Genomic DNA, 144,179 nt, shown 5'->3' on the forward strand with positions numbered 1-144,179 from the left:
TTATCTGACACTTAATGCTCAAGATAGAAGCCGTCACTCAAACTTTGCGGCACTGTGTCCTAACCAAATCAATGAGTTTGCCAGTCTTTGAGCTTTAATAAACCCACATACTTAATGTATACTTCCATGGACAAAGGACAAAATAAAATCAGTTTTGTTTTGGAATGACAGCATTATAGGTTAGTTTCTATTCCAGTCCTTGCACTGCTCTGCACGTTTTGTTTTTCTTATCACCCTAGATGCTTGTTCTGATTTGTTGTAAGTGCACTAGGACGTCGATTTTGCTATGATGTCAATTTAAAGGAATATAAGTTTCACTGAATTTAGTATTGCATTGGCAATACTGTATGATCTGTGAAATGAGCGGTGCACACTAAGGCCCATTCCCAATTCTACCACTTAGCCCTTCCCCTACCCCTACCCCTCATTTTGCGCGTTTCCATCAAGGGGTTGGGGGATCCCAATTCTCTTTAGCTTGAAGGCATAGGACTAAGAGGAAGGGGTGAATAGCCCTTCGAACAAAGATTTTTCAGGACCACACTCGAAACCAAGGGGTAAGAAAATTTCCCAGAACGACACGACAGGAAGTAAGGAGATCCACAAATTAGTATTTTTTGTCATTATTATGAACTTTTACAACAAACAAGTATATGTTTTAATATATTCATAACCGCTTTTGTGTTTTACTGTCATGCTTGAAAAAAAAAACTAAAATAAATACCAGCTAAATTTCGGGATCTATGACCCCTAATAACTACTCTTGTATAACAGTCCCACAACATTCTGTCACTCAGTGACACTCGAATACCCAGTCAGTAGTCATACCAAGTCTAGTGGCTGGTAATGAGCATTTTACAGTGTCTGCTATAATGTTAGTCTTGTTTTTGGTGTGTTTGCATTGATTAATATGGCCACTGTGTAAATACACAGTACAGTTACGATCTTATTGCCACATTATATCTGATAACATAATAAATGCCTAAAAATAGCACAACTGGAATAACTACAGCAGTCGCGATCGTCTGATCTGATATGAAGCAAGAGATAGCGATGACATCTGATGACGTGTGCATGTGCTGTAGTGCAGTCCCAAATTATTAGTGGTAAATTTTCCCCTTTACCCTCGGTTTTAAGGGCCGAAGGGGAAGTGTCATATGCAGTCAAACATATGCAGACATAGTTGGCGGTTCAATACGCTGCAGTGACTTTACAGTGTATATCATCAATTTCCAGATGATTAACCACTGAATTAAAAGGAAAGCTGAAGTGAATTGGTGCTAAATTTGACTCTGTCCCAACTTTTTAGGGGTTGTGTTGCAGGCATCAAAATCAAAATGTGTTTATATTTCCAGAATGCAACTCATTTGCTCACTGAAAACATTGTAAAAAACATTTCTTTGTACTTTTTCCAATGAAATAAAAGAATAAGAAAATCAGCAACTCACATATCCTTGATTTTATTGCTAATATATATATATATATATATATGTAATGCGTTCCCTTAACATTTTGGGTTTTATGCTAATCAAATGCTTAAACTTAAATAGTTTAAAGTCATCATTTTCTCTAAATGATTTGAGTTCCCTTAACTTATTTATTTATTCATTTTCTTTTCAGCTTAGTCCTTTTATTAATCTGGGAATGAACCTTGTCCAACCAATGTATTTAGACTGTGGGGGAAACCGTAGCACCCGGAGGAAACCCAAGCAAATACAATGAGAACATGCAAACCCCACACAGAAATGCAACTGACCCAGCTAAGGCTTGAACCAGTGACCTTCCTGCTGTGAGGTGATCGTGCTACCCACTGCGTCACCATGATGCCCTCTTAACTTATTGGATTTTAGTGTAATCAAAATGCCATTCAAGATATCTGTAATGACGCCATTGATATCTTTAATCATCCACATCATATCCGCGAAGGTATTTTGAAAAGAAATAGAAGAGCGTAGCAAATGATACACAATTACACAATTATGCAATCTTTGAGCTCCTGACTTCCCTATTACCAGTTAAATGCAATACAGTGTACTACAATGAGTATGCAAGTTGGAAAAAAGCCCTACTGTTCTTCTACTTAAATTCCACATTTAAGCAGGTTTTTTTCAAAATAAAATGGATATGTATCATCAGGTTGAACTGGGCAGTCATTTCCGAATGCACTGGATTATTGTCTAGTTCAGATTCCAGCCCCAAGAGGACAAGGCTTTTTCAGTGTCATCACTCCTTCCACCACAAAACATACAATTTAATTCAGAAAATGACCTGACTGCTTGTCATAATTTCTCTTAAAGTTGTGTTTTAGCCTTTAAATGTCCTACATGCTACACGGCTCAGTTAAAGTAATTATGTGTCATCATGAGATTATCACGCTAAAGCAAAAGCAGAAATTATGCCTTGAATTCTTCAAAATAACTACGACCTTTCCGAGCATATACAAAGAAACACAAATTCCTTTAATTCCACAAAGATCACTGAAGAAATGCTTAACGTGAAGGCCAGTTGGAGTTAAAAAAAATAAAAAAACAAACTCTTGATGTGGCCAAATGCTCTAGCGCAAGCTCTTTTTCCAATAGCGGATAAATATGCAGGACTGTTTACTGGACCAGAGCTACGACTCTCAAAATAGCCTGACTTCAGGAATGAGAATTTCAGATGGGCCTTGTGCTAAGAGTCCCAGAATGTTATTTGTGTGCTTATTCAAATGGAGTTTGGTGAATAAAGCTAGTCTCTGTGACGGATATAGTTCATAATTCTAGCAGGCACTCAAAGGCACGTTTGACAGACTCCAGGTGGAAGATGCGTTCATGCCAAGAGGCTTCCCCGATTTACCATTTGCAAACCTTGAGGGTGCCCGAGAGCTGTTTCTGCGGTTTACAAGATGATTTAAAGTGCAGTAAGCTCAACTCAAGCAAATATACTGCTTTTAATATGCAGCTCCTCTTGTTGCCAAGGTTTTTTTTCTTTTTTTTCTGGGGGTTATTCTTTCTTTGTTGGTCGGCAGCCCCCTAACAAACTTAGAATCATAAAATTAAACTTGCTTTTGATATTCTGTTTTATTAAAGATGTTATGACCGCCATATGGAATTTCTTGAGCATTCATAATCCCCTCTCTATTGTAAAAACAATACAATATGTAGTGCTTAGCTGTACAAAAACCCAGACTGCTATACTGGCACAATTTGTATTCAAAATACAGTAAAATCTAGTCAAATTATATTCAGAGGTTACACTTTTTTGATGGTCCGTTTGTTGAATAGTTACATTGCATCTACATGCCACATAATTCTTATTAGATTATAAGTAGACTGTTTGGTTGGGGTTAGGTTTAGTGTAAATTGACATGTACTTGCAAAGTTTCTTAGAGATAGTTAAATGTCTGTTAAAGGATTATTAAATGTCAGTATCAACAGATATTAAACAGACAGTCTACTGATACTCAAATGGACCATCAAAATAAAGTTACCTATTTTTTCCCCTAGATTTCACATTTACAGAATTTACTGTATACATAATAGTAGGGAAGTTACAAGAAGGTTAGTTAAGCAAGTCATCGGACCACATGATTAAAGTGGCAAATAGTATTAACCTTAATTTTTTTTTAATGGGAAAACTGATTTTATTCCAGCCAAACTAAAAGAAATAAGACTTTTTCCAGAGGAAAAAATACTATAGGAAACACTGTGGAAATTTCCTTACTCTGTTAAACATCGATTGGAAAATATTTGCAAAAAAGAATTCAAATTTCATAGGAGAGCTAATAATTTTAAGGGGTACTCACTGCAGAGCCACTTGGGCAGAGCTGAGCTCCAGCAAGGGAGAGCTTGAGCTCCAGCTCCTCTTTTTATTTATTTATTTATTTATTTATTTATTTATTTATTTATTTATTTATTTATTATTGTATTTGCTGAAAATTTCCAGTCAAATGCCTAACAAGTCTTACAGTATTACACATTTTAACATAACATGTATAAACAAAGTAACAAATTAAGAAAAAAGGAGAGAAAGAAGAACAAGAGTGGGTATAACATTCACCATTAAGAAGAGGAGTTTTGATTTTTCAGTATATTCACAGTTCTGGTCGCTTTACGACTTGAAAGTCCTTAAAGAGTCTAAAAAATACATTTTTAAGATAGCCTTGAAATGGAAGATGTTAGGCTTCCTCTTCGACCATTTACGCTTGTGTATATGAAACTTTCCCAATAATATCAACAGATTTAACATGAACAGGAGATTCTTGTCTATATCTTTTATTATCAATATAAAATATGACATCTCTTTTGAGCTCCAGGTCCTCCTTCCTTGCACTTCTTCTACAAGGGATGTCACTGCGGGTTGGGGTTAGGGGTGGGGTGGATGTACACATTAAAAGAGCTTATAGGAGGAGCTCAAGCTCCCTTCACTAGAGCCCAAGTGGCTTTGCAGCGAGCAGTGTCTCAATAATTTTGCCATCGACTACAAGTTTCAAACAGTTGACATGAATGGAGATTCAAAATGTTCTTGACATACAAGGTCTAAACAATTTTGTAAACTCAAAAACTCCACAGTATGACACGTGACAATTATTTTCCACACTTCTGACTATTGTTTATCATTCAAAAGAATGTTACAGCTGTATGGTAAAGATGTAAGACATGACTGTCAAACTCAGAAATTGAGTCTTAACTAATAATTGCGATATTTATTTGTATATGAACATCCAGCTTCTCACAAACTTCCAACTAATTCACATGTGCATGACTGCTCTTAAGTTTGTTCTTTAGTTAGTGAATTTGGATTATTATAATTTTTAATGTGCACACAACTGTATATAGGCTTTATGCACAAACCATGGGTACCATTTTAGCTTTAACATCTAAACAGGGGTGCGTTCTGAAAACCATCGTTAAGTGACTAAGGTCACAAGTTCTGTCGTTACAAAGATATTTTGTTGATTTGGCGTTTCCCAAATCTGACTATCCAACAAACATTCGCAAACCGAATCGCAAACGTGTAAGCTTACAACTACACCTCTAGAGCTGTAGTTAAGATGCATAGTTCCTGGATGTGTTCTATTCCCTGTCATCCCCCCTAAGGCCTTTTCATTCAACAACATGGGAATGATTTATAAAAAAAAACATAAGGTCATCATAATTTGCTTTCAAAGTATTTTTACAGTTCAGATTTAGCAATCATATTGACAATTGCGTTCCCCTCACATTCATTCATCCCTTTATTAATCCGGGGTCGCCACAGCGGAATGAACCGCCAACTTATCCAGCAAGTTTTTACGCAGCGGATGCCCTTCCAGCCGCAACCCATCTCTGGGAAACATCCACACACACACATTCACACACACACTCATACACTACAGACAATTTAGCCGACCAAATTCACCTGTACCGCATGTCTTTGGACTGTGAGGGAAAACGGAGCACCCGGAGGAAACCCACGCGAAGGCAAGGAGAACATGCAAACTCCACACAGAAACGCCAACTGAGCCGAGGTTCGAACCAGCGACCTTCTTGCTGTGAAGCGACAGCACTACCTACTGCACCACTACCTCGCCGTTCCCTTCACAGTGCTCTTTAAAAACATTTTTGCCATTTTGAAGGCAGCCGTGGCTTATGACGAAAGCTATAGGTGACCTATTATTTAAAAGCCGAATTTACGTTACGTGTCCAAAGCTTTTGAAAACAAAAACATATATCATACATTAATGGTTTTCAATTTATAGTTGGGTTTTTTTTAAAGAAATGTATCTGTACTGTACATGGGCCTGTTGGTTAGAACATTTCTGCAGTGGTTTGAATGTCAAATTGTAAAAGTAGACTTTTCAAAAAATAAATAAATGAATAAATAAACAAAATCCTCCTTAAATAATAATAATAAAGATTTTAAGTAGATTTTTTTTCATTTCTTAATAAAAAAGCCTACACTGTAAATTCGGCCTACAACCATTAATGATTTATATGATTTATGAATGATAGCTGAGTGATTTTATATGTAGTATTCTCAATTATATTTGTAAAGCAAACATAAATCAGTCCTATATGCGTCGTTTACATATATTTCAATTAATATGGAAAACGAGTGCATGTTTTTACCAAAACTAATATTAGACTTTTTTAAAATGTGTGATCCTGTAAAACAATGTCATTTGGACAAAAATTATGGGGTTTTTTTTCCTAAAGGAGTTGTTACTTCACCCTGTTTAGAGCATAATTATGGGCGTTTAACGTTATAACTAATGTGGTTCAAACGATGGATCTGCGACAGAGAATCAACAAGTTTTGGCAAACACTCATCACTACATCGTTCTTTTCCCAAATGATGCATCGTACTATGATAGTTCAGCCGCGAATAATGTCATTGTTTGGGAAACGCGCCCCTGAGTAGATGCTTGCAACACACCTTTCAAAGCAACACTCCTCTTTTCTTGGAGAATAGGCTCATTTTACAACTCCACTAGAATTAAACAGTTGTGTTTTACCCTTTGTTAATCAATTCAGCTGATATCCAGGAGCACTTTTAGTTTAGCTTACCATAAATCATTGGATCACAGTGATAAATTAGCATCTCACTCAAAAAGAGTTTGAATACATTTAAGGTTGAACTGACAGAAAATTAAAGGTTGCTGTTTTTAGTTGAATGTAGCTTGGAAGTAAACACTTGAGTTTTTTGAGAGAGCTGCTAAAAACTGATTCAATGATCTATACCACAGGTGTCAAACTCAGTTCCTGGAGGGCCGCAATTCTGAACAGTTCAGTTACAACCCTAATTAAACCAACCTGATCAAACTAATTGAGATCTTCAGGCTTGTTTGAAACCTGCAGGTAATGCCGCAGTCACGCTAGAGTTGGTGTGTGTGAAATTCTGTCGTACAGTGCTGTTAAAAGGGATGGTAATAAACAAGATGATTAGACATTAAAAAAAGCGAGCGATTGGTCCATGTTTTAAATTCCTCATCAGATCATGTTTTGATCTTGGATTGGTCTCACGCAATCATGTGATGCGAATTCACAGGTCAGACTTCACCAAACTTCGAACACAGCGAACTACAAAACTTGTCGCATGAGCTTACGTTTCCAGTTGGACGCACTCGAGCGTGTATGAATGGAAGTCTACGGGAAATAAAGTGCAGTGTGACCGCAGCTTTAGTTTCAACCCTAATTAAACACACCTGATCAAACTAATTGAGTCCTTCAAGTTTGTTTGAATCCTTCAGGTAAGTGTGTTGGAGAAAGATGGAACTAAACTGTGCAGGGCTGCGGCCCTCCAGGATTTGTTTTTGATACCCCTGCTCTAAGCTAAGCTATGCTAAGCTAAGTGAAAAGTGCTCATACCAAACCTGGAGATCGACTAAATGGATTAAAAAATTGTAAAACTCAACTGTATAACTTTTCTATTTCCAAAAAAAGTGCTGTTCTTTTAAGACAGTGGTCACCAAACTTGTACCTGGAGGGCCGGTGTCCTGGAGCTCCAACCCTAATCAAACACACCCGAACAAGCTAATCAAGGTCTTACTAGGTATAGTTGAAACACCCAGGCAGGTGTGTTGAGGCAAGTTGGAGTTAAATCCTGCAGGGACACCGGCCCTCCAGGACCGAGATTGGTGAACCCTGCTTTAAGATAAAATTTTATGTATTTATTGTCCTTTACGTATTATTGTCAACATTGCTAAATAACATTTTTTGGAGTATGTTGTCTAAATGTTTGCACTGTCTGGAGCCAGCACCTAAGCTTTTCACTCATACATGTGCTGCTGATGACGTAACAATAAAAGTGATTTGATTTGATTTGATCTGATTTGAGGGCTATGGATTCTGAATAACAGCCAGTCAGAGCAGTGGATGTTTTTGTTGTTTCTGTAAAAGGTAATGACAATGTACAGATAGTGATATGCAAAACACTTAGAACGCAAACAATTATTTTTAGCAAAATGATACATTTTTTGTGACAAGAATCTATGCAAGCTTTAAAGCAACATTGAGGAACTTAATATAAAAGACTGAAACAGCATTTCATGACCCCCTTTAAAACTGAAATGATCTGCCAGTGATTTTTTCCATCAGTCTCCCCTTCACATATGGAATATCGATGTTATACACGTTTTCTGTCAGCACGTCTCTTCCTCTTTGGTTTCCACATGCACTTCTTTTTCCTCCTCATTTGTGACGCCGTCCTCCTCACTTCCTGTACTGTGAAAAAAAGATAGCAGTACAACTTGACCAGTAGATCATAATATTTGTCTGGTTACTTTACTATGCCAATGACAATAAAGCTTATTCACGGACGACATAAAATCATAAAAAAGAAGATCTATAATCTTTTTAACCGCATGCACTGTATTTCCAATCAGTAAGAGTTTATTTTGAATGGTACAGGCCACAAGAGAGGAAGCAATGGCAGTTTTTTTTATCAAAACTACGATAAATTCTTTACCACACTGTAAAACTTTTGATTTTAACATATTTGTTCTGCTCTTTGATAATCATAACACATATTCAGTGTAAAAAGTAAAAAGATGAACCAACCCTCCCCATCATTTATGAGTCTGCAAACCTCTTTTGAGTTTCGCTTTCAGTGCTGTGATGATCCTCATCCGCAGAGTCATTGTCCACATCACTGCCCTTTTTCCTTTCTCCTTTTGATCTCACAAAGTTTTCGTCCAAGCCTGCTTGTTCTAAAGTGTTCCTATACCTGCGTTCAGCATTATTTTTGGCATTTTTCTGAAAGCATAAGACATGAGTTGCATCCAAATTAATTTACAAAAATATTGTATATATTGTACTGTGTATACTGCATGAACATTTGAACATTTCCTCACCATTTCCTCACACACAAGTGGTTCAAAGGAAGATATTCTGAAGAATGTTAGGGGAAAAGCGACTATAATTGGGACAAAAATTACAATGGAAATCAATAAGTGATTTTTCAACATTCTTCAGTTTATCTTCCTTTGCGTACACCAAAAAGAAGAAACTCAAACAGGTTTGAAACAAGTGGAGGGTGAGTAAATCATGGCAGAAATTTCATTTTTGGGTGAACTGTGCCTTTAATGTTAGACAAAAGTGTTTACTTTAATGTTTTAGTAATTTCAAGTATATAAATACAAGTATAAATAACAAAATCAATAACAAACATGGGTCATTCAGCAAGACAAATGTAACTACATAAACTTAATCTCACCTGTAGTTATATACTGCACTTTATATGTTAAAATATTTATTCGTTCATTCCTTTTCTATTTGGCTTATCCCTTTATTAATCAGGGATCACCACAGCGGAATGTACTGCCAACTTGTTCAGCAGCGGATGCCCTTCCAGCTGCAACCCAATACTGGGCAAAAGTTAAAATAGATAAAAAAATATGTGATCATACTGAATTTGATCTAATATTGGATGATTCAAATCTTCTGGCTATGAAATGGTAAAATCTATTGGTTTTAAGAATAATGCCAAAGTATAAAGATTTAAAATAATAACTCAAAAGGTATTGAAAATAACATATAGTATTGGTATATAATCATGGCTGTACTGTGATACTTTTTCAAAAATGTCATCAATCCAATTCTCTAAAATTGACTGACAAGATTTTTGTGTGTGTCTGTGAGTTTTTAGTGCATGTTGCCTGTAAACATAGTAAAGTAGTCATTATATTTTCCTCAGAAATAACTAATAAAATAAACAGGACACATTTTAATGTATGAACAAGCTGTGATTTAAGCTGTGATATTTTTTTTTTTTTTGTACTGATGCTTAAAAACCCCTTTTTTAATGTTGACTCAGAAATGCACTACCTGACAAAAGTCTTGTCGCCTATTTAAGTTTTAGGAACAACAAAAAATAACTTGACTTCTAGTTGATCATTTGGTATCAGAAGTGGCTTATATGAAAGGCAAAGGCCTCTAGATTACGTTTATTTTACTGTAAGAATTGAAATATTGCAAATATTCTGATGTCTTTGACAATTCAAAACATGAGCTGAAAACAGAGACTGGTAACTTCACAACTAAGCAAGGGGAATGCGGGAAAAACCAGTTCCTGCTGCATTTGCATCTGAGTCTGCTTCATCCCCCCAACTCACACATATGGTCATTTGAATGTTTGAATGTTCTAGAATTAACCAAACTGACTTTAACTATCATGTTTGATATCATTTGAAATGTCTCAGTGTGATTGGTACAATGGTCTCATTCTCTCAGAAATAGACATAATCAGAACAATAAATATATAACTTCAGGCATCTTTTGAACCACTGAGAGGGGTGTGCCACTAAGTGTGAATGCCTTTTGTTCACACCCCCTTCCTTGAGGGAATTCTTGGATTACTTAAGGCAAGGTTTGAGAAAAACTCAGGGCGATTCTGCCTACCCAGATCAGCCCATAACATGGGGTCTGCCCCATGTTATGTATATTTCAAAGTCAGGAATGCATCTTTTTCATCTTGGATTTATCTTTGATAATTTGATGTTTTGTATTGATCATTTATGAATTGACTGATTGAATTGGCATAATACATTTACCTGACTAATAAATTGTTATGTTTTGAATGATTCAAACAGAGTTCGTGTTATTATCTTTAGTAGATTGTGGTAATTTCATAGCACCACAAGCCCCTGTTCAGGTTAGTAGCGGACTAGAACACGGTAGACGGAGCATTGCGGCACGTTACACGATGTCTCTAGAGCTCCGACTAACAAATTGGCATTTATTCATGTATACTTAGGCTGTAAAAGGATATCTAAGGGGATAGTCCTTCACCCGATAAACTTTTAATACTATTTAGATAGTATAGTGATTATTCAAAGTTACTACTAGTTTAAGTACGACTGGTCTGCTTAATTCTATAGTAATGATCGTTATATGACTAAATAGCTCTGTCTGATTTAGGAGGTAGCAGACCTATGGGGACCGCATAAAAAATATCCTAATCTGAGTAAGTAGGGTTCTGCCTTTTTAGGATAGCGGTCAATCGCCCCTGTTTAGTGACCAAGACTGACATGCTTGTGCTTAAGAAATTGTATACTCGGCCGGTACAAGATTCAGGATGTTATAGAGATCCCAATGAACGAGAATAACATAAAATGATGAACCGAAGAGAATATTCAATCATAATCTAAAATAATGTGAAAGGAAACAAAATAACCTTCTCAATGTTTTATAATTGGAGTCAGATAAAACGAGGATAAACATATTAATATTCTAAACCATCTCATACTAAAATTGGAGTCAGATATGAGTTAAGTTTAATATAAATCAACATTGTGCACTGGAAAGACCGAACATGCAGTGAACCTTCATCCACCATTGGATACCGTCATTGGACCAACTGGCTGGACCCTACAAAATGGTGACCCATCTCCGTGATCTCCCAACTCAGGCAAGTTACGTCTTTCCAGCACAAAATGGATTTATATCAACCAAGAGGTTTGGATCTTCTATTCTATCTTCAGCTGCTGTGGTAAGTCAATTCTTCTTTGCCTATTAGAAATGTTGAGGGAAAGCTGGACGCACCCTATATAAACACATTGATAGAATGAGTCGGAAATGCTCAAAAATGTTAGACCGGAATGCGTTATCCGGTGGGGTTGAGAATTAGACAAAACCACTTTGATTATCAGGGACATGATAGCAGCAGTATAGATAAATGCCATCCCTTGCTCTGAAATCTCTTTGTCTGCTAGGCAGCAAGAGTTGAAGCTTAAAATTGGAATAACATCATCCAAATTATATTCTGGGACTCAGTGGAGAGTCATAAATTAGATCCTAAAAGTTTAAATTAAAAACTATCCATTGTTTTAAATCTACTGTTTTATAAAAAAGAGAAAAATGGAAAAAAGGAAAACAGGAAAAAAATGGTTTAAGATTTAAAAACAATTGTAAACTTTTAAATTGGATTAATAACAACAGTCTGTTTAAGGCATTTGCATGTGAAAAATAAAGGTGAGCAGAACAGAATGATTTGATTGCAAAAAAGACAAATAAGCTCTAATGAAAACTCTGCCTTTACAAATCAGAAATTTGCCATTTAAATTTAATGGTGATAAATTCAAATATGGTGCTGATCAACTACACTGTAATCCCGAATAAGTTGACAAAACTTAAAAAAAATTTGAGGCAATCAGTTATGTCAAATTTTTTAAGTTATGAAATTATCTATTTTAAGTGAACAGAAACATTAAGTTTTGAGTTTGTTATACTCATGCAAGACACTTCAACTAACTTAAAATACCCAAGTTACTCAACTTATACATTTTAATTGCAATTAACTTAATTATTTTAATTTTTCCAAACTTTAAATACTTAGTCACCCAGCTCATACATTTTAATACCAATTAACTTAATTGCTTTAATTTCTTTCAACTTTAAATACTTAAATCACCCAGCTGATAGCATTTTTTAAAGATTACATTTTTTCAAACTCAAAAATAAGAAAAAGTTCTGAATACTCATTAAGGTTAATTAAGATAAACGAATTTTAAGGATTTAAGTTAATAGAGCTCAATTCAATTAATTAGTTACAGCATTAGGGTTTACAGTGTAAAATATCCACTATACTTTAATTTAATCTCAAAACAGACTAAATATAAAAGAAATTCTAAGATTTTAACTTTAAATCAGCCCTTAGACCTTCTGATGGCTCAAACCTTTTCATATTCAAATGTCCTGACAGAGAGCAGAGAAATCTCACCTCAGTGATAATAAGATGCTCAGAATGTGTTTGCTGTATTTGCATAAAACAATAACATTCTTCCATTTGGCTACAAGCCTTTGCTGACCCTTTTGTTCTCCATGCAACCTAAAAGCAAACACAGCCCTGATCACAAGATAAAAGCATTAAGCTAAAATGCACTGCCATTCTAAAAACACTCTCCAGAGACCAGATATAATTATATTTAATACATACTATTTTTAATATAATATAATTACATTAGGAATAAACAATAATGTACATTATATTATAATCGCCAATCATGGCACTAAAGACCAAGGGTGAAACATTCACCTTGAGGAGGTTTGCTTTCTTTATGCTTAATGAAAACACTGACAGAACTACTATAGCATAACTGATTGTAAACCAATATAATCCTCGCTGAAAAACACCACCTACAATTAAAATTTGATCAGAGAATTAAACTCACCAGAAAAATAATGAAAGGGGGATGGATATGATAACATTCAGAGTTAACAAAGTTTTTATGGGTCAAAAGATCTAACCTGTGAGTCACACCATAAAATGACAACCGTTAAGCAGAGAACACTGTAAGAATTGAAATATTGCAAATATTCTGATGTCTTTGACAATTCAAAACATGAGCTGAAAACAGAGACTGGTAACTTCACAACTCAGCAAGGGGAATGCGGGAAAAACCAGTTCCTGCTGCATTTGCATCTGAGTCTGCTTCATCCCCCTAACTCACACATATGGTCATTTCAATGTTTGAATGTTCTAGAATTAACCAAACTGACTTTAACTATCATGTTTGATATCATTTGAAATGTCTCAGTGCGATTGGTACAATGGTCTCATTCTCTCAGAAATAGACATAATCAGAACAATAAATATATAACTTCAGGCATCTTTTGATCCACTGTGAGGGGTGTGACACTAAGTGTGAATGCCTTTTGTTATACATTCACACCCCCTTCCTTGAGGGAATTCTTGGATTATTTAAGGTAAGGCCTAAGAAGGACTCAGGGCGATTCTGCCTACCCAGATCAGCCCATAACGTGGAGCTTAGGCTCCACGTTATGTAAAATTTACACGTTATGTAAAAAGTCAGGAATGCATCTTTTAATCTTGGATTTATCTTTGATAATTTGATGTTTTGTATTGATCGTTTATTAATTGACTGATTGAATTGGCATAATACATTTACCTGACTAATAAATTGTTATGTTTTGAACTATTCAAACCTCGTGTTATTATCACTGATAAATGTTGTTGTCCATAGCACTACAAGCCACTGTACAGGTTAGTAACGGACTAAAACATGTTAGACGGAGCAGCGTGGCACGCTAGACAATGTTGTTAGAGATCCGACTAGCAAATTGGCATTATTTCATGTATACTTGGACTGTAAAAGGCCAACTATTTAGAACAACAAAATATTGTTGAAACTACTTTAAATGTGGATATTTAGGTCTTCATCTACAATAGTATAATCCTGCGCGATTATTATTAAAATACTCTGTCTTGAATTAGTAGATAACAGATCCATGGGGACCACATAAAAATCTCCTAAATTGAGTAAGTAGTGTTCTGCCTTCTTAGGAGAGTGGTTAATCGCCTCTGTTTAATGACCAAGACTGACAAGCTTGTATTAAGAGATTGTATACCCGGCCGGTGCAAGACTCGAGATGCTATCGGAATCTGAGTAAATGAAAATAAGGTATAATAACAAATCAAAAGAATATTCAATCATAATCTAAAATAATGTGAAAGGAAACAAAATAATCTTATCAATGTTTTATAATTGGAGTCAGATAAAACGAGGATAAACATATTAATATTCTAAACCACCTCATACTAAAATTGGAGTCAGATATGAGTTAAGTTTAATATAGATCAACATTGTGCACTGGAAAGACCGAACATGCAGTGAACCTTCATCCACCATTGGATACCGTCATTGGACCAACTGGCTGCACCCTACAAAATGGTGACCCATCTCCGTGATCTCCCAACTCAGGCGAGTTACGTCTTTCCAGCACAAAATGGATTTATATCAAGCAAGAGGTTTGGATCTTCTATTCTATCTTCAGCTGCTGTGGTAAGTCAATTCTTCTTTGCCTATTAGAAATGTTGAGGGAAAGCTGGACGCACCCTATATAAACACATTGATAGAATGAGTCGGAAATGCTCAAAAATGTTAGACCGGAATGCGTTATCCGGTGGGGTTGAGAATTAGACAAAACCACTTTGATTATCAGGGACATGATAGCAGCATTATAGATAAATGCCATCCCTTGCTCTGAAATCTCTTTGTCTGCTAGGCAGCAAGAGTTGAAGCTTAAAATTGGAATAACATCATCCGAATTATATTCTGGGACTCAGTGGAGAGTTATAAATTAGATCCTAAAAGTTTAAATCAAAAACTATCATTGTTTTAAATCTACTGTTTTATAAAAAAGAGAAAAATGGAAAAAAGGAAAACAGGAAAAAATGGTTTAAGATTTAAAAACAATTGTAAACTTTTAAATTGGATTAATAACAACAGTCTGTTTAAAGGCATTTGCATGTGAAAAATAAAGGTGAGCAGAACAGAATGATTTGATTGCAAAAAAGACAAATAGGCTCTAATGAAAAATCTGCTTTTACAAATCAGAAATTTGTCATTTAAATATAATGGTGATAAATTCAAATATGATGCTGATCAACTACACTGTAATCCCGAATAAGTTGACAAAACAAAAAAAATTTGAGGCAATCAGTTATGTCAAATTTTTTAAGTTATGAAATTATCTATTTTAAGTGAACAGAAACATTAAGTTTTGAGTTTGTTATACTCATGCAAGACACTTCAACTAACTTAAAATACCCAAGTTACTCAACTTATACATTTTAATTGCAATTAACTTAATTATTTTAATTTTTCCAAACTTTAAATACTTAGTCACCCAGCTCATACATTTTGATAGCATTTTTTAAAGATTACATTTTTTCAAACTCAAAAATAAGAAAAAGTTCTGAATACTCATTAAGGTTAATTAAGATAAACGAATTTTAAGGATTTAAGTTAATAGAGCTCAATTCAATTATTTAGTTACAGCATTAGGGTTTACAGTGTAAAATATCCACTATACTTTAATTTAATCTCAAAACAGACTAAATATAAAAGAAATTCTAAGATTTTAACTTTAAATCAGCCCTTAGACCTCCTAATTGCTCAAACCTTTTCATATTCAAATGTCCTGACAGAGAGCAGAGAAATCTCACCTCAGTGATAATAAGATGCTCAGAATGTGTTTGCTGTATTTGCATAAAACAATTACATTCTTCCATTTGGCCATAAGCCTTTGCTGACCCTTTTGTTCTCCATGCAACTTACAAGCAAACACAGCCCTGATCACAAGATAAAAGCATTAAGCTAAAATGCACTGTTGTTCTAAAAACACTCTCCAGAGACCAGATATAATTAAATTTTAATATTTACTATTTTAATATAATATAATTACATTAGGAATAAACAATAATGAACATTATATTATGATCGCTAATCATGGCACTAAAGACTAAAGATGAAACATCTTTCATCTTGAGGAGGTTTGCTTTCTTTATGCTTAATGAAAACACTGACAGAACTACTATAGCATAACTGATTGTAAACCAATAAAATCCTCGCTGAAAAACACCACCTACAATTAAAATTTGATCAGAGAGTTAAACTCACCAGAAAAATAATGAAAGGGGGATGGATATGATAACATTCAGAGTTACCAAAGTTTTTATGGGTCAAAAGATCTAAGAATCTGTGAGTCACACCATAAAATGACAACCGTTAAGCAGAGAACACCAAAAGGGTGAAATGATTTCTGCCAACAAATCTGACTGTTAATGAGAGCAAAAAATGAACTATGGGTATCGGCCCATTAGATTGTGAACTGAAATTAATGAAAAATCATTGATTGATTCAGAAAAATGTCCCCAGCGGAACTGGGAGATAATGCTCAGAATACAGCAGACTGTATAAACAGATGTACACACTCACAATATGCTGAAATCAACAACAGCAATTCACATCTGACCAGCAACATCATGTGGCTTCCAGAATTAATATTGCAAGATGATGCATTAACATTAATTCCACATGATTGAATTTGAAACTGATGAAAATTCTAAAAATGGTTCTCTCTGCTTTTGTTCTCATCTTAGGCGGACCAATAACAAAGAACACTCCAGATCCGGTCCACATCAAACAAATACAAATGAGGGCAACAAAAGGTTAAGCCATAACCTGAGAGGCCAAAAGTCTTCCATCTTGCATCTCAAAGCAAGAACCCCTGTGGTGCTAACACCTCACCTGCAGTGAGTCCTCTGAAAAAAGTCTTTGATCAGTCATCAGAATAACAATTATCCACAGCTGATCTTATCAATGGATTCAGCATTGTAGGAGGCTTTGTGATTTCACAAAACAGAGACATGAAAGATCTCATAGTTAAAATCTTCCCAAATTGCTTAATAGCAATGGGACTAAAACCCTGGTTACCTAGAGGCGATAAAGAACTTTACTGCATTGTTCCTGCAAAGACCAATAGCAACAGACTCTATTGTCACGAATCCTGGTGGCATTTTTAAATTTGTTTTTATACTATACACATGTTAAACCACATGTCCTGTATGAAAATGGAATTAACTATGTTGAAATTCATGATATTTGTTTCTTTGATCTCCAAAAGTAGAAAACTCTGCTATCCCCTGTATAGCTGCAGTTTAAACTACAAACAGGAGTATAGAGTGTGATAATTAAATTAACCATGAAAATGCATTTTTTACAGGATCCAGCTTTGAACATTGCACCTTAACATGCTCCGTAAAAGATATTATATGGAATCAATTTGAGCCGGAACACACCTCATGTTCACATTCTTATGCTGGCTCCCTGCTAAGACAGGACTAAAATTTTGCAACACAATTATAAAAGTTGATTACCATTGTTCGGAGCATTACACTGACACATAGCCACAGGTAAACCCAGGCACATAGATAACACCTTAGTCTTCAAAGACCCAGGAGTCAAATCTCCTTAATTGAGATCGTTTGTCCATGTTTATACAAACAAAACACATTAGCCTCACACACATAGAACAGAATAATTAATCTGATGACAGACGAGACAACAAACACCCTCTGACACCCTCTGTCAGCTGAAAAGAAATTACACATTTGCATGGCTTTGACAACAAATTGATGGTATAAAACTTCAATAAAGGCGAATTTGCCGATAAATTTAAGGATAGATACACTGACTGTTATGAGGATGGTTGACAAACCAGAGGGCCCCTGGTTTTCCAATCTATCACCAATAACAGGTATAAGTGCTAAAGTGATTAAAATTAAACCGAAGTGAGGACACTTCTAATAATCACTAGGACATTTAAATTTGACAAATACCATCAATTGTGTTCAAGCCCCCCCACACGCACATAAACACACACACACACACACACACACACACACACACACACACACACACACACCACACAACATACACACACAAACACACACATTATTATAGATATACCTTCATAATTATGGTTAAATAATGTGATTACTATCATGTATGACAAATATCTTCACGTTTTTTTTTCATTTTGAAAATGAATGTCATTTATTTGAATGTATTGTCATGATGATATGTTTTATGATGCATACTGCCTGTTATACTGTTTTAATAAGTTGCACTGACCTTTTGATAGCTTTACCTTGAGTAATTCAAACCAAGAATATTTAATATTCTCCCTATCATTATACCCTATCTCAGTGGTGACAAAGACTTATCTGTTTTTGATTGGACCATTTAAACAGATTGAAAGAGACCTGAGACCAGTTGTACGACTCGCACTTGCTGACTTTTATGTTTTGATCATATATTTTATGCTTAACCTCATGACTTTCTCCAATGCAGAATGACACAAGTTCATAACTGTTCAATCGCTGAGCCATCAAGTTGCTGTTTAGGTGTCCGAGAGAAGGCAGTGTATACACACTGTAGACCCCCACATGCCGATGTCTGCATATCTGGAGATAACCAGATTCATCAGAAGAAGCAGACTATGAGAAGCCCACACGACGTGGACACTTTTGTCAGGGGAAGGACACAGTGGAAGCTATGAAGGCCTGTATGGACTGAATGAGCAGTGCATTCGGGTCAGGCTCATCAAAAGAGGTGAAAACGAGCCTGGACCTGTTTAGCTACCTGCTGAACACGACTTACAACTGATAATGCTGCAGAGACTGTCTTGAATTGCCCCTGAACGACCTCAACAAGGATACATAGTGACCCCATGGACACATTTATATCTGACCCACGGGATCAAATGGGGGTTATCTGTAAGAATTGAAATATTGCAAATATTCTGATGTCTTTGACAATTCAAAACATGAGCTGAAAACAGAGACTGGTAACTTCACAACTCAGCAAGGGGAATGCGGGAAAAACCAGTTCCTGCTGCATTTGCATCTGAGTCTGCTTCATCCCCCTAACTCACACATATGGTCATTTCAATGTTTGAATGTTCTAGAATTAACCAAACTGACTTTAACTATCATGTTTGATATCATTTGAAATGTCTCAGTGCGATTGGTACAATGGTCTCATTCTCTCAGAAATAGACATAATCAGAACAATAAATATATAACTTCAGGCATCTTTTGATCCACTGTGAGGGGTGTGACACTAAGTGTGAATGCCTTTTGTTATACATTCACACCCCCTTCCTTGAGGGAATTCTTGGATTATTTAAGGTAAGGCCTAAGAAGGACTCAGGGCGATTCTGCCTACCCAGATCAGCCCATAACGTGGAGCTTAGGCTCCACGTTATGTAAAATTTACACGTTATGTAAAAAGTCAGGAATGCATCTTTTAATCTTGGATTTATCTTTGATAATTTGATGTTTTGTATTGATCGTTTATTAATTGACTGATTGAATTGGCATAATACATTTACCTGACTAATAAATTGTTATGTTTTGAACTATTCAAACCTCGTGTTATTATCACTGATAAATGTTGTTGTCCATAGCACTACAAGCCACTGTACAGGTTAGTAACGGACTAAAACATGTTAGACGGAGCAGCGTGGCACGCTAGACAATGTTGTTAGAGATCCGACTAGCAAATTGGCATTATTTCATGTATACTTGGACTGTAAAAGGCCAACTATTTAGAACAACAAAATATTGTTGAAACTACTTTAAATGTGGATATTTAGGTCTTCATCTACAATAGTATAATCCTGCGCGATTATTATTAAAATACTCTGTCTTGAATTAGTAGATAACAGATCCATGGGGACCACATAAAAATCTCCTAAATTGAGTAAGTAGTGTTCTGCCTTCTTAGGAGAGTGGTTAATCGCCTCTGTTTAATGACCAAGACTGACAAGCTTGTATTAAGAGATTGTATACCCGGCCGGTGCAAGACTCGAGATGCTATCGGAATCTGAGTAAATGAAAATAAGGTATAATAACAAATCAAAAGAATATTCAATCATAATCTAAAATAATGTGAAAGGAAACAAAATAATCTTATCAATGTTTTATAATTGGAGTCAGATAAAACGAGGATAAACATATTAATATTCTAAACCACCTCATACTAAAATTGGAGTCAGATATGAGTTAAGTTTAATATAGATCAACATTGTGCACTGGAAAGACCGAACATGCAGTGAACCTTCATCCACCATTGGATACCGTCATTGGACCAACTGGCTGCACCCTACAACACCAAAAGGGTGAAATGATTTCTGCCAACAGATCTGACTGTTAATGAGAGCAAAAAAATGAACTATGGGTATCGGCCCATTAGATTGTGAACTGAAATTAATGAAAAATCATTGATTGATTCAGAAAAATGTCCTCAGCGGAACTGGGAGATAATGCTCAGAATACAGCAGACTGTGTAAACAGGTGTTACACACTCACAGATCTGACCAGCAACATCATGTGGCTTCCAGAATTAATATTGCAAAATGATGCATTAACATTAATTCCACATGATTGAATTTGAAACTGATGAAAATTCTAAAAATGGTTCTCTCTGCTTTTGTTCTCATCTTAGGCGGACCAATAACAAAGAACACTCCAGATCCGGTCCACATCAAACAAATACAAATGAGGGCAACAAAAGGTTAGGCCATAACCTGAGGCCAAAAGTCTTCCATCTTGCATCTCAAAGCAAGAACCCCTGTGGTGCTAACACCTCACCTGCAGTGAGTCCTCTGAAAAAAGTCTTTGATCAGTCATCAGAATAACAATTATCCACAGCTGATCTTATCAATGGATTCAGCACTGTAGGAGGCTTTGTGATTTCACAAAACATCTTACTTCAACTAAGATGTAAATTATTATATGTTAAATTAAACAGAGACATGAAAGATCTCATGGTTAAAATCTTCCCAAATTGCTTAATAGCAATGGGACTAAAACCCTGGTTACCTAGAGGCGATAAAGAACTTTACTGCATTGTTCCTGCAAAGACCAATAGCAACAGACTCTATTGTCACGAATCCTGGTGGCATTTTTAAATTTGTTTTTATACTATACACATGTTAAACCACATGTCCTGTATGAAAATGGAATTAACTATGTTGAAATTCATGATATTTGTTTCTTTGATCTCCAAAAGTAGAAAACTCTGCTATCCCCTGTATAGCTGCAGTTTGAACTACAAACAGGAGTATAGAGTGTGATAATTAAATTAACCATGAAAATGCATTTTTTACAGGATCCAGCTTTGAACATTGCACCTTAACATGCTCCGTAAAAGATATTATATGGAATCAATTTGAGCCGGAACACACCTCATGTTCACATTCTTATGCTGGCTCCCTGCTAAGACAGGACTAAAATTTTGCAACACAATTATAAAAGTTGATTACCATTGTTCGGAGCATTACACTGACACATAGCCACAGGTAAACCCAGGCACATAGATAACACCTTAGTCTTCAAAGACCCAGGAGTCAAATCTCTTTAGTTAAGATCTTTTGTCCATGTTTATACAAACAAAACACATTAGCCTCACACACATAGAACAGAATAATTAATCTGATGACAGACGAGACAACAAACACCCTCTGACACCCTCTGTCAGCTGAAAAGAAATTACACATTTGCATGGCTTTGACAACAAATTGATGGTATAAACTTCAATAGAGGCGAACTTGCCATAGATACACTGACTGTTGTGGGGATGGTTGACAAATCAGAGGGCCCCTGGTTTTCCAATCTATCACCAATAACAGGTATAAGTGCTAAAGTGATTAAAATTAAACCGAAGTGAGGACACTTCTAATAATCACTAGGACATTTAAATTTGACAAATACCATCAATTGTGTTCAAGCCCCCCCACACACACATAAACACACACACACACACACAAACACACACAAACACACACACACACACATAAACACACACACACACACACACACACACACACACACCACACAACATACACACACAAACACACACATTATTATAGATATACCTTCATAATTATGGTTAAATAATGTGATTACTATCATGTATGACAAATATCTTCACGTTTTTTCATTTTGAAAATGAATGTCATTTATTTGAATGTATTGTCATGATGATATGTTTTATGATGCATACTGCCTGTTATACTGTTTTAATAAGTTGCACTGACCTTTTGATAGCTTTACCTTGAGTAATTCAAACCAAGAATATTTAATATTCTCCCTATCATTATACCCTATCTCAGTGGTGACAAAGACTTATCTGTTTTTGATTGGACCATTTAAACAGATTGAAAGAGACCTGAGACCAGTTGTACGACTCGCACTTGCTGACTTTTATGTTTTGATCATATATTTTATGCTTAACCTCATGACTTTCTCCAATGCAGAATGACACAAGTTCATAACTGTTCAATCGCTGAGCCATCAAGTTGCTGTTTAGGTGTCCGAGAGAAGGCAGTGTATACACACTGTAGACCCCCACATGCCGATGTCTGCATATCTGGAGATGACCAGATTCATCAGAAGAAGCAGACTATGAGAAGCCCACACGACGTGGACACTTTTGTCAGGGGAAGGACACAGTGGAAGCTATGAAGGCCTGTATGGACTGAATGAGCAGTGCATTCGGGTCAGGCTCATCAAAAGAGGTGAAAACGAGCCTGGACCTGTTTAGCTACCTGCTGAACACGACTTACAACTGATAATGCTGCAGAGACTGTCTTGAATTGCCCCTGAACGACCTCAACAAGGATACATAGTGACCCCATGGACACATTTATATCTGACCCACGGGATCAAATGGGGGTTATCTGTAAGAATTGAAATATTGCAAATATTCTGATGTCTTTGACAATTCAAAACATGAGCTGAAAACAGAGACTGGTAACTTCACAACTAAGCAAGGGGAATGCGGGAAAAACCAGTTCCTGCTGCATTTGCATCTGAGTCTGCTTCATCCCCCCAACTCACACATATGGTCATTTGAATGTTTGAATGTTCTAGAATTAACCAAACTGACTTTAACTATCATGTTTGATATCATTTGAAATGTCTCAGTGTGATTGGTACAATGGTCTCATTCTCTCAGAAATAGACATAATCAGAACAATAAATATATAACTTCAGGCATCTTTTGAACCACTGAGAGGGGTGTGCCACTAAGTGTGAATGCCTTTTGTTCACACCCCCTTCCTTGAGGGAATTCTTGGATTACTTAAGGCAAGGTTTGAGAAAAACTCAGGGCGATTCTGCCTACCCAGATCAGCCCATAACATGGGGTCTGCCCCATGTTATGTATATTTCAAAGTCAGGAATGCATCTTTTTCATCTTGGATTTATCTTTGATAATTTGATGTTTTGTATTGATCATTTATGAATTGACTGATTGAATTGGCATAATACATTTACCTGACTAATAAATTGTTATGTTTTGAATGATTCAAACAGAGTTCGTGTTATTATCTTTAGTAGATTGTGGTAATTTCATAGCACCACAAGCCCCTGTTCAGGTTAGTAGCGGACTAGAACACGGTAGACGGAGCATTGCGGCACGTTACACGATGTCTCTAGAGCTCCGACTAACAAATTGGCATTTATTCATGTATACTTAGGCTGTAAAAGGATATCTAAGGGGATAGTCCTTCACCCGATAAACTTTTAATACTATTTAGATAGTATAGTGATTATTCAAAGTTACTACTAGTTTAAGTACGACTGGTCTGCTTAATTCTATAGTAATGATCGTTATATGACTAAATAGCTCTGTCTGATTTAGGAGGTAGCAGACCTATGGGGACCACATAAAAAATATCCTAATCTGAGTAAGTAGGGTTCTGCCTTTTTAGGATAGCGGTCAATCGCCCCTGTTTAGTGACCAAGACTGACATGCTTGTGCTTAAGAAATTGTATACTCGGCCGGTACAAGATTCAGGATGTTATAGAGATCCCAATGAACGAGAATAACATAAAATGATGAACCGAAGAGAATATTCAATCATAATCTAAAATAATGTGAAAGGAAACAAAATAACCTTCTCAATGTTTTATAATTGGAGTCAGATAAAACGAGGATAAACATATTAATATTCTAAACCATCTCATACTAAAATTGGAGTCAGATATGAGTTAAGTTTAATATAAATCAACATTGTGCACTGGAAAGACCGAACATGCAGTGAACCTTCATCCACCATTGGATACCGTCATTGGACCAACTGGCTGGACCCTACATTACCAAAATAAAATATGATCATGTCTTGATTTTTAATGATTTAATTAGGACAGTAAGGCCTGATTTTGCTTAGACAAAAGTCTTGTCACTAAACAGAAATAATTTACAGTATAGAATATAAAGTCATGCTGTAGTGGGAAAAGAGTTAATATTGTGTACGACTCCCATAAGCTTGGAGGACTGCAACCATTCATCTCTGCAATGACTCAAATCACTTATTAATAAAGTCATCTGGAATGGCAAAGAAAGCGTTCTCCCAGAGTTCATCAAGATTCTTTAGATTCATCTTCAATGCCTCCTTCTTCATCTTACCCCAGACATGCTCAATAAAGTTCATAACTGGTGACTGGGCTGGCCAATCTTAGGGCACCTTGACCTTCTTTGCTTTCAGCAACTTTGATGTAGAGGCTGAAGAGCCCTATCCTGCTAAAAAATTTGCTCTCTCCTGTGGTTTGTGATGTAATGGGCAGCATGATGTGTTGATACCTCAGGCTGTTGATGTTGCCATCCACTCTGCAGATCTCTCACACGCCCCCATACTGAATGAAACCCCAAACCATGGTTTTTCCTTCACCAAACTTGACTGATTTCTCGTTCCAATAGGTCTTCTGCAGTGTTTGTGATGATTGGGATGCAGTTCAACAGATGATTCATCAGAAACATCGACCTACCACTTTTGCAAATGATCAACTGGAAGTCAAGTCATTGTTTGTTGCTCTTACAACTGGGATCAACAACAAGACTTCTGTCAGGTAGTGTATATGGTAAAATAGGAAGTATTTGGAAAAGATTAAATTCTGAATTTTAAACAGTGTACCTGCGAAACCTGCTCAAAGAGATATGGACGCACTGTCACTCGTGTTTTCATTTCCTTCAGCTCTCTTTGATAATCTTTTATTCTCTCCAGATCAGCTAGCCTAGGTGAACAAGCATCCATAATCAGTAATTATATTCCAGATGGCTTATTCAATCAGATTTTTTTTTTTTACAAACTCCTCACCGATGCTGTTTGAGTTTCTCCTGGTAGACCTCTTTGAGACTCTTATGGGGGTCCATTGCTTTTGCTCTCATCGCCACTGCTTTGCTCATAGCCTGAGATCTGATTCTGTGCTGCTTCATCCAGTCTGCATTCTCCTGCTCCTTCAGGTCCTTTAGCTCCAGAGATCTCCTATATGACACAGTATAAATTACCCTTTTAAAATATGATTATTTTTATTAGGATATCAGTTTTATTTAATAAACCAACACTTAATTATACTGGAATAAATACTGCTGATTATGTTTGTCGCAAAAAAAAAATTCAAAGGATGATGGCTTTTTATTTGCATGTTGTTTTTTAATGTTTATTATTAAAAACAATGTTACTATTAACTACTATTTTGTTCTTCAGTAGGTTATGGATAAAATATGGTCATTCTAATAGCTTAATAAAATAAATTAGAGTTTTGGAGATTGCCAAGCGCCAGGCCAAGGCACAGTTTGATAGTACAAGGGCTAGTGCTTTAATTGATACAAAGGTCCCCAAGGTATGCCAAGATTATATTCCCACACTATTACACCACTTTTAATTTAATTTTGTTGTTTATTACAAATTTTGGCCATACTGTACTATCTGTAATAAATGCAGCATAAATCGAAACTCAGACCTTATTCCAATCTTCTATTGACCAATTTTGGTGTAAACTGTATTACACAAATTTAAAAATGAACAATTATAAACATGCTTTTTTTAACTTTCATTAAAATCTAGTGAAATCATAAGTTGTGCAAAAAAGACTATGACTGTATTATAAAAATAGGTAACACCTAATTGTTTCTCTTACGTTTATATTCTTTAGCTGTTAATATAATACTTCACGTCTATGGAAGAGAGAGTCAATAAAGATAGAGAATGTGTAACAGCATATTTATCAAAAGACGGTTTATGTGCAAGTACACCGGTCCGAGCAGGGAGCGAGCCGTGTAACACCGGCATGGGAGACAAGCTCTGAGGATGCTAAAGATTGCAGAACAACGTCTGTCACTGGATCCGAGGAGTGAGATTTACGTGATCACCAGCTGGCTTCCCTTACATAAGGGCAAATATAGATGACTAAAACCTCATTTACTCATTTTACTCATACTTTTTATTATTTATAATGTCCAAGGCATTGATATTAATATTAAATGCTTCCACTGAATTTATGGAAGCGAAAATTTGAACTGAAATAAAATCAACTGAAAATTGCCTTTTGAATATTAAACATCGTATTTTTAAAGGGTATTGAATATTTTGTAAGTGAAATCTGAAAATTTAATATGAATTATTGAATTTTTAAGTATGAAAACGTGTTTGAAATATTTTTTGTGAAATATTCACAGCTTAAATAAACAGATATGTTAAATTTCAGGACCTAAAAATACAAACCCTGGAATTCAAGTCATTAAAATGCAAGAACTTGTTAATATGGTGTATTATTTTTTTCAGTTTGTGCTGTTCAACAAGCTTTTTAATTCAAGACTTTTGGCATTGATTTTGTTCCATAATCCTTTATCATTTATTTTATAAAGGCAGATTTTATTTACTGCAAACAATACTTTCCTTACTCACAGTTTTTGTCTTTTTCTATTCCAAATATGTAAAAATTCTGTAATCAAGGAGCAATTTCTAGACAAGTAAAATTATCATCTTGTTTTCAGAAATAATATGTCAAAATTAAGTGAGGTTTTCTTTTTCAAAGCGAAAACAAGATTACCCCTTTGGCAGATTATTTCACTACTTTTAAGAAAAAACTCATTTCATTTTCAAGTGTTATTTCTAAAAACAAGGCAATATATTTTCTTGTCTAGAATACTCCTTGATTTAAGAATATTTTGATATTTGGCAAAGAAACCAGACAAAAACTCGAAGTAAGAAAAGCTTTTTTTTCGCAGTGTTGGTTTTTGGGTCATTGAAAAAATTCTGAAAAAATGTATTCTGTAAAACTACCAAGCTACTGGCTTAAATGCTTCAGTTAAAACTGTGAAAACATTATCAGTTTGACAACACAAATTCTCACAACACATGCAAATACAAAAACACACTGCAAATAGCACAAACCACAATAGACATGTGTCTGGGGTGATGAAAAATGTGATGAATCCGACTGCTTCCTGTTAAGAGGCATCGGTGTAGTCGGTATAACGTAACATTAAAATCACATTTCATTTACTGTTAATTGTGCAATTAGTCAGATTATTATGGCTAAAAAATCTGACTAAAACTCCTCTAGACCAAAAGCAGCCTGGTTCGTCATATTTTAGGGTCCCCGATAAATTTTCAATGTGGTCTATTTGCAGAACATTTCTGTTTTTGCATGTATTGTGAAAATGTGTGTGTGTATGTGTAACATCACTGGTCCTACACCACCCAACACACTCTGAGCTGGATCGAACTGGCGACTTTTTGCATGAGAGTCGGTTGCTCTACCAAAAAGGCTAAAGTCCATGGCCTCTAGTGTCCGTTGCTAGAGCACCTTTTAGAAGTCAGAGAAGTGAGGTTTACCTGCACAGCACTTCACTAGCTGGCCTCTGCTACATATACGTGGTCAAACTAATTAAGATGTTTTCCAAATTTACATGTTTTTTTTTAAGTTAATTTACCCACCCCCCAAAAATGTGTGTTATTATACTCATTCTCATGGTATTACAACCCTGTCCATCATCAGAGCACAAACATTTATATTAAGATATTTTAGGTGAAACCTGAGAGCGACAGTCCCAAGCTTGTTCAAAATCAGACAAATGCCAAAAATCATCTTCAAGTCAAGACACACCATGTGTCTTCAGTGGTTAAATTAAAATATTAGCCAGCTATGAGGATACTTTTGTTTGCACATAAAACAAAAATAGTTTCTTTTCCTCAGTGTCAGTATATTGTGCACATTGGATAAAGTTGTTATTTTTGTTTTATGTGCGCACAAACGTGCTCTCATAGCTTCTAAACATTCCAGTTGAGCAACTGAAGGTATATAAGGTCTATTTTTAGAATGTTTTTTTTTTTATATATATATTTTTCTGGATTTTAAATAAATCAGCACTGTTGCTCTCAGATTTCATTCATTCATTCATTTTCTTGTCAGCTTAGTCCCTTTATTAATACAGGGTCGCCACAGCGGAATGAAGCGTCAACTTATCCAGCAAGTTTTTACGCAGCGGATGCCCTTCCAGCTGCAACCCATCTCTGGGAAACATCCACACACATATTCACACACATACTCATCCACTACGGACAATTTAGCCTACCCAATTCACCTGTACCACATGTCTTTGGACTGTGGGGGAAACCGGAGCACCCGTAGGAAACCCACACGAAGGCAGGGAGAACATGCAAACTCCGCACAGAAACGCCAACTGAGTCGAGGTTCGAACCAGCGACCTTCTTGCTGTGAGGCGACAGCACTACCTACTCCGCCACTTGTTTATCAAGATGAACATAACTTCATGTTTGGATGGGTCCCACTTTATATTAAGTGGCCTTAACTAATATGTACTTACATAGGAACTAATAGTTTGTTAAATACATGTATTTACTGTGTACTTATGCTTGATTAAATACATGTACGTAATTACATCTGTAATTAACTTTTGTAATTACATTTGTAAATACACTGTTGACCATCCCTTACACCTTAACCCACCCTTAAACCTACCCATGCCACCAAACTTGTCCATAACCCAACTCCTATCCTAACTCAAAAGCACCACAAGTGTTCTCAAATACATTATAAACACAGTAAGTACATTGTATTTATTTTTGATGTAAGTACATAGTAGTTAAGGACACTTAATATAAAGTGGGACCTTTGGATGAACTAACACTTTAACTTGCACTCTCAGCCACCATATTGCACAGATTAAATGCTTAAATGATTTGATGTAAACATGAGTAAGTGTCCGGCTCACCTTACAGCCATAGATCTTTTCCTCGCAGCATCTGTTATGTACGTTGGAAGAGTATCCATAGATAGAGATGTCAGGCCACCAAACGAACTGCTTCTCTTTATAGTCACCTTGTCTGTAGAATTCTAGTCATGAACAAAATCGAAAGGAATTATGTCAATGGTCATTTTAAAAGTTCTTCAAACCTCTAAAGTCACGTGAAAATAGCAACCTTTGAGTTTTCTGGACTCCGGTGGCGAGGCTGTAGTGTGGATGTGCGCAGCTGGAAGGGTTTACACTGAGTAACGTCTCGCCTTTCTGTCGTCTCCATTGACTTCTGTTGAAAGGCCTGGTGGAGCTTGTCAAAGTCAGGTACAGTGGTGTTAATTTTAGGTCTGAAGGAGAGCTCTTGGTCCAAATAACCCAGCATCTTGCTTTTGCTCTTCTGAGTGCTGCGAGGCTGCTTATCAGCACTGGCTTCCTGCTCTTGAATAGGAGCTGAAGCGGCTTTCAGAGTCTGTTGAGCTCTCAGATGAATGCGCATCTGCCTTTGCTGATCCTGTTCTGAATAGGCGTCACATGAATACAGTTTTAGTGTACAGTTAGGGTCAGTATACTGAAAATTTGATTTAATTAAACCAATAAACCATCATTTTTATTTAATAATAAATCAAATATACTGCATACGGATTTTAGTTTATACATAGACTACGGGTCAAAAGTTTATAATTGAGAAATGATTTTGTTTATGTCTCTCTAGAAAGCTGACCAAGACTGCATTTACTTGATCAAAAATATAATAAAACAGTGACATGATAATTTATTATTTAAGATTTTTATTGATGTAATGCAAACTCAAAATGTTTAGCGTCATTATTCCAGTTTTCAGTGTCACATGATCCTTTAGATTTTTTGTGTTTTTTATGTTTGTTTAAAGTGAAGTATGCACTGTGCTCCTGCATTATTAGATTGTGCTGCGTTAATCTTATAAACAGGGCATGATCCGCACTCATTGAGTAACTGTGTTACCTTTCTTTATTTTACTTTGTTCAGGGATATAAACACAAATTTTGGCTCAAATAAACACATTTTGGCTCACTCTGTGAAACTATTTTCTCCCTCCCTTTTTCAATTGTCAATTACATTACGTTATTATTAAATACAGTAGGGGAAATAAGTATTCAACACACCATGTTTTTTTTTTGTTTTTTTTCTGGGGACCTGTGACATGGAATTGAACCACATTTTGGTAAGAAAAAAAGTTCTTGCTGAAATGTCTACTCTGGTTACATCTTAATCATCCTGGTAATGCAAATGTTGAACTGAAGCAGCTGATATTAAATTACAATAATGAAGGGCAGAGGGTTGCTGAACAACTACTGAGAGATTTCCGTCACTGTCTGGACTTTCGCTGCCTTTTTACACCTTCCTTTCTTCATGTGTTCAATGCTTGTGTCCTGTTTCATTTCATTTTATTACACAAAACTTAATTTGTAAACTATTTAATATTGTTTTGTAGCATTTATGTTTTTTTTTTTGTTGTTACCAAAATCCACTGAAAATTTCAAGTCAACAGCAGCTTTAAAAATATGTTTTCTGAGAAAAATGGTGACGTGTTCAATACTTATTTCACCGAATGTACTTAATACAATCCAATGACATTTAAGATATGACATAATGCAGATCACGACCTTTTGAGCTACTATGTTTATTGATAAGAAACAGTTCATTTATTATTTTAATGTAAATTGCCATTCAAGGATGCTGAGAAAATTTTAATAAAATATGTTAAATATAATCAATTATAAATGAATATATGTTCTTTTAAACTTTCATTTCATTAAAAAATTCTGGAAAAAAAATCTAATTTTTCAAACAACACTAAGCAGCACAACTGTTTTTAGAATTGATATTTATAAAACATAATTAATATTTTCCAAAATCTTAATGCTTCTTCAACATCACAGCAGCATATTAAAATGGTTTCTTTGAGACATTCAAATGAGCAACTTAAGCTGCTAATAAAATCTTAACAATACATTCAAGAAGAAGCTTCTTTATTCTCATAATAATATTGTATAGTATAATTACTTCGACTGTATTTTTAATCGTAAAAATGATGATGAGAATAAAAAAAAAACATAAAAACAAATCTCAATGATTCCAAACGTTTGACTAAAAGTGTGGTTATTTAAAATAACCATTATATTTTATCTTTGATTAAATATTTAAATAAATGGCACCTTTCAATCGTTCAGAGAACCTGGGGTCTGAGACTGATTTCGGTATTGGTTTCCTCACATGAACCGGTTGTGTTTTTACACTTTTATTGGCAGAGGCCTTCTCCTCCCTCAGCCTCTCTCGCTTTTTCTCCTCCCTCTTGAGGAACATGAAGGGCTTCTGCATGGTCAAGAGGAAATCTCTTCTCTGCTCACGACCTTCCTGCCTCAAGCGCTCCTGTTCATGCATGAGGCCATCGTAAAGAGCTTTAGAGATGTGCTCAGGGACAGGAGCCACACGAAACTGTTTCTGACACTCAGCCAAATCTGCCTCCTCTTTGGCTTTCCGTGAGTCTTGGGGAAGAGGCTTCCTGTATCTCTCTATCTCTGTTCCCAAATAACGGCTTCCAGTAGTTCTTGCTGCCTTAATTCTATTTGAGGTAGAATTTCGAACAACCATTTTTGAGCTGAAAAACAATAGTAGACACAGTTGAAATCAAAATTAGAGAGCAACTTAAAGTTTCCTACTCTAAATTCCAAAGTCACTGTTTTGAAGATATCCTAACAGCCATAAAACACCTGTTTTTACCCCTTAACCGCACGGATGTAAGCTTGGTCTAATTTTAAAGAAGACAGATGTCAGATTGTAGGAGAAGTGAAAAGTTAAATAAGGGAAAAGTGATGTGTCTTTTTTTTTTATTATGAAAATAATAAAACAATAAATGTGTATTTTATTATATTACTTAAAGTATGTATTTTACAAAACCTGCTTTAGGCTAAAAGTGACAGAAATACAAAGCTAAATATGTGAACAAATTATATTGCAAATCGATATCTTAAAATATGAACTTTCAGTAAAATTTAGTTTGGCTGCAGTACCAGACGTGACCCCTAGATGACCATACAGTTTCCATTGGTGACCATACAAGAGCGCCCCCCTATGTTTTGAAAAATATGAACAATAATTTTCATACTTTTGACAATATTTGTAAAGTAGACATACAATTTTAAAGTAGTAAGGGCAGTTTGGTGGTATTTGAATTGAATTTAAACTCAAAAAAGCATCTAAAAATGTTAATGTGGATTGCTGTAGCAAGGTAATGCTTTACAACTGTGATTGTTGCAATTTTAATAAATACCTGTTGCTCAGTAATAACTATCAACAACAGTTGACAGTAACATTTAAGGGGTTAAATCTATTTCATGATTTACTTTAGCCTGATCTCATGAGGAAACGTAAAATTTTTAAATATTGTTTGAAAAGTCGCTAATTTGTACAAATTTGTACGATTGCATTAGTTTGAAAACTTACCATTTTTTTTTTATCCCAGCCCTAAACCTAACCTTAAGGGATGAGCAAATCATACTAAACTGTACAAATTAGATCATCATATAATTTAATATGAGTTAACCTCTAAATCAAACGCTCCAGAATTGCTGTGAAACTTATTTACAGTGCATCCAAAAGTTTTCACTTCGCTTGACTTTTTCCATAATTTTTTATGCTACCAATAGGTTTATAAGAGTATAACATTTTCTTGTTGCAAACAACTGCTTATGTTTTTATCACAGTAAATATTATGATCACAATATTGTCATAAGCTGCAAAAAAGTTCATGTAATGATATTAGAACAAAAAAAGAATACTTATTCAGAGTAAACAAATGTTTTAACGAAATTAAACTGCAAAAGGATTATAGAAATATTATAAAGGTACCACTTTACAATAATGGTTCATCAGTAAATGTTATTTATTAGATTTAAATCAACAGTACGAAATAGCTATGTTTAATACAGTTACTATGTTATCATTGCTTTAAAAATATAACTGAATGTTATTAGTTATTAACTAATAAAACAATTATGACTTGAAATTAGATTACGACTACGATTTTACCATGCTATTGAGCATTAACTAAGAAATAAATATCACAGGTTTATTTAAATTAACTAATGATAACTACTGAAGCCTTATTGCACAGTATCAATAGCCATATTAACTGAATTTTCAATCATTATTTCAGCATGTAGGAGGCCAGATTAACATTTTTAGAAATTCACGTTTGAACTATTAAACTAAAAAAGTAATTATTTCTCCAAACATTTGTCACTGAATCAGTTCATAACCAGGATACATTGACTTATTGAATATTGAAAATCCGAAATGGAAGAAATTCATTATTTTACTCATAATTCGACGAACAAAATCCCATAATGACAATGTATGAGGAAAAAAAAAAGAATTACAGCCTCTAGTCTTTTTGAGTGTGAAGAGCAAATGTTTTTGAAAATCTGCTGTCACATTTACAATATGAGCTACCTGTGGTGTTTACGATCCGGCCCATCATGATCGCTGATGCTCTGCTGCACTATATTGGTTTTAAGCATCCACTCAGTGCTGGTGGTCAGCAGTGAGTTCTGCAGGACCCTCTTCTCCAGGCCAGTCTGGTGCTGAAGCTCTAAATTCTCCACCTGCTGCTTGCGTTTGACCTTCAGAGCCTCCAAATGCAACTCCATAGATTGTTCAGTCTTCTTCCTGTCCTCTATAAGCGACAGCAGGCTTTCTGAAACATGCGCATTGTCTCCCTCTTCAGATCTAGAGAAATCTAAAGTGGGAGAGATCTGGACAGAGAATATGTATTTAGTCACATAACAAAAGTACTATAGTAAATTATAGTAAATTCTATGCTACTGTAAGGTGTATTGTACTTTCTACAAAATTCTACAACATTCTTTATGAAGCAGTATAAGCTATCGTTAGGCCCACACAGAATCTGCAAACGCAGTAAGACACAGTCTATTTATTTCATTATGTAATTGCATGTAAATCTATATTTATTCAGATTTTATATTTGTTTCACTACTTTTATTAAATAATATTTACAATACAATTTGTAAAGTAATATTTTCTGTCTTTAAGTAGATCTATTCAACGAAAGACTTGCTTTGTTTACCAAATAAGTGGATATATTAGGATTTGCATTGTAAACCTTAAATAATATTTTTATTCATTCATTCATTTTCCTTCGGCTTAGTCTCTGGTTTCCTCCGGTTGCTCCGGTTTTGCCCACAGTTCAGTTGGGTTGCAGCTGGAAGGGCATCCGCTGCCTAAAACATATGCTGGATAAGTTCCCTGCTGAAAAATCCAGCTTAAACCAGCCTATGCTGATTGGCTGGTTTTAGCTGGTCGACCAGGTTGGTTTTAGAGGGGTTTTGGCCATTTCCAGGCTGGTTTCCAGCCATTTCCAGCTTGGTCTTAGCTGGTCTGGCTGGAAAATTACCAGCCAAACCAGCTTGACCAGCTTAGGCTGGTTTAAGCTGGATTTTTCAGCAGGGTTGGTGGTTCATTCCGCTGTGGTGACCCCAGATTAATAAAGGCAATAAGCAAAAAAGAAAATGAATGAATAAATGATAATTGATTTGATGGAAAAAAAAAAACTGCCCTCAATTAAATTCCATTGGCCCAATGACTTTTTTTTTATTGTGTGTGTGTGCATTGGCCCCTATATACTGTAAGTCAAGCTAACACCACATTACTGTAGCTACATATAATACGTACTATAGCTACAAATAACAAAACTTTAACCTCTGATATCTATTATACAAATAATAATAATAATAATAATAATAATAATAATAATAATAATAAACCTAAACTTTATTCAGAAACTCAAATAAGGGCTGTTTTTACAATAAAAATCTGTGAAATGTTGCACTTTCACCTTTATTATTTGATATCTTTTTTTTTTTTTGCTTATTATTCAGTATGACTAACGTTGGTGACGTGGTGGCGCAGTGGGTAGCACGTTTGCCTCACAGCAAGACGGTCACTGGTTCAAGCCTCAGCTAGGTCAGTTGGCATTTCTGTGTGGAGTTTGCATGTTCTCCTTGTGTTTGCGTGGGTTTCCTCTGGGTGCTCCAGTTTCATCCATGTCCAAAGACATGTGGTACAGGTGATTTGGGTATGCTAAAATTGACCATAGTGTTGAGTGCGTGTGTGTGATGTTTCCCAGTAATGGGTTGCAGCTGGAAGGGCATCCACTGCGTAAAACTGGATACGTTTCCAGCTCATTCCGCTGTGGCGACCCTAGATTAATAAAAGTACTAAGCTGAAAAGAAAATGAATGAATGCATGAATGACTAATGTTCATTACATAATTGAAGTTCAAATACAATCTTGTAAGCATTTGCAAAACAATTACTAAGTTGTTCAAATTAGTACTCATATTTTGAGGAAACACTTCTGAAAAAGCATAACATGCTATATGCCCAAACTCAGTCCTGGGGGCCGGTGTCCTGCAGATTTTAGCCCCAACTTGCCTCAACACAGCTGCACGAATGTTTCTAGAAAATGCAGTGAGAGCTTGATTAGCCAGCCCAGGTGTCTAATTAGGGTTAGAACTAAACTTTGCAGGACACCGGCCCTCCAGGACAGACACCCCTGCTATATACTGTGCTTAATACAATATGTGTCCTTATATTATTGTTATTTGGCAGAGAGCAAACACTGAACAAAATTTAGACAAAATTATTATCAAAATGTTATTTCTGTTTATAAACGCGTATAAGAAAACACCATTTTATGTAAAAAAAAAAAAAAAAATCGTAGATTGTTTTTTCTTGGGGAGTCCTATTGTTGAATGTCAACAGCAAATGATGTTACTATGGCAACCCCAAACGCACATAGTTACGCTGTTATTGCTGTGTTTACCGCCGCCAAAAGCAATTTAATCAATTCTATGAACAATAAAACATGCATGTTAATCTTTGCGAATCAATAAATGCACCCAAAAAATGTCACATAACGTTAATGGTTTAACACAAACTCGGCTAATTCGTAATCTCCTCCGCCATCGTTGCTTTTATTTCTCTCACCATTGTCATCTGATCCATGGTGTGATCAGGCCCGTAAGGAGGACATCATCATTCAAATACTGATCCATCAACTGTGAAAGATCAAAGCACAGTCCATTTCATAGGAATCGCCAAATATCATGATCTCTGCTGCACCGGTGACCAGCCTTTTCTCCACCCACCAGCGCCTCAGCATAACACACACACATACTGCGCTGTGTGCTATAGAGTAACAGTATGTTCTACAGGAATATTAGACACAAACCATATCATTTTAGACGGTAAACAGTTTATTCAGCAACAAAACACAAGATACATGTTTGATTTCTGCATTTACATATAAACAAACCGAATGCACTAGTTTCCCGCCAAGACGACAGATGGCGCTAAAAAGAACACGCTTCCACAGTGCTTCCACCTCTGAAAAAGAACAGGGAAGTAAACGTTGTTTTAAAAGACAAGTTTGCATTATATAGCACTGTCTGGCGTCTGTTTTGCAGAATGAATGCATATTAAATTTTAATATTGATGCACATGAATCATTTGCTTGATTTAGGTAGCCTTTACAACCCGGAAGGATAGTGGCAAACTGTACTATTACGTACTGTATTCTCTGTCAACAACATGGCCGGATGATAAACAGAGTAGTATACCGTTATTGTCAATGACAGGGCAAATTTAACGGGTGCTCATATATATTTTCTATAAGACTTTTTTGTTTGTTATTTTTATTCGCAACACGCAAGAATGCTGTCTCTGGCTAAAGCTAAGCTAGCCGTGGTCGGGATAGGACGCCAGTGTGTTGCAGTGAGGACACTCAATGGAGCTCGAGCAGTGCACAGAAGCTTCTCGTCCTCTGAGCACGACCAGGATTCCAGCACTTCTGAAAACGAGCTCTTTGACATTATAATATCTGGCGGGGGAATGGTGGGCACAGCTATGGCATGCTCATTAGGTGAGTGAGCGTCCCTAGCCAGCACCCATAATAATAACCCAATAAGCGTTTGCCCCTTTAGTTTCAAACCCCATAAGTGCACCCTTTAAAGTCGTAATGAAGCCTTTCCGTCACTTTTCTTCACCCCCTGTTTTTTCACACAAACGAGAGGTTGTTATTTTGTTTGATGAAAGTGTTTTAGCTGGAGGTAAAGGGTGCAATTGCGGTTGTACAGCAATTCTCATGCCGTAGGATGATGCTAAAGTAAGCAGTGTACAATCAACGCACAGATTTTATGCAAACTTGAGCCCTCTTATTTCAATGTATGGGTAAACTAATGCAAACATGCTAAAAGAGCCGATGATATTTCAGTTAAGGCTGCACATATTGTAAAAACACTGACAATGTCATGTTTTTTTATGATTCGTAACTTTATTTGGAAAAAATATATATATATATATATATTTATTCATTCATTTTCTTGTCGGCTTAGTCCCTTTATTAATCCGGGGTTGCCACAGCGGAATGAACCGCCAACTTATCCAGCAAGTTTTTACGCAGCGAATGCCCTTCCAGCCGCAACCCATCTGTGGGAACATCCACACACACATTCACACGCACACTCATACACTACAGGGAGGGAGAACATGCAAACTCCACACAGAAACACCAACTGAGCCGAGGTTCGAACCAGTGACCTACCTACTGCGCCACTGCCTCGCCCCAAAATATATATATAAATATATATGTTTATGTATGTGTATATATATATATATATATATATATATATATATATATATATATATATATATATATATATATATATATGTGTGTGTGTGTGTGTGAGTGTGTATATATATATATATATATATATATATATATATATATATATATATATATATATATATATATTTATTTATTTATTTATTTATATATATATATATATATATATATATATATATATATATATATATATATATATATATATATATATATATATATATATATATAGTTTTAGATTAATTGAGATGCTTTTATTGGGGAGTATCTCCAAAAAAAAGATTTAAAAAATTACAAGCATAGATGCATACAATAGAACAAAAACATACAAATAAAACCATGTCTTTGTGTGTGAGAAATCAAACAGTATGTCAAATAACAATATAGTTTTCATTGTATAAATAGTTAAAATTAAAAGCTTCAAGCTTGATAACTTATTGGTTTAAATTTACAGCGACAGGTGAGCGAAAAAACACATCCAAATAAAAACCTTTCACTTTTAATTGGGTTAAACTTTGCATTATGGTATTACTTTTGCATAATGTCCAACTCGGACATTGCAGATCCTGTAATGTGAATATTGCAGATTTGCATATTGCTAAATTGATGCTGAAACGATATATTGTGGACTCCCAATTGCAGTACAACTGAAACATCTTGCATTTCATTTGTGTTCTTTATTCAGGTCTAGATCCCAATTTAACAGGTAAGAAGATTCTCCTCCTGGAAGCTGGTCATGAAAAAAAGATGGACAAAATCCCGGAGACTTACAGCACAAGGGTCAGCTCCATCAGCCCCGGCTCAGCAACTCTTCTGAGTGGTATGGATATGTATTAAAGATTTATATGATATTTATACAAGTGATTTCCATCCCAAAATCCAAATTGTATATTAATTAATCAATTACCATTAAATGCAGCAAGTAGTTCATATTAATGATGCAGTCTTATAAGTCACCTGGAACCTATGATGACGTTTTACAACTGTTAACTAAAAGATTTCTGTTCATTTGATTAAGTAAAATAAATAATGAACAATAAGTTCAAGTTTTAAAAGTTCTAAAACGGAAAGAAAATCCAACTAAAGTAAAAACCACAAAAAAGAATCTCAGAGTTGTTTAAAAAGTCTTTCTCAACATCACTTAATGATGGCATCGATTTGACATCAAAAATTCAGTTTGAGTCCAAAACTAGAAACATTGCTAGCACAATAGGATGCATTGCAAGTAACACATTTTTCATTGCACTTGTTTGGTCTGTTATTAGATGTTACAGTTTTGTAAATCTACTTCAGAACCACCAATCACAAGCATATCTGCTGAGCTTATGAACACAATGGCCAATCAGAGGAGTTTAGATTAATCAGGCTTAATGTTTAGATTAATCAATAAACCATGAAGACAAATCTTGTCTAAAAAATGTAAACATGAACTCACTTTAAAAGGTTTGATTAGAATTTAAAAAAACATATGTAGTAATGACTTATTGATGATATTATTTAGGCACAATCCCAATTCTACTTTTGGACTCCTTCCACTTGCGTTAGTTTTTGTTTTTTGTCTTAATAAAATCACAGAAGACATATATCATGTTATCGTAATGATATAATGTGGGAATAAAATTGTAACTGTACTGTGCATTTACACCGTGGCCATATTTGTCTATGTAAATACACGAAAACAACATTAACACTACTGTATATCAGACACTGTAAAAAGCACATTCCCAGCCACTAGACTTTTCTGACAGGGGATCTGAGTGTCATCGAGTGACAGAATGTTGTGGGAGTGCTATACAGGAGTTATTTTTAGGGATTATAGATGGCTAAATTTAGCGGTATATATTTGAGTGTTTTTTATTTTATTTATTTTTTTCTTGAAAGCATGACAGTAGAACACAGATGCTGTTATGAATGTATTTAAACATTTGCTTGTTTGTTGTAAAAATTCATAGAAAAACACTAATTTGTTCATCTCCTGACTTCCATGTGTAGCTATGCTGCCGCTGTAGATGGTGTATTCTGGGAAGTTTTCTTACCTCTTGGTTTCGAGTGTGGTGCTTAAAAATTTCCCTTTCGAGGGGTATCCAGCCCTTGCTCTCAGACCTACGCCTTTAAGCTAAAGAGAATTGGGACACCCCTACCCCTTCACGTGAACGCGCAAATAGAGGGGTAAGGGCTAAGGGGTAGAATTGGGATTGGGCCTCAGAGTATGAGTACAATTCTTTAACCATAAGCAAAGTGCAGTTATTATTTACTGTAATCAAGGAGAGTTTAACAAGGTTACGTATTGTGAGAGTCCATAAGAATGAATGTTTTATTCTCAATGATAAAGGCTTCTTAACCTAATGTTGACAACACAAAACAACTAAAGCTAAAGCGCTTGAGGCTGGTTCCCGGTAGACATTATTTACAAAGAGCATATACATATTTACAGATAAATTATAAAAGTGAATCAATAGCTTTTCAGAATAGTCTATTTCTTTTAGCAGGTAATAACTTTGTCTTCAACCTGATTTGAGCCTTAAAACTGTGGACCTTTAACATTCACAAACAGCTAAAATGCACCTTAAGCATGGCCGGTATAAGTTTCTGGTAGTATGGAAACCTTGGACAAAAATGTTGCAGTAATGTGAATAGACCTTTATCTATAAAGTATACTTACGGAAACTTTTAATCTAACTGACAGCTACCTTGTGTTTGAATTTAATCCTCAGTTGTAGTTTTAAGCTTTAACCTTGGATCGTGATGTTTGTTGGATACATTTGTCCTTTTGACGTCATTTATGGTAAATGCACGCTCGAGTAGTCCATTGCTTCTGACAGCGCTGACTAGTGGTTGAAGTAGTCAATCACTCGACTAGTCGACTAGTCTATGCAAGACCTAATATATATATATATATATATATATATATATATATATATATATATATATATATATATATATATATATATATATATATATATATATATATATTTTTTTTTTTTTTTTTACTTTTGTCTGAGTAAAAAACAACCAACAACTTGAACTTTAGGAAGGATTTAAAATACTTTGGAACAGTAAACATGTCAGGATAAATAATTTAAATAAATCATTGACTTCTACAGTTTTAAAATTACAGGTTTCTTTACAACACACACAAAAAACCGTTACATTTACCTTAGGAATGGTATAACAGATAATTTTAGCAATTTTAAAACCTTGACTTTTCCAGACAGCAGTAAACCTTGAAACTGGTTTTTGTCCCATGCCTAATGCAATCAAAATTAAAAAAGCTTCATAGCTATTTTTCCATGTACCTAAAACAAGAAGAACTCACCAAAAACAATGTATTTCATTACAAGGTACAGTTGTCGATGCAATGCAGAAGACACTAAATCGCCCTTTGCTGCTTGGCCCGAACAATGTGTTACACTGGATGAAATGTGCGCATTTTCTTTGTGTCCACAGAATGCATGTTTGCATTATGGGCAATGCTGGGCATCATTTAGAACCAGTACTTTGGGTAATGTGGGGGGACAATCCAATTAAAAGGCCTGTGGTGAGGATAAGTACATCTGTCCCATTCAAAGCTCTGAAACGGCACTCCTGTCATTAAACCTATTTATGGTATAATGTTTGTATATGAAAGATTCACCAGGAAGTAGGTCAGTAGGTAGCTTTGTGAGCGTTGTTTTTCCATCCACGACGTCATGTCCAACCTTCACGCAGAGCAAAGATAACTGCGGCATTGAAAGAGTAGGAACAAACGTGGTGCCTTTTAATTGTATCTTATTGTGTTACAGGTCTTGGTGCTTGGGACCATATTGTAAATATGAGATGCAAGCCCTATAATAAAATGCAGGTCAGTAAAACCAGTATGTTGTAATACAATAATACATGGGGTGGGAGCATTATGCAATGATGCTATCATATGCTACTAAATGATTATAACAAAAGTATTACCTGGTACTTCATAGGGTGTTCATCAAAAAACGGTGAAGTAATTACATATTGCACTAAATAAAACCCACAGCATTTTAAAGCAACTAAACACCAAAGCAAAACACATTATGAGCAACCAACACAGTCATTTACTATGACCTTACCTGCTTATTTTCCCTCTGAGGCCAGGAAGCTACTCCATCGAAAACAGCTGTAGCGTGTTTTCCTCATCGTTGTTTGCCTATCATCACACCGTAAGCAGCCACCCATAAATTAATGCTACAGAACCACAGCCTCAGAATACAAAACATACATTAAAGATGCAAACTCCACATCACAACCCGACAGTTAAGGTTGGTTTTGCTTGCGGCCTCAGTTTATCTATTAGAGTCTTATTTAGTGGGATGACATAAATCTAAGTGCGTCTACTAATTACGAAGATTCATGTGAGACGCGGGGAGAGGAGTTAAAAGCTGTGGAGATCACAAGTAAAAGGGCCTTTCGTTTTCAATGCTGTGGGGAGATTTCTCCCGTAAGATGTGGATTTTTCACTGCCAGAATGAAGTCCTGTGGTTTCTGGGGAAACTAAGGGATGTCATCAGAGTGCACTTTATAGTGATATACCTCACCCATTATACCTTTCCTGTACCTCTTACCATTTTTTGTTTGTTTGTGAGAGCCAAACAAGGATGAAATTGCAAAGGAACTGTGTTAGGTTCCCTCTCGCTCTCCTATTAAATTCAAGCGGTTAGAGGAAAGCAGCTAAAACGGGGCTGGGAAAAAAACTGTGTTTTTTTAAGTATGGAGGTTCCCTGAAGTGTTATCAGCTAGAGTTTTTTTTTCTCCAAAGTGGTTTGAACCTTTTCTGGTAACTTTGTTTCAGAAATGACTGTTAAATGGGTCGTTTTGAAAAAGGGACGGCTTAATTTGGCAGCAACTGCAAGTACATAGCAACTCCAAAACTTATCAACAGCTGTGTTTTTCCTATGTGTAAAGTCCTCATAATTGTGGGTTGGTCACGTTTTAAATCTTCCACGTAACCATGTATCAAAAATTGTAAAACCACTACTATTAGTGGTTTTAGTGTGGTGGTATAACAAGGAGGATAGAGCGACACTTCTGGATCCATGTTACTTATAGGTTTAATTGTTTGCCAGTCACTATAGTTACACTCAGTTTAGGCTTTAAAAATAGCCTTGTCAATCACCAAGAAGCTTTTTGTATTTAAAACCAGCCGCGTGTTTTATTAACTAAGCTTCAAGGCATCTTGGATTAAACAAACTTAGCTCGACAGTAATGTTCGCGTATTTGTTATTTATTATAGGCCTAACTATAAATACAAGCATAAATCGCCACAAAGAATGGCATTTCACATTTCTGCCTCAGCCCAGTGCGTTTACAAAGTCAACCGTGTAACCTCAAAGGCTGTTGGTGGCTTTTGTTGAATCTAGTTTGATGTTTGGTTAGAGTATCTGGCAAAACTCTTCGCTCATTTGAACGGCTTTGATGTGTTCAAGTTCACTGAAGCACGTGCTCTTTTGGAAATCCATAAATAGTGCCCGAGCGGTCACTTAAGGATAGAGTTGTAAGCCACAGCAATAATTTGGCCCTTCGCTTTAGGTTTGGGATGCTTGTTCGGATGCCCTGATTACATTTGATAAGGAGAATCTGCAGGACGAGATGGCATACATCGTTGAGAACGACGTCATTGTGGCCGCCCTCACCAAACAGCTGCAGACTCTCTCTGGTAATGGACCCATTTTGATCTTTGATATATGGGTAAATTTATGTGCTTGTTTTTGTAATCAGCCCTTAGCATGCTGAACTTTGATCAGTACATGATGCTATGTCCTTGATCCTTGCTTTTTTTGCAGTGCTCTTCCCATGTAGCTGAATGTTTTCCCCAGCAGGGGCTCGTGCGCTGAGTGGGCTCCCTGTTAATTAGTTTTAGGGATGGCTTGGCAAATGATGTCACCACAAGCCATTCCTTCCTGTCTTGGCAAAGTGTTTATTTGCAGTCGTACTCCTTTTGAACATCTTTCTTCTTAGGCTAAAGATTCCACTTCTTTGGACGCATCCATGTTTTTCCTGCTATTTCGATCATCCAGCACATTACTTTTGGTGGGAGACAGAAGCCCCATGAGTATTGCCACCCTGTCAGGACACGTGCAGTGGTCTTTTGACCCATTTAAAAAACCACATTCCTTTCCAGCCGTAGCATCTCACTCGCTTGGAGCGGCCCAGCATGGACAGAGTTTTACTGTAACATTTTGTTGTTGTAATTAACTAAACAGTTCCAGGGCTCTGAATTTGGCTTTTCCATGCCATGCTCTGTAAAACAGCATCTTTTTAAAAACAAGCCTTTTTTAAAACGCATCTTGCATTTAACAGATGTGTGGTAGCACGTGCTTGTTCACGTGTTTGTGTTTTTTAACAGTCTTCTATTTCTGCTGGAGTACTAGACGAGACATACGTGCATAGGCCAGCTGGGCTTTTTTCTGCTCCTCTGCTTTCAGATCTGCAAGAAGCCAATATTTCTTGCTCATGTTCAAGAACTAGTGTTCAATTTTGTGGACAGAACGATCTGTAAGTCCGAAACGTAGGCGTAATCCTGGAGCTTTTTATGTGCTAGACCGCCAGTGATTCTAAGAAAAGTGGATTTTCTGCTTCCTTTACTTTCGTTCTCTGTTGTGTGCAGGATATTGGCAGCTGGTCGCATGTATTGCATGCTCTGCTTGTAGATAAACACCATTAGTCAGCCGAGGGTGACTTGCCAAAGCCATCAAGAGAATTGTCAATGTTAGCAGGCTTCAACCAGAGAAAGGAAAACGACTTTGTGTTTTATGAGGTGGCTGATTATCCTTAATTTTTGTCACAGCCAAACCCTGTATGCTTGGATTATTTTCTCCTCGTTTCTCAAGTAGAACTGAACCATGATTGTTTTTTTTTTTCATCATTTATCACACAAACAGATCATGTTAAAGTGCAGTACCGAACAAAAGTGGTGAAATACACCTGGCCCCATCCCTACCATGTCTCCGAGTCCATTCCCTGGGTTCAGGTGGCTCTAGCTAATGGAAAGACTCTCCACACCAAGTTATTGGTATGCAACGTTTAACCAGTGTTAAACAGAATAGCGTACAGCTACACAAGCAGAATTGATGAAGATGTATACGATTTGCTCTTTCAGATTGGTGCTGATGGACCAAACTCTATGGTGCGGAGAGAGGCAGGCATCCCCACAGTCAAATGGAATTACGATCAGTCAGCAGTCGTAGCTGTTCTACATTTGTCTGAGGTATGATGGTCCACCAGTTTAAAGATGCTGTAAGTTTTTGACTCCTCTAAAGCATAAAAATACCATAATATATTTGCAGATAGATAAGAAACATACTAAGTAAACATGCTTGTTTATCCAAAAAACAATGCTGAAGTCAAATATTCTGCTTTGAAAATGTAAGTTTGGTGACCGAATGGCTGTCTTTGTTTTGGTTCCTTTAACCTGCCTAATACCAGTTTAGCCATTTATATTTAAGCACCCCGGGTTGCCTTTGTGGAAAACAGCGTATTTCTTTCATTCAGTCAGAAAGACTGTCAAATTACGCATCTGTGATCGAAATGTAGACAGTAACAGCCTCTGAAATGAGATGCAGTTTCAGAGTTCCACATGAGGTGCTTATTAATTAGAATAATATAAATATTATAAACGTAATCATTAGGTGACCAGGTTATATTGTAACAAGCAACACGCTATGTGACGAAATTTGCAGTGATAAGCAATTTGGCTGTTTACACCAGACGAAACATGACAGAAATTTAAATACAGCCATTCAGTAGCAAAGAATAGTACACTTACTGCACTCCAATAAAATGGTAAAGTTTATACATTTCAAACGGTTTATCTTATTTTCGAGATCAGCTGCTGCTTTCAGTAGATTGGCAATAAATGTCACGTAAAATGGCATTCAAACTTGCATTACTACTGGATGTCAAACTTACATACTGCACCTTTAAAGTTCACCTCATATTATGTGTTTAACCTTTCTGTCGAGTTTGGGTAAAATCTGACCAATTTAAAACTTAAAACACTCATAAATATTGTGTTTTACATTTGATTGCCTCAAGGCCTTATGATATCTTTCACACTGTGCACTTGAACCTATAAAAGTGATGATCACTTTCATTGAATTTTGAGTGTTTTTAATCAACCTTGTTACACCTGTGGTGTTCCCGGTCAAAAGAAAACATCCCCCATACACACCACCCCAACTCACTAACACATTTCAGACTTTTGCAGGGACACATCTGATCCTCCAGCCTGATCTCACAAGGAAACGGTTCAGTCATACGAAAATGTCCGATTTTTAAAAGGTGGCGTGGCACCCAACCCATCTCTAAACCCAACCGTCATTGGGGATAAGCAAATTGTATGAGTGAGATTGTATGAATTCATATGGATAAGCCACTAAATCAATAAGTTATGAATTGCCATGAGATCCTCTATCGTAAAATCAACCTGATATAACAATGTATCATATCTTCACACAGACTAGACAGGTGTTTTATTATTTATTTATTTATTTTGTGAACCCCTCTGTGTTTCTTTCTTTTTTCTTTCTTTCTTTCTTTCTTTCTTTCTTTCTTTCTTTCTTTCTTTCTTTCTTTCAGATTAATAAAAATTTTCATTTCTTTGGTCAGACCTTGTGATAATTATTCAACGAGCTGTTTATTTGTAACTAAACAAAGTATTTTGATTTCTGTCATCTATTGTTCATTTTTTAATACATTTTCAGTGCATTTGTATTTTCACTGCAGTTATTTTATGTCTTATTCTATGAATTCATGGTAAACACTACTTTCAGACATTGTTCACAGCTAAAAAATGTTGATAAAAAAAATTTGCTGGCGATTTTTTTTTTTTTGTTTGTTTTTTTTCTAATTTAAGAGCAGTTAAAACAGAGCGGTCAATTATAACCGGAAACACTAAAGTAAGGGGCAGGATTTGAACACGACATGAGGGTTAATAAACTATTGTTTTGGCAATCAATTGATCAATAATGGATTATTTCACAGATCAGTCAGGCTTAGATCAATCATACAGCTAATATAAAAAAACAAGCAAGCTTAAGCTTTTTACAATGCATTTATATTGAACTTGAGGCTAAATGAATAGATCAGTCTGTTTTAGGTTTACCATCTCTTCTGAGTTCATCAATAAGTCAACTACTACAATGACATTGTGTTTTTAATACAACTTCAAAATTCCATTAATATTTATTTGTTTGCAGTTTTATATAGGTTCAATTAAATTAGATAGATTTCTAGTATGTAAATGTTCTCTCAGTTAACGCATTACCTGTTTTTCAGCCCACAGAAAATAACGTGGCTTGGCAGCGGTTCCTCCCAACTGGACCCATTGCGATGCTTCCCGTGAGCTGACCTTATGTGTTTATTTTGCCTTGTAAATGATGTAATTTGTACTCGATTTGTTTCATTGGACCATTGTGATATCACTTAGTGGTCAAATGGAAAATGCATGTGTTTGTAATGGTGTTCAAGTCCAGACGTGGTGTATGTGTCTGCTGTGCAGTTGTCAGACACGGAGAGCTCACTGGTCTGGTCCACCAGTCATCAACATGCGGAAGAACTTCTACAGATGGACGAGGAGAGCTTTGTGGATGCCATTAACTCTGCATTTGTGAGTAAACACTTACACTTTTGCCACACCTATAGCCCACACTTGTGTTTTTGCAATATTACAATACGTTTATTTTGTCGTGTAGACTGACAAAGCTGTCAAAAAAATTTTTTATTTATTTAAATGCCAAATCTTGGTTTTACATTTTATTTGTTTCAACTGAATGCCCTTTATCTGACCCTCACACCATTTTTTTTTCTTTTTGTTTGTGTTTCCGTTAAAGAAACTCCTCTTTTCCCAAGCTGGCTATTTTTACTGGCCTTACTGGTCACAGGCCTTTGCATCTGAGTCACGCTTGCCATCAAAACTGGTTTGCTAATTAAGCCCAAGGCCTGCCAGTGATGGTCATTACTCCACAGAATGTTTTTTTTTTCTGCAGACCGAACTCAATTTTGTGGCCTGGTCAGCATTTTACTTTAATTAGGCATGCTCCTCACATCTTTGCTGAAATACCTTGTCTTTTAAGACTGCACAAAAGGCAGAAGGTACAGTTTACTTCTAGTTGTCAAGATGATGATAGCATCAAATGAAAATTATGTCATAATTTACTCGCCTTCATGTTGTTCTAAACCAATATAACTCTCTTCAGAATTGCGGTGTTCCACTGAAGGATGTTTACGCAGCTTTTTCCCATACAATAAAAAGCAGCAGTGGCCAGGGATTGTCCTGATCCAAAAAGGACAAAAAGCACCATAAAAGTGTCACTTGAAGTAGACCATACAACTTGGGCTCTATTCTAAATCCTCAGGAATAGTAGTTGTCAACATTTTGACTCAAAGGCCCCTCAGTTTTTCAACACAAATGAAATTCAAAAGCCCCCAATATATTGAGTAAGATACTTCTTCCTGTATTTCTTCTTAAACTTAAGTGAGAAACAGATTATTCGTAATTTTGTTTTGTGTGTTATTTTATTAAAAATAACTATGAGTGTTTACATATCGATTAACTACAGTTCATTATGCGAGGCCAGACTCTTAAAATTATAAACAAAAAACAGGAGGAAAAAGTTCACATCTTTATATACAGTTGAAGTCAGAATTATTAACCTCCACAATTTCCCCAATTTCTGCTTAATGGAAAGGAGATAAATTTAACTCATTTCTAAACATAATACTTTTAATTTCTAAATTAACGGATTTATTTTATCTTTGCCATGATGACAGTAAGTAATATTTTACTAGATATTTTTCAATACGCTTCTATACAGCTTAAAGTGACATTTAAAGGCTTGACTTGGTTAATTAGGTTAACTAGGCAGGTTAGGGTAATTAGGCAAGTTATTGTATAACGATGGTTTGTTCTGTAGACTATCAAAAATATATCGCTTAAAGGGGATAATAATGTAATAGAAATAAATAGAAACTGCTTTTATTCTAGCTGGAAAAAAAACAAATAAGACTTTCTGCAAAATATTTTTTTTTTTATCAGACTTACTGTGAAAATGTCCTTGCTATGTTCAACATCATATATATGTATATATGTATATATATATATATATGTATATATATATATATATGTATATATATATATATATATATATATATATATATATATATATATATATATATATATATATATATATATAAAACCTGCTCCAGAATTTTTTATTTTTAATTGTCAATAATATATAGATGTCTCACTTATTTTATTTTTTTTTTATTTTTCTTTTTTTTATTTGGTCCATCTTTTCATTTAGTTAAAGTTTAACATCTAAGTTGTGAATTCAAAAACTCATGTACACAACACTCCTTTGTTTACTTCTTTGTTTTACTTCAGTGGAGTAATGAGAACCATTCTGAGCTGGTGGAGACTGCAGGCTCTCTGTTTCGAATGGCTCTGTCTGTCCTGATGCCTGACAGTGGCTCGGCACGTCAGCTTCCACCAAGTGTTTCGGGTATTGGTCCAAAGAGCCGGGTGATGTTCCCATTAGGCATGGGTCATGCCACAGAATACATCAGGCACAGAGTCGCCCTTATAGGGTATGTTTGCCATGTTTCACACCAGTCTTTGGTCTTTGGAATTTTTAATTTTACCAATGTGTATTTTGACTATGCCACTTCTCTTCCACTGCTGATGTGAACAGTGCTATTTAAAATTATTTTATTATTTATTTATTTATTTTATTTATTTAAATGACCTTTGATACAAGAAAATGCATATGTGCATTTATATGACTTTGACTTCTTAAGTGTGCTCAATATGTTATGTTTAAAGTGCCTTTATAATGTTTATGTGGTTGTCTTAGACTTGAAACTTACAGTAATTAGCGACATATAAATTTTGTTTTCATGGAGATGTTATGTTGGATTTAAGCAATTGACCATATAGAGAAAACTCTTTTCTCTCTATTTTGACTAGTGGTTTCATCTGTGTTTTCTTATTTTCCTAATTTCAGAGATGCTGCACACAGAGTACATCCTTTAGCAGGCCAAGGTGCCAATCTAGGCTTTGGTGATGTGTCCTATCTAACACAAGTTCTTAGTCAAGCAGCATATAATGGAAAAGACATAGGTAAGGCTCCCAACATCTGGATCAATCAAGTCATATAAATGTTTCCATCGAAGTTGTATCTATGTGAAAGTTCTTCAAAACACATTGCAGCAACCCATTGTCAAGACAGTCTGCAAAGGTTTAAACCAAGCATGAGAATGGGAAAGAAAGAGGCTAATAGTCAGACTGGTTTTACATGATAAAAAGGCAACAGTAACTCAAAAAACACTCATCATATTCTTTTGTATCTGTTTTACTTATATCTGCGAGACTAGATTCAATTATTGGCTAACATTGTTCCTAATGTATGTAATCTGACCTTCCACCAAGTTACCTTTACATGGACACACACACACACACACACACACACCTAATAGTACCTGACTATATTGTTTTTTTTTTTTTTTTTTATTGTTATTTTGTTATGCCAATTTATGTGCCTTTCTGCATATTCTAATAAAAAAATAAAAATAAAAAAAAACACTCATTACAAAGATTTTGCAGAATAGTGTCTCTGAACACGACAAACCTTGAAAATGTGAGCTAAGGCAGAGGCTATTTCTGTCAGATAAGAACAGGAAACTGAGGCTACAGTTGCTTACCAAAATTAGACATTAGAATATTGGAAAAAGTTTGGGTTGCCCTGTCTGATGAGTCTCGGTTTCTAGATACAGGTGGTAGGGTAAGAATATTGTATGAATCTATTCTGTCTTCACAGTTCAGGCTGGTGTTGTAATGGTGTTGGATGTTTTCTTGGCACACTTCAGGCCTTTAGTAACATTTAAGCAGGTCCGGCCCTAACCAATTTGGTGCCCTAGGCAAGATTTCAGGTGGCGCCCTGTCACATTGCAGTAAATTCCACTGCTAGTGTACATATAGTCATAAGAAACTAAATAGCTTTTTGATCGACTACTACAAGCTGGGAAAACGTCAGATAAACATGTCAATGCAATTAACATTATAGCTGAATAGATCTAATATTTACACATTTGCTTGAGGAAGGAATGATTGGGGTAGTTACATTACTATTACTATTTTCCATAACACCAATGCCCTTCCATAACATTAGCTGACGTTAAAACAGATAGCACTATAGATATTTATTGATTAGCAATGTTATGCCATATCTGTCAACGTTGGGATGTAAAAAATTTGGGATAACAAATAGCTTCAAATGATCAAATACATAGCAAACAATAGAAAATATTGACAATAAAATACAATTTTTTTAAAGCCAATGGCCTATGCAGAAATTAAATAAAGCTATAAAATTTATTTAACTTTTAATTGTATTTGCATATTGATTAAAGTTACTATAGTTATTTAGTGAAGAGCAGCAGATCAATCTCTCATTGTGTTTTGTTTGATAACAATGTAAGAATGCACAGATCTATGTGAATGAATGAAGCATTCGACTACTTTAGTAATTGTTTGTGCACATTTAAGAGAAAATTAGTTGTGTTTAAAATAAAACAAGCAGGACAGAGCAAAAAAAAAAACGAAAAAAAAGAAGCACTTTTCTGACGGTCCCTTACTAAGAGCGCCACTCCGCGCGAGCTTTCCTGGCTAAACGCATATCTTCGGCTAAACGGAGCAGTGGTGGTAATGTCGAGCGAAAAAAAGAAAAAGACAGCTGTGAAACATAACCAGCTTTGTCTTTTTGTAGGAAACACACTTAAGATCTTTTTAGGCCAAGAGGTTTTTGAGTTATTGCCATCTATTACTAAATGTGTCAGGAATATCAAAAACAAAACCAACTTATCCGCGCTCATTTTTGGCAGCGCCCTTAGCATTTGCCTATACTGCCTATGCCACGGGCCGGCCCTGCATTTAAGCATTGTTCAAATGCCACAGCCAACATAAATATAGTTGCTGACCGATCCCTCTATGACCACAGTGTACCCGTCTTGTGATGGCAGCTTCCAACAGGAAGTATAAAGTTCAGTCAAATGCCATCCACAGGCACCAGATTTCAATTTAACAGCACACCTTTGGGATGTGGTGCATTAAAAGGTTCACACCATGTAAGTGGATCAGACAAATCTGCAGCAACTTGGTTATCCTATCAGGACACAATAAGAAATGTTTACAGCAGCTAACAAGATACAAAAAATCAATGCCATTCTCAAGGCATAAGGGTCTAATACAGTACTAGAATGAGGTTGCTAATAAAGTGGTCGAAGAGTGTACTCTTATCCAATAACCATTAAACAAAATAACAAGCATATTTTTCTAGAAAGCATAATCTCATTCAAAAATAAATACATGAACTGTATTGTGAAGATACAGTTGGCTGGAAATGTGTCTAGAAAAACAGAGGCCTTCCTGGAATTCAGTTCAATTATTTGCTCAATGTAGAATCTTATTTCATTCATGGGTTATAATACTTTGGGTTCAGAAGATCTCAGTGGAGCTGTTTGTGGTTTTTTATAAGCTCTTTTCCATTCACCATTGATGGTGATCTTTAGTTGGGGAAAAGGAACTGGTTGTGCTGAAGCAGTATAGTATTTTTACTTGTCAATCTTTCCAAAAACTGCTCATAAATTTCTTTGCAGCCGCAAATGGAAACTTAAGAGAAAATGTTGACATCAGTTTCTTTGAAAATCAAAAATTAGTAACTGATGTGCTCATTATTTTATTTTTATTTAAATACATGGACTGTGGTGGTGTAAAAGTTGGCATCATTTCATATTTGAGTAAATTTGCAGAGATTAATGTATTTGCAGGTTATGTGCACGTGTGATAAGTACCAAATGAATTACAGTGAGAAGCAAAACTTTTGATAAGTTGGATAGTATTTAACCACTGGTCTTTTGAACTCTAGGAGCCATGCAGCACCTGTTGGAGTTTGAAACTGAACGTCAGCGACACAATCTTCCCATGATGACTGCCATTGACCTCATGAAGAGGCTGTACTCCTCTAACACAGCCCCAATGGTTTTACTGAGAACTTTTGGCCTCCAGGCTACCAATGCAGTGCCTCCACTTAAAGTATGATCACATCTATTACTCTTCCAACACTTTCATCACAGTTGCCAAGTCTCCATTCACATATTTTTATGCACATTTTGGAATATCGCAGAAATAAATGCTTAATGCAAACACCAAACGATGCGTAAATTTTGAAAATGCGAAGAAAAAACATCATCTCTTATTTCAGTTCCTTATCAAATCTTGACCCATCCAATGCTTGCTAATATCTGACATCTTCCGCTCCCCTAAAGATGCTTTTAATTTGTGCGCTTGAGCTCAACCACTCTTATGTCAAGTTCAGACTGCATGATTTTCAAAATAGTCGTGTCACAGAAGTTTTCACACTGCATGACTATCTGGGCTAGCGTTTTGCTGCTGCTTTGTTTACACTGCAAGATGGATCGGCGACTGGGGCTTTCACAATGCATGACTTTACATTAGGAAGAATCGCCGACAACTTCATCCAAACTACGTCTCACAGCCAAAAACACTTAGTATATCTTTTGTTATTAACTACATAACTAGAAAGAAATCTTTCATGGGGTAGAAAATGTATATATTTGCTCACCTGGGTTTGAAGGAAATTAGCAATTTCTCCTCAACTTCAACTTTCTGTATGACGCATCAAACAGACAAGGGTGCTCATGTCAAACCTCCACTAGTTTTTCCTCCATTTCTTGGGTCCAAATAAACCGAAAATGAGGGATTTTACCTTCTCCCCCAGCCTCCCACTGGCCTGCAGGTACACTCACACACGAACACGATGTTATTTTCAGTCAAAACTCATTTCACACGGCATGATTTGAATCGCAGACAGCTTAAGATATTTAGCATGCCAAATATCTTACAGGCATCGGCGACCCATTGGTGAATCTCTCAGATCGTCTCTTTGACAGTTCACACTGTGATTGTCACTTATGTGCACGAGCACCGATTTGCCTGTGATTTCAGGCTTTTGTCTGTTAGTGATGGGAAGTTCGGATCATTTTACTGACTCAGATCTTTGAGTCTCGTTCATCAAGATGAACAAATCTTTTTTCGAGTCATTTCGTTAATTTGGTTCAATTTGCCAAAATATTATTAAAATTCTACGAATTGCTTCCAAACACATCTACAACTAGCCCAAAAGGTTGATCACACGACAAATAAGTCATAAATAGAATATAAGAAGGAGAAAATAATAATACAATGTTTAACTGCTCTTTTGTCTATGATATGGTATTGTTCTCTCTTTGCTCAGCTCACCTCTTCATGTCTTCAAATGTCAGGGGTTCGTTCACGTTACACTGAAAGTCACATATAATCTTAATCAATGCACAGTCTAAGCTGATAGGAGCCATGATTGTTCGTTCATCACGTGACAGAATGACTCAAACCTGAGGACTCGAGAGATGAGCGGTTCAATTCTTTTTCTGGCTCTAAACGCGTTTGATTGGCCCGTGAGGAACAAGTGACTCAGACCCGATAGAGGACTCGAGAGATGAACGGATCAAAACTTTTTCCGGCTCTAAACGCATATGATTGGCTTGTGATGAACGAGTGACTCAGACCCGATAGAGGACTTGAGAGGGGAGCGGATCAATTCTTTTTCCGGCTCTAAACGCTCTTTTTCCGGCTCTAAACAATGTGATGAAGACTTGAAATTAACGATACTACCTGCACAAATGTGCGCACGCGCGGATGAACGAATCACTCCCTGAGAGGACTCGTAGTTCCCGAGTCATATTGAAGATTTGTTCAAAATGAACAAATCGGTTATGAACGACCCATCACTATTGTCTGTGATTTCTTAAAACCTGGCGGCGAGTCAAAATCGGGGCTAAAATCATGCAGTCTGAACTCGGCATCATATGATGAATTTGTTATTAACTATTTTTAAAAGGGGGAACTGCTTCTAATGCTGCACATTTTAGTTTTTTTTTCATATATTTAATTTGCATCTTTGGATGGAAACATGGCTAATGTCAGTTTCTTTTTTATTTCCTACTCTGAAATTGTACACTTTGTCCCTTTCCTCCAAATTCTTTCACTTTTCTTGAGCTCTGTGGCTCTCTTCTTCTGTTCTCCTTCCTTCCTATCCATGGCTCTTTCTTCGCTCTGTTCTTCTTCCAGCTACCGACTTTTTTTTTCACCTCTCCAACTTTTGCACCCTCTTTCACTCTTCCTCTGACTTTTTCCCTTCTCTAACCCCATCCCCCCATCTTGTCCTCTGATTACATGCCTTTCTACTCTTATCCGTGCCTGTAATTTACATGGTCAGGAGCTACTACTATGGCTATGTTTAGCCCTAAATTTACTGTTACCGAAAGTGTGGGTGGGGTTGCAGGGCTGTGCATGGTGGTGTTGGCTTGTGTTTTCACACTCCTTTTATTACAGGCCACTCTTATGAAATGGCTTCATTCCTTTACTAAGCGATTCCAACCAAAGGCCCGTAACTTTATCTTAGGTCTTCAGGGATATCTCTCTAATTCAGTGCTTCTATGATAGACGTTACAGACTAGGCTCACATGCCTGGAGGGTTTGTCACCCTTCGTGACCAAAATGTTTAGTTCTAAATAAAACTAAGCGGCACTTGTAGCTTATAAATATTGGTTACCTGTAAGTCACTTACCTGTAGTAATTATTTTTTTCTTGTACCCACAGGAGCAGATCATGGCCTTTGCCAGCAAGTAAAAACTGGGTAGTTGCTGGATCTCTAATGCTTTGTTCAAAGATTGTATAAGTGTAAATTAATAAATTATATTTTATTCCTTTGTCTACGAGTAAAGCATTTTTTTTATTTTGTTTACATTTACCCATATGAAATTTACCCATAAAATGTAACTCCTGCTCTTTCTTTGCTATTACGTGTTTTCCTATATTTCTATATTTGAATGTGTTGTGAGAAATGTAAATAAAGGCCTGTTGTAAAAACAATTATGCAAATGTAAAGAAACATGATTTTCTTATATGGGAAATTTGCATAATTCATAAGCCTGTTAAGCTGTTTTTTAAGGAATATAGGCAAGAAAGTGGAATTTCTTTTATGAAATCAAAACTGTTTTTGACTTTTAATATGAATATGTAAGGCTAAAGTTATCTATAAGTCAGTATGCTACAAAAAATGACGAAATTCCCATTAAGAAGTTACATGGTTTTAAAACTTTCTCAATTCTGCCAATATTCATCAAAAATATTGATGACATCACTCTGACCTTTAGCTTCTTGTCTGATATTGGTTCCAAGCAAATAATGACTAGACTATTAACCATATACTGCTCTATAGCCTACTTACTATAAACTGACACAACTGAAGCTGGTCACTTATTCAAACAAACTGCATTTTCTATATAGGTATCAGGATATTAAGGATTTGTTCATTAATTTTCCTTTGGCATAGTTTCTTTATTCATCAGGGGTTGCCACAGCGGAATGATCTGCCAACTTATCCTGCATATGTAAGCTGCAACCCAGTACTGGGAAAATAAGGATTTACAACTGGAGTAAGGATAGTTTTCATTGTGGTAAATGAATTTGGTTTTGTGTTAAATACGTAACCGGCATACCGCTCACATAGAGTGAAATACACAAACTGACATACAAAGGCCATCAATCACAACTAAATTAATAAAACAGAACTTTATGCATTAAACAATTTGGCACATTGGTGTTATGTATGATCTGCATTAATGTTTTTAAGTAAATGTCTAATGAAGTCTTTCACCATCAATTTATATGGAATCTAGAAAGTTTGTAACATGACGCAATTAGCCTATCTTTCATTTTAAATAAGTTACCTTTGGACCAGGATTTTAATGTCCAGCCATGATGTGCCACCATTGAGGATTAAAATCAAACAGTAGCCTAGTAGGCTAATTTGATTACTAAATAAGTGGGCTAACTTGTACATTTTCGTCGTTTTAGCTGTCATGAACTGAACTGACTATCGCGATAATTTTAAAGACTCGTGATTGTCAAGTGGTTGAGGCTATTTTCATAATTGGCGCGAATTTAAATCAGCTATGGTCGATACTGAGGGGATGGCAACAAATTCACAGTAAAATTCTCTATTACGTTCATTTTAATCAACAAGGACCTCGTTTGAAGTAAGTAAACAATAATATAGTTTATGCCATTAGTGGTTTTGTTTTCTGTTTGAACGTTTTGTTTTGACAAGCTTTGTTGCATATCTTAATTATGTGGGTTATGTAGTATATAGACTCAATTATTTTATAATCCTGTTTAGTCAACTGATTCACCAACAGATATTTCTTATGTTTTTTATTTATACATGTACAATAACATTTCATACACAACACTGAACTGGAAAGCATATTTATAGCATTTACTGTAGAAAATACCTCTTAAATGGTAATGCATTACATAAAACATCTCACGTCATGCGTTGAACTATGAAAAAAATATGTATATACAGTCTTTAAAAAATACATAGAAATGTACAATGAAGCTGCTTTAAAGAAGCTAATGGATTAAGAAATGCAACATGCCACACTGCGTTTTCAGCAAGTACCATGTAATAAATATTTGTACAATAATTCACAAAACACATTTGACACGATACTGCCATGTGAGCAAAGGCTCTTTCTTACACTGATCCTAAATATGTCCGCTCTATCCACTTGTCACATTTAGCACAAAGTCTGACTTTATTCTGCTCAATTACACCCAAACATCTGTAAAGAGATACAACAGCAACATTTTTAAGGCTTTGCCACATCACGAGCCCCCAAAACTATATGTCAAGCCATCCACAATAACCAACCCAACTTGACATAAAGGAGGTTGAAGGCACTCTTAGCAAGTTGACCTAAAAAAATCTACAGTAACATGGAATGCCTAATGTCTACGAATAATCTGACCAGTAGTTATATTTATCAAAGTATTTATAGGATATAACACGTAAGCATTTGCACCTATTTAATTTGATAATGGATGCTGTAAAAATTAATTCAACTGCATGCCATTCAGTGTTAAAAACCTGGTTATACCTCGGTTTAAAAAATAAGCACCTAGTTAATGAACTTCATCTAAAAGATGTTCCACCTTGAGTCTATGCAAACCTAGCATTTATTGCATAAATACATGCATTATTTAATAATACATAAATCCACAATCATGTGGCAATGTAAAGTAGCCATTTAGCCAAAGTAGCCAAGTAGCCAAGGTTGATTCTTAACCCAACCTGTCCAGTCACAAACAAATTAAGTTGCTTATCCCAAACAACTTTCCAAAGCACACATAGACAGTTGTAGATACGTTAAAGTGTTACGTGCTAGATATTTGGGCACTAAATTAATTTATCACAACCTAAAACAGCACTACACTATTGTGCAAGCACTACTACTATCCCATTACTGCAGAAAGGGTATGGAGGCTACACTACTTAACGCAATGTTTTTACACGTATCCCACTGCACAATATCCTGCACAACTGCATAAATTACTTCAAATTGATGAATTTTAGATTAGAACTTGCCAACTTGGACAGTGTCTCAGGTGAGGCGACAGACAAAAAATGTAAACATACAGTAGAAATAGCAGACTGGCTTTACAAAAATATAGTGATTTCTTCGCGAACAGTTCTTTGGGTGTTTAGTTGGTGAAAGAGGAGAGCGCTGTGATACAGGACTGCAGTGCAGAGCAGGTTTGTCAACTCACTATAGAGTTACGGGAAGGAGGAATAGGAAGGGTTGCTTGATAACTTGAGATTTTCCTCCTGCTCCCCTGTGTTCCACCTCATACTGGTTTCCATGAGACCGCAAGCTTTACTGAATGCTGAAATTGTGGAAATGATCAAATATGGCGCCGAGAGCCCAGCTTGTCTCCACATTATTCACCTTTTTAGCAAGCTGTGAAGAAAAAGAAGACTATTAGACCATTCTGCTGCTTTGACAGAGGTATTACATCTTTAGGCTATTTAATTAAGTACACACAAATTAGTGAACGGTTTAAGACCAATTTTAGATTCTCTCTCATGTTATATTTACTTAACGTACAAATTAAATTGCTTTAATCTCTCCCACTTACCTGCAAAACAGTGCTGTCCTTGAAGCCAAATCCGTCTTTCAGTAGGCATGTGATGTACGTCATGTCCATGCATAAGTAGGGGCTGATCGGGCGGTATTTAGTCATCTTATTGCACACTTGATTAAGAAAAAGAAAAGAACAATGAGGGAGGATGTTACAATTGCTCACACCTAGAGTTAAGTATTCGACCAAACCCATAAGCCTTTTCATTAAACCCTAATGCAGTTCTCTTCCTTTGTGTATTTGTGCTAGAGATGTGAGTTATACTTCAGATTGGGTGGCTTGTGGTGATAACAATCTAGCAACCACCCAGAATGATCTAACATTAGGAATTACTTCGAGAACCTTCACAACCACATTGTGTTTTGAGTAGGCAAAACAATTTGTACGTTCTTCAGAAATATATATATATATATATATATATATATATATATATATATATATATATATATATATATATATATATATATATATATTAGGGGTGTCACTGAAATCGATCGAAATTTATGCTCAATTTCGATTATCGAATCAAAAAATAGAATCATCGATGCTGCTACGCCCCCATGTCACGTCAGCTTGTCTTGCCAAGCGGGAAAAAACAGGCTTGTTAAAGTGCTTGTTGAACTGCAGAAGCAGGAGACCCGTCGACAGAGCTTAAACCCTCTCCTCTTTCAATGAAGTCGCCGGTGTGTAAGCATTTTGGATTTCCAGTGAGTTATGTTGACAACGTTCGTGTTGTCGACAAAAAAAAACACCGTTTTGCAAGCTCTGCTATGTACGTATTAGGGTTCGTCCGATAGACAACACCGATAGACAACACCGGCATCGCGATCCTCCACCCGCCCCCATTGCAAATCCGCTCGCGAAAAGTACACACTCAGGTCCTGTTTACACTGTCTTTGTTTTTAAATGGCATTTTAGAATGACAACGATTTGACATCCACAGTGGCGTGTAGCATTTCTGAGCAGCCCTCCTTCCTCTCTACCTCTGACACACACACACATAGACACAGATGCACACACACAGCCATGGGCTCGAGACAGCGGGTTCAGGCAGTCAGAGGATCAGTAGACTGCTTCAATCTTTCACTCACTTGTTCTTAGTCATTTTAGCGAACACCTCAGATACTGTTGGCTGGTTCCTGTTGGTTGTGCGTCTTTTTTACCGACGCCATTATAACGACACAGATCACTGCCTATTCACGAGTCCCGCAGAAAAAGTGATTGACAGGTGGTAATTATGTGTGTATCTTGCCTTTATTCATTTACTGTATGATTTGTTTAGGGGTAAAACAAAGACCACGCAGGTCAGGTAGTTTAAACGGTAGGCTACAAATAATTAATTGGTCATTAATTAATTAATTATTCATAATCGAAAATCGAATCGTGCCTTTAGAATCGAAAATGTAATCGAATCGAGGATTTGGAAGATCGTGACACCCTTAATATATATATATTTCAATCTGTAAGTATAGAATCGGGCACGAAGGTTAGATTAAAGGACTAAAAGCTTCCCAGTTACACTATAGGCATTAAGCATAGTGGGCGCACTATCCAGTGACAGCCAGACTGTTGGTTGTCAGGTTGCAGTATCTCAGAGTCTGGCACATTACGTAAGACACTGAGGCACCAGTGCTGTGTTTTTCAACAACCGTCTGGCACATCTTTGTGAAACAGGTCTTCCCAATGTTTTGTTTTTCCTCCAGCTGACATTGTGATTTATGAAAGTTTGTGAAGAGGGGACGGACAGGAGGAAAGTGCGAAAGAATCGTTTCACACCCTATGTCATGCACGTGCTGATTGTGCTCCAAATCACGAAGGGAGGGTCTGGGGGAAAGCAGTACCAAGTGTTCCCGCACAGGGTGTGACATTAAGTCCTGCCTGCCCCTCCAGTTAGATATTGGGCATTAGGTGTTGGCTCCTGTCATTGGGATAACCATCGTGCCAAATGTGGTTCTTCAAGACCATGCGACAGTGTCAGCGTACAAATAAAACCCTTACATAAGACGCCAGCTCATTCCCCCTAGTGATAAATCTTCTCTGTGGACATTTACTGTTTGACACAATCTACCATGCGAGTCTTCTTTGAATCAGTTTCAGGTCTCAAGCTTACGTATGTGTCAAATTCTGTGCAAAAACTCATAATATAGTCCTGCCCTCAAAGGGCATGGAAAAGCTGAGATAGCAGGTTAGACAGTTACAAAAGAAGGTGAACACACGCAAGCAGAAGTATTTGTGTGGGAGAGGTGCAGCCTATGTTTATGTGGTGGCAGAGCTATCATTTTGTGAAGCCAGTGTGATTGTCGAGAACCTCAAATGCAAATAAGCACCAAGGGTTTATGTTTGTGCAATGTGTGCGGCAGGACTTTGACCCGAGTGTTCTTTGGAGAATGGGAGAGTATCCCAAATCTTACCTTCTTTGGCTTTCTTTTTGAAGTCCCTGACTTCCACAGTACCGCCACGGGATCCATCTGAAACATCGAGACAATTGTCATAAATCATGAAGATGATTCATCACTAACTGTAGCATTGACCTAATGCAATTCCACTCACCGATGAGACCCGACTCCACAGCTCTGTCGTAGTAATAGGAGAAGGCGTAGAAGATGCTGCTTCCTTTGACCTCAAATGGCTGATGCACAATCCCTTTCACCACCTGCAGCACCTCTTGGTAGCACAGTTTATACCCTGCATAACCTAGAAATAAAATAAAATAAAAAATGTCTTTAGAAATTGTACCCCACTCTCCAATACTGTAAACTTTATCCTGTCCCATGTGGTAAACTCTTTGACTGAGAATAAAGTGTGGTTATTCTCCCTGGAGTTGTAGATTTAGACAGGAACTGCCAGCCAAAGCAATTTTCTATTATCCAGGGTCCTTCCCATATTTACAGTGCACAATACCTTGTAAACACCTGGAATCTGTGTAAAAACAGATTTTAAGCCTTCTGTAGCAAGTCCACAGTTGTGATGCTAAGACCCTCTGTTCTATTTATATGTATATTAAGGAAACTACTAGTCTCCTACAGGAAAGCAAAATATTTGAGGTATCTTGAATGAGGAGTGTGCATTTCAAGGAAAGTGCCTCCTTACAACATAATGAGGTCAGTTTGAGGGTTTGCCACAAACTCTTCAGGGAGAGGTTTCCTCACAGGAAGCTCCAAATAGGCAGTTTTCATATGACCTGAAGCTAACTGGCTGGTCAGGCCTACCAGTTGGAAACCATATGGACCGCTTAACAAGGCCCATCGTAGTTGGAAATTCTGCACCACAACATTGTTATAGGGGGAACGGGATAGGCCAAATGCCAAGCCTATGATTATTGTATTTATTTATTTATTTATTTTACATGTTTGTTGTTAAAACAAGTGTTAAATCATTTAAATTGACCATTTTGTTTCCGCAAAATCACTGAAGTGAAATTAAGTCATTTTAAAGTCAGACCTTTTCAGAATACAAGTTTAGAGTCAACCAGTGTGTTGACATTTTTGTGTTGGTGCCTATTAGTCTGAATTCAATATATTACATTTTTCACAGTAATATCAACAGTATGCAAAAAACTTTAACAACTTATATTAAATTTTAAGAACTTATAAAGTAATTCTAAGATCTCTCACCATCTGGGGTTCCGCTGACTTTATAGGTCAGTCCACCAAAGCTCCACTCTTCACTGAATTTTTTTGGTAAACAGGAACTTCTGAAAACTTTCCACTCGAGACCTATAGGTTGAATATTTAAAAATGAAATTAATAATCATTTATGACACAAAGTAAGCCTATATAAACAATTTTATTAGTCATTACCGTCAGCACCAAGAGCACCAAGTGTTGCCAGTCGAGAAGCAAATACGCCATTTCCAAGGTAACTGCAATTGAGGAAAAATGTAAAATCACAATTTATATGGGTGATTCTAGAATTGCCCATAATTTGTTTCTTTAAGATTAGCCTTCTTTTGTTTTGTTTTTTTAAAACCAATTTTAATGAAAGTTTTAAATAATAAAACAAATTATATCAAGTTCTCTCTAAAATAATGACTGTTTGTGTAGGGACATTTGGTCTTGCAAATGTTAACTTAAAGACTCACACTTTGATTATGTTAACTTCCTCTGCCCCCAAAATCATACATTCAGCTTCAGTTTTAATAACACTATTTTCTGCATTATTTGTCATTTCAATCTGTAAAGCACTGATAAGTGTAACTTTACTTACTTTAGAACGCAGAATATATGTACTGTATAATAAGGGACGGAATAACATTTTCATAAGTTCAACTTACCTGTGAGTATACAGCTCATAGGTGCTGTTGAACATGTTGATTTTGGCGATGTAGTCTGAAGGAGCTGACTGCACAGTTTTCTGTGAAGAGTACAGTGTCAATGTTACAAACTACTGAAACATTAACCAGTACTATATGTTTTGTTTTTGTCTGTTTTGTTTACTATTATTATTTTATGATACAATTGTTATTAAACTCTTTTTTTTTCTCAGCGTTATACCTTTAACCTGGGAAGGAAAGTAATCTGAGTTGAACCTCCACCCAAATCCAAGATCCCAACAGTTCTCTTTGTTTTGGAATATAAATGACCTGCAAAACAAAGATTTTTAAAAAGTTGTGAAAATGCAGTTTATTATCAGTCACTCAAATTCATGTATTTTAGAAATGCATTCAAAACAAGTTGCACTCTTGGAAATCAAGGAACAAAACTTGTCACTGGAGAAGTCAATTTTATAATATTTATTACGATTGTACCCAAATGTGTACCTCTTGAAATGGTACACTGTACAACCTCAGTGACTGTTTTTGTCACTTCATTTTTGAGAGTGTACAAAAGTACATGCCCTGCTGAAAAAAACTGCTTAAACCAGCCAAGGCTGGTTGGCTGGTTTTAGAGGGGTTTTGGCCATTTCCAGGCTGGTTTCTTGCCATTTCCAGGCTGGTCAGTCTGGCAGATGACCAGCTAAAACCAGCTTGACCAGCCAAAACCAGCTATGTACAGCTTAATCCAGGCTGGTCAAGCTGGATTTGCTGGTCATTTTTCAGGCTGACCAGCTAAGACCAGCCTGGAAATGGCAAGAAACCAGCCTGGAAATGGCCAAAACCCCTCTAAAACTAGGCTGGTCAACCAGCTAAAACCAGCCAATCAGACTAAGCTGGTTTAAGCTGGATTTTTTTAGCAGGGTGGCCTTCTCTTAAGTTAATATTTATTCAATATATTCAAATTAAGTTATGACCATTGTAGAAATGTTATAAAAAATAATCAGTACTTTACCTGTGAGGAAGTTTACTGTAACCCATGCCAAAACACCTGCAACAGAGGAAACACATTTTATTGAGATGCAGGATTTACATACAAATTTAGGCTAGACATTTCTGTTACCATTAAGCTAATATTTTTAATCTGACATCTGGAAGTACACTGCCCCATAGTATACTTAATAGTGTCCCCATAGAAAGCAATAAGAACATCTTATATTGGGGTCATCTAGGACCAGCCCAGGTAATTAAACATGTCTGAGATGTGAAATTAGTCACACCTCATAAAACCAAAGGACAAATATGTGAATGTCTGACTTTGCATGAAAGCGAATGTCAACTTGAATTAAAAATGTGGAGGATAAATTAATGTTGAGCGTGGGAGGCATCTAGACAAGATTAAACCCAGACGGTTATATTAAACACTTAGGTCACTATCTCAATAAAGTGTACAAAGCATAATCAACTATTTACTTTGAACTTGTGCTTCATTAATGCTATACTACCTTCATTGATGCCATTCATAATGGTGACACTGTTGTTTGGCACAAAGAAAGGAGAGTCGTCAAATACTTCTTTGACCTGTGGACACAAACCAGAAAAGACATGTATTAACCGTTGTGTTTAATTTTAGCTCAACAATGTAATGAAACCTAAGAGTTCATGACTCATGTGTTCCTCTGTAATGTACACTATAAAAAAAGAAGCCATTTAGTTGTTACAACATAAAAATTCAAGCCGGCTCTTTTTATCTGGAGTCAACGGGAAGTGCACTGAATCAATCTTGGGCGAATTTGTCTGAAACTGGGCAAGCTTGAAACCACAAGTGTGGCTGGTGCGGTGGCGTTGAATACGATAATTCAAAAGGCATTTGGGTCCCTTCAGCTCCAGACAGCCTCAAAACAGCTGCTTTTGCACAGTATTGGTTTTCGTCCGCTCCTACTTTTCTTGTCTTTCATTCTCTCTGTCTCACACACAACATGGTTTGTATCCCTTTGGGATGGTTGGTTTCTCTACCAAATTGTCTGAGAAAGAGAGGAAGCCTTACCTCATTCAGCAGGGCTTTGGCTTTCTCTTCAGGCAGCAGGCGCAAGCCGGCAGTGGCTTTCAGAACCACAGGTGTCTGTATCCATTGCTCTTTGGGGATTGTCTTTTTTGCTACCTTCAACAGCTGCACAATGGATTCTCCACCCTAACAGATGGAAAAAAAATATTGTAAATACATATTCATCAAAGTGAATAAAAGAACATTAGTGTGATCTATACAAACCTGGATTAGCATCTTTTCCTGTCTAGCAGGACTAAGGGGATAAATATTTACTTTTTCAATGTCCTTAGCTTCTTGGTTCAAAAAGGGAAACTAAACCACTGGTAGAATACTCTCTTGAACCAAATTGATTTATTCTAGAATATCTGCAAACTTTGAAGTGCATGTACATATATTTTATTTGCTGCGTGGCCACAAATTAAAGCAAAAAAATCTTTGAGCGGTCTTGAAATCAAATCTCATACTGGCGAAATGTTCAAACCTGGAGTTTTTTTGATAATCTTAATGGAAACCAAAAATATAAATAGTCGGTTTTCTGGCTGTACAAGTAAACTGGGAAAAGCAAAAGCTATTAGAATGTAGAAATCTCATTCCTTGATGTTCCTATAAAAAATTTAGTGGCTTACCTTTTCAGGCATATCTGCATATGCTGACAGTCCGGGCTTCACTGCATGGTACATCTCATTGTCAAGCACTGGAAGCTCAACTGTGGGACACAGACAGACAGAAATGTCAGAAGGAACCATAAACGATGTTATTAGAAGGTGCACTTTAGCAGTGGATTGCGGGCAACTCTATTCCAATCTCTTTAAAAGTTACTGTGCACGTGCAGAGACATTTGGTTATTGTATGTTTATCACAAATGGCGACCACCAGGATTTTTCCAGACAGGCAATTAAGAGTTTACCTCATCAAGAATGATGCCATGTCTCCATTTAATGGATATTTTGGCAAACCTATTACTGAGTTATCAGTTCCAACCCATAATTTTTAACATTGCTTGAGGATGAATTTTTTAAGAGCAACTAGAACTATTTCTCCATCTCTCTTTTTCCTTCCCACCCCTGTGTTTCCGTTTGTTTTCTCACTATTCAGCGAATAAACCAGGGCAAACACAAACACAGTGAGCAGACTTGCTATGAGCCACAGGCTCCTGAGAGGGATGCGGTAAGAAAGAAACTGAGCGAGAGAGAGAGAGAGAGAGAGAGAAAGAGAGAGACGACGAGGGCAGCCGTTCACAGAGTCTGCAAGGCGGGACTCTTCGAGATCATTCTGAGTTCATGCTGTAAGCTAAAGTGAGGCATGGATGTGAGTCAGGACCATCAGAACAAATCTAAAGAGATCTAGCTACAAAAGAAGCAAGTAAGTTTTCTAAGAAGATATCATGTCTTGTGCAAAATCTGGATGCAGAGAAAGGACATTAAAAGATTTACCTGGGTCTTTTTGGATGAACTTGTAAATGTGGATACGGGTGCCGCTGCTGCCAGCATCAAACATGATCCCATAAAAGACGCGACTGAAGTTGACCTGGCGGGGGGCCACTGGTTCCATCACCACAGGCTCCTCTGGAGGAAGCTGATTGTCCATGTTGGCATTGTGATTGATTGCACGGTAGCGGTTGTACATATGGTGGTTGTAATATGTTGCCTCTGCCAGAAAGTACCCGGCAAAAAGCCACATGGACACCAACGTCAAGTGCAACATCTGCTGAGACATGGTTTCTTTCTCCCACGCCGACACTGCAAACAGCTGAAGGCTTGACTGGTGGTTTCTCGAAAAAGTGACTCAAGAGTTTTTATGGAGGAGGATGTGTTTGCTGCTTTTGCCCGGTCTTGTTAAGAGAAAGTCTTGAGGCTGTGCAGATGAAGCAAAGGTCTACAGAAAAGATGAAGAAAGGTAAAAAAAGAAGATGGAGAGAGCCAGAAAGAGAGGGTGAACGTAGAGACACACTCGGGACTGGTTGGTCATCTGTTTACAGTATATAAAGACATAAGTGCTTGGCAGGGGGCCATGCCAAACAACAGCATCCACCAATCCTGAGCCTCCCCATCGCAAGCCCTCTGAAATCCATCCTCCATCATCCCCTCCCCTTACTTATAAAAAATGGACATGGGATACCTGCAAAAGAGTGCCATTTCTTCCTTTCTTGTCAATTATGTTCAAATTCGCAATAGCCTCTCACACCCACCCACATCATCTGAAGTGGCTTAGATGAAGCTAAAATGTCTTCAGAAGAACAAAAGAGAGCATATAATAAGACTTCAAAACCCGTTGGATTTCTAGGAGTGAATGCGTTGACTTAAAATACATTTTATGGGGGTACTTAATTAAAACTTGCAGCTTTACTTTCTACTTACAGCCAGTCTTGTTACTTCACCACTTTTTCTTTCTCCTAACAAGCATTTAAAGCTACTCATGCAAGCTTTCAATTGCTGCAAGCCAGCTTCCTTTCCAAGAATAGTAGTTACATCGTGAACTGGCTGCTAAAGAATCTTAAATGACCATTTAACGGGGATCTTGAAATTCCGTTACATGTAGTTAATTTGAGTTATTTGTACTATAATTTCTAAAACAGGACTTTGTTCATTTTAAAAGAGGTGTTAAGAGATGTAGACATTATCTAATTTATTGTAGCAGTTTTTGGCAAGGTTATAAAGTCACACCATTTTCATTAAACTTCAGAGCTCAAGGATAGCTAAGACAAACGCTTTTTTGTGTTGTTTTCACATCGGTTGCCAGGTATTTTGGCACAGCAGATGGTAAACTTCGCTCTCTGTGTACTTTCGGTGCCCGCAGAGTGGTGGAAGATCCTGTACCCAGGACACGTAGGGTCACTCTTCAGACTGAAAACACTTTACCATTTTTGAGGTAATTGAATAAACTGACCAATCTTTTCTTTTCCAACCAAGTTTTAGACTAATAAGTTCAGTTCCACTGAAATAAAGGGTTTGTATATGTTGGAATTGGAGGCATCTCCCTTTTAGCTAGACAAGAACATATTTTAAGATTGTACAAAGAGAAAGCATGCAAGTGAATACCTTTTCATTGGAAGTGTTGATAAGCATTAAACATCAACCAAATATTTGGCTTTCTTCTGCAATTTCTGTATTGCATTTCACAAAAAAACAACTGATTATTAGGCTCACAGAGGCGTTTTCTCAACATTCTGAACCTTATTCTTACATCAAGGGGGGTTTCTCAGATAAATCATTTTGTGCAATCCCTAATAATTCAGGCTTGATGGCAGGATTGCATTACGACAACATGTCTTTTTCTCTTTCACTTGCAACTAATGAAAGTGGTTCACCGCACATCAAGTTAAGAATGGCTCTTGATGCCACTGCTGGTGAGACCCAGCTGAGGAACAGGGAAAAGCAGAAATAAGGGGCGGTGGAACCCAGTCTGCAATTTTAGAGTCGTGAGGGGAGATGAGAAGCATACAGAGGGCAGAGTGAAGGAGGGAGGGGACCTGGGTGGAGTTTGGCAGTGCCTGCGCTCCCATCATGCCATTCCAGTCCCCGGACAGTCGGCTGAGCAAAGTAACAGTTCCAACGTTGTAATTTGGAACTAAAAATATTACACTTTCTTTCCTCTTTTTCTTTTTTTTCAATCTGCGGTACCCCATTATGGTCTTTTCTACCGTGCCAAGCATGCATGTGCAGGCCCTCATATTGACTTCTGACAAGTTAGGAGTTTTCAGCCGTGCCATAGCAAAAGTATAGTGCATCTATGAGCTAATTCAGTAGGTGACTGGATACTTGGATGCAACTATGAGGATTCCTATTTTGCTGTAAGACTTACAGCTGCATTTATATGTACCCTCAGTTTTGTTTCATTTTTTTTTTCTCCCTCCCTAAATGACTACTTATGTTCACACATAACTGAGACAATTACTGACAAGGCAGTCTGTACATTCATGGAATTATCACAGTACATCATAAACAGTATTTATGGCACAAAGCTGGGCAATTACAGTACATTGTTCGACTGATGCAATAAAAAATAAACCAGGATGAGCGCCTAAGCCTGACACTTTCACAACCATTTGTGCAATGCTGACTGCAACATGTTTTTGCCACAACGAAACAATAATAATTTGGAAGAATTTGCTGCCAGCCCAGTAAACTGTAAAGTGTATCCTTTAATCTACATTAAAATGAAAACGTACAGTTACAAAACAAAAGACTTGGTTTTGTGGTGCATAAAACAAAAAATATGACAACAAAATTGTGAGGTTTGACTGTGCAAATTAACTGAATGTGTTACTCACTGTGTAATATGGATTGCTTTCTTTAAAGGGATATTTTATTCGAGCAAGCAAATGTCATCATTTACTTACACTCACCCTTTATTTTTTTTTATACATAACAGAAGCTGAGGTCTTTTAATGAATGTTGGGCATTTCAATAAAATGGCAGTAAGTGTGACTCACTTTTATAACTATACAAATGTATACACATTAACACACAAGGCTGTCAAGGGTGCTGTCTGTCACTTTAATTTTATTCATTTATTTATTTTCTTTTTAGCTTAGTTCCTTAATTAATCTGGGGTCGCCACAGCGGAGTGAACCGCCAACTTATCCAGCATATGTTTTACGCAGCGGATGCCGTTCCAGCTGCAACCCATCACTAAGAAACATCCACACACACTCATTCACACACATAAACTATAACAATTAAGCCTACCCAATTCACTTATACCACATGTCTTTGGACTTGGGAGGGAAACCGGAGCACCCGGTAGGAAACCCAAACGAACTCGGGGAGAACATGCAAAGTCCACACAGAAATGCCAACTGACCCAACCGAGGCTCGAACGAGTGACTTTCCTGCTTTGAGGCAATCTAGCTAAGCTCTACACCACCATGGCGCCCACTTTATGTCAGAGTTCTGCCACTCTGGTCTTGTGAATTTTTTTTTTCGGTGGCAGAATCCGAACACTGGCCCTGTCTTGTCCTGTTTCTGTCATTGAGTGTGTCTCTGTGTGCGCACGTGCAGTTGTGGGTGTGCGCAGAGCGCGCGCGTTCCCGCTTGATGCGGCCGCCCGGGCTCTGTGTGCCTCGGACTTTTGTACTAGTGTTTGTTCTGTCAGCATCGCGCTGCTTCATTCTCGGCGCCTCCGTCTAGTTGGTTTCAGTTTTGGTTGGTGCTGAGATAAAGCATGCGCGTTGCATTTGTGGGAGTGCACGCTAAGGTGTTTATCTATTGTGTGCTCGTGTCTTGCGTCTCTTGTCAAAGCACGTGGCTCGGTGTTTACATTGTGGTCGCGTGCTTTTGTTGTGTGCTTCAGTGTTGTTTGTCTTGTCATAAGAACATGCGGTTAATGAGTTCTCTCACTGGCTGCGTGTTCAGTCTTGTTTTATGTGAGCGCATGACTTGTGTTGTCTCTCTGTGTCATGCGCTCTCTCATCTATTGTCTAGTCCCACCCTCCTTGTTAACCCATTATCAGTTTCTCATGTTCACCTGTTTGTTTCAATTTACTTCTGCTTTATAATCCCCTCATGTCTGCGGTCCTGTGCCAGTTTGTCATCATTATTTCCCTGTCCTGTGAGATCCAGTCCTGTTTGTCCTGCCAGCCCAAGCAAGTTTGTTTGTCTGTTTGTTTGTCTGGTTGTCACCCTCCGGGTGGTTTTTGTTGTCCCTTTTGTTTTATTTTTATTAATAAGTACCATCTTCTGTTGCATTTGAGTCCTCGCTCCTTCATCCTTCCTGAAACCTTGACACTTTAATTTCTTTTAGATTTTTAATTTCTTTAATGTAGCGGCACGGTGGCTTAGTGGTTAGCACTGTTGCCTCACAGCAAGAAGGTTGCTGGTTTTGGGCATCCACTGTGTAAACCATATGCTGGCGGCTCATTTCCATTGATGTTTTTTTGGCCAAAAATTGCAAGCAATTTCCTCATGTAAATCTTGTTTGAGCAAAATACCACTGATAAAATGTGAATCAGCACATAAAACCAACTGTGATGTCACACTTGGGATAATTAATATGTAGGCTATGCCAAAAATCCCCCAAAAAACAGTATTTGATTCTGAAGAAGTGAGCAATTCCTACTATTTTGACACATAACAACCCTCCACTATACGCAGTAAGTAGTCAGTTGATCCAATTCTTGACTGATGTAGCCATTTCTGTTTAAATCAGACCTTTTAAATTGAATGATGAGATTAAAAAACTGTCAAAATCGAACTTGTTTTAGATAAGAGAAGTTAAAACTGTGTGACATGATTTATTTGAAGAGACAACTCATTAGATTCTATGTTATCTGCAAATAGTGTCTGATTGTCATACAAGTCAGGTGGAAATTCAGACACATTCAGGCGGTTATGTGATTGGTTTGTTATGGGTCACATGAACTAAGATGGCATTACACTTTTTTTTCCAATGGTCTTTTCCCAATATCCCACTACCTTAATAAGACCTTAATAAGACATCTTAATAAAGAGATTAAATGGATGGAGGGCGGCACACAGCAAGAAGGTCTCTGGTTCGAGTCCCAGCAGGGTCAGTTGGCATTTCTGTGTGGAGTTTGCATGCTTTCCCTGTGAGTTTTTCCTGTGGGTGCTCCGGATTCCACAGTCTACATGAATGCGCTATAGATAGAATTGAATAAACGAAATTGTCCGTTGTGTATGTGTGTGCATGTGAGAGTGTGTATGTTTTCCAGTACTGGGTTGCAGCTGGAAGGGCATCCGCTGCGTAAAACATATGCTAGATAATTTGGAGGTTCTTTCCATTATTAATAAAAGGACAAAGCCGAAGGAAAATTAATGAATGAATAAATGGATTAAAAAAGTAGGTATAAATGTTCTTTGTCTTCACATTCTTACACATACATTAAATAATGCATCACAGGAATGCCATAGTTTTGGTTGCCCCGTGCAATACTCATATTCAAGAGACTGGGTCCTGTAATTAGAGATTTGATGGTAATGACAGTATGGAAATGTCCCGAGTTATGTGTACTCTATATGAGGGTGTCTTTCATCTCTGTCATAGCAATTAGCTTTAAACTTAGTTGCCAAAGGACTTGAAGGCAAGAGCCTTCATAAGGTTACAGTAGCTATAAATCCTGACATTTTGAATGTATTTTTTTTTTTGCCTGCAGAATTTTTTATGGACATACTCCAGCTTCATCCAAAAAAACTGAACAAAAATGACCGCTGGGAAGCCGGCAACTAACTTGAGTACAAGGCATGCAATGCAAGGGTGGTGCTGCTGGATGGATTCGAAATTATTCTGAGCAGAAGCAAGGCCCCTGAGAATCTGCAAAGTCAACTGCAATTTTGTTTAAGTCTTGTGGCTACTCTGCATCTTATGTAATACTGGCTTATAGCTTTTGTCTAAAATCGCTCTCCTCCAGAAGAACTGGAAGTGAACCCCTTTTGCTTACATAACCTTCTGCAGCCTCGGTTAACACTCGCCCCACAATTCTTTGGTTTCTGAAGGCTACACCCTGGTGTTGCAAACAACAGAGACTACCGACCATTACGTGACCCCCTTTTTTATACATGAGTCCCCACAGAGTGAACAATTTTTCATAGGAAATCATAGGGTGACGGCTACCAATCTGGTTTAATCACAGCTGTGAATATCAAAATACGATTCTATTTAAAGACTAAGCATCACTGTCAGCAAAGAAATAAATCAGTAATCTACAACAATACAAAACAAGACGAAGTCGCTTATCAAGGTACAAAAGTCAACACAGTGCATGAGCTCAAATGACCTTCTTTCTACGTTTTACATAAAAACAGTTTAACAGCTTCTTTACTTTTACTTTTTTCCTTTTCTTTATCTTAGTTACCTTGTACTTGATTGGTTACTTGTAGTGGTTATCAATCAATGAGTCAGCTCGTTTGCTTTATAAAGCTTCATAAACTTCTCTTAATGTGAAAGACATACAAAATGTGCAGAGCAGTCTGTCCCGTAGACATTTTAAAACCACTGGGTTTGCTTAAATCTTTTTACAAACTTTGTGCTTTTACCCATCTTTTTAAGATTACTGTAAATCTCACTGTGCGATGTGGACCCTGAATATACATTGTCACTAGTAAAATAAACCAGTCTGTAGATTGCATGATGACACCTGTTGAATCATAGTTGATAACACAAGTAAACAAAAATAGATAAAACCTCATCCATGCTGTGCTTTAATAACAGCTAGAGGACATGTACAAGCAAGATTTTAGCTGGGATTCCCTTTTAGCCCCTAAAATTGGTATTTTAAAGACCTCACTGTCTATTGAGCACTGTGTTTCTGCTTGAAATACAACACAATACTGAAGTAAAGTCATTAGGCACTTGTTTTACACAGATTTTAAGTTTCAGAACATTGATCAATATATCGGTATGTGTTGCTAGCTAGTCAGTAGATATAAGTTGTATCAGCTAATACGCTGTGAGGCTGTTGAATCCTGGGCACAAAATGCATTTTTTTTCTGTTCAGATGGCTTTCTGGTTGTGAAAATGGCAGGTGTAAATGTCCTCCAAAACATTCGGGTCGGATTTAAATTTGATCATTTAAACCACTTCAAGTAGTCATCTGGGATGCATTTCAGAGGAAACTGGATGGTCTAAAAAAAGGGCTGCACAATAGATTGTTTCAGCATTGATATCGCAATGTGCGCATCCGCAATAGTCACATCGCAGGACGTGCAATGCTGAGTTGGAATTATAATTAGCTAAAAATCACATTTCAGTACACATGATTTTCAACCATAATCTATTCATGTCAATTTTTGTACTCCGATGTGTTTTTTAAGGCCCATGACTGCAAGATTTAAAGCAAATTAAACCATATGGGAACAAGAAATTATAAATTGACCCTTTACTAAAGATTAATTTAGCTTAATTATTTATCTAATGAAAACTAGTGTTATTTTAGATTTGATAATTTAATTTCTTTATCTCAATATTGTAATATTCCTCCAAAAACCATAAAGCACTGTTTTTTATTTTTGTTTTTTACTGTGCTTAAATTTTTTAAAAAAATATATATATATAGATATAGATATAGATATTTGGATATATATATATATATATATATATATATATATATATATATATATATATATATATATATATGAATATATTTTATGCAGATGTACTCCCCTACATAATATCCCAATCAATGTAAAATCGTTAAATTTTTACAAACAGTCACTTTAGTCATATTGAAATTATATTCATATCGCAATATATATTGCATAAATACAAAATATTGCAATGTCAGTTTTTTCCAGTATTATGCATCCCTAGTCTAAATGGTTGTTGAAACCACACAAAGAAAACTTGAGAGTGTTTACATAGCTAAACATAGTCAGATAGCAGAGGCAAAGGCCCTGGTATACTTAACGCAATTCAGCCAAAACAAAGTTCTTTTTGAATGTATTTCGGCAGTTTAAAACATTTCACCAAAGCAAAGTTTTGGGGGAGTACATTTTGCCTCCTAAGCACCTTTGCGCTACCATTGGTCAATGGCAATTACGCAATCAGTGAGTGAGTGAACTCCTCCTTCTTTGACTTGCTATGTTTTCCCCTGTCTTATCATTTATTCTACAGGGTCAGACAGGAGTATAACATCCAAAACAACATTACTAGCCACATGAATACACTGAAGAGTCAAGTAGCCGAGCTGGTACAGATGTTTCCGCACCTGTACGATTGCTCGCGGAGAGATTTTAAAGACTTCACACTAGACAAGAAGCCCATCTTCAAGCCATTTATTGGGGCCTTAATGCAACATGCAATGGCAAAAATTAATAATAATTAAATAAAAAATACTGTTTCTTGCACAATGTTTTGTTTATAGGAGATTAGGTTAATGTCAACCCTTTACAGTTTTGAATGATGTCTTGCAGGTATCTGAATGAGAAAAGTAGATGTTTAATTTAGCATATAACATCAGTAATTTAGGAACTTGCCTTTTGCACTTGTGATCATGTTTTATTGAAACGTACACAGCGTCATGTACCCTCCATATGAAGTAATTTTTTAGCTGATATGTAGCTTCTGTTTTTGTAAATAAATATAATATTGGTCAATGTTACCTAGCTAAACTTGTATAGTATGTGGCTCGGGATTTAGAGATCACATTTATGTCAAACACATTTATGTGGCCAAACTATCCAAATCAGCGGATATTAGCTATTTAATCAGAGAAAACACAAGAAATTACCATGTGTAAACAACCCCTATGGGATAGTCATCCAAAACCTCTGATACTGTCAGGAAATATTTGTACATTGTCTTTTGTTTGCAAAACAGTGACAACTGTTACTGAATGACTTAGCACCACTTGTGAGAAGCCAAGATTAAAGTGATTTCAAAGATATTTTCACATTGGTTAATTCAGTCTGCATTAGACAGCCCAAAATTGTACAATGTATTTTTAGCAGCTTCCCTACAACTGTGTGTCTGAATATTTTATGATACACCGTGTTTTTCCTCTAAAGTTTGTAATTTCTCTGTTTAAATCTCACAGTCCTCACTTATGGATATTATTCGTCCAGGTTACATTCATTCGTGTTAGAAACAAAAAAAAAAACTCAAAACGTCTGAGAAATAATGAGACCAAAGAATCTCGTAGACCCACATGTCCATAATTACAAAACTGCTGTAGCCTTCACATTACATGCATGAAACGGCTATATGGAGTTTTTACAGGGTTGTGCGTACACGTGACATCCTGTCTCAAAGCAACATTCCCAGCAAAAATGCTAAACTGATGTTGCCACTAAACAGATTGTTTCACTAAAACATCATTTGGTTTCTTTGATTTAAATAAATCGCAATGTCTGAATTATTCAGGGAGGGAGGTGTAAGCTATTAATCAGCTATTAATCTAATCAGCCAATGGAATGAAGACATGGTCAATACGATCTGCTGCAGTGCAAGTCCAAGCATCAGAATGGGGAAGAAAGGTGAATTAAGTGACTTTGAACATGGCATGGTTGTTAGTGCCAGGCAGGCTGGTTTGAGTATTTCAGAAACTGCTGATTAACTGGGATTTTCATGCACAACCATCTTTAGGGTTTACAGAGAATCGTCTGAAAAAGAGAAAATATCTAGTGAACAGCAGTTCTGTGGGTAAAAATGCCTTGTTGATGCCAGAGGTCAGAAGAGAATGGCCAGACTGGTTTGAGCTGATAGAAAGGCAACGGTAAATCAAATAACCACTCATTACAACTGAGGTATGCAGAAGAGAATCTTTGAACGCACAACACGTCCAACCTTGAGGCAGATGGGCTACAGCAGCAGAACACCAGGTGCCACTCCTGTCAGCTAAGTACTGAGGCTACACAGACTCACCAAAACTGGACAATAGAAATCTGTTCAGGCTGCTGCTGGTGGTGTAATGATGTGGGGGATATTTTCTTGGCACACATTGGGCCCAATAGTACCAACTGAGCATTGTGTCAACACTACAGCCTACCTGAGTATTGTTGCTGACCATGTCCATCCCTTTATGACCACAGTGTAGCCATCTTTTGATGGCTACTTCCAGCAGGATAACACGCCATGTCATAAAGCGTGAATCATCTCAGACTGGTTTCTTGAACATGAAAATGAGTTCACTGTACTCAAATGGCCTCCACAGTCACCAGAGCTCAATCCAATAGAGCACTTCTGGGATGTGGTGGAACGGCAGATTCGCATCATAGATGTGCAACCAACAAATCAGCAGCAACTGCGCAATGCTATCATGTCAATATGGACCAAAATCTGTGAGGATTATTTCCAGTACCTTGTTAAATGTATGCCATGAAAGATTAAGGCAGTTCTAAAGACAAAAGTCGCCCAACCTGGTACTAGTAAGGTATACCTATCAAAGTGGGGCGGGGAGTGTAAATAATGAACAAAAATATATATAAATTGTTTTAATATCTTAGACAAACACAATGAAACAATCAAACAAGCACAACTACAAGGTATAACGTTGCACTGCAGGTCAAAACAGTTGTTTGTCATGTCATTTTCCCATATTAAATGAACTAGTTATATTAAATGAGTCAAAATATTGTGCACTTACTCCATGTTCCATTTAGGTGGACTATATTTATCTTAGATTGTATTTTTAATGCCGAGTTTACAGTAAATATGCAGTGAGTTTTCCTTGACAAAAAAGAATGATTAAATAGTTGCCTAAAAGCACAAAATAATCCACTTGAATTTCAAAATATCACTTCATGTGGAATGTCCAATTTCTAAAGTGTTAGCCTTTATGTCTCTCACGTGTCCAATAAGCTGGTGGTTGCAGCTGGCAAATTATGAAGGAAAACGTACAAAGAAACTTGAACCTTATTATTATGTTGATGCAAGCCCTTTTATAAACCCAGTATTTCAATCATCAAATGCATTGCAAATGATTTTCACCGGATCCTAAATAGAAGTGTAACATTTCAGCACTTGCCTTGTTGTTTTAAAGTTCGAAAATCTGCTTTTATTCAGTCGACAGCTGTTTCTAATTCAACATCCCTTACTTCATACTGGTAAAAATGGGCCCCAATAAGTGTTTAGTAAGAAAACAAGAAGCTTGGTCTGGACAACCTTGAAACATCCCTTTTTTTAGACACTCATGGAAAATTCACATTTGTCAGTGTAGCAGAATCCTGGAAAATGTATTGTTGTGGTGGACTCATGTCATTTCCAGGCCCACCCCCCCTTGGCTTTCATGATATGTGATAAAACACTTAAGAGAGCGCTTAGCTAATGGAAACAAAATAAGACAATGTGAGTGTCTGGTTATATATATATATATATATATATATATATATATATATATATATATATATATATATATATATATATATATATATATATATATATATATATATATATATATATACATATATATATATATACTTTTACTAGTGAAGTGGTTAGACATGTGACTAAAAACAGGGTGAAGTTCAGTCAGCCAAACTGTTATTTCATCAAGGCTTTCCAGCTGTGTCCCTTGTGACCCAGCCATTTCTGACAGTAATTAAGAAAAGGCAAAGGAAGAGAGAAAAGGCACGAAAATGCACCACAGGATAATTGACCTTTGAAGTAGAGATTCATCTCCTAATTCGCTTTGACAGTATGGTTAAAACCTTTAGACATTGGCAGCCATGATTACATTTCGTGTCACTTTGTTTTCATAGGAACATCCAGCTATAGTTTATAGCCCATTGACTGTTCTTTATTAATGGGTATGCAGCTTAGCTTTATTTATGTACATAGTTTACTTGTATTTATATGGTAACCATATTTTACACTGTACTGTTGCAGTCAATTTCCATTTCTGTGTTGAGTTTGCATGTTCCCATGTTTGCATGGGTTTCCACCGGTTGCTCTTGTTTCCCCAGCAGTCCAAAGACATGCACCATAGGTGAATTGAATAAGCTAAATTGGCCATAGGGCATAAGTGTGTATGTGAATGTGAGAATGTATGGGTGTTTCCCTGGTTGGTTTTAATCATGTGCAGAATTTTTTAAAGTTTATATTTATTGAAATATCATATACTGAACCACACTGAAGCTGACCCTAAAACCAGATACCGAACCAAATAATAAGCAATCTGTATTGTTGCACCCCTAATAAGTGCTGACACTGAAGGTTCATGAAGAAGTTCCACCATTGTTAGTATTATTGGGCATTTGGAAAAACAATGGGTTGTCCAGATTAACTTGGGAAAATGGTTATCAGCTTCTTGTCCTTCAAAGTAAGTGGCCAGCTCAAGACATTCCTGAGAATATTCCACTAAGATCCAGCCATCTTGAGAGAAGAAGTATAACATCTGATAGACAGAGGAAAAGTTTATACTGATTGTCTGATCTGGTTTTCTGTTAAGGAATTACTGCTGGGGAACAGAGGTCAGAATTAGATTTTAGTTTATTGACAGAAACTCTTAGCAATAACGCATGATGTCCACCTTTAAGATAAGTCCTTAGCTAAGTGGCACACTTGCAGTTCATCCTTTATCTTTGCCAGTCTAAAGACAGGAGAATCCAGACTAGATGAATGGACAAGAAGAAAATTATTTTTGGGTAAGTAATCCACAATATGTGTCATTTGTGTAACTACAATGAGACCATACAAAGGGGATGCTCATCATTCACAAGCCCACTAATGTGGGCCCAGTAAAGCCCACAAGACTTCTGGCCAGCTGAGAAATCAAAATAGTCGTGCCGAAATGAGTCTGGTTCTCTCAAGGATTTTTTCTTCACTCTCTTATTGGTGAAGTTTTTTTTCCCTCTCTGCTGTGGCCACTGGCTTGCACGGTTCAGGATCTGAAAAGCTACACATCGATGAATTTGCTCTTCAGTGTTTGGACTCTCAGTAATGATTTCAAACCACACTGAACTGAGCTAAACTGAACTGAACTTAAACACTAAAGACTGAACTACTTTGTTCCAGTTACTATGACCATTTATGTGAAGCTGCTTTGACACAATCTACATTGTAAAAGCGCTATACAAATAAAGCTGAATTGAATTGAATGTCTTTTCAGACTGCAGCTCCACCCTTTTCTGTGTGGCCAGAGGAGGACTGCACATCCAACTAAGCCTGGCCTGAGCCTGGCTTGTTCTCCACTTCTGTCCAGTGGGGTGAGTCGAGCTGCTTTTTAGATCATTAACCTTCACAATATGTTCTACAATCTGAAACATTGTAATGACTTTTAATTTCCAATTATGTTTTATTTTATTTATTTATTTTATTTGTTTATTTGTTAGGGACAGTGTACATTAATTAGCATTTCTGCATATGTACCAGAATTAGCCAGAGGGCTATTTTTCATCTATTTTCCCTGAATGAATGTAGAGCTGTGGTTTGCTTCAACACAGACTAGTTTTTGATCTGTTTAATAATGTCAGACATACAAGGACCTACTCTTCTGCTGGCAGTTGGGGATTCAGGTTGGTCGAGTAAAGAGCGAGCTCATGAAAGCACTGAGCATCACTTTTCTCTTCTGAGCTGGACTCTACTGAGCAACTGAAGTCAGTATTAGCCTGTCCTAACAATTATAAGTATTAAAGAGTGGTCCCACTGAGGCTCATGGGACATTTAGTATCTGTGGTCAGGAATGTCTTAAACTGAGTGTCCATCACTCCTTTGTGTCATTGTACCTTCAGCCCCCTGCTCTTGTTTTTTTTCTGGGCTGGTGTATCCTTGAAACAGGTGTCCATTCATTTTTGTTGTAACAGCAAATGCTTCGAGTGTTATGTTTGTAAAGAGCATGCAGCTTTGGTTAATAAATCAAGCCTAGGTTGCATTGGCATATCTACTGCCTGAGGCTTTTGACAGTGTTTCTTCACTGGATGTGGTTCCCACCATCTCTGCTGAGAAACATGATGGTCAGGACAGTTATGTTTATGTTACCATGCATCAACCATGGGGTGTATGCTCACATTGTATGACTCACCATCTTCTCCTTTGGAGTCACACACAGCTCATCCAATGCATGCCATTCACATTCTAGGCGAGCTCAGTCATGATAGCATTTACAGCAGCTACGTGCCCGTGATAATGGAGACTCCACCTCCAAGTGGTCCTGCTGAGTTCACACAGGATTAATCCAAGCCCAGGTTGTCCTATTTGTTTCCCACAAGTCATTTCATTGCCATTTGTCTTTCTCCCTGACCAAGGCCTTCTTGTAATGAATGCAGCTGGCCCGGGGCCTATGCAACAATGTGATTTTACCAGTAAGCCTACTTGCACAGATCCTGTGCGAGGTCAAGGAACTTTAGGTATGGATATTGCTTGCAGGCCCACATGGATCTGGTTTTGAAAACATGTACTCATTATGATGGTCTCTACCAATAAAAGCATCATTCATGAGATGGATGGGTCACCATCTTGCATTTATGTTCAGACCTCTAGAACCTTCGCATCTGTTTTTTTCCCATGTGGAGATGTGAAAGACTCCACCAGTAGTGTACCACCTCCAGTAGTAGTTGATTCGGGTCATTCGGGTTATTCATTGAGTGAGTTTTTCTTAAATAGGTTTGTTGTTACTGTCACATCTGCTCTACATGGGCATTAGATGATGAGACATTCAGGAGTCTTGACCTGATCATCAGTTTCTAGGGAAAGTAGGAGATTGAAACCCTTAGACTATCCCTGCAGGCCCTCTTGAACCTCTCTGAGGTCTTGTCAGGAGGAAGCTGACCCATTGGACCCTATGGGACCCCACACAGAGCTTAGGGTGCTTTCACACCTGTAAATTGATTCAGTTGTTCCGAAACAGACATTACAATTGTTACATTGTTGCTCTTTGCTCTTGGAGCGGTTCGCTTTCACACTGCAAAGTTTCTAATCGGACCAAAAGAGATAAAAAAGTTACGTGCGAGTAAACTCTCCTCACATTGGTCAGAGTGTCAGGGTTTATTTTGCAGCGTCCCGCTCAGCTGTGGTGGTGGTGGTTTTGTGGTGATAGACAAGGTGCTCACGCGACATGTCTGAGGAGAGATGCGGTGGGGAGGGGTGAGAAGGGTGCGCAACAATGCCTATTTGAGGACCGGGAGGGAGACGCAAGATTACCGGGAGATCATCACTCATTTGACAAGCAAATCTTCCCGCCCTACTCATAATTCTCTCTTCATATAGCCGTAAGCCTATTACATATCCATAAAACACTGTGATATAACCGTGCTCGGATCGGATCGCTTTCTCACTGCAATCGATCCGCTCCAAGGTTCGTTTTAATCGAGCCGAGACCACCTCACTCAGGCGGTCTCAGAGCGATTACTTTGGCGCGGAACAGAGCGCGATTGCCCTGTTCACAAATGCCAAACGAACCGCGCTAACTGGCCAAACGAGATACGTTCCGAAACAAAAGTGTAGGTGTGAAAGCACCCTTAGAGTTCATATTAAGCCATTAACCAAACATTGATTAATAAAACATTTGAATCGTTATAATGAACCTTTAACTGTCTGCATAAATAGTGGCACTAATATAATTGATTGGCCAAGCCTCTAGCCCCGTTGTCTCACAGCAAGAATATGTCCAGTTTAAACCCAGGCAGGGAGAGGAAGCTTTTTTGTGCGGAGTTTTCTTGTTCTCCCTGTGAAAATGTGGGTTTATTCCTTGTAATCCAATCTATATATCTATATCTAGATTTTTTTTAAGTATAAAATGCTGTCAAAAATGGTACAACACAGAAATGAAGGTCTATAATCATATAACCAATAGCTGGCCATTCGTTACTGAAGGTATTTTTTTGCCCAGAATCACAAGAAAAGGTCATAGGTCTGACTTTGTACTTATCCTACTAACTATTTAGGTCGGGGTGCTGGTTTTGTAGAATTACTGTATGTTCCCAAACATTTTCTTTTTAAAAGCTCTGTTTCTGGAATGGAAAAGGAACACTTTAATATACATTAATCACACTGTCATTGAGGTTGAAGTTAAAGTAATAATAGGAAAACTTTCAAAATTCTGCATTAGCTGAAAACTTCTTTGTATATGCAGTAAAAAAATAACAAAAAACATTGAAAAATCCACTATTTGACCAATGGAAATGTTTTATATTAACAGAATTATTTTGTTCCTTTCTACTCAGCCTTCATATAATATGAAGTAGAACATCTAATTGACAAATGTTTATTGAAAATGCTTTTAGAAAAATCAAATGATGTCTTTGTGCATACAGAAGGAAGCAGCTGAGATCGCCCAGCTAGCATTTTAAAGTCCATCCCACTATTCTACCTCTTTACAATTATAGGCTAATTTTACACTTCAAACTGCAGTATCATACAGTGAATGAAAATAAATAACCTCTGTTTAAAAAAAAAAAAAGGTTATACCATTCAAAATGTTCCCTTTTGGCGACAGTATATATCACCTAAACCAGTGATTACCTTCACCGGATGGGGCTCTTCTCCAAACACAGTGTGGGAAGCGTTGGCATGCTCTTGATTATGATAGTAAATGTCTTTCTGTTTATCTTTTCGTAGCCACTAAGAACCATGTTAGTTCAGCTTGATTAGTGCACCCTTAGCAATGTCAGCAAAACACCTAGCATCCAGTTCCTTTATGTGGAAATGTGGAAGCCTCTGCAGGGAGATTGAGAATATTTCCACAGGGCAATCCTTCACCTGCTTCCCTAAACCTAGCACTTGAGGTTAGCCTAATTTAATTAGATGAGTCAGAGCTAACCAGAGCCAAGACCAGCCCAACTCCCTAGAATTGTAACATAAAGTGGGATGTAAAAGCAATTTGTGGGAGTTCCATGCCAATTTTGCATCATCTGGTCTCGCCTTTGACACTTTTCTCAGTGCCCAAGGTAATTAAGATGGATGATATGTATACAACATTGTCTTTCCTTGCTATGTGGCCTGGCTTTAGTCAACATAATTCAAAACTGACCCAGTTTCTTTTTTTAACATATGTTTAACTTTTTTTTTTTTTTGCATGATTCACTGATGTCTTTATACAGTCTTTATACTGTGGTTTGCATATTTTGAATAAAATTATCAAATATATTCAGGAATGTACAAAACTGCCTTTTGAAACAATCTAGTGTCATTTAGCAACTGGCTAAGTATGTTAAAGCACATTATTACAGTGTGGGTCTTTATGTACGCAATGATTCATATGCACGGCTGACCTAAAGGTAGGTAGGATTACAAAAATTATATTAAACAAAAATTATTATATATTCCATATGTCACTGACTAGTTGTAAGTTATCATAACTAGGATTAAAAGACCAGTTTTAAAGTATATTTTATGAGTAACAAATATTTTGAAGCAAAGCATAAACTTAAATGAGATATTTAAAAAACATTGATCAAAACTAGAGGACACTTTCAGAAACCGTTGAGTTAGTGTTGTCAAATCCACACGTTTTCAAATATTTTTTCGGAATATTTAAAAAAAAATACTTAATGGAAAGCCAAGATAAACATCTTATGCGCACAGCTAAGTAGCATAATCTTATCCGATAAGAAAACATCCACATAAATTACGATTGAAACAAATTCGACCGAATAAAGTCCAGCATGGGCATCATAAAGTCATGTGATTTTGTTTTAAAAAACCGTGATCAAATAAATGAGTGCAATTGGATGGGAATTAATTGACAAACCAGTGGACCGACCACATTGTAAAACACCTGAAAGGATGTTTTGATCATTTTAAAGTCCGTCATCAAAGTAGTATAGTATTATTACCTTCCAAAACTGTCTTGAGAGGCTCCGCTGCCAAAGAATGCTCTCACTCCTCCAAAAGCCACCACGCGTTCATTGCATTTCGTCTTCATCGATTGCAGAATGAACCGCCAACTTATCCAGCATACGTGTTACGCAGTGGATGCCCTTCCAACTGCAACCCATCACTGGGAAACACTCATACACTACAGACAATTTAGCCTACCCAGTTCATCTATGCCACATGTTTCTGGACTTGTGGGGGAAATCGGAGCACCCGGAGGAAACCCATGCGAACACGGGAGAACATACAAACTCCACACAGAGATGGGCTCGAACCAGCGACCTTCTTGCTGTCAGGTGATTGTGCTACCCACTGCGCCACCATGCTGCCACAAGTCATTTATTATATTTAAAAATATTTATATTTATATTTAAAAGTCCCAGAGTGGCTTCTCCTACCATAGCAAATTCTTATTTTGTTTTTGATATCTGGCACCAGTTCGTCAGCAAGTGATTATTTTGTTCTCTTTGATTTCATTCATTTTCTTGTCGGCTTAGTCCCTTTATTAATCCGGGGTCGCCACAGCGGAATGAACTGCCAACTAATCCAGCAAGTTTTTACGCAATGGGTGCCCTTCCAGCTGCAAGCCATCTCTGGGAAACATCAACATACACATTACGGACAATTTAGCCTATCCAATTTACCTGTACCGCATTTCTTTGGACTGTGAGGGAAACCGGAGCACCCGGAGGAAACCCACGCGAAGGCAGGGAGAACATGCAAACTCCACACAGAAACACCAACTGAGCCGAGGTTCGAACCAGCGACCCAGCAACCTTCTTGCTGTGAGGCGACAGCACTACCTACTGCGCCACTGCCTCGCCCTCGCTTTGATTTGTTGAATGAAAACAAAAGTTTTATGTAATATTGCAGTTTTGCACATCAGTGTAATTTGCCACCCTTGAATGGAAACATAGCTAATCTGGAATCTTGCTGCAATTTTTTAATTATCGTAGTTAACTGGCAGTCATCTACTTATTCAAGTCTCACAGAAAGACAACTTTTGAGAGGACAGGATCATTTTTAAAATCTCAGTAGTCAGTTGGTTGAACACCTCAAATAGAATTGTTCACTAGTTCATCTCTGAACACCCTGTTCAGCTTCGTTGTCTTAACATACTCCCTCAATATTTTAGAGAATTTTGATTAAAAGCCTTTATTAGAAGAACTGTGAACTGGTGTGAAATTTGCATTAGCGATGATTTATTTTGCTCTGATGGGAAATACTGTTTGTCATCAACTATGGAAAGACTGAACCCAAAGTGTGTACCAAAGAAGTCAGTGACAGGTTTAGGAAAATGTGTGATGGTTTGGTGGTGTTTGCTCCAGCAGAATTTGAGCCTCTCATACAGTGTCATCATGGCAGAGTGAAGGCAAATGTTTATCAGAAGCTCCTTCATCAACATGTGGTTCTTTCCCCACATTCATCACTCAGTCTGCCAGCCAGCAATTTTCGTGCAGGACAATAAGCCCCTTCAATCAGCAACATGGGTAAAGCAGTTATGGCTAAGAATCACACTTCAGTCACAGGAATGTGGAAGTAATTGGTGTGATCTTGATCAGCTATTCTTTTAAAAGGTATGCTCACCACCTGTTCCCCAACAATAATAAAGTATTAACAAGGAGGGATGGAGAGCAGAAACACTCGATTCATGTTAGAAATGTCTGATTAGCCCCAAAACTTTTTTGTCATTTAAAAAAAAGCCTTTTTGAAAGTAGTTCACTTGGAAATTGTTTTACTTCTACCTGGTTACTCTTCCATGGCCCAGTACTGGGTTGTGTTCTGGTGTTTGGCGACCTTTGCCCTATGAGTGATGTTTATTTCTGTGTACAGGAGATTGAATGAAATCCTGTAAATATTAAATCTTCCATTAATCAGCAAAAGAACAGACACTGCCTGAAAGCACAAGCTGTGCCCTATAACAGATATTCTTTCCATGAGCTTGGTTTGCAAGCTCTAATTCCAAACCACATTCCTCTCATTTTCTAATATGTGGTTTGTTTGACCGAACGCCTTCCTGATGTCCCCAGAAAGTAAATGAAATGGAATGAAAGGTGGCCCTTTTAAACAGCTCTACCACACAATGGGTAGTCCTCTTGGAACCAAAGCTCAAGCCTACTTTTAGATAGTGAAAATGTACTAAATTGTTCTATTCAGGAAGTTCCTGATGACTGCTGGGCACAGCAGGTAAGGTATTCCCTTCCAAGGTATTTATTTGCAGTCATCATGTGTATTTATTTTGGTTGTGGTAGCTTTTTCCTTTCACCTCCGCAGTAGGAGGCAGTCTCCTGTCTCTGTGGCCTGTCGTTTGGCACTCTTTCTGAAGCCTTGCTTTCCAAGCCAGCAGTTTTCGAAGTCCTTTGTTGCCCTTTGACCATTGCTGGGAAATGCAAACATGGGAGACCATAATTGTGGACACACTGGTACTGAACACACTCCTTGATCAAAGATATTAATACCCTTACAAACAAACCAAAGTTATTATAATCTTGTTCCCAGAACTTGCAAGAGCCTAGACATCCAGTTTATGTCCTGCATATATCCAAGCAGTGTCCTGTCTTACGTAATATTGTTCACTCGCTAAGGTATCACTATTGCAAATGTTTCTAAGGGTGCTTTCACACCTGTGAATCGATTCAGTTGTTCCGAAACAGAGATTACAATTGTTACATTGTTGCTCTTTGCTCTTGGAGCGGTTCGCTTTCACACTGCAAAGTTTGTAATCGGACCAAAAGAGCTAAAACAAGTCACGTGCGAGTAAACTCTCCTCACATTGGTCAGAGTGTCAGGGTTTACTTTGCAGCGTCCCGCTAAGCTGTCAGGAGAGGTGGTGGTTTGGTGGTGATTGACAGGGTGCGCGCACGCGACGTGTCTGAGGAGAGACGCGGTGGGGAGGGGTGAGAAGGGTGCGCGACGATGCCTTTTTGAGGACCGGGAGGGAAACGCAAGATTACCGGGAGATCATCACTCGTTTGCGGGCATCCGGAGACTCGCGAAACTTCTCGCCCTACTCACAATTCTCTCTTCATATTGCCGTATGCCTATTACATATCCATAAAACACTGTGATATAACCGCGCTCGGATCGGATCGCTTTCTCACTGCAATCAAACCGCTCCAGGGTTCGTTTCAAGCCGAGACCACCTCATTCAAGCGATCTCGGAGCGATTACTTTGGCGCGGAACAGAGCGCGATTGCCCTTTTCACATATGCCAAACGAACCGCGCTAAATGGGCAAACGAGATACGTTCCGAAACAAAAGTGTAGGTGTGAAAGCACCCTAAATGATACACACTAGGTTGTTAGGAGTATAAATGTTACATGTAGCTATACCAATGCAACAAAGGCCAGCTAGCAAAGAACTGTGCAGGTAAACCTCACTCCCCTGAGCTCTAGAGGTACTCTAGCGACAGACGCTAGGAGCCATGGACTTTAGTCTCCTTGTTAGACCAACCGATGCCCATACAAAGAATTGCCAGTTTGATCCCAGCTCAGACCAGGTTGGGTGCAGTAGGACTGATTGGTTACATGTCGGGGCTTGTCCGGGATGGCAGTGAGGTTTAGGAAGATGAGTGTAATGGAGGCCAGCTAGCGAAGTGCTATGCAGGTAAACCTCACTCCTCTGATCTCTAAAGGTGCTCTAGCAACAGACACTAAAGGCAATGGTCTTTAGCCTTCTTGTTAGAGCAACCGACTCCCATACAAAGAATCGCCGGTTTGATCCCAGCTCAGAGAGCTTGGGTGCAGTAGGACTGGTGGGTTAAACAAAGAAACCAGAGCATATAACATTGCCATGGGTAATGGGCCAGGCTTAAAGGGCCATGACACCCCCCTCTTTCGGTTAAAGTCTACTTCAGAATTTTTTCAAAAGATGCATGATTAATGGGCGTGGAGCTCCGCGAGCATCGGGCTGGAGTGGGCGTGGCCAGCAGGGAAGAAAGGGGAGCGAATAACTGCTGTTGTCATTTAGCTCACAAAATGAGACACAAAGAGGAGACGCATGAGTTTATAGTTTACAAAGTTAAAATGCAAAGAAATGAACAGTGATTTAATACCCTGCTACATTTGTTATTCGTAATTTCATATACACATAACCACAATTTATATCATTGTAAAGATGTGTGTTCATGTAAACACTATAAATGAAGACTTCTCCCTCAATCCCCGTATCCAGCAGACTCAGTGCAGCAGGTCTCCTGACCCGTCTATTTTTACCATTAACCCTGCTGGTAATCTGGAGGATTTAGGCAAACACAGCAGCACGGCGATGTGTCTGAATGTGAACGAACTCCTGATAAAACACAGCGTCCGCCATTCTCTAATTCTCGTGCTGCTCTCCCGACAAAAATGCTAGCAGCACGCACAAAGCTTTGCTGTATGATCGGCCCTGACAAGATCGCGGGGGAAAACATGCAACAAACCCCGTGGATGATGGAAACAAACGCATATGAGCCTTCATGAACGGCTAAATACTGTGCCGTGGTTTCCGTGTCTCTCAGCTCGGGCTTGACACTGGCAGGTCTGGCAGGTCTCATGAATAATTAAGCAGCCGGCTCTTCTCATAGGATAAGAAAACTCCGCTATGAATAATAATGAGAAACCGACGCGTCATCATTGCACTTGCAGTTCTGCGCTACATCGCCGATTTTGATCCCGCCCCAAAAATCATTTTATAACCGGAAGCTGAAATTAGCTGACAAAAGCTCAAAATTATGCAGATTTCCCCACAATTAAAGCTGACAGGTGCTAACATTGTCTTAACTGATGCTCAACACACACATCTGTTAATATAAAAAAAAAAGTTCTCCGGGGTGTCCTGAACCTTTAAGGGCCAGGACACAGAAGTGTGTTCTACACATAGCCTCTCGCCAGGCTAACGTCTAATTCAGCATTTGGAAACAACATCAGGCCATAGGCTGAAGAGAGCACTCTGCAATGAATCATGGCGCTCACTTTAGCCGACGCCAATTCGAAATGGTGAAGTGGGCCAAGGTGGTCTAATGTTACTGGTTATTCAGCAATGAATCAGAGCATGAGTGTGACATAATGAAGTGACGTCGCAAGTAAACCAATCAACTAAAGAAGGAATGTGAAGATGTCGGCAGTAATTTCACAACATTTCCTAAATATTAAAGAAGTTCCCATTTCCCTTGTGAACGAGAAAACAGATACTGCCCCAAGTGGTACAGAAAGACATGTCCTCCCACACAGGGACTGAATGAATACTGTCATTTCATTTACTGCCATCTGTTTGGTGTGTGCACGACCAGTTTTTGGTTCAGACGTGAGCCAACGCAAGGTGACAACACAATTGGATTTCATTGGTGTTAGTTGTTTGGCATCTGCTTGGTGTGTACCGGTTCTTAAAACAAAGGTGCACAATCCCCAAGGCTCCAGTTTTTGCTGATTCTAAAGCTTCTCATAACATAAAGCACTGTATTTTCAGAGATTACTGGTCATACATGTAGTCAACTGGTGACTATATTATGAGGATAAACTTGCAGCAGTCCTCTGAAAATATTCTGGCAGTCATTACACCTCATCTCAAATGTCCAAGCGTTCTGCAGCCTGGTGGAAAATCTTTTTTACAGGGTGAAATTGTATTCACAAACAGCTTGCTTAAGATTAGCTTTAAATATAGTCATGCGTGTCCAAGTCCATCATTTCTGTTCTTAGATTTCAATTTGTTCCCCGTCACCATTTTTTCAGAACCACTGACAGCATTCTTAGACCAAATCATTTGCCAGCTGTCAGTATTTTGCAACTGTGTAAGAAGAGGAAACTACATTCACACAGAGTTTGAATCCATCTGAATAAGCTGGAATGCCGGAACACTAAAAAATTCAAAGCCAGCCTCAGACCCTGGTAGTATTACATTGTTGGAATGTATGTGTGAGCAAAGGATGTGTGTAGGTTATTGGGGACCATAGCATTCTTTCAGAGTAGGTACTCCTTTTCAAAAAGTAATGATTTTTCATAAAATTTTTCCTTATAGCCAATTGGGCAGCATACCAACATGCACTGCAACTATACCTTTTTTGGCCAGAGTTTACAGTAATTGGCTAGTTGATGTCCTTTGCCAATTCCCTTACCCTAACTACACTTTTCAAAGTGAGTGAGTGTTTAAGAATACTGTAAATTCTATTAAACTACACAAAGGGCTCTATCATACACCCGGCACATTGCTATATAATCGACCATGCCATCTAAATGCAGTGGTCTCAAACTCAATTCCTGGAGGGCTGCAGCCCTGCATAGTATAGCTCCAGCCACCTTTAACTCACACCTGCTTAATAGTCTCTAGTAGTCTCGAACACCTTGATTAGTTGGACCAGCTGTGTTTGATCAGGGTTGGAGCAAAACTGCAGAGCTGCGGCCCTCCAGGAATTCAGTTTGAGATGATCTAAAAGCTGGTCTAAAGTCAATGTTGCCAATTTTCTTCCTTTTTTAAGGACTCATTGCTTATTACACACAGGGCACAGCAGCACAGAAAATGAAAATATAATAGATTATTATTGTCTATATAAATATACATATATTTCAGCCTCCCCAGGTAAAAAAAAGTGCACTAAAATACACTTTAAGTATACTTAGTACGCTTTTCAGTAATGTACTAAAAGTGCTCTATTTTCGCACACTAATTTTGTACTTAATGTACTAAAAGATAGTATTAAGTATATGTTAAGATAAACTTAATACCATCTAAAGCAGGTCGCACACCAGAATTTTTAGAATTCTAAACATAGGTTTCTATCAGGATACACACAACAGCTCAGGACGCAGTTCATTTTTCAGCCGCGCCACAGAGCGCCATCTGATTAGTTTCATGTTAAATACAGCCTGATCTCAAGAAAAAACGTAAGTATTTTACGTTTTGCCAGTTTAGTGGCTAATTCGTACGAATTCGTACGAGTTCAGTTGTACGAAATGGTACGATTTTAAAAAGGAGGCGTGGCACCTAACCCCACCCCTAACCCCAACCGTCATTGGGTGATGAGCAAATCGTACTAAATTGTACGAATTAGATCGTACGAATTCATACGAATTAGCCACTAAATCAAAAAGTTACGAATTGCCGTGAGATTGTGTTGGTTAAATATCATTCGAATGTGCGCGTCTGGTGTGTGATACTTTAAACTGTCATGTACGCGCAGTGTCGCGTCGCTTCTGGTGTGCGACCTGCTTAAGTGTACTCAACCGTGCTATTGAGACACCCTGAAATTGAACTAAAATGTGCTTTTAACATACTATATCTGTATTTAAAAAAAAAAAAAAATATATATATATATATATATATATATATATATATATATACATATATATATATATATATATATATATATATATATATATATATATATATATATATATATTTAGTTACAACTAGAAATATGCTTGAACCCTAATTTTAAACATTCATAAATATATTTAAGAATAGCTTAAAGTATAATAGTAATATATTAAAAGAATATACAAAATGTGAAAAAGTGTGCTAAAATACAATTTAAGTACACTAAGCATATTTTTTAAATAAATGTACTAAAAGTGTTCTATTTTCACAAACTAATTTTGTACTTAATGTACTAAAAGATAGTATTAAGTATATGTTAAGATAAACTTAATACCATCTAAGTGTACTCAACTGTGCTATGTTGAGACACCGTGAAATTGAACTAAAATGTGCTTTTAACATACTATATCCGTATTTTAAAAAAATATATATTTAGTTACAACTAGAAATACACTTGAGCCATACTTTTAAACATTTAAATATATTTATGACTAATTTAAAGTATAATATCAATATATTAAAAGAATATACAAAATATACATAATATAATATAATATAATATACAAAAAGTGTGCTAAATACTGTATTAAAAGTATTTTGGGAAAATGTACTTCTACTACAATACATTACTGTTAGATTTTTAATAAAGTCAATTTAATATAAACTTAAAATGACCACACTCAAAATCAATTTAAGTGTTAGTGATAATATTGCATTCATATTAAGTGTACTCAAGTACAACTTTTGGGAAAATGTACTTCTACCACAATACATTACTAATAGATTTTTTATATATTAACTTATTTTACATTTAGGATTAGTATGTAAACAGTGTACTAAAAATCAACTAAAGTTTAAAGCATTTAAAGCACACTTTTGAAAAACACACTAATAAAACTCTTTTAAATGTTTTTTTTCTGTAGTGTACTTCATTGTAGTAAACTGAACATTTGTTTAAGTATTACTGGTATTTAGTATACTTTTGTCAAGTGTACTAAAGTCCTACTGAAGAATTAACCTACTTTTAATTAGTATATTTATAGTGTAAAACCATCAAACTTTTATTTAACACAAAAAATAACAATGTACTAAAAATGTATTTTCGGGTATTTAAGTGTATTTTAATTGCATTTAATTATATTTTTTTCACCTGGGATCCCATGCCTTCTTCCCCTCAGGGGAATTTCGGCTTGTTCCGAAGACAGTCTTCTCGTGCATGAGGTTATCTGTTTTCTTGTCAGTGAATCGTTCTGTTTACCGCTTATAAAATCCACCATGTAGCGAAAAAAAACATGGCTTACATGCCATGTTTAATTTCCTGCCTTGCCATAGAGTGCTATCTGCGTGGCTTTCAAGCTACGCCATCTGCATAGCTTGAAAAACATTATAATATATGCGAAAAGATGCTTGTCTGGTGTGCCTCAAGTTGTCAAACATGCTTTTTATCCAGTGTGTGATCCATTTTGTGCAATGTTATCGCAACGTGCAAGCCTATTTTAAGCCACACAAGTTGTAACGCTTGCTAAACTTCTAAATATTGTAGTTTTACCGGTCATCATATGCTTTCTTTCTAACACACATTCACCCAGATACACACAAACACAGAAAGTATACACATACAAATAGCTGTCTAACAAATCAAATAGCGCTCAAATCCAAAAAATGAAGTCTATACAAACAATTTAGCAAAACAGTAAATGTAAATGAAATTTGTAGCAAATTTACCTCAAACTGTGTCACTTTAATCCCCCAAAATCAGAGATTTTTTCCTAATCCTGAAGGAACTGGTTAATAAATAAAGTTAAATAATTTCAGCACAGTGTTCCAAAGGCAGGGGAAGAACTACTGTAACCTGAAAAGACCATTCTGTGAAACATGTTTTACCCCCGCAACTGTTCCTACCGAGCTCTGAAGGTTGACATGAAGTTAAAGAATAGAGTTAGAGTAGTTAGTCAAAGCCACAAGTCGCTGGTAAAAATAATTCTGGCCTCTATACTGCATGCAGAGTTTGAACATGCCACTTATCTTCACATGCAGGTTTCGTACTTTCAAATTATTGTTGGATGTCTAGAAAAAAAAATAGGACAGCTTAACTAGACCATGCTGGACTTTGTGCTGACATACTCAAAGATTATTCTGGTTTACTCAACAGCCAAAATTCAAAGCGTGTGGTTGATTACCAAAGAAAGAATTTTGACTCATCCCTCGGCTTGCAAAAGAGAATGGAAAATGCATTTACTGTCATATTACATACTGTAGCAGTGGAAGATGAGCAGGTCAGTGGGCCAATGTTTAGAAGAATAAATCTGAAGCTTGCTGTCTTTCTAGAGCACTACTATGAATTATTTCGTAAATACAAAAATGTGTATGTGCTTTTAAAATGGAACTTTTTAGAAGGAAAAATTACTGTATGTGTGCTATATTTACTATGTTTACATGGTCATCAGTAATTTAATTATTTGCCTTAATTTAATTAAGACAATAATATAATTAAGGTGTTAACATGAGTTGCTTTTTGGAATGTTCCATTCATGATCCCCTTTTACACGTTATAGTGCATAATTCGATTAACGTCATTGCTTCACCACGTTATCCATGTTTCCTCCGGAGTTTCATGTAGTTTCGGGTGTTTTATTTTCAATTTGTCGACTTTAACTGCAGTTTGGCACTTTCAGTTTCCTTCAGGAATATTTCATTCATTCACACCCCCCGCCTCAAAAATGTCTGTTTACATGGTAGACTCTTAATCAGAGTATTGTCTTAATCAAATTAAAATCGGATTATTGCTTGAAACTTGGTTTTTAATTATAGTTTGATTCTGTTGGTCCAGACCAAAAAAGAAAATGGATACATTAAGCTCAGACTCACAAATTTTATCAAAGTCATTTTGAGCACAGCATTTAAGACTTACTTTATTAAGAGCTAAATAAAGCCAAACATAGCTGTAATTTGAGTAGTGTTGGGTACCGAAACCCGGTGCCATTATAGCATTAGCATATGCAATCCGGTGCCTCTGGTGCTGTGACAAGGACGTGAAAAGCATCAAGGGGTGCATCAAAGGCACACATAGGTAAGCGTTGTCACACCATCTCTAAACATTTAATTCTAAACAGCTTTGAGGAATAGACAGGCGATGTCAGGCTTTTGTTCTTGTTGCTTAGGCAACGGACGCACGCAGTACATCGCATTCGGTAAGCGAGAGCGACTCTCTCTGAAGATCAACACGCATGATTGCGTTCATTAAATTTGCTTAAACTAAGCGTTCTAAAGTGTATTTTACAAGCAAGGATTCTGACACAGCAACATGAAGCAGATGCTTTACAAAAGTTGCATGTAGGGGGGAAACACGTCAAACTTAATGACATTTGAGGGCTCATAGATTCAACTTAAGGCAGAGGAATGCACTCATGTCTCTGAAAGCTTGCGACATCATCTGGCACTTTCAATGAGTTCGTACATGGACACCAATGCTCTGATTTTAATATGATTAAGACAATACTCTGATTAAGAGTCGAGACTATCATGTGAACAGTGATTTTTGATTACCCTAAAGGACCACAGACATATGCGTCACGAAAGGTTTCCATTCAACGTGCGGTATCAAATTCCTTTAAAAGAGCACTCTTTCACCAGTCCTCCTTTTTAAAATCGTACATTTTTGTACGAATTCGTACATATTAGCCACTAAATTGACAAAACGTAAAATACTTGCGTTTCCTTGTGAGATCAGGCTGGTAAAATCAGATGCCAGATCAGACTTTTAAGTTGCTTTAATTACCAATGACTTTTTACAGTGTAACACAAAGTTATTTGGAAGTATTGTTCAACAGATTTTGTCCATTAAAATATCATGTGTGGAGGCTAAAATGACACTGGACCCTACCAATTTGTTTATCTTTACCTCTTTAAGTTCCATATAACAGCCATCTTCGTTTTGAAGAATCCCCCCTTCCACCCCTATTCCTGTTCCTTTCCTAGATGGGTGTCAAAGTGGTTAGCACTGTTGCCTCAAAGCAAAAACGTCACTGGTTCTGGTCCTTTCCAAGCCAGCCAACGTTTCTGTGCAGAGTTTAAACGTTCTCCCCGTGCTCACGTGGGTTTCCCCTGGGTTCACTGATCTCCTCTCACCGTCCAAAATTGAATAATGCGGGACCGGCCGCAACCAATCATAAGCACGTACTCCTCTCGAAATTAGTTTATAAATAGACATCACTAATAATCAATTATCAACTAAGTGTGAACTCTTGAATTATGCCATGGACATTTGTTAGTTTTAATCAGTAAATTAAGTAGCACTTTGGGTTTAGCCACTTAAATGTACACACTGAGAATCCAGCGGACTAAGTTGAAGAAATGCGCAAAGTAACAGGTAGTCTATATCCTCCTAACGGTTAAAAATGTTTTATGTCGTCTCTGCATTTTTTCTTCGCCCACATAAGAAACCAGCCCGTCTCTTGGCTTTGTCAGCTTTTTCCAAGGGTGCCAGCTGTCCAGAGTTAGACACTAGCATGCCAGAGGACGCCATGTAAATTACAAAGCATCTCCGAGATTTACTCCATTTGAGGTTGGTTGTTTAGCAGACAGAGCAGACGAGCTGTAAGATGAAGATCCAGAGTAATTTATCTCAGCTTTGCATCTTCTCTGCGCTGGTTCACCATAATTAATGGCGTACTTACAGAGTGCTGTCTCCCAAACAAGATTGTTAAGGAATCACATCATAGAAACTTTATGACCTAAGAATCATACCCGTCACCTCGAAATGGCCGCTAGATCTGCAGATTACATTTGGGCCAATTCTTACTTCAAACACTTAAAGTACAAATGAAATCAAAACTAACCAGGATTTTGTTAGCTCACATTGCTAGTTTTGTGGTGAACAACTCATCTGTGCATGTCAAGAAGAAAAAAAATCGTTTTTCCTTGTCATTTAAAATTGAAATCTGAAAATGCACTTCCTGTTTGTTTTCAGTTCAATTCTCAGATTACATGATTTGGAGGTATTAGGCGTGGCTAACATACTGAACCACCCCCCTCCAACTGTTAGTTTTGACAGCGCTATGACAACAAACAAAATTGGCGACGGAGGTGTCTGTTAGGAGGTAACAACTCTCCCGAAAGCCTTTTCTGGATCTTTCCAAATGAAATGCCTACTTTACTACATCCAACCAGCTCGCAGTAGAAAATAAACAGGCCACACCCACTGTTTTCTCAATATTGTGTGTCACAATACAAAAAAATAAATGGTCGCAGCTTCCGGTTCATTTAGACTTTAATTTTAAAAAAATATATTAGCCCAAGCATATATTTATCTTTAGTGAGAGGAAACAAAATTTGGAGGGGGTTTTGAACTCAGGATAGGTAAGCAAGCCAGGACTCGAACTCGAAATCCGTTCATAATAGGGACATAACGATTCACCTGACTCTAGATTCACGATACTAATCCCACGATTTAGTCACTATTTTTTAACAAAATTATTCATTTATTCATTCTCTTTTCGGCTTCATACTTTTATTAATCTGGCAATGAACCACCAACATATCCAGTACATGTTTTATGCAGCGGATGCCCTTCCAGCTGCAACCCATCACTGGGAAACAACCATACACACTCATTCACACACATAAAATACAGACAATTTAGCTTACCTAATTCACCTGTACCGCATGTCTTTGGACTTGTGGGGCACCCAGAGGAAACCCACGCGAACACCGGGAGAACCCCACACAGAAATGCCAACTGACCCAGCCAAGGCTTGAACCAGCGACCTTCTTGCTGTGAGGTGACAACACTACCTACTGCGCCACCACGATGCTTTAACAAAATTATTAGAAACAAATTGAAGATGAATTTTTGCAAAATACTATATTTTTCTGCAAAAAATTAATTTTTAAAACAAATAAAACAATAAAATAAAGAATAATACAAATTAAGGACTCATCAGTATAAACAAACTAAAACCATGACAGTGCTGGGATTTTCCATTTTAATAAAGAAATATCAGAATATCTCTGTTTTCCGGCATAAGCTGAGATCCTTAAACATTTTCAATGTCCCCTGCTGATGAAAAAACTTTTCATCAGGACTGATGGCTGGTGTGGAGAGGTAAGCCTTTCCTAAACCAGAGAGCAGTTGTGTAGAGAGGTGGTAAATAGGCCCTCTGATCCAGGCGACTGGCATAAAAAACCAATTATAAAAGGAAAAATTATATAGTAGACTACAGACAAGAGTTGAACATGATTATGAAGGTGAAAAATTAATATTACTGTATTATTACTCTATTATACAATTATATTGTATCATTAATTAGTATAAGTATCAGTGTGTGACACTTAAGAAGACATAATCTTAAAAATGTTTAAATATTCAGTAATAAGCAAATTATTAAAATATGCATAAACTAATTTGAAAAGGACACGGTACAATAATCTAATACCTGCTTCTGTAACAGAACAACTTTCAGTCTGAAAAACATCTTCACACTTTCGCTATGAGAACACTGATGCAGTGTGATCTCCGTAGCTGTTGTCAGAGTAAGGCGAGCTGTAAATCATTCGCTAGGTGTGGTTTGGCTTATTAACAGTTTTTTTGCGTATAGACATCTGTGACAGTAGTCTTTGACTGTGCTGACGGTTTATATGCATCATATAAGTTCTTCTGTTCGTGTATGTAAAAGTCTAAAATGTCCATAAATGACCAAACTATCAATGATGTACTGCCATGAGTACAAAAATACAAAATAATACCATACAAAATAAATAAAGTTATCCAACATGTGCGCCCTTCCGCTACGTGAGCAAACGTGCAGTCGTTGAGTGCGTGAAGTGTCCATCATGACACACTTAATTTTACAGGTTGAATGAGTGCATCGTCCGTGTAATTAAAGTCCACTTATTAATTTTATTTCATTTTCAGCGTAAACGCACTACTTACACTATTTATTCTACAAAATGACGTAGAATAGTGCATAAGTATGCATTTTGGGAAGCACCTACAGTTTTTTTGGCGCACCATTTTACTCTGCCACCCCACCTCTTGTTTACCGTTTACGTTCAGGTAAAGCGAGTTTGCAACTGTAAACACAGCGCCCCCTCTGTTTAAAACATGCATCGCGATTCATTCAACATTTCAAGCAGTTTGAATGGTCACATATCTGAATAAATTTTCAACCAGCTCACTGTGAAACCTTAAATCCCTAGTTCATAAGCGTTCAACTGCTACATTTACCATTTTGACACATCCCATCTGACCACTGGTGTTCAGATTTTGTTAAGACCATTCCCACTCTTTTAAATAGTCAAACTCCTGTTGTACAGCTTACAATATAGAGAGAGAAAGCAATGGAATGAAAAGGATTTGCATAGTGTGAAAACTTGCAGTTTCTCAGAACACATCCGATAATGATCATGTGTTTGTTTAGCTGGCAAGTAAGCAAAGTAAAAAAGTCTTTTTTGGCTGGTTGAATGTGTGGCAGTGGTGAAATGGGGTAATTTCACCACTGCCATCATTTCATATGCAGTTTACCACTGGATTTTGGTTTCATCCTATTGAGATCAAACTGAATAAAACATTTTATTATCAGGTTCAAACAGGTCTAAGTCAATACTTAAATGTTTACTTCACCAAAGAAATACTCAACCAAATTGTTCCAAACCCTTTAGATCTTCGTTTATCTTCTAAACAAAAATATAGATATTGTTCACATAACAAATTATAGATATAACATAGATATAAATGTACACATTCTCATGATACATGCATTTCACACACTGTAAAAACCAACAACTTTATCAAATGAAATGAGTGGTTAACTCAAAATTGACTGAAAGTTAATTCTACTCATATGAAAAGAGTTTTAACCTCAGTGTTGAAGGTAATGGGTTAATTTATGCTTCATTACTTCAACTAAAATGTAATAAGTACTCGTTTGGATTCGTTTAACTCAAATGGTTTGTTGCAATCAGTTTTCTCAAATGGTTTGAGTTGCTTTAACTTACTGAGTTTTACAGTACTCAGTTGGTTTGAGTTCTCCATTTATTGAGTTTTACTGTGCTCAAAATCCTTGGCTTACTCAAATGGATTAAGGTCAAAGTACTCATAAGGATTAGTTTTTGAACTTAAATGTTTTGATGCAATTGGTTTCCTCAAATGGTTTGAATTAGATTAACTTATCGGGTTTTACAGTGCATAAAATATCTAAATTTGTGTTCTGAAGATGCATGAAGGTCCTAGGGGTTTAAAAATGACATGAGGGTGAGTAATTAACAAAATTTAAATATGTAGGTGAACTATCTTTAAGGGTGTGTAGGACAAACAGTAATACTGACTCTAGTGCTATAAAAATAAATTGGAAGAAAAAAATTCATTGTCATATTTATTGAGGCAAACAGTCCAGAACTTTTCAACAACCGTTCACAAATGTTGCATATTTATACACACATTCAAATTGAATAGAGATACTCCTAGTTGAACAACTCAGAAGAGACCACAAGTTGTAGATACTCTAGCTCATCAAAACACACAGTAAACCTAGTGGTGAAGATGGAGTCATTATATTATGAAACTGAAACTTCCTGGTCTGAATCAATTAATGCTACATTTGTTTGATTTAAATGTTTTTTTTTTTCTTAAAGAAGATAAATCACATTATTTAGCTACAAATAAGAATGTTGCGTTGGAAAATCAGATTGCTGTGAAAACAACTGTACAGTAGTTAAAACCTGTAGATGGATGGTGGAATTTATACATGTGATTAAAAGCTAACGCCCCATTGTTGGCATGGTAACAGCAGGGGACTTGAGCGTAGCATCTTCAGCCTTCCACTGTGAGGTAATAGTTTTGATCTGTGTGTAGAACTGAATGCCCTGCGATGGGAAGAATAGAAAAACACTTAAGACTAAACAATGACTCAAGATTAGTCATCCCTTGTTAATACCCTCCCAAAACGACAATGACATCACATGAGAAATGGCAGGTGGCTGGCAAAATTGCTGGCGAGACCAATAAACCACTTGCTTAAAAAACATGTCAGTCATTGTTTTCTGACAAACTACAGCTGACAATTTCATACCAAAACAAATCTTTTTACAGTTAAACACTGGAGCAAAACATTCAAATGGTAAACCAAATGGACCATGGTAAAATGTGACCAGATTTCAAACTCTGGTTCGTTTGTCATCTGGGGAAAATGCAATGTGGCCAATCAGTTTTTCCCCGGAGAGAAATCCCGTTTTTATCCTCATTTAACTGTACAGTAGTATCATAGTATGCTTTCTGTCTTTTACACAAGTGTTTTCTTGCCAAGTGCTCTACTTTTATAATAATTTAGACCTCTGGTTATCTAAAAAAGGCTAGTGTATTGTATTTGATAAGCAGGTTTCTAATTATTTGATCTCAATCTTCTATTTTGTATATTAGCTAATATACTTTACAAATATATTAAAAAAAGCTTTAATTTACAGTGGGGGCAAAGAAGTATTGAACACATCACCATTTTTCTAAGAAACGATCAGCGAAATCTATATACAGTTGAAGTCAGAATTATTAGCCCCCTTTTGATTTTTATTTTCTTTTTTAAATATTTCCCAAATGATGTTTAACAGAGCAAGGACATTTTTACAGTATGTCTGATAATTAAGCTAATTTTTTTTCCCGATAGTCTACAGAACAAACCATCATCATACAATAACTATTAAATTACCCTAACCTGCCTAGTTCACCTTATTAACCTAGTTAAACCTTTAAATGTCACTTTAAGCTGTATAGAAGTGTCTTGAAAAATATCTAGTCAAATATTGTTTACTGTCATCATGACAAAGAGAAAATAAATCTGTTATTAGAACTAAGTTTTTAAAACTATTATGATTAGAAATGTGCTGAAACAATCTTCCCTCCATTAAACAGAAATTGGGAAAAAAATAAACAGGGGCGCTAATAATACAGGGGGGCTAATAATTCTGACTTCAACTGTATGTAAAGAAAACGATATTAATTGGTTTGTGTAATAAAATGAAATGACACGGGGGGAAAGTATTGAACACATGAAGAAAGGGAGCTGTAGAAAGGAATGGAAAGCACAGACAGCAGCTGAAATCTCTCAGAAGTCATTCAGCAACCCTGTGCCCTTCCTCGGTGTAAATGAATAACAGCTGCTTCAGTCCAACATTTACATTAGCAGGGTGATGAAGATGAAACTAGACTGAACATTGTAGAAAAGACGATGATCCAAAACACAGCCGAGGAAACTCTCAAATGCTTTCAGAGAAAGAATATCAAGTTGGAGAATGGCTCAGCCAGTGACCTGACTTGAATTCAATAGAAAATACAAAATAAAGATCAGATTTGATAGACGAGACACACGGAACCATCAAGATTTGTACACTCTGTTGAAGTCTGAGAAACTCCCACCTTTATTTACCATATGAGAGACGTCTTTAAGCTTCCGTCACAAAAAAAAAGCCTTTTAAATAAAGCGATTAACACGTTTCAGTAGTCCAGTGTTTTCTCCTTCTGTCATTCCACTGTTATTACACACAACTACATTTTTCTGATTTTTGGTTTTGTTTTATTTCTATGTTTGTTTTGTTTGGGTTTTTACCTAAATGTGGTTTATTTCCTTAGCAACATCTCTTTTAGAAATATTATACCCAGGAAAAAACATGACATGTTCAATACTTATTTTCCCCGCTGTATGCAGATGTTTAAGTGGAGTCTTGTAAATGTGCATGTACTGTATAAATTTTTACGGAGGTGTTCAATACTTTCCCCAATAAATATATATATATATATATATATATATATATATATATATATATATATATATATATATATATATATATATATATATATTTATTATAGACTTTTACATTGTTAGTATTATTTAAAGACTAAACAACGTCACTTTTAAGTCCCTTAAAATGTAAATGTCAGTCATTTTTAGGAACATTCCTCAACATTTACACCATCATATTTGTTTGATCCTAGAAATATCAGCAACTGCACCAAAGTGAATATGGTTTCATGTTTTCATTGTTGGCTCAAATATTACTTTAATATTTTGTCAAACAATTACATTTGACACATTTCACATGAGAGATGCAGATTAGAAATTAATAAACCAGTGCACTTATTGCAATAATGTGCACTTATTCTTCTAATTTAGAACATCCATATCTTTCTTAAATGACACTTGTGTTTGGGCGTCTAAAAAAAAAAACTGCTCCACACAACAAAATATCCCGATGTACACTATGGTAACCAATACTTACTTGCTTTCCATAGAAGTTGGTGTCACCCCTGAAGGAGCCTCTGGAACCGGTGAATGAGAACATGGGCAGCGGGACGGGGATCGGTACATTAACTCCGATCTGTAAAAGGAGCAACAGGGCATTAGCAGACGTTTCAGAGGTCAGTGGCGTTTGCCCTCGGGTTCACTGCATCTCACGTATTTGACACACTCGCACCCTGATGACAGTGAAGACAACAGCATAACCCGTCAAACGCAAACGCATTTCTGTCTGCCGCAAAAAAAAAAAAAAAAAAAAAAACTGTGTGCTTTCCTCACATGGCTAGACACCATGTGGGAGAGACGGTTAGTAAATTCTACAGATGCCTGCTTCATGCTCGTCTCCCTGCTCTCAATGTAAACTCAGAAATCTCACCATACAAGAGCAGCTTCAACCTTTCCAGTGTGTAATGAAGAGTGTGCCCATTGCGCTTCCATGTCAATCTAGCAATTAACCTCCAGAAATAGGACAGTTTAACAAAGCTATTGTTTAAAATTAGGGTTAACCTTTACTAGATAGTGAGCAAATACAGGGGAATAATCTCAGTGGATTTAGTTTCTTTCTTTAGACATGGCTTTCGTCTACTTTGCGGCCTTTCAAACTCTCAATTACTCATCTTTTCAAATGTCTAACATGCATGCTTCACTGAATCTGTTTTTTTTTTTACATTCTACATTTATGCATCATGTTTTATCATAGTATATTTAAGATGAAAAATGATATTTCTTGGACAAAATGACCAACTTCATTTCATTCTAAACACACACAGTCATGCTAGTATTTTTGAAAATAGTTTGATATCACCAGTAGGAATTATGCACAAACATAAGTTCTGATATTCAAAGCTCAGCATGTGTTTACTGTTGTCTCCATCATACACATCTACAACATTTTTGTCGTAGAAGTGCAGCAAATTGTAGATTATTGCACTTTGGATTTATTACACATTGAATTTTTACCACTTTTTTTAATATAGTTTAAATAGTTTATTGGCTATTGATTGAATGTAGGCAGAAGAATGCAAGCTTGGAGCTGATTTTTTATTATTTCTTTCTCAAATGGCTAAGGTTTAGGCAGATCTTTTATGTATGTTGGCGATTCATTTACATGCAAGCAGCATTTAGGGGGCCTGAAAGTTTTAAGATAAAGACGATACCATTCAATTGTGTAAACTACAAAAATGTGATTTCGTGAAAATGTTTGTCATATGTATACAATACTTGACTACAGGACTGTCTGCTTGTTAAGTGTGACATCCTGCAAAGCGGCTTCCGGGTCCTAGCGCTATATCAAACTATATAGGGAGACCCAACAAACGGTATTATTAAAGTTGACAAACCGAAGTAATGCTTTAGAAAATCACGATTGCATTTTATATATCCGTGCCTCATATCTGAGGGCCAGAAAGTGATTAATTTTTTATAATTTTTTTCAGATATTGATGTCTGTGTTCAGAGACTGCTTTGTACACCATGATTTTATATAAAATTCACTTTAATGTGTGACATGACTGAAGTGGTCATAAACAAATATTATCTCAGTTTAAATGAGCAGCGGCTAGGACTCAGAAACATTGTTTCATACGTCAACTTAATCAAGCGGCAACGTTCCGCTCTCTCTCAGGAAGCAAATACAGAAGTAACTAAAACTGCAATTCATCGAATCTCTTTTGGGGACTAGCTCCAGGAAATCCAAATGATTTCTGAATGCATGATAAATTGGCAAATTTTACAGCTGATATACTTATGGTTACAGCCTGGTACAAAAGATGGTTTTGGTGCATATACAATAGTTAATATTACCCTTCACGACAACTGTGAGGGTGGTGAATTTTTTCTTAACTCATCCTTTCAGTTTTTTTATTAAGTTATATTAAGTTTGCATAATTAAGGGCGTGGCCATTTGAGTGACAGCTAGGACTTGCTGGTTGCTGTATCGACACCTCAGCTGATTCTGGCTAATTAGCCGCTGAACTCGGCATATACATTATATTTTTGTTTTGTTTAATGTTTCTTTACACAGTCAGTTGCCTTTTGGAATTATATTAGATGTTTTTTTGGGTCTGTGTGAAAGGGAATTGGTTTTTCAGTAAACATTTTAAAATGCCCAAAGGAAATACTTTATAATCACCTAAATATTGTAAATGACTGGAAATGTTTTGCACACCAGGAAAAATTGGTTTCACTGGAAGATCCAATTATATCATTCTGATTATAAAGAATAACAATAAAACACCCAATATCCTATAAAACATTATAATTAATATACACATAAATAATAATAATCTTCTAATGAGATCATTTCTCATTTTAAAGGTCAAAAGTTTGGGTTTTTAACAATATAAAATAAATGCAAGGTGTAAATGCAGCTAATCTAAATGAAAGCAATGGTGCCATTGTAAAAGCACCATATGTCTACACACGGGTTCATTTGATGTGAGCACGGTACGTTTAGCTAGTGTGAACGTTGTCTTCTGAGCTCTGGTGTGCACCCATGAACCATAACCGAGTCTGCCTGAAAGAGGTGGTCTGGGGTACGGTTAGTGCGAACTCTGCTCTGGTTCACTTCTGATATGAATGTAATTGTACCAAATAATGGAAGTGAACCACCAACAATGTTTCGTTTTCATAACGTTCATTTATGTGTGTGTATATGTCTGTGTATCATCTACCTTGGTGACAAGCGGGATTGACTTGATAATGTCTGCTTGTCTCCACCAAAAACGACCTCTGCAGACATCGCGTGATGTTCTGAATGTTTTTAATATATTTTTTTGTGGCGGACAGACGGAAGTGGCTCTTTGTATTTTGGTTTATGATAACAAAACCAAAAGTTTTAATAAAAACAGAACGGCCGTGATATGCGTACATCTTCATTTTGGCGATTTGCTTTTGTGGTCTTCCATCACCTAGCAACAGCTGTCCAGAAAACAGCAGTTTGATGATGCAAGTGTACCAGGGTTCAGAAGGAAAAAAGACAATGTGAACACAAACAAGCCGAGGGGAGACTATTGAATTGGGTTTGGACCAGGCATTCGAACAAAGTGTAAAAGCACACTAAAAATTTTCTAGTAGTTTCCATCTTCATTCATCAATATTATCTTAATACAACCAAATAGTCGAAATGTTCAAATCCTTACAGATGCTATCTGTAGTTATGTTTATTTCAGCTTGTATGTAGGGACCCCCTTGAAAATGAGATGACACATCTCGAGGGGTGCATCCTTGAGAATAATTTGTTGCGAATAAAACTAAAAGACAGAAAACTGCCTGGAATAAAAATAAGAATGAATATCATGCACATCAGTGCTTTAAAAACTGCTGAACTTTAACAAGTGCATACAGAGAGTGTGGAACAATCAGCTCATTCTACTGGATATGTGTGGACAGGCAGTCGACACACAACTGAAAGCCACAATCATTTGTTTGTGTACCAGCCGAGAAAAGTAATGCATGTAGAGAATAACTAAACAAAACATTTTGTTTTTGGGGCGGGTGAGGCTGGAAACGGGCAGCGCTTCTTGAAATGTATAAAAAAAATGTGGTTAAACAATTTGAGCCTTCTGGCTGAAGGTGACTGGTGAAGGAGTGGATGGAGGAAAAAAAAGCAAAAGGAGGTTGTTGTGCACAGGGTTTCAGAGGCCAGCTCAGCACATGGCCTGTGCCGTGCTCTCCAGCATGTGAATCGCAAACACACGGCATAACTTCTCGCCACTGGCAAACAAACGGGGTAAATAAGGGGAGGTTTTTGCACAGCCACCAAGATCAACAGGTTGCAAGGGATCCCTTTTGACTTTAATTTCAGACTCCGGGCTTTGCCGGCAAAACATTCTGGCATAGTTTTGATCAAAAAGCACATATTTGCTGTGAACTATTTGTAGTGTGCATGTTTTGTGGTGGCAGCTGTATTTTGAATGGTTTTCAAAGCTGTGGCAAACAAGGTACATCCAAATGGAAAGAAATGACTGTTTTAACATACATTTAAATGGGAGCTTGTGTTACTCTAAGAGCTATATATGGCAGCTAAAGAGGCAACACTTCCATCTGAACCGGCTTTCGGTCAGGGAGTGGCGCCAAGGGGATTTTACACATTTCATTTACATCACGTTCTAATATTTACTCTAGAGGTGTGCCTGCAACTCTTGTCAAGAGCCTACATGACATATAGAGGAGCCTAATATGACACAAGTGAACATCAGCATGTCTACACCGTCTATAAGGAGGGAGTTTTCCAGTCGCAGACTGACCAAGGTCTCTGAAAGGTCTGACACTTGTATGCACCCGTCTCACATCATATAGAGCATGTTTTAGCACTTTCACAGAGGAATTACCAGTATACACTCTATGGACACTTCATAAAGTTCTCCTAGTGCAAGGTTTTAGCCTAATTTGCCTTTAATTAATATCTTTTTTTTGGTCATAGATTAAGCAAGGTATTGAAAACATTTCTCAAAGATTTTGGTCCAAACTGACTTGACAGCATAAAGTTTGTGCAGATTTGTTAGCGACACATGGGCTTCATGAAAGCTCTTGCTTCCTTTCGATCTGTTTGAAACAGCCTGACTCCGCTGTTCTTTGACATCAACAAGCCATTTTTGTGCATGGGACTGACTACTGATTTCTGCATATTTTCTTTTTTTTTAAGACACTCTGTAAACCCTGGAGAAAGTTCATTTCACAAGATATCACATTCTGCGATACTTGGAGCCGCCTTCTGGCATCAACAACCATGGCACATTCGTTTAAATCATCTTTCTGATGCTTGGCTTGTACTTTAACATAGTCTTAACCTTAATGCATACATTTCATGCCATGTGCTTTGCTGATTCACTTTTATTAACAAACAGTTGAACATACTTTCTTAATAAAGCGTGTGTTTAGTGTATTTTCAGATAGTGATAGTGTACAATTCTTTTTCTTATAATATTTCTTAATTTTACTTTTACTGATACAAAAATTCCCATTTCCTGAATGCCAATAAAGCACCAAATCAACCAAACAAACTGTAAACTCTAAGGGCCCTATCATACACCCGGCGCAATGTGGCGCAAGACGCAATGCAATTGCTATTTGCTACTTTCACCTTGGTGCAAGGGTTATTTTGAGGTGTTGCGCCACACTGTTTAAATAGCAAATGCATTTGCGCTCATATATGCGCCTATAGGCGTTCTGGTCTAAAAAAGCAGGCGTGTTTTGGCGCGTTGCTATTTTGAGAAACTGTAAATAGTCTTCTTTAGACCAGAACAAAGTCGGTCTATTGTTTGGCGCAAAGTGTGCCTGGCTTACACACTACAAACAAGATGCAGAGCAATACGCAAATATCTTTACATATGAAAAAGATATCATATATTAAGGATATATATAATAAGGATATATATGGGATATAAATATAAATGATTAAAGTGTTAAAAAACATATTAATTTCTAGCCTACATGAATTTAAAAACCACTGCCTTCATACTTTCTTCATCTCGGGAGGTGTTTTTAGTTCATTCATAAAAATTTGCTTTTGTATAATGTTATTATTATTAGCGGTATTATTTATTATATCTATGTTTATATTTGTTTTATTAAAAACAAGCTTAGATTTGTCCACCTGTCAGGTTTTAGACCATATGGGGCATAGCAGTTGTATTTGGAAATAACTCAGTTTTTTTGAACACACTTCGTTATCAATGTTAATTTATTCGTTTGCTGAAAATTAGAACTGAATTTAGAAATAGTTTTGAAACAAATATTTGCGCTTAACGAACAAAATTAATTATTTATAGGCTAATTGATGTTTGTGCTTAAAGGCTTCCCTATCTACGAGAGCAAAAGCGAAAGTGAACTTACTTTACGTCATGTAAATAGCGAATGCGCTCATGACGCGACGCAGCTGGCTCTTAAAGGGAATGGGAGATGAGACTCTGATTGGTTTATTCTCAAAACACACCTATAACTCATTAGGAAAATAAACTCAACCCTTTTAGACCATGCGCCATGGCGCAAAACGGATTTTCCCGTTCTTAAATAGCAAGTATGAATTCTGACATGCCCTGAAAGCGTTTGCGCCCTGCACTTTGCGCATGGACCGTCAAAATAGAGCCCTAAATGTTTCTCAATAAGCTCTCATATCAATTAAGAATGGGATTCATAAACCCAGAACAAATTAAAACACTTTAAAAACACAGACACCAAAGGGAAATCTCACCTGTCCAACATCCACTTCGTGGGAGTATTTACGTGCTGCGGCACCATTGGTGGTGAAGATGGCAGTTCCATTGCCGTATGGGTTCTTGTTGACTATTTTGATGGCCTCATCCAGGCTGTCAGCCTCCAGAACCACCAACACCGGTCCAAAAATCTCCTCCTTATAGCACGTCATCTCCGGCTAAAATTTAAGTTAGACAAACAACAGGTATAAACCATTACATGACCATTGAGTTACACTGACATGGTGCCATTTACATGGGAACGTTTTCAGCCAAAACAAACTTTTTGTTTACTTTTTTTTTGTTTACATAACAACAACAGTGTTTTGAAGACTGAAAATTCATAAATTTATAGTTTTGAAGAGGGTTTTCAAAGTGCAGGTTTGTCACTACTATCATTTCTGTGTGAACACCCAATATAAAATGCGTGTGTGTACTACAGTACATGTTAGGGATGCAGAAATGCACAATAGCTAGGGCTGCTTGATTTTTGGGAAAAATCATAATCATGATCATTTTGATCATAATTGTAATCACGATTATTCAAAACGATTATTAGTTCAAGTCGAAATGATTAGCGCTCCTGAGGATTTTATTTGAATAAATATTTTCCAAAGGATGTTTAACAGAGCAATGAATTTTAACAGTATTTCCTATAATATTTTTCCGGCTAGAATAAAAGCAGTTTTTAGTTTTTTTTTAAAGCCATTTTAAGGTCAATATTATTAGCCCCCTTAAGTAATATATTTTTTGACTGTATGCAGAAGAAACTATTGTTATACAATGAACTGCCTAATTACCTCAATTAAGCCTTTGAATCGCACTTTGAATCTGAATGCTTGTATATTGAAAAATGGCTAGTAACATATTATGTACTGTCATCTTAGCAAAGATAAAAGAAATAAGTTATTACAAATGAGTGATTAAAACTATTTTGTTTAGAAATAAATTGAAAAAAAACTCTTCTTTCCATTAAACCGAAATTGGTGAGGAAATGGGTCGCTAATATTCAGGAGAGCACATATGCCTTTACACATATTTGACCATTAAAGCGATTACGTTAATGACTTTAGATGTGTGCGCTCTCCTCGTCTCAGAGTGCGAATGAGACCGAATGCTGACCACATACGTCTGACTGTGTGCGTGCCGCACACACACACACAAAAACACACACACACACGCACACACACGCGCACACACACACAAACACACACACACACACACACACAGAAGCATTCAGTCTTTCGTGCTTTTAAGAGCAACAAATGTGTGCAACTGGAAAGGGGGTTGTATATGATGCAATAATCGTTTATCTCGATTAATGGCTTTTCATAATCGTTAGAAGCCAAAATCGAAATCGGATTTTCGATTAACAGCCCAGCCCCAATAATAGCCTACACATTTTTAATTATAAAGCCAAGGACAAACAAACATAATGGTAGAGCACATCAATTCAGTGTTGCTGCGGCTCAAGAGGTTTGCTAACGCTCTTTCTTCAGTGTAGATTTGCTTCACCAATATTACAACCAACAGCAAAGACACATTGTTTACATTCCCACAAAAAAGCTAATCTGCACTTCCCTACGAACAAGGTTTCAACTATTAATGATGTAAATCAAAGTGACAGTTTTCGTGTAGATGTGTAAACAAAATTGTTTTGAAAATATTTTTGTGTAGACGTGAAACTTTTTAAAAACTTTTCCAATTTTGACTACATTTCTACAATGTGTCAATCTAGCCTCATGTACTTTAACTTTTTTGCTGTTTGTGTCAATCCTAATCTTCAGTGTGGAGGTGCCCTGGTTTTTGTGATTGCTTTAGAACTTCTGATTCAGTTTCTGATGAGAAATAACTAGGAATAACAAACGACAGGAAACAAGAGTGTTTATGACTATACAGGAAAAAGTAGAGTAATATAGTAAGAAAATCTCAGTTTGCAACATCAAGCAGCAAAATGAGTTGTTTTTAACATCTAAAAATTAATGGAAGTGAAAGAGACCGGACGTCTCAAGCCAAAAAGATTCCAATGGCTGCGCCCACTTGTAAGTCAAGAAGAAAGCTAATGGCACTCTTTAAAAAAACGTTAATAATATTCAACAATATATAATACAAAGATACACAACACTAAAACCTTTATGTACACAGGTGGCATACTGTATTCACCCAATCAATGACACAGACTCCAAAAATCTGTAAATCCTGACATTAAACCAGGGTTTAGGAGTATACAGTTTGACTCATCAGCATTTAAATATACAAGATTAATTATAAACCCTGCTTAAATTATGAGCAATAAGAAATGTGAAACAAGATAAACCAGGATTTTACCTGTTGTTGACAATAACTCCGGGTCAGTCGTTTCATGTGTGACCGTATGACCGTATGACCATAATATGTCTAAAATATTGGTCACCCATAATTACCCAATTCTTTGCACTCAAAAAAACATTATTATAAAGGAAGCCAATGAGGCAAAAACAGCCACCAACATAACAAAAGTGTAGTCAATTTGCCCAGAGTGTTGAATTTTTTAAAAATTTCAAAGCATTTTTCCAGAATAAGCGTCAGAATAATTTGTCGCCAAAACCATTCCCTTTGCTATAACACAGAGAAAGTTGAGGCCAAATTAAGACTCAAACTCACCCAGGGTGAATGAAAACATCCCCACACAAGGTGAAACAGGCTTGAAATGACATGAGGGTGAGGATGTGGTAGACACACTGCTGTAGTATCTTTATTACCGTAACGTTACTGATGATGGTTGGTCCAACAAAGTTTCCGTTTTCGTAACCCTTGACCTTCACATTCCTGCCATCAAGCAGCACCTTGGCTCCTTCATCCACTCCGCTCTGAATGAGGCTGTTCACGCGTTCTTTGGCCTGAGGTGAGATGAGGGGTCCCACATCGGCTCCAGGCTGGTCACCTTACAAATCAAACAACAACAGAAACGCATGATTTAGAATACAAGAAGTGCGTTACTAAATGACAACAACATTTTCTGATCTCCTTTATTGCATGAAACATGAACCCCCGCTCACCCTGGAAAGACCTTTTTACACAACATGGTCCTCACTTTCCTTTTCATGTGCTACGCACACATCAGCAATTGTCATAAGCAAAATTGAACTGAACAGCTTGCGTTACAAAACATGTTCAAACCTTTTATAGTATTATAACAACAACATTTATTACCCTCAAACATCAAAATCGAAGTTCACTAATTGTCATCAAACTATGCATGTATGTTTAATCTTTATATGCTATTGACACTCTCTGCCAGTGCATTGATAAAATTAACAGTTGGATGTGCCAAAACTTTCTTCAGTTAAACAAAGAGAAAACTGAAGTCATTGTGATTGGAACAGCCTCTAAGGATCAAACAACAAAAAATAAGGTCAAGAAGCTTGGTGTGACTTTGATTCAGATCTGAGTTTCAACAGTCATGTCAAAGCAGTTAGTAAATCAGCATACTATCATCTGAAAAACACTGCAAGAATTAGATGCTTTGTTTCCAGTGAAGACAGAGAGAAAATTGTTTATGATTTCATCAGCAGTAGAGTGGATTACTGTAACAGGCTCCTCACTGGCCTTTCCAAAGACAGTCAGACAGTTGCAGCTCATCCAGAACACTGCAGTAAAGCACTTTAAATTCCCACTGTGTATGAAATGTAAATGAACTTGCCTTGCCTATGTAACTTTACACTATAGTTCATTACAATAATGACTGATATTATAGGAGCACCACATACATGTGTTAGTTCCTCAGAGCGCCATCAAGATACAGCAGTAATTTGCTGAAATGTCAGTTGGATAGTTGGCAGAAAAAGCTGTGGATTCTCTTCCGAAAGACAGTTCAGTTGGTTAACCAAAAGTTCAGACATCATAACTTCTAGAGAAAGTCTGTGTATTGTTTTGTTGAATCCTGATGGCTGTTCTTTAATCTACCCTTTTTTAAAGGGTTATGACCAAAGGGATTGGCAAACGTTGACATCCAAATGCATATGCACACACATACATGAAAAAAACACAGCCACACACACATTTTTAGATACCCTAAGGCAATTTGTCTTCGAGGGCCGTTATAAGGTTTCAGAATAGCTGCCGTGGTTTAGTTTCTCTGATTACAATTTTCATCGGCAGACTTTTTTTTTTGTTTGATCGGCCCATACTTTATAATTTCTGGTCCCCTTCTTACCACAAAATGTGCTTCTGCTTTGCGGCAAGACCAAGACAAATAATGCGTCTCTCCTCTGGGTGAGCTGAACATGCTTTAAGTTGCTCAGGGAGAGGTGTGGTCATGAACGCATGGGTGGCCCACGAACACGCCAAAAAAAGAAGAATAAAGCAATATGCATGGATTTAGAGAAATGCCACATAGAAAGAAACGGCAGGAAGGAGACTTTATTCAATCAATAACATGAAAATAAATAGTTAAGTGACGAATGCGTTTTAGGTCTTCCTGGTATACCACTGTTACCCAGATTCCAAATTTAACTGGGGGCTGTTACAAAAATGCAAAAGTGTATAATCACAATTAAACAAACCATTCTGGCTGCTGTGAACACAGTGCAATGTAAAAATGAATGATTTGTCAATTCCCAGCTTTACATGCTGCATTAAATTTATATTTTTGACACACTGAGCATTTAAATATTTCTGTTGAGCTTCCGAACGCAGTAGCTGATCAGATGCATGTAGATTAGTCAGTTGAGTGCATAATCTCAATAGCTGTGTTTCTATCTACCTGGTTTTATGCACATTTTGGATATGGAGAAAAAATGGCTGATGGAATGGTGCACATAAATGCTAAAAGTGCATATAAAAAACATTTCCGCTTATCTGAGTAGGATAAACTTTTTAGAAGTTAGAAACGATGTGCATAAACTACGAGGGAAACACATTTACCGAACATTCCAGTATACGCATTAAAAACGGTCATGTGATTTTAAGATCACAAGAGATTATAAGAGATCATGTGATGATAAAAATGTGTGTGAATGGACAAACCAGCCGCTGAGCACACTGTAAAACATCTGAAATGTTGTTTTGGTCATACCAAAATGCCTTAACCCTTTCAGTATTAGTGTTATTATATTATTAATCACATTCAGAATTAAGATTGTCTGCGCTCCGCGTCTCACACCGTCAGACGCCACCGTGCTTTCATTACGTGTCAGCATTGTCTTCTGAGGTCATTTACACTTAAATAAAGAAAAGATTCACGCCGCTTTTTCCTACCTCAGTAAATTCCATTTTTACTGTTGATATTTGGCGCCAGTTAATCAGAAAGTGACAATTTTGTTCTCTTTTACTCGCTGGATGGAAATGTTGCTGTATTCGCACTTCTTTTATGTGATTATTCCAGTTTTGGCCATAAATTTAATTAGCATCTTTAGTATACATAGACATCAGTAATATAATTATTTCCCTTATTCTAAATGAGACAATAATATGATTAAGGGCTTTATAGGGCTAGGCAAGTTGGCCTAAAATCAAAATTAAACATTTTAAGGTGACACGGTGGCGCAGTGGGTAGCACTGTCGCCTCACAGCAGAGAGGTCACTAGTTCGAGCTTATATTAGCTTAATTTAGCTGGATAGGCTAAATTGTCCGTAGTGTATGTGTGTGAATGGGAGTGTGTGGGTTTTTGCTAGTGATGGGTTGCGGCTGGAAGGGCATCCGCTGCATAAAACATATACTGGATAAGTTGGCGGTTCATTCCACTGTGGCGACTGGTGAACCCAGATTAATAAAGGGACTAAGCTAAAAAAAAATATATGAATGTTTTAACTCGATTGCGATTAATGAACGATTATTTTATGTATTTTTTTATTCAATGTTTTTGTCCTCATAGTTCACTGGTTAGTTTTTTACAGTAAATAAGCTCACATATTACAAGTAATGCTATTTGAATGAAAAGTGCATTACTTAAAATAATTGAAGGAAACACGTTTTCTGCTGTCTATGATTATTTATTGTACATTAACGTTAAAACCAAAACACACCTTGCTTAAAACGAACAGCCACTTTTTCTCATAAAAAGTAAAAACAAATAACTTGCGCTTTTAGAAAATTTATTATATTAAATTTTTTTCAAAAGTAAAAAATAAGCAGTATTTTTTCTAAATAATATCCCGTCTATAAATCGGCATTAACAGAGCGGGGGCATGTGACTGCACATGCGGAAGGGAATAATTGAAAAAATTGACCTGGAAAAATTTGATCAATTGTAGGTTATGAACTGCCCAAGGGGTTGCTTTTTTGAATATTCCTTTCGTGTTCCTGTTTTACATGTTGTAGTACATAATTCAATAAACATCATTACGTCAGCAGTCAATACTAGTTTCTTCCAGCATTTCACACAACAACAGTTTGTGTTCATCATGGCACCATATGTGATTTTGGGTGTTTAATTTTTAATTCATTCATTCATTTTCTTTTCAGCTTAGTCCCTTTATTAGTCCAGGGTTGCCACAGCGGAATGAACCGCCTGGGAAACATTCACACTCCTTCGCCACAGACAATTTAGCCTACCCAATTCACCTGTACCGCAAGTCTTTGGGGGAAACCGGAGCACCCGGAGGAAACTCATGCGAACGCAGGAAGAACATGCAAACTCCACACAGAAACGCCAACTGACCCAGCCGAGGCTCAAACCAGCGACCTTCTTGCTGGGAGGCGACAGCACTACCTACTGCGCCACTGCATTGCTCATTTTTAATTGTGAATTTAATTAAATCTTAATTTAATTGTCTTAATTGTATTAAAATCAGAATATTGGTGTCAATGTAAAATTATTCACTGACCAAAAAAAGTGAAGATATGCAAATAGGAGAATAGGGGACTAATTTCCTTTGAGTACCTGCATTGACACGTAGACTCTTTGCGCGTTCAACCAGTTCAGGCAACCAGTCACGGGCTTCTCCAACGAGGATAGCAGTGGAAAGTGCCATACACCTCTGACCTGCGGCTCCAAACGCAGCACCTACCAGCTGGTTCAGCGTGTTCTCCTTGTTGGCATCAGGCATAATTACGCCATGATTCTTCGCCCCCTGGTGGACAGAAGACAAAACTCTAATGAAGCAGTTTCATTAGAATCAATGGAATGATAGACATCAATGGAAATGGGCAAGCGAGGATATAAAAATACGATGTGAAACCTCAGTTTACCACTTTTAAAATCATTAGACTGACATAAGATTTGCATCCTAAATTGAAGTTCATAAGCACCACACCTAAGATGTTAACTATGGTAGAAGAGCAAAAAAGGGAGCTTAACTGTAGTAAGAGCAGAGCTTGGGATATGCTGGATTGAGTCTTAATTACATGACATGTAAACACTGCAAGCTGATATACTACAGTTTATCCCAATTCACGGCTGAATAACACATTTTTACAAAAGTCCTTTAGCATTAGCATTGACAAAGCAACGTAAATGTCATTCTACTAACAGTCCAGTAACAGTTACTTAGCATATCACTACAGAGATACTAATTTAATCTACACAATGTCGAAAATTGCCGTCCATCCCCTTTCATTGTGTAATTTTTAATTGTCAAAGCAACACAGATTAAAGGAGATAAGCTCTAATTTCCTTCCCAAATCCTAAAATCAGTCTGATATGCAGCTTCTGTGTGGAGGGAAAGATGGTGCATATTTATTTCTAACCAAATGACGCCACCATCTGGTCATCATTTGTGCTGAAAAATGGACACTTGTGAGCGGTGCTAGAGATGGTAAAAGTAGCTTGTTAATGCCAGTGAAAAAAAAAATGTTTAGAAGTGTAGTTTAGTAGCATTGCAGTTTACGGTTCCATTCAGTGAAATTAAAGAAAATCCTGTATATAATGAAAAGTGTGTGAGCAATCAAAATCCCAAATTTAGATCTGCATTAAAATGCTTTATGTGGCTATTAAACTACATTATATTCCATGTTGTTGTTGTTGACTGCTAAGTTCCAATGTAACATAAGCAACATCTTTGTTAAAACTCCTTATTCAAGTCATTATCATTTTTTCATTAATAATCTTTTTTTTTTTTTTTTTTACATTAAACAGTTGAAAGGATTTTCTTCATGAATTCACCTTTCATGGAATAAAATAAATACATAGGGTTTGTTACTTAATTTCAGACATGAATTTGTTTCAGACTGTTCAAGTTTAGAGATAATGAAAAATAATTTCCTCCAAAAAAGACATTTCTGTCTTTAATCGCTCATTGTCAATGTCATTGCAGACTGTTGTTAATTGAACACAAAGTACATACAAAGCTATGTTTATGCTGATTTATTCATGCTTTTATTTTCAACCTTATGTGTAACTAAAAACCTCATTTAAATGTGTTGATTATAACACAAAACTTTGACTAAACGGATTCAAATAAACTCAAAAATTCCTTTATTTTTGGATATATATATATATTTTTTTTTGGGGGGGGGGGGGGGATTTCTCTAAATGAATTTGGATGAAATTTAGATATTTTTGAAGATTAAAAGTTTAAGATTAATATCATCTCTCATGCCAGAAAAAAAAATTCTGATAAACCGGATCAGTGACAAACCCCTATCCTTAAACATGCAGTAGGTGATTGTCTTCAGAAACATTTGTTGTTGTGCTGATTAAAAGTCTCTTTACAGTCCAATAGTAATGATTACAGTAAATGATCTAAATGTGTTTATATGTATTTTTATATTCTGGGTAAGGCATAAAACTAAAAAATGTTCAAGCAATTAAAATAGTGTCGGGCTGACACCTCCCATAATTCCGATAAGTAGCTCAAACTGTCTGTCAGCAAATGCAGATTTGAACTAATGCGCAGCCGTTTACACGCAGATCCGCCGTTTGTGCGTATACGTGCTGCAGGATCAAGAGAGAGTGAGAGAGAGAACGTAAGTGGCAAAAACATGCTGAATCAAAACTTTTTAAGACCCTAAATCAATATTGGAGTGACTTTTGCACGCTGGAGGAAGGATGACATCATGGCTGATGTATATCTGTTAGACATGTAATGTTCTGTTTTAAAACTATTATAGTCAGGCAGAGCTGATGTAGAGTGTGTTGTGTTATGAATGGGTAATATGCACAGAAGTGTTGTTCAGTCAATGAAATCTCATGATAGATTAATGCGATTATATTTATAAGGGCCTTTTACAGCATCGGTAATGTAGATTTTTATTCAGTTTAACAACAAAACATCAGTAAATAGCGCTATTCCCCTAGCCTGCTTTACTGAGCTGAAGTTGCTTTTATATTCACATTGGTTCCTTTTTAAACATTGACGACCTGTGAAGCACTCACCATGCGCTTGTTTACCATGCTACTCTGAATATTCGCTCTGAAATAGGATGTAAGTAAGTATGGCTTAGTAATGAGTGTAATTCTTGCACACCACCAGCTTAGCACTAGTCCTGAGTGAAGCCTGGTTTATACTTCTGCGTCAAGTGACCGGTGTAACCCACGGCGCATGTAACGCGCGTAGCTGTGCATTTATACTTCTGCGTGCTGTCTCTGTTGGTCTGCACTAACACTTCCAAAACGCTAGTTGGCAGTGAGATGTTAATGTGTCTCTGTGTCGAGTTTCTTCGCCTGTGTTTTGTTCTTTCTGAACGCTTCCGGGATGTACAAGTGGCTCAAACTCGCTCATTTTGAGGCAGGAACCGGCGGACGTGCAACAACTTTAACTATGAGGTAAACACAAAACAAAACTTTCCATCAGGAGCTCCTTCGCGGGACTCCACACTTGTAAACAATCGCTCCATTGGGCTCGCGGGGCTCTCAGTCCCGCCCAGACTCGTCAGCGCTACCAAGCCGACCAATCACGGAGCTTGCGCTACGCGTCATTGCGACGTGTAGTTACATTTTTTGAGAGGTGCACGTCAGCGACGCCGACGGCCACGTCGTAGGGCTATGCTTCAGTGCCGTAGCATACGCGTGCGCTTGACGCAGACGTATAAATCAGCCTTAAGGGTTCTGCCGTCATCTTTAGTGCATGGTACATGGTTTGTATTTCAGGAGGCGTGGCTTTGAACGGCAGAGGTGGGACTGAGTTTCAGAGATTTATACAAGCCAGTTTGCATTGTCGCAGATCACCTACTGCACTTTTAAAAGGATGGCACAATATTATTAGGGAAATGGTTCCCTTAGAATTCAGAATTATTAGCCCCCCTAAATTATTAGATCCCCTTGTTTATTTTTTTCCCCAATTTCTGTTTCACGGAGAGAAGATTTCTTCCAACACATTTCTAAACATAATAGTTAAAATAACTCATTTCTAATAACTGATTTATCTTACCTTTACCATGAAGACAGTAAATAATATTTGACTAGATATTTTTCAAGACACTTGTATACAGCCTAAAGTGACATTTAAAGGTTTAACTAGGTTAATTAGGTTAACTAGGCAGGTCAGAGTAATTAGGCAAGACATTGTGTAATGTTGGTTTGTTCTGTAGATAGTTGTAACAAAATAGATTAAAAGTGATAATAATATTAATCCTAAAATGGTGTTTAAAAAAATTTAAAACTGCTTTTATTCTAGCTGGGGGGGGGGGGGGTAATAGTTAAAATGTGGATAAAAAGAGATCATGTTTCATAGGTTTGGGGGAATAAGAATGTTTGAGTAGACTATACCTTTAAATTTAGAGAACTTAAATTGAATCAGGAGGATCATAACTGAACAGGCGTTTTTGTTTTTTTAACTCTCTCTTCAATGTTTTCTGTAAAAGGCAATTATCTTGATTTTCTAAACCAACCATGTTGCTCTGGACTCTCTTGCCATTTTTGGAACCCCTTTCATAGATGTACTCGCCAGCCTGGTTGGAGCCTACGAAACTGATGGCTCTGATGGCAGGATGGTCGCAGATGAAGTTTACAGCTGTAATAACACACACACACAGAGATACACAAATCAACTGACATATCTGTAATCTGGATTGTAAAGCATCCAAAAACATTTACAGCCCTTTTGATTGTGTAATTTTCCATACCGTCATGCTGTCCGTGAATTATGTTTAATGTTCCGTCTGGAGCGCCGGCGTCCTGCAGCAGTTTGGCCAGCATCATGGTGCAGCCGGGCACCCGCTCTGAAGGCTTCAATAAATAGGTGTTTCCGCACACCATGCCCATTGGGAACATCCACAGAGGAATCATGGCAGGGAAGTTGAAGGGAGCGATGCCCGCGCACACGCCAATGGGCAGCCGGTATGTGTATGTGTCCATGTCTTTGGTGAGTGAGGGAAGGGTCTCGCCCAGCATCAGGGATGTGATGCTGCAGGTGTGCTCGACCACCTCTACAAGATCAACAAACAAGCAGAGTCAATACAGACTGTTACGGGGCAGACTTTATAGGCCCTAACGTCAAACACAGCAAAATCCAACCTGTAGCACTAAAACTAATTCCTGGGTTCGTTTCAACCTAATGTTTAACGTCTCAATCAAACAGGAAATGCCACTGTAGTACACATGTAGTGGTTTAAAGAGTACTAAAAAAAATCATACGCAAGTAAATGTACCAAAAAATAAAAGTATATGTTGTAAATACCAAAAGTATAAGAAAATAGTAGACCTTCAAAGAGTAGCGAGTAGTAAATAGAGAAAGGTTGATGCTTTAAAGTATGAACCAGAAACTGAGACTTTTTTCCATATTGTGACAGTTCTTAGAGAAAACTGAATATTAAATGAGAAAACAGTGGGCGTGGCCCGTTTATTTATTTATTTATCTTTTTTTACTACGAGCTGATTGAATGTATTAAAGTAGGCATTTCATTCAGAAAGATCGGGAATATGGTTTTGGGAGAGTTTTTACACCCTAACACACAATTCCTGCTCGCCATTTTTGTTTGTTGTCTAATATGGAGGTAATGACAACTACAAAAGCATTAATTATTCTAAGGTGATGCTATTTTCTTAATGTGTAATACAAGTAAAAATTGTGTAATTAAATGGAGTTTATAACATATTACAATAAAAATATGGCTACTTCTCACTTTTGATTTTAAATGCATTAACAATTACTAATTAGATTTCATTTTAAAGTGTCATCTACTGCATTTTTGAATCCTTTAGTAATGTAATGCATTTAAAACATTTGTTTATTACTCTGAATATACAATAGAGCAGTGGTTCCCAAGCTTTTTGCTGTGTGCACCCCTTTCTAATATTTGACACCCATCAAGCACCCCTTTCTCTGATTAAACCCCACATTTTTAAGTACATTAACTAAATACACATATTTTTTTGTAAACGTGATTAAAACTAAAATAATAAAATGCATGAATTAAATGGACGAGCTTTTATGAAGTCAACAATTTTCACAGCATCATTAAGTACAGACAAAAAGTTCATCTGGCATGTTTTTCCATCGCTAGAGTTTCTCGATGGATGCTGCAGTGTACCCAGGAAACCGATGGTGCAAATTTTCAGATGAAAACTACTGCTTTTTTTTTTCTTCTAGTGCAGTTTCTACAATTTCCCTTGGAGAAAAAAAAACTTAAAGTCTTGTAAGTGGCTGTGTATTGTTTGTAAGTGCCGGACCATATATGAGGCTGTTAACTAAAACCTCACCACAGACTACGCATTGCAGATTTGGATTTTCTGCATCTCCAATCCATGTAAACCTGAAACCAATGTAACTGACATTGACATTTTCTCACTCTCTACACTCTCAGAAATAAAGGTACGCAAGCTGTCACTGGGGTAGTACCTTTTCAAAAGGTACACATTTGTACCTAAAAGGTCCATATTAATACCTCAAGGGTACATATTAGTACCTTAAAAGTACAAAAGTGTTCCTCTTAAAATTTTTAAGTACTAATATATGAAGCGTTCAGATGCAAAAACTCTAAATGCCGTCTGAAATTTTCCTCTAAAATGAGCATTTTTATCAGGCTCCTGTGTGTAGGTTCAGTAATTTCACTTTTATAGCAAAGAATAAGTCCTTTTCCTGGTCTTTAAAGTTAAATATCTTGACATAAACAAAGCAGGTTGAGGAAAATCTTCATTTTTTAATGGAAATTTGAGATGGCACTTACAGGTTTTTTGCATCTGAACCCTTCATATACTTTTGTGGTACCAATATGGACCCTTTAACTACAAATGTGTACCTTTTGAAAAGGTATTACCCCAGTGACGGCTTGTGTACCTTCATTTCTGAGAGTGTAGGTTAGGCCTAATTCTCTTCATCAGTACATCTCCGCTGGATTTCCCTGTTCCCGCCTGCGCCTCTTCACCTCATTCGTTATCCTCGTTATTGTTAGAGCCTACAGTGAAAGGATTGGGCTTTTGTGATGCAAATGAGAAATTGCGAGGTAAATGAGTAAGCAAAAATATGACGTGAAGTTTACCTAAGATAAATGCATAAGAATAATAAAAGATACATTTTCTGCCATAACAAACATTCTCTCACGCACCCCTAGTGGTCAGACTGCGCACTTTAGGGGTGCATGCACCCCAGTTTGGGAACTGCTGCAATAGAACAATACACTAAGTATTATATTTTTGTTTATATTATTTGTTAAAATAGCATATTAGTAGATTAGGTCAATATTGTGATAATACCATATACAGTGATAACAGCATCAGCAATTAATCATAACAGGAAAATCTGAGATCACAGTCTCATTTGTTAAAACATTTCTTATAATTATTACTAGTGCAGATGAGTCAGGTGGATAACCAAAAGTTCTAAGACGTCCTAACTTCTGGAGAAAGGGTTTTTGTATTGGTTTGTTGAATTCTGCTGGATAAAATAAAAGGAATGACTGAACTTTAATTCAGCCTTTTTTCATGGGTTGTGACCAAAGGAACATCTAAATGCATATGCTCAAAAATAAACAAACACAATTTTAGATACCCTGAGGAAATATGCATTAAAGGGTTACAAAAATGCTGCTATGGTTTAGTTTCTTGGGTTTCAATTAAAAGAGTAAAATATAACATCCATCTTCATAATCCAGCATCACTTCCAGGTCAAGATGTATTAACTAATTAAGATTTATTTATTTTCTAAGCCAGTCATAAGTAGGTAGAAATACACAAATAGTTTAGATTTCCACAGAATTGAGCAGATGATTCAATCTACAATATTTATTTATTTAAATGTGTGTTGTTCAGTTTTTATAGTAATTTCAGTATGATTGGATAATATGCAAATATCTGAATAAATATTTTTTAGTTATCTTAATTATCTTTATTTTATTATCTTTTAGAGGATGCATTAAATGAGAGAACTACTGTAGCTTTGTTTAATAAAAAGGTCAGTAACAAACAAGTGATAAAACATAAATCCTTAGACTTTTTAATCAAATTCTTTGCCAAAATAGCAAAACAATCTGCAGCTTCGGTCTGGCCCTGGTCAGAAGTTAAAAACCTAATTCAACTGAATACCATTACTTTAAGCTAGTTCACTGTAAACATTTTGAAGGAACAGTCAAAATAATTATCTGTAGTAGTGGTTAGAACATATTGTAGTCATTAGGTTGAAACAGCACAGGATATTATATACATTATATTAATACATATTAAGTAAATTATCCTTAAATAATATTCAAGTCAGTTACTGCAGACTTACGCAGTCCTCTGAACACATCCCCCTCAGCATCGGCCAGTGTTTTACCCTGCTCCAGGGTTATCAGCTTGGCCAGCTCTTTCTGAAACACAAAGTCAACAGATTTGAGGAGTCAAGCAAAAGACACGACTCAAAATGTGCGATGTTCAAATCATAAAGGTTGCAATATAATGAAATGTATGCTGAATATGTATCATGGTCCAATGTGACAGTCTGCAGTAAATTCTGATTCACAGCACTTTGAACTTATTCACAGCTGATTCAGCTAATAATGCATGCCACCGTTCTTCTTGGGGTTCTGGACATTGTTTTAATATACAAGGGTGTCCAAACTTTGTTCTTGAGGGCCCCTATCCTGCAGATTTAGCTCCAACTTGCCTAAACACACCTACAGTACCTGGAAGCTTCTAGTAAAACTAGTTAGACTTTACCTAACTGTAATTCAGCCACGATTTGGTCATTGTTACATATTGAGTAACATTATTTTTGACAATGCTAGTGTGTATTGTTCCTGTGTGCGTTTCCTCCATCATCTATCTCTTTCTCTCTCTTCACATGAGCGGAGATCAGGTGCAGCTGTGAGAGGGGCGGCGCCAGCTATAAAGGCACGCCATTGACTCTCCTCATCGAGTTCTCTTCCTGTTTCCCCTCGCCATTGTGTGTGTGTGTGTCTGAGCAGTTCGCTGTGAGTTCTCTGTGTGGCAGTGATCTGTCTGAAACCTTTTTTTCAAAGTAATCTGGTGAGATACTCATTTAAATACGGTAATAGGACGGTAACTTGCATTGGCGGTGGCTGATTGTTTAATGCCTTTCTACAACCCTGTTTCAAAGTCATCTGGTGAGATACTCTGTTAAATACGGTACTAGGACGGTATCATGTGTTAGCTGTGGCTAATATTGACCTTAATGCTGAATGATCAAAGGGAAGGCCCTTTTTCTTTTGTCCAGTTTTCTCCTGTTTTGTGGTTAGTTATGGAGGTTAGAATTGTATGCTTTATTTATGGAACTTTATTTTTGGTATAGGTAAGAGGTTTAATATTAGGTAGCGTACCTTGTTTTGTTTGTTGTTTTGGCCTTTTTGTTCCCTGATTCTGATTTTGATCCTTTTGTTTAATAAATCTGATACCTCTTTTGACAACTTGGCCTGTTTGTGTGTGCTTGGGGAACAGGAATGGGGACTCTAGGTGACCTCATTTAATAGTGGTCATCCTTAATCTTATGTGCGTAGCGGGGTGCATCCGCTACGTAACAGTCATCTGAGATCAATTTTGGACATCATTACAGACTTGTGAAATCCTAGGTTAATATCCGGAGTTATTAATCGTTAGCTTGACATCTTAAGAACTGCCGAATAATGGCAGAAGATTTTAGGAACTGTCCTGCAGTGTAATTTCAGCTACAAGATCGATCAAACTAAGAACCAATAAGAGGTCTGAATGTGATGACGCAATCAGCACAACAACTTCAAAACACTGAGGGAAGGCATTGTCAAAACTTTTTATTTTTGGGTTTTATTATCAGGCCATGTTTGGAGTAAAATGAACACTACAGATTGTTTATGTTTGCTGTGAGGAATCATTTAGGATCATGGGTTACTGACCGTGTCATAGCTTCATGATGTCAAACTCCAGATGAGTTTTGCGTATGTTTGTGTTTGACGCGTCTTGATTGTCGGGTATTAAAAAGAGCTCAGTGTGACATGGGGATCATGTTCATACAGTTTGACAAGCTTCAATCATAAACAATTCTTTAAAATATTTTTAAAAATTAAATAAAACCACAATGTCAGCCAAGCATTAGGTACACTCGTCAGGGCCACCCCTGGGGCCTGTACCATGAAACTAGATTAGCTGGTTAGCCCATTGAATTTCAGTTTAGTTTGCACCAATCTTGGGTTTCAGGTAACATGACGCTTTGTTGCCATGGTGTTATGAGGAAGCTGCCTAAAAGCCAGAATCGAGCATCGCTCCCAGCTCAACACTGCAAATCCTATGATGTAAATATAGCAGGTTTACACATTGTGATGTCGATGTTGTAACTATATAATGCGCAGCTAAAGTTTTGGAAAGGTAGGTTCTGGAGAAGTTTGGAAAAGTAGTGATGTTCAAAAGCAAAAACGAGCGAGTTGAGAAAGAACAGCAGAAACTTACAATATTGTCTTTAATGAGCTGCTGATAGCGAAAGAAGATCTGCTGACGGGCCAAGATGGATGTTTCGGACCAGGTTTGGAATGCCCGCGAGCACGAGTCCACAGCTGCCAACATCTCTTCCTGTGTGGCCTTCGGCACTCGACCAATGACCTCGCTGGTGGCCTGAGGAGAGCACATACATATATAACACAACCCCAAAGACACTTCATCTGTTAATATTGATTGGTGTCCTCTGCAAAGAGCTGCTTATAACAGTAGCAGAATAAAATAAAACAAACAACAGTGCCAAAAAATTTATGTTGCTATCATTGCTGTAGTAGTATCAGAAGTAGATGTAGTAGTCGTTATAATGGTATCAGTAGTAGTAGTAGATATTGTAGTAGTAGTAGTAGTAGTAGTAGTAGAAGTAGTAGTGGTTGTGGCTGTAGTAGCAGTAGTAATAATTGTAACATTAGAAACTCTTTGTAGTAGTAGTAGTTGGTGTAGTACTTGTGATTTATTCTTATTATTATTATCATTGTAGTGGTTGTTGTTGATTATCATTGCTGTTGTCCTCTCTTGCTTGTTTATTGGCATTATTACTATCATTATATCACTAGCATTGTTGTCACTCATCACAGACTGGTTTCATTCTATCTGTTTTTCCTATTTATATGTATGTATTTATATGTATGTGTATTTATGTATATATATATATATATATATATATATATATATATATATATATATATATATATATATATATATATATACATATATATATATATATATATATATATATATATATTTATTTATTATTTAGTGACTGTTACTGTTCCTTTTGTATGTACTCTGAACTGTTTACCAAGTTACCTTTACATGCACACACATGTACATGCACACATACACAAACACACGTACCTGCCAGTATTTGACTGTATTGTTGTTGTTTTTGGTATTTTTGTTATTGTTTGATAGTTTCTGTATTTGTATTATTTCAAATTGTATACCTTTTTGTGTATTCTAATTAAAAAATAAATAAATAAATGTTGCCAAAGCAAAGTCTGAAATTAAGTTAATATTTAGTAGACGCGTTTGTCTAAAGCGGCTTGCAATTGAAGAGGCATTCAGTGATTCAACAAGAAAAAGCAATACATACAAGAAGTGCTAATTATACAAAGAAACTGTTAGTGCTCAAAATTATGTGCTAGATTTAGGAGTGGGAACTGTTTTATTATAGAAATAGGGATGATTTTTTTTCCACAGGTGGTTTGTCAAGCCCACTGCAAGGCACACTTCATAAAGTTAAACCAATCCAATGTGAACTCCCACAATATAAAAAAAGCAAATGCAGTGTAGAAACAAAAATGCAATCATTATAGAATCTATTTTCTACAGAGCAGACTAGCAGAATCTGGTTTCATTTAATATTTTTTGTCATTGGTAATGTTTTTAAATAATCATAAAATAATCTTTTGTGCAAAGAATTACCAATATGACATATAAAGCTGTAGTATAAACTGACTGCTTTTGTAACTAAGAATAACCAAGTAAAGCTGGCACTGTGTGTCGTCTGGTCAAGTTGACCAGTACAAATCACACAAGCTTAAGCCACATTAACCTAATGGGTTTTAACTAGCCCATGTGCGGTCAATGAATGAAATCTGTTAAACGACTGTAGTAGTACATTAACTCTTTCTCGTGTAAACCCAACAGTGTCTGTTAGCACAGCAGGAACTTACAGGATTGTGAATGTCCAACCATTGTGAACTCTTGGATTCCACAAACTTTCCATCAATGAACAACTTGGTGGTGGGCTGAGGAAGGACACAGAGAGGGACATGATAGAAAATACAAGGAAACGGCAAACACAAAACACAACTCAAAAACAGAGACATAATAATAATAATCTGATAAAGCGATGCTAAATGTTTTGCTCGTGTTTCATGAGGAAAAATCCTGCATCAAGAATAAAATAAATGCAACAGATGGGTTATCCACCAATTAGAATCAAAGCAAATACATCTGATTATGGTTTTTTTACTTGGTCGATGGAGATCAAAAGTCAAGATTTTTGGTTTTACAGAAAATTACTCAGAATCTGATTTTACTGCTTGAAACTATGATTCCATCAAGTCAGGGTATCAATTATCTTAAATGTTATCTTAAATGAGACAATTTCAGAACAAATATTACTTTCATGTGACACATTAAAGCATTTAAAGACATTCATTTGTTTTAGACTTAAAGGGGACCTATTATGCCCCTTTTTGCTACATGTAAAATAAGTATCTGATGTCTCTAGAGTGTGTATTTGAAGTTTCAGCTTAAAATATTGCACAAATTTTTATAACTCTCCCCTTTAGACTGTGCCATTTTGATAACTGTCACTTTAAATTCAAATGAGATTGTGCTCTTTTTCAAAACAGGGCGGAGCTACAAATGCCCATGCCTTAGCATAGCAGCAGATTTAAAACTAATGGTAGATGGCTATTTCTTATTGTACATTCACACCAAAGGCGACGAGAGCATCAAAGTAGCCGGAAGTCATTCATTTTCAGTGGAAGCCGGTAGCAATAAGCAGCAAGGAGCGGCGCGGTTTCGCCGGTGTGGGCGTTGAGGAGAGTTGAAACGAAGTCAACTTTATGGTAATGAGCCATGGTGCGGTTCGGCAGCAACTAATCTCAATGTAGAAGCCCTCTGCGTGAGAGGAGTCGAGAGAGCACAGTGCTGTGAACTTTGGTTCTGACCACAGTTGTTCCCAAGGGTTTGATTATTGCGGTTGCCGAGTTTCCTATTATTGACGATGTTTTCTTACAGGGACTTAAATTAAAAAAAAATTACTGGTGAGTTACTGATGTGCATAATTGTTATATGTTTTTTTTTTTATGGGAATCTTAAGCTAATGATAGTACAAAACAGTATTGCCGCTTCAGAATATTTGAGACATATGGACACATATTGGATAAGTGGAGCAAAGCCACACCACACGCAACAACTTGATCTTCTGTAGTTAAATGTATTTGATTAACGGCATGTAATGTTTTCCCACTAGAAAGGACATTTTTATGCGGGAATATAAGCGATTTGCTAATATGCTGCAACAGCTACTTTAAATAAGAGATCAATGAAGCGAATTTTGAATCTCTCGCTGCCAGAGTTGTGAAGGCAGACAGCGTTGTCACCAGGGTGGCCAGAGCGAACTTGGACTCTCTCGCCACCTTCAATAGCCGTGTTTCCACTATCGCGCCTAAAGCAAGCGAGCCAGGGCGAGCCAAGGCCAGTGGCATTTCCACTGTCACTTCCGGGGCCTAATCGGGCCAAAGCGGCGCTTTCTTGGGGCCAGCGGTTTTCTAAAACAATAAATAAATAAATAAATAAATAAATAAACACCGGAGAATGTTTTAAATATTATTTATAAAGTATTTGGATACGATTATATTAATCAAATCATGCAAACAGAGCAGTTTCGGGGTGAGTGAACGCAGAAACTAGGCAAACTTTTTTTCTGTCTGCAGCTGCGCAGCACTTTTTTGACGGGGAAAACTGCAAGTTTAAAATGTGTTCTGTAAAATAAAAAAGGAAATTTTAAATACATAAAGAGCTTTATTAGTGCATAGCTGCTGAGCGCAACGCAATATAGGCTATATTTTATTACGTGCTTCTCTTATGTGCTGAAACACTGAACACTTTCCTTTACTTAAGATTTAATAAGCAACATCTTTAAATAAAGGGAATCACCTATTAAGTGTCATAAAGCCTAAAGGGAAAAAAATCATGTTTCAGTTCTCTCCGAGCATTTGGGATGCATGTTGGACAGCGTCTGTCTAGAGGATGTTATAAAATACATTTTATATCGAGTTATTAACGGAGAATTTTATATATGTGGTGTTATATTATGGATGTGTGCGCTCCCTGCGCTGGGTCCCTCCGTTGGTGGCAAGACCACTGGATTTCGATGCCAATAGTCGGTCGGCGAGTAAATTAATATGATGAATGAAAACACACAGGCATGTGCGTATAGACATGCGTTGTACTGCTGTACAGTAACGTGTCATTTGATTGTTTTGGTTGTCCTAATTTTAATAGTTTCGTGATGATGTGGTGTGCTTTATCTGCATGATTCTCGCTGAAGTGGGCGGTTTGAGTGACGTTCGATTCGGGGGATGGTCAGGGGGCGGGGTTTGTGTGACGCGCTGCGAGCTACTAGCCCGACAGTGGAAACGTGACATGATTTCAGCCTCACTGCTCAACCTCCCGGGCGATTGGCCCGGCCTGGCCCGATTTAAGCCCTGGCTCGCACTGGCATGATAGTGGAAATGCGGCTAATGTGAACACACAGTCACTCATGGCTGTTTAGGCCAATAAAAGAGAGATAAGTATATAAAGTCAGAATGTCAATCAAAGTGTTTCTACAGACTGTTTTTATCAAGTGTGATTATAAAAATTAAAACCATTAGAGCAGGGGTCTCAAACAGCTGGCCTGCAGGCCATTTGCGCCATTTGTCCCCTTTAAACTAGTGGTGTCTAAAACTGGTAGTGCATGTGATGGGCAATTGTTTCGTTTTGAGCATTTCTTTTTGTAATCATTTACAAAATCAAGATTTAAACATGTGTCAAGTGTTGTATTCCAGTACACAATTTAAGGCTGATTTAGTGTGCTGGCCCTCTCAAAATAATGGTATGGTAAAATAATTCTCTGGCCGTTGCAGTCTGTTAGTACAAGGTTCAGCACTACTAGTGATGTGTGGTGGTCTTCTGACATGAGGAGGCAAAGTTTCATTCGACGTTTACATTGTTGACAGGTTAAAAGCTTATGGAGCTGTATTATAAACTGAAGACTTGAAATAATAACAGTAACGTTACTTGTGACCCTGAAAACACCTTGAGCAAGTTACAAATGAAAATGAATAAAGTGCAAGTATCTGGTGAACTTACCACAGAGGAGGAGTAGCACATACGTCCCACCTGAAGAGGAACCTGCAGAGAAGATCAAATGTGTATATATTTAATGTCAGTTCATTAAACCTCATATATAAGTGCTGTTCAGGTCTCTCAAACATAGCTTCTTTTATAAATAGCACAGAAAGGAAGCTGATGCATTGAGTAGATTTCAACCCAGGTGTATATGAAAAGACGTATATTAAAATACAAAGAAGCTGTTTATCTTATTGCAAACAACACTCACTGTTGCTCAGACTTAAACAGGTTAAAGTATGATGGCACAATCTGCACATAGCGCCTGTGAACTTAAACAAGTTGTTGTGTTACGATACATAAATGTGAAACAAATAAAGATCAAAGGTTTGTGGTTATTATGCTACAAACTCTGCAATTCCTGCAACAGTTTATACAAAAGAGCATTTGCATAGTGTATTACAATGTATCGTGTTGTTTAGATAGTGGCTAACGAGCAACAAAGTATCTGCTCGTGCTGTGTGACCGTGAAGTTGATACTTTTGACAACGTGCCGTAACGTCAAGCTCATTACACGTTTATGGCTGTAAAAATGCAGTGCCTTGTGTGTTTCTTACCCTCCTCTTTACAATGGAACGCACTAATATCGCTGCCATGATGGAATTTGTAGATTAAAGTTGTATTCACCCCCTAATGTGCGTCCAACCCCCGCCAAAGGACGTGCGCCGAGACCAGCACCGTGCAGGAGGGTTGCTTATCCTACTGTGACTTTAAGAATGGGTGGGACATCGTGTTCAAACAGCCAATCGAAGGCAACATCCAAATACTCCCCCGCATTTAGGATGTCTATTGGTTACGCGTATCAGATGACACACCAATAGCGGGGCGCGTTTATAATGAGGCGTTCCTTTCTCTGACGACGCAGCCGCGAACGCTCTGTTTACTAGGCCGTGATAGGACAGTACTACTGTCATTCACAAATTACGTATGCGGAAGACACGTGAGATTGATGTCAAACGATACAAAAACGCTTTTGTAGGTTATTGTTAGTCTCAGTTTTGGTGCATTTGCTTTCCTCCTAGCCTTTTGCACGGTTAAGTATTTTCAGTTTTCAGTGGAAAATTAGGCAAATGTCTTGTTTTTGACTTCAGTATACGAAGTACGAATCATGGTAGGGAATCGGTTCTTTTGAACAGTTCAAAAAAGCTTCACTTGACTCGTGCAATGAAAAATCTTTCTTTAACTTTTGTTATTGTTAAATTGTTGTTCACTTCAGGGTATTTGATATTGTTAAATCGTGTCACGGTTCTTGTTTTATTTATTCATTCATTTTCTTTTAGGCTTAGTCCCTTATTAAATCTGGGGTCACCACAGTGGAATGAACCGCCAACTTATCCACCATATGTTTTACGCAGCGAATGCCCTTCCAGCCGCAACCCATCACTGGGAAACATCCATACACATTTATTCAAAAACATAACCCAATTTACTTATTTATGTCTTTGGCCTTGTGGGGGAAGGCGAAGCACCAGGAGGTAACCCACGCCAACACAGGAAGAACACGCAAACTCCACACAGAAAAGCCAACTGTCCTAGCTGAGGCTTGAACCAGCAACCTTGTTGCTGTGAGGCGATCAAGCTACCCACTGTGCCACCCCTTATTTTATTTATTCATTCAGTCATTTGTTAGGTTATATTCTAATAAAACAAATAAGAATATAAATATTACACATTAATATATTCACATACTTTATACACACACATTGTTCCTGCATTCTTTTATTCACAAACAAGTATTTATTATTTGTTAGACATTAACAAAATTATGAATGATAACCAAAACAAATAGTGTATATTTTTATAATATATTCTATAACTAAAATCACTTTTATTATTTATATATCATTTAATTTCCTTCGGCTTAGTTCCTTTATTCATCAGGGGTCACAACAGCAGAATGAACTGCCAACTTAATCCAGCATATGCTTTACACAGCGGATACCCTTCCAACTGCAACCCAGTGCTGGAAAACATCCATACACACTCATACACTATGACATACACTACTCTTTTTTTCTTTGTTTTTTTTTTTTTTTTCAATTCACCTATAGCGCACATTTTTTGACTGTGGGAGAAACCAGAGTACCCGGAGGAACCCACGCAAACATGGGTAGAACATGCAAACTACACAGAAATAGCAGGACTCGAACCAGCAACCTTCTTGCTGTGAGGCGACAGTGCTAACCATTGAGCCACCGTGTCACCCTCTTATTAATACATCAACTATAAGTCACAGCACTGTTAACTCTATTTTACTTTTGATTTTCTTTAGATGAGCAAAGCAAATCTAGATTTCTAGATATTATTTTCTAGATCATATTTTGTTTAGTTTGGATCGCCTGTAGTTTACTGTTAAAACATTCACATTAATACAATTGAGGCTAATAACAAAAAAGAATATCATATCCAGTATGAAAAACTTTTTTATTCATATTCTGAATTGTACTAAATAACAGGTTACTTGTTTAAATGCCTTGAATCAGTTCGCGAATCGGTTCAACTGAACCGTCAACAAGAATCAGTTCAAAAGGAGGATCCACAATGCGCGGAGCATCGCTACAATACATGTAAGTCAATAAAATATTCTCAAACAAAGTCGACACTTCTCGGGGATCAGCAGTCTTAATATGAGTGCAACAGTTGCACGTTTAATCAAGGTAAACATGTAAATCCTGAATGCATTTCAATCATTCAAATATTACAAACGAGAGATTTTGTAGGCGGCATAAAACAGACTAAATCATTTCCTGATGTCCTGAAGTCCACTAAAGTTGCGTAGTCACGAGAAATGCAGCCAGGAGGAGGATTTTTGGTGTTCCATCTCATTGGTTGAACAACTTGAACTGTTATTTTCCGTGTGTACGTTCAGTACATACAGAACTGATATTTGAATAGCATGGCGGCACAAACTAAGGTTTAACTATGTTGTTGTTATTGTCTTAAATCAAGTTATTATTTGTAAAGCATTATTTTAATGTTGTGTATTGTTATATGCACGTTTCAGCCTGTACTTTATGGATATTACAGAAGTTCTTGCTCCTGGAGAGTCCGGATAGGTGAGATTTTCAATGAAATATTGTTTCTCAGCATGTATGAAATGTAATTTTTCTTATGTAACTTTAAAATGTTTTAATACTTCTATAGCATTTGCATTGAAAGGCATTGAATATGAGCAAAAGCCGATAAATCTCATCAAGGATGGAGGGCAGCAGGTATTGCAAAAACAGAAATCATAATACAGAACACAGTTAGTAATAATGTTTTGTAATTAATTACAACTTAATACTATACCTTTTCCTCAAGCTCACGGATCAGTTTAAGGCAATAAACCCAATGCAGCAAGTGCCAGCAGTGTCCATTGACGGCATCACCTTGTCTCAGTCTGTAAGTTGACGGATTCTCCTGCTTTGTGGCTGTCAGAAATTGTTTTAGGTTTACTTTTAGTTTTGCTATTGAACACAGTTGGCCATCATCCAGTACATTGAGGAAACCCGTCCAGAGCCCCGCCTCCTGCCTGCAGACCCCATGCAGAGAGCTCATGTCCGCATCATCTGCGACATCATCGCCTCTGGGATCCAGCCTCTTCAAGTGAGTGAGACCAGACGGAATCTGAAATCACATACTTTTGCACTGTAGAGTAGACAAATCAGACCAAACCAAATGACTGACAAGAAATTTGCAGTACTCAAATTTCTAAGGAAAAATGTACATGGAAAGTACTTACTAGTGTTTCCCCTTAAATTCTGAAATGTGGAAACGATGGACAGTTTTCTGTCCTATGAGGCCATGGGACACGATTTGTGAAGCAACTAAACAAAAGCTGCTAACATTATAACAACAATCAGCATGAATGCAGAAATATCCAGCATAGTTAAGAAAAAAAAAAAACACCCTACACTCTCAAAAATAAAGGTATATTAGCTGTCACTGGGGTGGCACCTTTTCAAAAGGTCTAAATTTGTACCTAAAAAGGCCCGTATTAATGCCTCAAGCATACATATTAGTATCTAAAAAGTACAATAGTGTTCCTCTTAAATTTGTAGGTTCTAATATATACTTTTGAGGTACCAATATGGACCCTTCAAGTACAAATGTGTCCCTGACAGCATGTGTACCTTTATTTCTGAGAGTGTACTTAAAGAGTGTTTTATTATTGGTTTTCATGAGTATATGTCAAACCCCTGTAACCAAGGGGGATGACACACACTACTGGGGTTGGATCCAATATGCAGGTTTAATCTAGGGATGGCTGACGTGAAACTGATGTTTCGACACAGTGTCGAGATCCCGAAGCGCAAGTGTTTCGAAACACTGCACCGAAACATGATCCAAAGCACCCTAGTCACTTGACTAAAGTGTTTCGAAACACCTAGTCACGTGACTAAAGCGATTCAAAGCATCGATCAGCTTAGAAGCGTTTCGAGACCTGGCGAATCCTCATTTCGCTGCCAAGGTCGAGAGGTAACCTCTGTCTCATATGGCTTAGAGGACTGTGTGTATGCAGGTTGATCTTATGCTTTTAATGATGTTTTGGGTTCGAATCCCGACTTGTACAAATACTCTGAAATCGTGGTTTTATGTATTTTAATCATGTTTCTGTTTTGTGTAGCCTGAATAGGATACAGCTGCAGTTATGCCATCAATTTAGCATAATTTTTGTAACACTGTAAAACAATAATAAATATTTTTACAGTATGGTTGGGTTTAGTGTATGGGTAGACATTAATAAAATACAATAAATAGGAAATTTAATGAATAATATAAATAATTCTTGATAACTTCAGGCCACCGTTTTTGATCTAGCAACAACCCTGTTTTAAGACAAAAACAAGACATATTTATTCACAAATTGTTTATTCAGATATCAGACCAATGTTGAAACAAAACGATACAAGAGCAAAGCAGTACCAACTGATATTAAAGCATTTCAAAACAATTGTGCCAGCCTAGCATCGAAACCTACTATCCCCGCATGGAAGTCTGACACCTTAGTCACTGTACTATGTTACTCAAAGGGTCAAGCATACAAAGTGGAGTTTAATCCCTCAATTTGTTCAACTGTTCTGTGCTGAAGCTGTTTCAGTGCAATACATAAAAAATGACCACTAGATGTCACTGTAGAGTGGGGTTTTGAAACGTTTCGAAGCTTCGACACATTTGCTTCGACTTTTTCAGTGTTTCACGAAGCCTCGCTTTGCCCACCACTAGTTTAATCGTGGTCAGACAAGCAATCGTCAATACAGGTGCAAACGGGTATGTACAGGCAATCCAGAATCGTAGTCAGTCGGCGGCAGATAAGGAAGCTAACTAGGCTAAGGTCGGTACACGGAGAAACAAGACAGTGAAACCGCGTTGTAGTGATATCAACAAGACTCGACAAACTGAAAGGGTGAATGTGTGGCTTATGTAGAGAATGCAATCAGTCTCTGATAGTCCTCAGGTGTTGCGAGTGTAATCAGTCTAGATGAGTGAGCATGTGTGTCCGGGCGAAGTGCATGTCTGAATATGTAGTCCAGAAAAAGGCAGAAGTGTAGTCCATGGTTTGTTGTGAGTGAGAACCATCTAACTGAATACGATTGCTGGTGATCGTGACAACCCCCAAGTTCTTAAATATTTTCATTACCATCTTAACAAAACATATTCTCTCATTTTACCATCTGTGGCATAAGAATCATGTCCAAATCAAAGATGCCAACGAATGAAAATCTGGATATGCCTAGACATAGCTGAATAATTAGAGTTCAGTACGTGTTAATGAAGCAATGGTGTTTGAAGCATTTCCATGTAAATCTCATGAGTGTAAAACCCCAGCGAAAACCAGATCAATCAGAAGTAAAAACACAGGCCGTGACTAAATATATGGGGTCATTAATATAATAATATGCACACCCGTGGCGCATGCAGCCGAATGGGTGTACGCACTGTGTGTACCTACCATGAAAGGGTGGGAATTAATGGTGCTTTTTTATTTATTTATGACATCATTTAAATTGATTATTAAACAGTATACAGCTGCTTTTCACTGGCCCACCACATTCTAATGAACATTTTATTTATTAAAGTTATTATTTCTTTGACTTGAAAATAATAACACATTTATAATATAATTACTAACCTGTTGACTAAAATATTAAAATAGCCTATTATTTTATTTGTGGCTGGAGTTTGATTAATTTGATTGACGTCCTAGGTAATGATACCTTTACTTCGACTGACTGAATGTGAGTTTATTGTATGCAATGCTGTATTTTGGTGCCAACCTTTACCAACAGCTACATGCACTGCTGAAAGACTTTTTCATCTGCGCATCGAATAATGACACACTTAATATCATCGATGTCCACAATCCATAACATCTTATATCGATGAAACTTGCAGACTCATTGAACAATGATCAATAAATAATATTAAATGAATAATGATAAATAAACAATAATTGCATTTTTTAATTCAAAGCCCAAATTGCTTGTTTTGTAATTTAATGCCGGCTATACCACCTGAAGGGCGGTTAAGGCGTGTTGTCGGTCTCACTGTAGAAAGGCAAATTTCTTAAATTTTTTTGGACTTTTGTTTGAAAGCTTTAGTTGCACTGTAGCAGTCCAAGTTACTGTTGTTTGATTTTAATTATAGCCTATATATTCACCAATAAACAAGTCAAGAGAATGAATGAACAAAGAAAATAAATATGGCTTCTTAAATGAATTTTTAAAAAAATTTTTATTATATTTAAAAAATGGTCATAAAAATAAAGTGAGCAGGTTTCAGCATTTTTACGATTCAGTTAAATATAAGTTGGAGATTTAAAATATATTTATTTCCCCTCCAGTCATTTTTTATCATCACGTCACATTTTGGTCATTCATTCATTCATTTTCTTGTCGGCTTAGTCCCTTTATTAATCCGGGGTCGCCACCGTGGAATGAACCGCCAACTTATCCAGCAAGTTTTTACGCAGCGGATGCCCTTCCAGCCGCAACCCATCTCTGGGAAACATCCATACACACAACGCACAGTTTAGCCATCCCAATTTACCTGTACTGCATGTCTTTGGACTGTGGGGGAAACCGGAGCACCCGGAGGACACCCACGCGAAGGCAGGGAGAACATGCAAACTCCACACAGAAACGCCAACTGAGCCGAGGTTCGAACCAGCGACCTTCTTGCTGTGAGGCGACAGCACTACCTACTGCGCCACTGCCTCACACTAGCATGATAAACATGTAGTGAGAATACTGTATCCTTAAGAAAGAAAAGCATAGTATGTTTTCATCTACAGGTAGAAGCTTAAACTAAGCTAAATTTGCAGTTTGGTACATTTGATGATTTATTTTTTGAACAAACAGTAAGATAAAAAAAAAATTAAGGTTCTGATAATTTTGAGAAACATTAAGATCTTTATAATTGAATGTTAGACTGCATGCATAAATATCAGAGCTGTCATTCTAATAACACACCTTGGTAAGATTAGATTGTATTGCTTGTGTTTTTAATCAAAGTTGTAAATTTTGAATTTTGTAAGGTAAAACATGTAATGCAGTTCATGCGATGTTATGATTGAGAGATGCACAAATGAACATTCTCCCAAAAAAGGCTAACAATTTATACCTTTCACATGATTTGTATAAAAAATATTATTGAAGTTCTATTAAGTGTTCGACTTGAAACATTACTAGCATTATAAGAATTACTCTTATGTTTACATTTTAAAGTTAATATTTTCACTGATGCATTTCAGAATCTGTATGTGCTTCAGAAAATCGGAGAAGATAAGGTTCAGTGGGCTCAACATTTCATCAACCGAGGATTCCAGGGTAAGTTTCTTTACAAAGCTCAACAACGCAATTATGAAGCCATATGTTTATTTTTGCTGTACAGATATTTCAACTGTGTTATTGCATTTTGTTGTGCGTTTTTGAAGCCCTGGAGCCTGTCCTGAAGGAGACAGCAGGAAAATACTGCGTGGGTGATGAGGTAACGATTGTGGTATACTTAAGCAAAAATAAGAAGCTAATGCAGTATTTGATATGCGCTACTGTACAAACATTTGGGGTTAGTAAGACTTTAACCAGTTAAACTCTGCTGTTATTTTGGGATTTCCGCCTGGATTTTGCCTACCCAAATTTAAAAGCTTCCCAAATCCACATGCAGAGCTGTAAATGCAACAATTTGGTATAATTTTAAAGAAAACCCTTTGAATTTTCATAAAACACTATTGAAAGTGTTTAAAATAACCGTATAAGTTGTCTGAGTTATAATAAACACCTAAAAAAGAGGTGCTTTTTGTATTTTTTTTATAAACTCAATTTAAAAGTTTACCTTTTAGGTTCTGTGTGGTCTAGCATGCTGTAATTAATTTTGGTGGTTCCTGCACATGTGTGTAATCATAGGCAAAAAGAAAAATGTCTCTACCATAATCAATGCACAAGTATTTGTATCCCAACTGATGAGAGGTGCAATACAAGCCACAGGGACCGATTATTGTTTTCATATTTCACTATTCTTTAGTTTGATCAAACATAATTCACTGTGTTTGGACCACGTCAGACATATAAAAGGATAACTTATGCACATCACCTCAAAAACATACGCGAAATGGCCCTGAAGTGCTCAGCATAAGGTAAGAGATGACAGCTGTCTGTGCTATCTGGGGCTGCTTATTGATCTTAAATGTATTGTTTTCACTTCTGCGCCATGGAAACACCGCGATTCATTCAACAACTGTTTCATATGTGAATATAATTCAGTAAAAAGAATGCTAGAACCGTATGAGCACTGGCAAGAGCTTTTATTTGAGCTATAACTTGTACATGTGTCATATGAAAAATTTAAAAATGAACCAATGAAAATCAGGTATTCAAAATAGTGTATTTATGTGTAAATAACTTTTGTACAGTATAATAAAAACCAAAGTGATGCATATGTGCATAAAATATCGATTCTACACTTTCAAATGAAACCACTTAAGGGGTTCTGGTGCAATGCTAGCCCTTTAAATCGTGAAGCAAAAGTCGATGACGTCAGGGACCCGGTACCGGGTCCGCGAACTGGTTAAAAATGATTTATTGCTTAAAGTCGGCATGAAATCAAAGTTTACTCTTCTTGGTTTTATATGTATGTAGTAGTGTTTGTCATAAGCAATGCATCTGTGCACTCCATTATTTTGTATTAATTATTTTGCCCTCATAATCTTTAATGAAATACCATAACCTGCCCCCTGCTTTCCTTTCGTCCAATTGTCAATCTTCCTCTTTTTTTTTTGTTAGATCTTTCAATGATCCAGATGTTGTTTCCAAAAGACAAAAAAAATCATGCACCGCCCTACATTTTTCTCATTTCAGGGCTGTTTCAATTGGATGTACATCACAATAAGGGAAAAAAAGAACAAACTTAACTTGCGTTTCATGCTTTTACATGTTAAATTGTCCATTAGTGGTCTATTCACTAGTAGGTGGCGCCATGCTGACAAAACTGCTCATGCTTGCAATATAATGTCTTACAAAAGAGTCTCACTGAACCCAAACATTTGAACAGCAGCGTATGAGGAAGTAAATGTATTTTCAATGAGCTTTAAAATGATACCGTTCACTCTCCAGATCTCTATGGCAGATATTTGCCTCGTGCCTCAAGTCTACAATGCTGACAGGTATGTTGTTAAAGCCAACATTGTATTTTATAACGTTATTCATTTGTTTTTACGCTATAAAATGTCAATTCTGCTGTTGTTTACCTAAGGTTCAAGGTGGATATGACCCAGTATCCCACGATCAGAAGGTTAAATCAGACCTTGGTTGAGATCGAAGCCTTCAAGGCCAGTCACCCTTCACGTCAGCCTGATACTCCAGATGATCTGCGGCTGTAATTCTCTAGTGATCTGTAATTAAATCAGTAATAAAGCACTTTGAGAAGCATTTGTTCCAGACTGTTCATTGAAAAGGTAAGACAAATCAGTTTCTTTTCGCAAAGTGCTGCATTTATTGCTTCGGTGAAAAGACTTGAGTTGCTTTTTTTGCAACTTTCAGACATCTAAGAACATGAGGTGAGCTGTACATGTCAGTGAGAAGAAAGTGGAAGTGCAACAGAAGTCAAACATACAAAGCAAAACGTGAACAAACGTGTAAAATACGTGCTAAAGCAGAGAAAAGATTTATTGCACAAAAATACATCAAGGCTCTAAACGTGCTAAATACAAATCTACATGTGTATCTGCAAGAGCGAGTGAAGGCTTTGCTTGCGTTAAAAGAAATTCATATAAAATAAGTAGCTGTAAATCAGCTGTTCGTGCTAAAACTGCAATAATGCAACATTTAAAAATACTTAGTCTAAAAGTGCTTTACAATGTTTTTGTAACCTATATTCATTTTGAAAAATAAAAAAAAAAAAGTCTCTGATCCTAAACAGGAAGCTGAACTGTACATTTAACGGTGTCGTTATAAAATGTTCCTGAACAGTCTGACCCTCCAAACATCAGGATGGCACACTGGAGAGAGGGGCTGTTGGCATGACGCCGATCTCTGGCATCCCTCAGCTCTGAAGGCTTTGTAAAGCCCAGGCTGATCAGACTGTGCCCCGCGCGGGGCTTACAACAAAGAGATGGAGACACCAGTGATGTCCAGGAGCTGCTGTCTGAAAACAAGAATTTTAGAGTAATAACTGATCAAATCTTTTCCATTGCATGAATAATTTGCAAAATTATGTCCATGAAACCATTTACATTCTAATAGAGAAGTTAAACAAACAACTTAGTAAAAAGGTTTCCTCAAAATAGTAATTCTGACCTGTGCTACTGAATTTCTTGTTTAAATGTGTTTTTAACGATAAAATCAGTGCATGGGGATTAAAACTACATTTAGAACACACTAACTGTTTAACAAATGGACATCTCACTCGATTTTAAATTTGGGATACTGTGACATGCTTATTCCCGGAAGACAAGAACAACAAGATTGTTTTAGTTAGGAATGTTCCAATTCCGATACTTTCAGCACAAAGTACTGAACCGATACCTGAGTGAGTATCTGAACAAGCAGTTTGTAGTGTGTACTACAACCCCTGTATAAATTGACCAAATAAGGGTGCATTCACACTATCCTATCCAAACTGTGCCCAGGCGCATTTCCTGCTTCGTTTGAGAAGTGCAAGTGCTCTGAATCAGGCTCAGGTTCAGTTCAGTTGGCCAGCCCTGACCCAGTTGGAAGAGTTCAGGTGGGCTTTGGCATGGTACGCATGCAGTGTGAGTGCAAACCACACCTGAGCCCAAAACTGAAGACACAACGTGACTTTTAAGAGGCTGTATCATATGGATTTATTAATCATTCCTACTGTTCAATGAACGCAAACAGTCATAGTTTAATAAAGTTGCAAACCCCTGACTGCATGACAGCTGCACCTTCAACAAACCTCCTAATACGTGCAGCACAAGGACTAATAATTTATGAGCTTCAAAGGTTAAGCATGTGTTCGGCAAAGTATTTAACTGCGTCACTGCATCCCAAATGACTAAAAATAATACAAAACAATATAACTAAAGCAATGTCCACTGTGTTGAGCGAAAGCGCTTCTCTTCCTGTTAAACTGAACAGTCAAATCATCGATGATGTAAGCGTGCTCAGGTCCGGTTGGTAAAAAATGCAACGTGAGAGCAGGCCGAGGGGGAAAGGGGATGGGGGACAATCGCACTTTGGCATGGATTAAGGCAGAGCTATTCAATTGGCCTGGCCCCCGAGGCAATTTGTTCCGGCCCTCTAAACAGTGTGACCAAGACATCAGAAATAAACTTAGTTCAGACAGAAAATGGCCGCTATAGTTATTAAGTGATGTGCGTCTGTTCAATACAGCACGAGCTGCAGTTGCAGGCTGCACAGAGCGCAAGTCACCATAAGCGAGTGGCGCAGGCAGCTGAAAACATATGGATGTATTTGTAGAAAATGTATTTTTGCACTGATATAGTTTTTAGGGATGCAATGATTTCACTATCAACTGCGCTTTAATTCGTCACAGTTAATCAATTGTAAAGGCTTCTCTAAGAATTTTGTTGCACGAAACGAAACTGCTGCAATTAAAGTTAAATTTAAGTTATGCCAAGTTGCCAACTGTGCGCTAGTTTAAAGTTCCAAGCTTGTACACCGAGGCTAATCCACAAGCACACCGAATTAACTACAGCATCGGCCGTTCCCATATCACGTCTTCTCTGCTTGCAAATTTGTTATTTATAATGTAAGAATATTTGACAATATGCGCGGACAACCGTGTGGCTTTCCGGGTGCACACAGTAGAAAACATCTCACGGTGAGAGTTGTGCGTGCCTTTCAGTGCAATGTAAACAAAAGATATGTTAGACGAGTAATTATTAAAATGATTATGTATGTATGAACGCAGATGGCAACAAAAGTTACTTTAAATAGTTACTTACCTAATATAAAGCTTGAATTTACATCAGAAGTGATAACCGTGAACCCATGATTATTCTTCAGACTATATAACCGTACAACCAAGAATTTATTGTTGCATCAATAATTGTTATCCACTTCTAAACACAACATATGAATGTGTCTGAATGTAGAAGCCTACTTCAGCAATGCACTGCTATTGTTGTGCTCTTAGAATTATAAGGTTACCTTAGAATTATAAGGTTCTGTCTGACATTTTTGTCAAAATTGAGTTACTGACATATTCTTATTAAATGACAACTTATTGACGTAATGGGATTATTTTTATAAGTTGTTTACATTAATACTTTTTATTCAAAAAGCAAATGTTACACACATACTGTTTGCTATGGAATGCAAAAACCTTGTAGCTCCAGTGGCGTAGCGGACGGGCCCACAGGGCACGCAACGCGGGGGGCCCCGCATGATTAGGGGGCCCCACGTAGTCGCGATTTTCAATAATTGAAAATCCAGGAACCGCAATAATCAAACTCTTGGGAACAACTGTGGTCGGAACCAAAGTTCACAGGTCAGTGTTCTCTGAATTGCTTGCCGCCGAACCACATCATAGCCAATGAAGACGCGCCACTGTT

General features: G+C 37.0%; 6 protein-coding genes and 1 long non-coding RNA gene across 24 annotated transcripts in view; 2 read left to right on the plus strand and 5 right to left on the minus strand.

Annotated features, from left to right (window-relative positions):
- Window positions 1-6,244: 6,244 nt before the first annotated feature.
- Window positions 6,245-36,602, minus strand: fam161b (FAM161 centrosomal protein B). 4 transcript variants are annotated; one of them, XM_087291042.1, is made up of 9 exons: window positions 36,421-36,602; window positions 33,866-34,167; window positions 31,570-32,012; window positions 29,559-29,890; window positions 29,351-29,472; window positions 25,428-25,595; window positions 25,245-25,344; window positions 8,545-8,711; window positions 6,245-8,180 (listed from the first exon to the last, which is right to left on the minus strand). In XM_087291042.1, exons 1-9 carry the CDS (start codon window positions 36,436-36,438, stop codon window positions 8,099-8,101), a joined length of 1,734 nt encoding a protein of 577 aa, XP_087147168.1. In that variant the 5' UTR covers window positions 36,439-36,602; the 3' UTR covers window positions 6,245-8,098. The 4 variants fall into 4 exon arrangements, with proteins under 4 accessions (XP_087147168.1, XP_087147169.1, XP_087147170.1 ...); XM_087291043.1 differs by having other exon boundaries at window positions 33,866-34,838; window positions 35,821-36,602; XM_087291044.1 differs by lacking the exons at window positions 6,245-8,180; window positions 8,545-8,711 and adding an exon at window positions 22,121-25,151.
- LOC147840042 (uncharacterized) lies at window positions 11,900-22,434 on the minus strand. The gene is made up of 2 exons (XR_015513821.1): window positions 20,438-22,434; window positions 11,900-13,245 (listed from the first exon to the last, which is right to left on the minus strand). It is a non-coding gene; the product is annotated as an uncharacterized LOC147840042 (long non-coding RNA).
- A 182-nt stretch (window positions 36,603-36,784) lies between the features above and the next one.
- Window positions 36,785-83,299, plus strand: coq6 (coenzyme Q6 monooxygenase). 3 transcript variants are annotated; one of them, XR_015512777.1, is made up of 15 exons: window positions 36,785-37,354; window positions 38,799-38,933; window positions 41,896-41,954; window positions 43,655-43,781; window positions 45,007-45,137; window positions 45,225-45,332; window positions 47,402-47,464; window positions 47,625-47,732; window positions 49,509-49,711; window positions 50,128-50,243; window positions 53,047-53,213; window positions 55,839-55,864; window positions 56,591-56,677; window positions 80,025-81,719; window positions 82,376-83,299. XR_015512777.1 is itself a non-coding variant. In XM_087289517.1 (13 exons), exons 1-13 carry the CDS (start codon window positions 37,147-37,149, stop codon window positions 56,634-56,636), a joined length of 1,497 nt encoding a protein of 498 aa, XP_087145643.1. In that variant the 5' UTR covers window positions 36,785-37,146; the 3' UTR covers window positions 56,637-57,280.
- entpd5a (ectonucleoside triphosphate diphosphohydrolase 5a) lies at window positions 57,441-67,483 on the minus strand. The gene is made up of 13 exons (XM_087291053.1): window positions 66,958-67,483; window positions 66,151-66,230; window positions 65,525-65,668; window positions 64,983-65,058; window positions 64,493-64,528; window positions 63,719-63,807; window positions 63,499-63,578; window positions 63,026-63,087; window positions 62,840-62,941; window positions 61,776-61,919; window positions 61,637-61,693; window positions 59,223-59,338; window positions 57,441-59,044 (listed from the first exon to the last, which is right to left on the minus strand). Exons 1-13 carry the CDS (start codon window positions 67,238-67,240, stop codon window positions 58,961-58,963), a joined length of 1,353 nt encoding a protein of 450 aa, XP_087147179.1. The 5' UTR covers window positions 67,241-67,483; the 3' UTR covers window positions 57,441-58,960.
- A 17,077-nt stretch (window positions 83,300-100,376) lies between the features above and the next one.
- aldh6a1 (aldehyde dehydrogenase 6 family, member A1) lies at window positions 100,377-131,890 on the minus strand. The gene is made up of 12 exons (NM_001002374.2): window positions 131,719-131,890; window positions 131,123-131,164; window positions 127,927-128,001; window positions 126,206-126,367; window positions 124,059-124,137; window positions 120,478-120,780; window positions 120,244-120,365; window positions 116,357-116,546; window positions 112,235-112,416; window positions 109,493-109,672; window positions 103,283-103,381; window positions 100,377-100,879 (listed from the first exon to the last, which is right to left on the minus strand). Exons 1-12 carry the CDS (start codon window positions 131,755-131,757, stop codon window positions 100,775-100,777), a joined length of 1,578 nt encoding a protein of 525 aa, NP_001002374.1. The 5' UTR covers window positions 131,758-131,890; the 3' UTR covers window positions 100,377-100,774.
- Window positions 131,891-133,681: 1,791 nt separating this feature from the next.
- On the plus strand, window positions 133,682-141,069 carry gstz1 (glutathione S-transferase zeta 1). Of its 4 annotated transcripts, none has more exons than NM_001319834.1 (9): window positions 133,687-133,728; window positions 134,166-134,217; window positions 134,306-134,373; window positions 134,465-134,545; window positions 134,624-134,749; window positions 138,897-138,972; window positions 139,080-139,132; window positions 140,755-140,804; window positions 140,894-141,069. In NM_001319834.1, exons 4-9 carry the CDS (start codon window positions 134,495-134,497, stop codon window positions 141,018-141,020), a joined length of 483 nt encoding a protein of 160 aa, NP_001306763.1. In that variant the 5' UTR covers window positions 133,687-133,728; window positions 134,166-134,217; window positions 134,306-134,373; window positions 134,465-134,494; the 3' UTR covers window positions 141,021-141,069. The 4 variants fall into 4 exon arrangements, 3 of the variants coding, with proteins under 3 accessions (NP_001306763.1, NP_001025442.2, NP_001002481.1); NM_001030271.2 differs by having other exon boundaries at window positions 133,700-134,075; NM_001002481.2 differs by having other exon boundaries at window positions 133,700-133,818.
- A 40-nt stretch (window positions 141,070-141,109) lies between these two features.
- The window catches only part of zgc:163014, a 23,635-nt gene continuing 20,565 nt past the window's right edge, over window positions 141,110-144,179 (minus strand). For 9 of the 10 annotated variants that reach the window (XM_087288366.1, XM_087288363.1, XM_087288358.1 and 6 more), the window contains one exon: window positions 141,110-141,784. In XM_087288366.1, coding sequence (XP_087144492.1) covers window positions 141,552-141,784 — 233 coding nt within the window. In that variant the 3' untranslated portion in view covers window positions 141,110-141,551. The remainder of the gene's footprint in view (window positions 141,785-144,179) is intronic. The other variant, NM_001089546.2, reaches the window with a different exon arrangement.

This window comes from Danio rerio, chromosome 17 (assembly GCF_052040795.2).
Source record: "Danio rerio strain M-AB ecotype USA chromosome 17, GRCz13ab, whole genome shotgun sequence".
Classification (NCBI taxonomy): Eukaryota; Metazoa; Chordata; class Actinopteri; order Cypriniformes; family Danionidae; genus Danio; species Danio rerio.

Bases quoted from the DNA above. Each gene is read 5' to 3' on its own strand.
- coq6 (XM_087289517.1), top strand. From the start codon at position 37,147: ATGCTGTCTCTGGCTAAAGCTAAGCTAGCCGTGGTCGGGATAGGACGC. The intron at 37,355-38,798 runs GTGAGTGAGCGT...TTCTTTATTCAG, and splicing joins AGCTATGGCATGCTCATTAG to GTCTAGATCCCAATTTAACA. The intron at 55,865-56,590 runs GTAAAAACTGGG...TTTATTCATCAG, and splicing joins ATCATGGCCTTTGCCAGCAA to GGGTTGCCACAGCGGAATGA.
- gstz1 (NM_001002481.2), top strand. From the start codon at position 133,789: ATGAGTGCAACAGTTGCACGTTTAATCAAG. The intron at 134,374-134,464 runs GTATTGCAAAAA...CTTTTCCTCAAG, and splicing joins TCAAGGATGGAGGGCAGCAG to CTCACGGATCAGTTTAAGGC. The intron at 134,546-134,623 runs GTAAGTTGACGG...TATTGAACACAG, and splicing joins GCATCACCTTGTCTCAGTCT to TTGGCCATCATCCAGTACAT.
- fam161b (XM_087291042.1), bottom strand. The intron at 29,891-31,569 runs GTGCCATTTATT...ACGCCTATTCAG, and splicing joins GTTCTCTGAACGATTGAAAG to AACAGGATCAGCAAAGGCAG. The intron at 8,181-8,544 runs GTTTGCAGACTC...TTTTTTTCACAG, and splicing joins GAAAGCGAAACTCAAAAGAG to TACAGGAAGTGAGGAGGACG.
- entpd5a (XM_087291053.1), bottom strand. From the start codon at position 67,240: ATGTCTCAGCAGATGTTGCACTTGACGTTGGTGTCCATGTGGCTTTTT. The intron at 65,059-65,524 runs GTAAGGCTTCCT...TTGTGTCCACAG, and splicing joins CCAAAGCCCTGCTGAATGAG to GTCAAAGAAGTATTTGACGA. The intron at 64,529-64,982 runs GTAGTATAGCAT...CCTCTGTTGCAG, and splicing joins TATGAATGGCATCAATGAAG to GTGTTTTGGCATGGGTTACA.
- aldh6a1 (NM_001002374.2), bottom strand. From the start codon at position 131,757: ATGGCAGCGATATTAGTGCGTTCCATTGTAAAGAGGAGG. The intron at 124,138-126,205 runs GTAAGTTTCTGC...TTTGTGTTTCAG, and splicing joins AGCTCATTAAAGACAATATT to AAAGAGCTGGCCAAGCTGAT. The intron at 109,673-112,234 runs GTAATAAAGATA...CTTAAATTTTAG, and splicing joins CCATCATCAGTAACGTTACG to CCGGAGATGACGTGCTATAA.